The sequence below is a fragment of the Rattus rattus genome, chromosome 5 (genome assembly GCF_011064425.1).
Source record: "Rattus rattus isolate New Zealand chromosome 5, Rrattus_CSIRO_v1, whole genome shotgun sequence".
Classification (NCBI taxonomy): domain Eukaryota; kingdom Metazoa; phylum Chordata; class Mammalia; order Rodentia; family Muridae; genus Rattus; species Rattus rattus.
In genome coordinates, this window is record NC_046158.1 from 104,869,013 (window position 1) to 105,013,191 (window position 144,179).

Here is a 144,179-nt window from a genome sequence, read left to right on the forward strand (position 1 = left end):
ATATATGTGGTGTTGGAGTGTTCCTGTTTTTATAATTTTAGCAAAGTAGCACTCACATACACTGCACTCTCTCTTCTACTTACATGACACGTGTATGTATATCTATATCTATATCTCTCTATATATATATATCACTTAAAATGCACATTTTGAAAATTGTAAAATCAATATAAGAAGAAGAATCATACCTGTGAGCCTAGTGGCAAGTTTCGGCTTTATTAAAAATTGACTTTGTAAATATTTGGGCAAAAAGTATGAAGATGACTTAAGTGTCATGGACTCTGTCACTTTGCAAATTGCCTCTGTCAGCACCAGTGTGTTCCTCAACAAACACTGAAAGAGAACAGATCATATCACGATGATTTTATCTCATCACATGAAGAGCTGTTTTACTATAGCTTAAACCTAAGGTATCTAAATATGAAAATAAAACTATAATTTTCTAATAGACACATTCCATAGGAGACTTGTAGTTTGGTTTCTCTCTATATCAAATGTAGCTTTTATCTATGAATCTGGTCTCAGTGCCTTACTAGGCACTCTCATATTTTGCATTTATCTATCTCAGCTGCTGAGTACTACCTAATTTTGCATCATGTGATATTACTGCATTTATTGGTTCCTATAGACTTAACTCTCCAATGTCACAAACATATAATAAATTATAATAAGAGCTTTATGTATGATTTCCTGTGGTATAGTAGTTTTAGAATTGAGTATCTTTGAAAGGGGTTTTTGATATGGGGAGCATGAATAATTTATTTTACATTTTGCTCCAGATTTTCTTCAGTTTGTATCTTTGTATAATAATACCCCTCTATCAGAGAATCCAGTTAGCTAATAAAGAATCCTATACTCTAAGATTCATCAGAACAATACTTATGGTTTGGCAGGCCCTTGCAGAGGGGAAAATCCCATCTTTAAGACACTGAGCAAGGGAAAGCTACAATTGCCAGAGTTGAGTATTCTAATGCCTAGTTATTAATACAGCTAATATGAAAGCAAAGAAGTCTTTAGATAATTCCACCCCTCAGACTGTGAGCACCTTAGTCACCCCATATACAACTCAGGAGGATAACCCTCATCTAAATTTTGCACTGATAATTAAAACAGTTTTAGGTCAGGCTACTAAGTTTTGTCATGCAGCAGCAGCATAGACTGGCATAGATCACGTAATTAGAAATGCCTGACAACCTTTGCTTGCATTGGTATACTTGCAGAGAAAGAAATCATGAAAGCACTCACAATCAACCTAGCTATAAGGAAAATGCCTGGAAATAAGTTTAACCTTGAAAATGATGCACCTCTATGGTGATAATTGTAAAATGCTATCAAAGAAATGGAAGTAGATACATGCAAAAGGAAAATATCCCACATGATAACAACAGATTAATACCAGGAAACAAAAATATTGATCTATATATTCAATGCAAACTTAACTAAAACACTAGTGATCATATTTTAGAACTACTAAAAATGTATTGAAATTTATAAGGTAGAAAACTGATGCCAATAACTTGAATTAATTTGTAACACAACAGAACTAGAAGGGTCAGGACAATTGATATCAGCACAACTATAGAGCCACAGTAGACAAAGAAGCATGACCCAAACAAAACTCACAGAGCACAGGAAGCCAAAGATAGAATTTTGTTGGTTCGGTCATTTGTAGCCTGGTGATTTTTGATAAATGATCAACAAGTACACATTGAAGAAGAAACAGTGTCCTCCGTGAATGAATGTTCACTTTCAGAAAACTGTAAATCCACTCGTCTTTCCTTCTGTAGAAAATGTCAGCTCACAGATGAATAAATTGTAAACCTAAGACCATAAACTCTGTCTAGTAAGATGGAAGATAGAGGCTACACTATATCAGCATCAGCAATGGTAATTTTTTTGTCTACGACTGCTAGAGGAATCACTGTAGATGATCTCAAGTTAAATAAAAGATGATGATACAGCACAAGATCATCTGTCAGCTGAAAACCTGTCAGTCAATGCAATAGATCGAGACGTAACTCAATGCAACCATAGCCACTTTATTTTGACAAGGAAACCCCAAAACACAGATTGGAGAAGATAGTATCTTTAACAAATATTGCTGGAAAAACTGGACATCTATAAAGATTAAGAATCAAATTTGAACCTTCTCTTTCACCCAGCACAAAAATCAGGTACAAATGGATCAAAGGCCAACTCCGGTATTATACCTGAATCTCTGAAAGGACCAGAGGTAAAAATAAGGAGTACGTTTAAAGATAGAGACAGGTATTTTAAATTATGATTTCAGTGACTTGAGAAATAACGTGAATATCGGTGATGTGGATTCTTACAAGATCAAAATGCTTTTATGAAAAGGTACCATTATTAAAAATTAAAAGCCTACTAAATGGGAAAAAAATTCTTCTCTGCTGTATATGTGACAGCTGGTCAGAATATACAAAGAAAAAAATAAACCTAAAAAAGCAAACAATCCCATTAACAAATGGTCTAGGGAGCTCAAATGAGATTTACCTAAAGTGAAAGCTTTCACCCACCCTCATCACCAGCACTATAGTAATTATTAAGTAATTGATAGATAAACTACAGTCCTTATACCCAGAGATGCTGTGTATAGAGGAAGGGACTATGGGTGATAGAAATAGCTAATAAATTCTTTAAAAGCAATAGGGGCCTTGTCTGTAGTGAAGGTTATTTCCCTTGCTTTAGTGTTCCTTAATGGCTTGTAGTTCTTTCTATAGTTGAGACAAAGGGGGTTAGGATACATGGAGAGAAAAAGAGTAAAGAATGATAAAGAGGAAAAAGCCATATTATATTTTAATTTGAAAATAAAAATTCTGTTAAAATGAATGGGTTGGTTTTATTAGAACAATGAGCAATGAAACAGCAAATACCTTCAGGAAAGAAAAAATAATGTAGAAGATAGAGATATAATTCTAATGTGAATTAGGAAAATTCAGTTGACATTATTTTTGAAGACTTTTGAAAGTTTTATTCACAGTGCTCATTCTCTAAAAATGAATGAAATGTATCTGTGAAAATTACAACCATGCAATTTGTATGCCAGAAAGAATGTTAAAAGAAGAAAAAATATTCAGAGTAGGAATAGATTATTGTAAGGGGCTACCTATGCATACCTATGATATCTGATACAATGATAGTCCTTTTTACCATACACAGAAACAAAGGTTCTTGTTTTAAATATTGTGATTTTATTCATTTCATGTGTGTGAATGGGGGGGATATGTGTTGACACATAAAGTTCTTCCAATTCATGTAATTTTGTTAAATGTCCTAGTTATTTCTTAAGAGTGACTGCTCTCTGACTCAGCCAGAAAACCAGTAGCCCATGACCTTGCAGGTACCTTTTTTTAAAATTTGAACATTTTATTCATTTGCATTTCAAATGTTATCCCTTTTCCCAGTTTCCCCTCCAGAAATCCCCTATCCCATTTCCGTCCCCCTGGAGAGAAAAAGAGAGAGAGAGAGAGTAAACACAAAATCAAACCAATTAAAAATAAATAAAAATTATAGTTGGGTATCATCGTCTCTAGCACTAGAAGTATCTTTAGCAATAACAAATAAAGGGGATATTTCTTTCCATTATAATGAAAATGTCTAATTTAACTAAGAGACACTAAACTTTCACCTGAATTTAAATCATTTTGTCATATTCTTAAATCTATTAAAATTACATGGGTCAACTTAAATACTTTGTTAACAAAAATATTTTACTTTACCCAAATAACATGAAGAAAATCCTTCACATGAGGTCCAATTTCCTTATCTTTCAGTCTCCTGTCAATGGTGGGAGGTTCCTTTCTTTTCGCAAATCTTAACTTGTGTGCACCTATAAATCACAAGGAAAATAATCTTTCCTTATCTGCCAGTCAATATGATAATATACTTAAGTAACCCTAAAAATTTCTCCAGAAAACTACTACAATTGATAAGCAACTTGAGCAAAGTGGCTGGATATAAAATTCACTCAAAGAAATCAATAGTCTTCCTCTACTCAAAAGATAAACAGGCTGAGAAAGAAATTAGGGAAATGACACCCTTCACAATAGCCACAAGTGTCCTCTGCTGTCTCTGACATTTAGAATCAAGTTATTTGCAAGTAGGGATACTGTGACTTCTTTTCCTATTTTTATGAGTCTCATTTCGTCCTCATGTGCTCTTGTTAGAACTTCACACACTGAAGCACTGCATCCAATATAAGTGGTGACACAACAATTCTTGTCTCTGTCCTGGTCTTTGGAGAGAATACTTTAAGCTCTTCTACATTTAATATGATGCTAGCAATATGTCATGGACAGCCTTTATTATTCTGAGATATGGTTATTTCAGGTTATTGCTGTGAAAGGATGTTGATACAATATTGATAGATTCCAAATTTTATCAAAGCCCTGTGTGTGTGTGTGTGTGTGTGTGTGTGTGTGTGTGTGTGTGTGTGTGTGTGTGTGTGTGAATTGAAATGATAATGTCTTTTTTCTTTTTCTGGTGTTCTTTTATGTCATAAATTACATTTATTAATTTATTCATGGAAACCTTTCCTATGTGAATCCATGAAATGAAGTCTATTCAATTATGGCTAATAATCTTTTGTATGTGTTCTTAAATATTTTATTGAAATATATTCCTTTAATATTTATCAGAGAGATTGACTAATAACTGTTTATCTTGGTTTTGTTTGAGTCTTGACTGGTTCTTTAATTTCCTATTTTATGGAATAATTGAATAGTGTTAGAATTAATTTTTGAAAGTCTGTAAAAACTGTGGGATACATCAGGATCTCAGTGTTTATTTCGGGAGGAGAATTTTAATTGGTCTTAATAGAATGTTTAATTATTCTAGTTTGTCTTGATTCTTTGGTAGAACATATAGATCTAAAAGCATATCAAGTTTTTTAGATTTTCATATTTAGTAGAATATAGATTTTCAAATACATCCTCACTTTTCATTAAATTTTATTTATGTTGTAATGTCTACAATTCATCTCTAATTTTAATAATTTATCTTCTGTCTCTTTGTTTTTAGATATCTTGGCGAAGAGTTTATGAATGTTGTTAATTTCTTCTTTATTTCAAAATAATTTTTTCAATAACATATCTTGATTTTGTTTTCCCTTTCTTTCCAGCTCTCATCTGTATCTACTCCCTTTCTGCCTCTCATTAGAAATGAACAAGATTAAAAATGGAAACGTATGCAATAAATATAATATAGTTAGATAAAACAAAGAAATTGGTAGCATTTAACTGAATTGGTAGCATTTCAATCATTTCACTCTACAATAGTGTTTAGCATTGGTGGTAAGGGATTTGGTTTCATTGTTTGCTTGTACGTGCTGAGGTTTTTGTTTGCTAGGTTTTTGCTTTTCTGTTTGTTTTGCTTCATTGTTTGTTTTTTGAGGGAATGAATCCAGTCAGCTAGTTCATATCTTCTGATGGATGAACTGAGACAAGATATTCCGATTTATTCTGGAAAAGTAAGCATGGCTCCAGTTGTTTTATTGAGTTTTTTTAAATTTTGGAAGGATTTTGGTCTTCCTTTATTTAATGAGTTTTCCTATTCTCGTTTTTGCTCCTGATGTCATATGAATGTTCCACTTTCTCCACAACCTCGCCAGCATCTGTTGTCACCTAAATTTTATTGCTATTTCTATTCACAGTCATAATTTTATTTTTATAATTATACCTTTCTTTGTTTTCTTTTGGTAACTTCTTTGCTATGCTTATACCTCTCTCCAGCCTTGTGTTTTGTTCCCCTTTATTCTCTGTGGAGATGATCTGGTGGACATATGTTCTTCGAGCTTGCTTGTATCCTAGAAGGATTTTCATGGCAGATCATTTTGCTGAGTACATAGACAAGGGTGGCAAATAGAGACTCCCATGGTTATACTCTCAGCTTCCAAAACAATCACCCAAACCTCATTATGGTGTTCAGCTTGATGGATTTTAACAGCAGGAAATAAAGTAGTAAAGCTTCTCTTTTTCCCTTTCCAGTTTCTCTAAGAAAAGCTACATCTTCATGAATGAATCAAGTCTTTCTATTCCCCTGATCCATAATAGTAGAAGTCTACTATGGATTTGGTCTAAAGTTATTTATATTATGTTAGTTGGGTCCCCAAAATTGTATGAGAACCTGTATGTCTGTATACGAGAAGTTGAGGGTCTGTTTCCCCAGTTGGTTTTGTTTGGTAAATAAAGTTGTTGTTGGCCAATGGTTGGGCAGGAAGACAGAGATGAGACTTCTACTATTCCGGGGCAAGAAATGGAAAAAGAAAAGGCGAAAGGTTAGCTGCCATGTTGGGAAAGAAGTAGCTGTAACTTCTGAGAAGTAAAAGACAGAAGACAGACAACATCTAAGAGCCAAGGAAAAGCAGCTTCGGGGGGGGGGGGTCCCCTTGACTAGATCTAGAGCAACAGTGATGGAATATAGATTTTAGTAATCACTCAGGAATATCAGAGGGAATGTGTTAGTCATATGGAGGTTTGGGAGTGGCCCAGTCATTTAGCTGTTTATAACATATTTAAATATAAGGCTCTCTCTCTCTCTCTCTCTCTCTCTCTCTCTCTCTCTCTCTCTCTCCCTCTCCCTCTCCCTCTCCCCCCCCCCCCTCTCTCTGTATCTTTCATTTGGGAATCTAGAATGTTAGGCAGCAAGGAATATGTGTAGCTACTTCCACATTGATTAGATAAGCAATAATTGACTATAGCAGCCTATGGCATCCAACATGTGAGGCTTGTATTCACTTTTCAAAATTAATTGGAGTTTCCTGAATAGAATACACATGCCTTCTCTATAAGATTAGGAGGCAGGGAGAATTAGATGCTCAGCAATGCCTAACCAAACTGCAAGCCTCCCTAAGCCTCACAGGTTCAAAACAAGGATAGACGTTTTTACTAGTTTGGCACACATGACTCTGGGTTTGTGACTTAAAGCAAGGACACACCCAGTCCAGCACTTGGGCATGAGTGGCAGGCTAAAGATTAAGCCAAATGGTGTCTTCTATTTTGGACTGCTAAAGAGAGCTTAAGTCACAGATGTTATGATCTCCTACTAGGATAAAAGAGGATGAAGAGAACATGCCCAAATGAGATAGGAAAAAAGGGAAATTACATTGGTTTAAGGATAGAAGGAAGATAAGTGGTAATTGTCTAAATGTTTTTAAGTATACATGGAATAAAGAAACCCAGGCTTTTGATCCCAAATGTAGAAAACAAAAGCACAGAAATAGAGAGAAACCTTATCTCAACGACAAAAAAATAATATTGAGATATTAATCTTCATAGAAGAAAGAATGAACAAAAATTTATTTAATTGTTTTTAAGAATAAAAAGGAGAATTGATGGTAATTGGTTTAAAGGTAATTGGAAAAGTCTATGCCATTGCAGGCAGGTGGGTTCTTTGAATATGGTCACCACAGGAATTCTGGGATTGCTTAGCATGGTATGACAAATTAGTAGGCTGGAAAAATGTTTATACAGTAATTAAAATGGAATTTAATTGAAGTTAAATAATATTAATTTAACTCTTATGGATATATATATATATATATATATACATATATATATATGTCTCCACAGAGATATTAATATCCACAGTAGTGAGAATTTAAGTATTCCTAGATGAATAAATAAATTGGAGCCTTTGATGTCATATCTGTCAGGGTAGAAAGAAAAACATTATCTTATACAGAATAGTAGAAATTTAGGCCTTTATCTCATATAAGAGATCAAGATACTGAAGGAGCACTGTGTCAATGGATAATAGTAGTTTAGATTGCTTTGAATTGCTTTAATTATCAAAATGCAGGTAGTTATAAGGTTGGTGGTTACAGTATTAGAAGTGGATCAAGGACCTCCACATCAAACCAGATACACTCAAACTAACAGAAGAAAAAGGGGGGAAGAGTCTCAGACACATGGGCACTGGGGAAAATTTCCTGAACAAAACACCAATGGCTTATGTTCTAAGATCAAGAATCGACAAATGGGACCTTATAAAACTGCAAAGCTTTTGTAAAGCAAAAGACACTGCCATTAGGACAAAACAGCAACCAACAGATTGAGAAAAGACCTTTACCCATCCTACATCTAATAGAGGGCTAATATACAAAATATACAAAGAACTCAAGAAGTTAGACTCCAGAGAGCCAAATCACCCTATTAAAAATGGGGTACAGAGCTAAACAAAACATTCTGAGGATTATCGAATGGCCAAAAAGCACCTAAAGAAATGTTCAACATCCTTAGTCATCAGGGAAATGCAAATGAAAACAGCCCTGAGATTCCACCTCACACCAGTCAGATTGCTAAGATAAAAAACAGGTGACAGCAGATGCTAGAGAGGATGTGGAGAAAGAGGAACACTCCTCCATTGTTGGTGGGACTGCAAACTGGTACAACCACTCTGGAAATCAGTCTGGAGGTTCCTCAGAAAATTGGACATTACACTACCTGAGGACCCAGCTATAACACTCTTGGGCATATACCCAAAAGATGCTCCAACATACAACAAAGACACATGCTCCACTATGTTCATAGCAGCCTTATTTAGCATAGCCAGAAGCTGAAAGGATCCCAGATACCCTTCAACAGAGCAATAGATAAAGAAAATGTGGTACATCTACACAATGGAGTACTACTCAGCTACCAAAAACAATGACTTCATGAAATTCATAGGCAAGCAGAATAAACTAGAAAATATCATCCTGAGTGAGGTTACTCAATCACAGAAAAACACACTTGGTATGCACTCATTGATAAATGGATATTAGACAAAAAGCTCAAATTACCCAAGATGCAATCTACCGACCACAGGAAGCTCAAGAAGAAGGATGACCAAAATGCAGATGCTCCCACTCTTTCTTAAAAGGGGATAAAATATCAACAGGCGGGGATATGGAAACAAAGTTTAGAGTAGCAACTCAAGGAATGGCCATTCAGAGCCTGACACACATGTGGCCCATATGTGTACAGCCACCAAAACTAGATAAAATTGATGAAGCTAAAAAATGCATGTGGAGCTTGAAGGGGCTCGAGACCCTATATGTACAACAATGCCAAGCCACCAGAGCTTCAAGGGACTAAGCCACTACCTAAAGACTATACATGGACTGACCCTGGACTCTGACCTCATAGGTAGCAATGAATATCCTAGTAAGAGCACCAGTGGAAGGGGAAGCCCTGGGTCCTGCTAATACTGAACCCCCAGTGAACTAGACTGTTGCGGGGAGGGCGGCAATGGGGGGAGGGTCGGGAGGGGAACACCCATAAGGAAGGGGAGGGGGGAGGGGGATATTTGCCCGGAAACCGGGAAAGGGAATAACACTCGAAATGTATATAAGAAATATTCAAGTTAATAAAAAAAAAATGCATGTGGAAAGGGGTTGGATATAAATCTCTCCTGAGAGACACATCCAGAGCATGTCCAACACAGAGGTCAATGTTAGCAGCAAACCACTGAACTGAAAATAGTACCCCCTTGGGGGGAATTAGAGGAAGGATTGAAAGAGTTGAAGGAGCTTGCAACCCCATAAAAACAACAATGCCAACCAATCAGAGCTTCCAGGGATTAAACCACTACCGAAAGACTATACATGGACTAACCCAAGGCTCCAACTGCATACGTAGCAGAGAATAGCCTTGTTGGGTCACCAATGGAAGGTAAAGCCCTTGGTCTTTCCAAGGTTGGACCCCCCTGTGGAGGGGAATATGGGGGGGCAATAAGGGGGATGTATAGGGAGAATACCTGTATGGGGGATGGGGATGGGTGGAAATGGGGGCTTATGGACAGGAAACCAGGAAGGAGAATAACCTTTGAAATGTAAGTAAAGAAATATATAATAAAAAAATTTTTAAAAAAAGAGACAGAGAGGTCAAAAGAGAGCAGGCTTAAAGAGAAAAAAACTGCTAAATTAGATCAGTCTATCTATACTTTTGATACTAAACAATTAAATAACATTACCTAGTAAATATCTTTAAAAATACTTGAATTCAATAAGTCATCAAAACATTATCCAGTATGATAAGGTTGGCTTCACCCCAGAAATTCATGGATGGTTTAGTTTGTATAAAGTGATCCACTGCATAGGCACATTGAAATGCAAAACCTCATTATTACCCCAAAAGAAGCAGAATCCAGAAAAGGAAAGAATGAACTGAAGATAATTAGATATTTATCTTTATGGACCAAGTAAAAATGCTATTCCATGAAGGTGACTTCGTCCTAGATTAAATCTACTATCCATAGTAATAGCTCAATAAAAAAATCTTTCCTCAAGTTTGTATATTATTGTCAGCCAAAAATATAATATAAAATTTTTGATCATTAGACCTGTTGTTGTAAAATTATATGGAATGGCTTTCCTTTATCCCAATAGGTCTGTCCCCTCAGTGTCCCCAAGATATCTGGTAGATATCTTGCCAGAAGCACACATCACGATACTGTGGCAGCCCAGTGTCTCTAGCTGCTGCACACTCTCCTACACTTAAATCGCTACAAGAAAGAACACACAACACAATAACCGCTGATCCAATTGATAAGATATAATTACCCACCTAAACATACAAAGCATGGTACACACCCATCCCTTAAGAACATTCATAACAACCTGTAAAGGTACAGCATGGAATCTTAACATCAGCCTCCATGCTGTCTCTCCATGGCGGCCTTCCTGCCTTCTCTCCTCCTTTCCGTCCCTGTCTCCTCCCTTTCCTACTGACCATCCTTCCTTCTTGTCCAATGACAGGCCTTGTTCTATTCTGTATCTGCCTCACCTGTATGATCAACGCATATAGACCAAAAAAAAAAAAAAATTAGAAAATTCATTTTGAAATGACAAAAAAAAATTGATTTTAACTTTGTACTTTGAAATTTAATTTAAAACTATATGGAAAAAAACAGATATAAAACTTGTTTTATCTGCTTATCCCTTGTGGCCTGCAGCGAGCTCGAGAGCTGGATCTGAGGTCATCAGAACAAGAGAGATGGTCCTCCCTCCCATTGGAATGCAGCCTTCTAGAAAGTGGGCCCTTCACCTCTCCTCAGTATCACAAGAGATCTGGCCCTGGTGGAGAACGCACTGATAGTGGTGAACAAACCTGAGAACGCGAGAGCAGAAGTGTTGACCGTCCATTGCTGGCTGAGGCACTGGGCAAGCTCGCTGGGGCAGTGCTAGAGAGCTGGCCTCTGTGGTGCGGATACTTGAGAGCTGATGGGCTGACTCCTTCAGTTCCCACCTAATCCCAGATGTAGGGCTTTGAGTTGGTCCACTCCAGCATTTACCCCGTCTATAACCTACTGGAGTCCTTGAAGGGCCAGAGCTACAAATCCAAAGCGTCAGGATCTTCATGTCCATGTAAGAGGAGTTGCTGTGAGAATCCAGCACAGAGAGTGGAGGAAAAGACAGAGGCCTTAGAGCAGACCCATGATTCATTGCGATGAACATTTGCAAGGCACCATGTGTGGATAAAAGGGTGGTGCATTTTAGCTTCCTCGATAGGATGTTTAAAGAAAATTATTTATTTTATTTTGTGGGGGGAGGAGTTGCAAAGGTGGAGGGTATGTATGAATGGATGGGGAGGTGAGAGGGATTGTGGGTACATGAAGTGAATTTTACAAAGAACGATAAAAAGGTTTCTTTTTTAAAAAGAATCTTGCTTTAGAGCTGAAGACATGGCTCAGAATGGAAAGGCACTTGCTGATAGGCCTAAGGCTCTGAACTGACTTCACTCCAAGGAGCTGCTACCCTCAATGTTTAAAAAAAGGGAAGGCCTGGTGTGTGTGTGCGTGCGTGTGTGTGTGTGTGTCTCTGTGTGTGTGTGTGTGTATATGTGTGTGTCTCTGTGTGTGTGTACGTGTGTGTACGTGTGTGTCTCTGTGTGTGTGTACGTGTGTGTGTGTTGTACATGTGTGTGTTGTACGTGTGTGTACGTGTGTCTCTGTGTGTGTGTGTGTATGTGTGTGTACGTGTGTATATGTGTGTGTGTGTGTGTGTGTGTGTGTGTGTGTTGATCAGAATTGCTTCATTATTTTCTGGCAGGACCCTAACACTCACAGAGTTTGCCTTGTGTGTATAAAGCCACCAACCCCCCCCCCTTTTTCTTAAGAAACTCTATTTTGTGTGAGACCTTGGCTAAATTCCAACTCCAGGAAGAAAATCAGAGTCCCCCTGAGCAGTCATGCTATGGCAACCCACCTCCTCTTAGCAACAGCCGGTCAGGCTAAGACAACAGGATCAAGGTACAAGTAGATAACCTAAGACATCCTGCGGAGAATAGATAACTTAGCCATCCTGTTAGTCAGGTGGTTTTGTGATTGTGTTTGCTTCCTGCAGATTAGGCCAGAAATACATTTCAAAATATTTTTAAAATACTAACTTGCTGACCCATATGGAAATTCTCCAAGCTTGCATGTAACTATGATAAATACCCTACACCCCTCAGCTTACTTGCTCTGACCCACTTCAATGGGGAGAACGTCCTCGTGAGCTCATAATAAAACCTTTACTTGTTTACATTGGGATTGGCTCCTGGGTGGTCTTTGGGGTACCTCCAACTTGGGCATAACATCTGTGTATGTGTGTGTTGAGGCATGGCAGAGACTCTTAAGAGGGGAAAGGCATGGTGTTGTGGGAGGAGAGGATCAGAATCGCACCATTATTTTCTGGCAGGCACCTAACTTTCACAGTCTGCTTGCCATGTGTATGTATGCTCGGGGAGGGGCATGGCACAGCCATATCTTGTAACTCAACTTAGCCCCAAACTAAGCTTATAATTCAGAGAGAAAGTGAGCTAAATATTCTGACTCAGCCTCATGTGTTCATGTATGATAAATGTTCCACATTGTCAGCTACAGGTTCTGCATTTTGAGACATGTACATGCATAGGGAAGACCCATTTTATGTTCATTTGTTCCATAAAAATGACATTTTTAAGTAGTTTAAAGCACAATTTCTTCTTTAACATTCCTCATTTAAAGGTAGTTAACCAACAAATAATTACATAGTAGGTAAATGTAATTGCCATCAGGGCTGACCAACTAAGTTACATCCCACGAGCCTCTGTGTTGAATGGGAAGAAACAACCAATTCCTGTAAGTTATACTCTCACTTTCACAAATACACTGTGCCATGTGTCTAAACACACACACACACACACACACACACACACACACACACACTTAATACTACTACTACTGCTAATGTTAATATACAAAAAGAATAGACTTTAAAAGTCAACTTTCCTTTAGATTAACAAGTTTGTAAATTATATTTATAAGTCTAATATTTCTTTTTTTCTTTTATTAGATATTTTCTTTATTTGCATTTCAAATCTTATTCCCTTTCCTGGTTCCCCTCCAACAACCCCATCCCATCCCCTCTCCCCCTGTTTCACCCACCCACTCACTCCCTCCCACCTCCCCACCCTGGCATTCCCCTACACTGGGGCATCAAGCCTTCACAGGAACAAGGACCTCTCCTCTCGTTGATGCCCGACAAAGCCATCCTCTGCAACATATGCCTTTAATTCTAACTCAAAGCCTGTATAAATAACTCATCGTGATCTGTCTACTCATAAATAATTATTCTTTAGCAAAATTTCTTAAGCTAACTTATCCATGTCCTTTAACCTTCCTCTTCCATCTTCAGCTTTACATGTACTGGATATGAAGGGATTTAAAAACATTTCCATTGTTAGAATAATTTGCAGGGTACTTGCATATGTGTGTATGTGTCTTAGTTGGGGGTTCCATTGGTGTGAAAAGACACCATGACCATGGCTACTCTTTAAAAAAACAACATTAATTGAAGCTTGCTTCCTGGTTTAGAGGTTCAGTCCATGATCATTACTGTGGGAAACATGGCAGTGTCTAGGCAGTCATGGTGCTGGAGCAGCGGAGAATTCTATCTCTTGTTCCAAAGGCAGCTAGGAGAAGAATGGCTTCCAGGTAGCTAGAATGAGAGTCTTAAAACCCATGCCCACAATGACACACTTCCTCAAACAAGGCCACAACTACTCCAACAAGGTCGTATCTCCAAAAAGTGCTACTCCCTCTGACAAGCATATTCAAACAACCACAGCATGAATGCTGCTGCTTGTGTTAGGAAGGGTTTTTATTACCTGGAGGTAAAGGGATAAACAAACAGAACAAAGATACAAGAGTATCCCCTAAGTGACATACTATGTGTTGGAACTGTAGAGGGATGATGAGAGGCTCTTGAGCTGTACGAGGACAGCTGCTCATGCAGTCAAGGCATCATCATTATTGATTATCATATTCATTTTCAAACCATCTGTTGCCGAATATAGGCACTGTAGCCCCCTTCTCTCTTGTAGCCCCAGTGTGCGTCTTGCACATATTTAATTTTCAGTGTACTTCAAAGGAAGGAGCAGCTTGCACAGATGGATGACGCTGGAACAAAGAAAAGACATTAGACCGTTCTGCTGATGGTTCTTTTGTCTAAGATAAGATTATCCATTCATGGTAAATTACTTCAAATACTTGGTTGCAGGATGGCAACTATGGTTTACAAAACTGAATACTGCCATCTGGTGGGGCAAAGTCATCACTTTAATACCCAGAAGGTATTTTTAGAATTTGATTTCCTCCTTCTATGTTAGTATCTTCAATGGTGTAATAATTTAAAATGAACTGGCTGATATAATCACTAAGCAAAAGAGAAGGTATTTATTTAAGACACCAATGAGCATTTTGGAGTGTGTTTCACAAGATCCAATTATGTAGTTACATTTGCAATTCAATTTGTTTTTCTTGCCTATGAGGACTGTTAAGAAACTGTGCAAAACAAGAACCCAGTTTCATCTTAAGCAATTAGGTAAAGATTTCTGGTATCTGAAATCATCATTTGTACTCTAGTCATAAAAGAAATGAGACCCAGAAGTGGATTCTGTGGTCACATGGATGAAAGAAATCTACTACCTGATTTGTTACGCTTTTGTTAATTCAGTCTAAACTTTTCTAACTTTCAGAATTTATTTTTTGTTTGAAATAATATAAATCTAGACTTTCTGTTTTTCTTTTCCTTTTCTTTCCCTCCTCCTCTTCTTCCTCTGCCTCCTCCTCTTTCTCCTTTCTCTTCTTGAGTGAACACGGCTGTCTGTCTGCCACGCCCCCCCGTGTGTGTGTGTGTGTGTGTGTGTGTGTGTGAATGCAGGAGACTTTGGTATCAGCATGCCTAAAAATTGGAACCCAGTACCAATAGAAACCTGTATTATTTCACTGAAGATCGTTTATCTCCTAACTTTTCTATTTTATAAAGACTAAGGTATGCTTCAAGAGAGAAGTTATCAAAATGTGAAATGTTTCCAGGCAACAGACCTATTCCCTCTATCTTTTGATTTTACTGAGTGTTAGCCTTCTCTGGGGATACTGAGAATACATCTGGCACAAAGACAGTACTTGATAAATGTTGAATGAGACCAAAATGAATGTTTATTCCTTTACAGCTTGTATAAGGAAAAATTTCAATTGAAATGGAATTCCTGAAGTGCTAATCAGCCTCATTACCTTCCAGTTAAAATCCCTCAAAGGCTTCATAATAAGAAATTCTTTACAAGGTTCTTCACAAACTGAACCCTATGCATCTTTCTTGGATCATCTTCATTCACATCTTCATTTATATCTCTTCACACACACACATACACACACACACACACACACACACACACACACACAAGACCATTTATATCTCTTCACACACACACATACACACACACACACACACACACACACACACACACACACACGGTCACACATACAAGACAACCTTTAAGCCAGGGTCAGATTTAAATTCATAGAAGAGACATAGGAGAGAAGACACAGGGAACATAATAAAGAAAATTCAAATCCTCACTCACTCTTGGCTAAATGATTCCAAGAGGAAGTGGTTTTTTTTTCCTTACTGTAATACCAATGTTTATTGGTAACCAGAAGTTAATCGATGGTGAGTTTAACCCATGCAGATATGTTAATATGGAGGTAGAAATCCCAAGGTGTCTCAGTGTAAGATAAAGAACTATAGGCAACCAGTGAATGTTAAGAGAAGAATTAGCCTTCCCTAGGGATTTAATTGGTTATCCAATACTATGTGCTCAACACTAATGTCATATACATACAAGCAACAGTACGTGGACTCAGAATCTTACACCCACTCCGTGTGTGTGTGTGTGTGTGTGTGTGTGTGTGTGTGTGTGTGTGCAACAATAATAAGAAACCACAAATTTGAAAATAAAAGGAAGAATCTCAGGAGAGCTTGAAAGAGACAGGGAGGAGATAAGGGAGAGAGGAAAGGAGAGGGGAAAGCAATATATCTTAATTTAAATGAAAAGGTGTTTATTAAACATTGAAATAATGATATATTTGAGTAACTATATGTTGAAATTATTATTATTTGTGTGTGTGTGTGTGTGTGTGTGTGTGTGTGTGTGTGTGTGTGTGTGTGCAGGCTTTACAGTAGGGAAGGAAAAAATGATCGGGGTGAGTCAAGAACGAAACTTTGATCAGCCTGACTTTGTTACCTGTGCTCGGCCTACATTTCGAGAGTTGGTCCCAGATTATTTTACATTCGCTATATTTAAGTATGCCACAGTTTTGAAGAAAATAGTGTTTTTTTGATAACAGTTAACTCAGTCCCCAATGAACAACATTTTAAGACAGGGTTGCATTTAAGCTCTTTACAAAGGGCATATGACTTCATCTGTAAGATGGGTTTTCGTTTTCTTTAGGAACAATGCTCAAGATAAGAGTCTAGGGAGAAAGACTGAGGTAAACATATCGCCTGGGAGTGTCAGGACTGTCCAGGCAGGCCCTACGATAACATAGCAGTCACTTGTGCTGTTGTAAAACACTAATGACATCACTCATAAAGATGAGTTTTCTCTAAGAAGCCATTCTTAAGGTTTTAGGGGGAAAGAGTCTCTGATAAGTAAAATTTAAATTCTGAGAGATATGGGCAGGGCCTGGCTCAATAGGTAGCAAAAGATTGCCATGCTGTAAACTACATTGTTTCTGTCATTCCAGGGTAACAGCTAAACACCTCATTCCACTGAAGAGGTAAGCTGTGCCTTTAACTTCTGGCTTCTCCAGTGCTTACTTGTGTGCATGATACCTTTTGGCCATCAACATGTGAGTACTGTATGTTCACATATGTACATATACACAAAATCTAGAGAGGGTCATCATCACTCTTTTCCTTGTTCTCTTGAAACAAGGAATGTGAACTTGGTGTTGGTTGTTGGCCAACAATCCCCAGGGTCCTCTTCTCCACCAGGTCTTTCTCCCCACAGCACTGGGGATACTGTGCATAAGCATGTGAGATCTGCGTTCTGGTCCTTTTGTTTTTTCCTTTTGTGCAGCAAGCTTTCTTACCCATTTCCCCAACACCTACTTTTTTTTTTAAATGTGTGTGCATCTCTTTGTGTCTGTGCAGGTATATGGTGAATGTTTCTGGGTACATGTTGGTGGAGGTCACATCTCAATACTGAATGACTTCTTCAATTACCTTTCACCTTATTCTTTGATCCAGGATTTCTCTTTGAACCTGGAGTTCACTGAGTTACCTACACTAGTTAGCAAGCACCTAAGGTTCCTTATGGCCTCTCTGGTACTTGGCTTAAAGGTGTGGTTCCTGCCACGAGATTTGAATAGGTCAGGGTAAGACTTTATCGCTGTGAGGATTACTTTTCAAAAAGAAGTGAAGAGAAACATGGATAAGAAACATTTGTGCAAATAACACTCAAATGGTTAAGTATGATGTCTGAGAAGAGTTGACTCTTGGACTATTATACATGTGTGCTGGCCTTTTAAATATGGGTAATACATCCTGCTGAATGCTTTCAATCATACAGGTAGGCAAAATTAATTAATTTCTTTGTACCACTAAGGTCATTTGAATGTCTAGCCCTTGGGCACCTTTTGGGTTTGGGAGAGACCTCTGGTTCTCTTGTTTTTTACCAGGTAGTCCAAATCTGTGAGGATAAGTCAAAGGCTTTGTTTGACTATTGTTTCTTTTAGAAGTGTGGAGGATATTTTTCTCTGTGTTATTCCTCCTCTTTGCAGACTGTACACGGATCAGATTCCATGCTGCAGCATCCCTGTAACCTCCGTAAATAAGAGAGCAAGTGACTCCCCCAAGTTACCAGATGTTTGGGAAGATGTTAGACAGCACCCTGCAAATTAGTTGACCTTCAGGGATATCTGTAGAGTGCTGTGCACTGTTATTTTAGAATATCTGCATGTGCAATACACAATATTTTGAGCTATTTATATCTCAGTTTTTATTATTTAACATTCAATTTTGTGGTTAAAAAAGTAGAAATACCATTTTTGTTTGTGTAGACTCTATTGTATCATTCATGTAGCTTAGTTTCCTTATTGTTTAATCTCTTGATAATTACTTACACTTGTTCCTCATTTGGGGTCCCATGAATAGCACAGCAGTAAGAAGGGACAGTAGATATCTCTTTGACATACTGATATTTTTATTCTTAAAAGAAGTACTTTGAAGTTGGATGATTGGAAAATATGAAAATTCTATATTTAGGTTTTGAAGGTTATTACCTGCAAATACCTAAGGGTTTTCAATTTCCTTTTCTTTATCTTTTACTCTTTTTATTTTTGCCAAAGTTAGATTCTTTGTGTCTACTAAAGTCGAGTTTTTTTTCTTTTTTACTGGAGGGCTCCAGATAAACTTCTAATGCTAAAAGGACAATGCTTTCAATGCTGGTTTCTGCACTATCAGGTTGAATATTTATATAGCTTGCTTAATCTGAGAAGCAGGAAGAGAACCACCAGTTATCCTTATTCCTCTCTGCTACCTGAGAGCCTAGGCCGATCATATTTTATAAAAGGAAATAACTCAACTTGTAATTTTTCAACATATTTATATTAAAATAATTATGTGTCACCATCTAGTTTAAGATTTCTCAAAAACATGAACCTCTAGTTTGAGAAGTGTCCTAACAAGTTATTGAGCATTGAGAGAGTCACTGTGAGGCTTGTTTTCTTTCCACTTGATTACACTGAGATATTTGAAGGGCTTTAATAAGACGACATTTGGGCTTTTCCGGGGATGTTTTTCTGGGGAGGGAAGAAGGACCCGAAATGCGGGCAGAATTTTCCCACACAGGAGGGCCCAGACTGAATGAAAATGTGGAAAGGAGGAAGCAGCCTAAGCACTGCCCTGAAGCTCTCTCTGCTCCCTGGTCAGATGGGTGAATGAAGCCAACTCCAGCACAGTTGCTGAAGTTTTGTCTATTGCTACGTATTGTAAGGGTAACCTTTATACCTGAATGTCTAGGCCTACGCATGACTTCTATGTTTACAAGCTTTTATTGTGCAAACCTGTTCCTTGATTTAAAACTACTGATTCTATAAAATCAGCTACAGCCAATTACTGGAGTGATTTGAGGTAGGTGGGTTTGGAGTGAGGTGGCTGGTGGAGGAGAGAAGGGGGAGAAAAAGGAAGAAGGAGGAGGAGGCAAGAGGATATTGCTACGAGAGGAAATGGATGATGAGGACACGAGTAGAGAAAGAAAAAGTATCTGGGGTATACTACTGGGGCGGTAACCAGGTTGGCAGAAGAATAGATTAGAAGTTAACCCCCACCCCATCCTCAGTAATTGTCAAAGTCAAATGAGAAAGTCTTGTTTATTTGTAAGCTATTTTAAGTTAAGCATAAAGTGGTTTTACTACATTTGGGGCACCTTAGGTGGGGCATAAAACCAAACTATCTGAGACAGTTATGTGGCAGAGAGGCTCAACACTCCCCCCAAAAATGCTTAACATGGTTCTACTACAAGTGGTATCTTTCCTCCATAGTGCATACTATTCTCTCTATTCCTGACCCAAAGGAATTTTGACTAGATTTTGGACACAGTGATGGGAAAAGTAAGTAGGATGGTCAGGTTGTTACTCATAAGAATTTTATATAAATTTTCTAAGGAAATCTAATTAATATATCTAAAATGACTCAATAGACTTAACAATATTGGTTAATTTAGTAGAATTTTCTATATAAAGACTACTAATAAAACGTGATGACTTACCTATAATTCCATAGACTTTCAAAAATGTGCTTGGTATGCTGATAAGGTTTACTAAGGTGTATGGGTTGTACTGAGATGAACACTGCCTTAGGACAAGAAGGGATATATCTCAACAGGTGTAAGTACTCTGAAGTGACAAATAGGTGGAGGGGACAGAAGGAGTCCCTTGTTATAATATATCACTTCCACACAGTATGACTGACTCCCCATACAGAGTCATACAGGAATCTGAAGGAGGCCCAGGACACACAGTACTCTTTTCAGGTTTCATGCACATGAATGTTTTTGAGAAAATAGAAGATTACTATAAATTGGGTACATTTGTACCTTAGCAGTAGATTGTCTCATAATAGATTGCTCATTTTTTCTATGAATAATAATAGGAATACTGTGGGAAACATATTTCATTGGTATCTCAAGAAACAAAATTAGAATTACATGGGGATTGGGAGATGGCTCGGTAAGTATAGGGCTTGTCATGCAAGCATGGGGAACAAAGTTCAGATCCCAAGCTCATGTAAAAAGAAAATAAAAAAGCCAGGACAAGGGGATGCACCTGAAGTCATAGCAAAGACAGGAGGCCTCTTGCAGATGACTGTAAGTCAGCCTAGTGAAATTAGTGAGCTTCAACGGGTCAGTGAGAGATCCTATTTTAAATATAACTTTGAAAGCAATAGAAGACCTCTGGCCTCCCCGTGCCCATGTACACATCAGCATAACCACAGGCACAAAAGAATATGTACACACATTTAAAGTTATTTTAGCATAAATACTGATTTATCAGTTTTATTTTTATTATTTTTGGCATACACATACTGTTTAGGAGCAATATGGTTAATGCAGGATAGTAAAGTAATATCCAGTTTACATATTCACGGTCAAAAGAGATCAACTAGAAAAGCCATTAATTAATTAATAATGGGAGTTTGTTGCAATACTGAGGATCAAGTCCAGGGTCTCTTACATACAAGTAATATCTAGCCACTCAGGGATATCCACAATCCTTGTGTTTAGAGAAGGAAAACTATGTAGCTCAGGATAACCTTGAACTCATTGTACAGCCCAGATTTTACTCAAATTCAAGTTCTTTCTGTTCTTGCTTATGGAACTCTGGGATGATAAGTACGGTCTGAGATTGTTTGTATGGCATTGCAGTTCCAGTTAATAGACTCATAATTTCTTCCTGAATTAACTCTGTTCTAAAGTAATTCAGTCATAACATGTGTCTTTCCTGAATATCCTATGGGTCCTCTTGAACCATTGACTTGAGCACCTGCTGCTATTTCCCAGATATTTCAGATCTTGTAGATCTTCAGTGCACTTTTTCTATGTGATGGAATTGTGTCCTGCTGCTTTCCACTTCCTTAGTAACTGACCTTTGGTATTTTTTATTTCTAACTGAGAGAATTCCGTGTTTTGCTTTAACATCTGTCTAGCTCTATAATTTAGAATGTCTTTCTAAAAGAAAGCAGAACAGTTATAATACAAAAGTCCTTTTATTTCTTCTGAGGAATAACATTTTTATCTGTGTCCAGATAGCAATTTGTTTGTGTATGAGCATGTACACGTGCATGAGTACATTACTGTCTCTATGTACGTATAGTCCCTAGTCGCTCAAAGAATTTGAGTTAAAATTTGATGGAAAATTATGTTAAAGGTACTGAGCTTATTTTCAGAGTTTTCTTCTGTCTCTCTCCAATTAAAGAAAGCATGAATGAAATACATCAATTGACAAATACGTGTTGAGTGCATATTATATGACAGGATTACTTTGTATCCCAGAGATCTAACAATGAATTCAAGAAGCATAGTAAAGCTCATTGGAAGTAGATGAAAATGAAAACCATACAAGGAATCCATTGGAAGAGAAAACAAGAAATATAACATAAAATAAAAGAGAGTGGAATGCTAAAGAAACTTCCTGAAGGCAAACTAAAGTCCTGTGAGTAAAATTTAAGCTGTTCTGTAAACAAGAAATAGTTCCATATGTTACATATCTAGGACCCAGTCCTTAATCAAGTACACTTCCAGAAATTAGCCATTCCTCTCCTCCAGCAAAGAAAGAATGAGTAAGTGAAACCATTTCATGCATATAAAGAACTATATTAGAGCTTCAGAGCAAGAATATTAAATAAGGCTTTGGAGTGTGTCCTCCGACATACTGCATTATTTAGAAAATGATTTCTTTTTAAGAAACTTTGGTATGACTGATTTGAGGCATCCACATACAATATGTAGATACCTTTTTCTTCCATGCCCATGTCATCATGGACTGTTAATCTACATATATAAAAGGAAGACAGAACATTCTTGGAGTAACCAGAGGCTAGTTTATTTTGAGGGAAACTAAGACTAGGAGAGTATTGCTGACATATGGGCATGTAAGAGGATCCATTCCACTGTCAGATAATGAAGAATAGGTTTAGATTGAAATCAAAATAATCAGATCATTCATGCTGTAATTAAAAAATAGGTTGACAAAACATATTGAAATCTTATTTGCTTCTGACTAATGGAAATATGTTGTGCTAATTACACAGTCAATTCAATACAAACAAGAGTCACATTGTGAAGACAGTTCCTCAGCTGAAGACTTTCCCCCATCAGATTGGCCTATGAGTGTGTCTGTGGAACATCTTCTTGTTTTCTAATTGATGTTGGAGCATCAAGCCCACTGTGGGAAGCACTAGCTGTGGTCCAGGCTGAATAAGTGAGGTAGTTGAACAAGCTGGACAAAGCAAACCAGTAAACAGCATTTCTCCACATTCTCTTTCTTATTTCCCCTGTTTAGGATTTCACCTGGATTCCTGCCCTGTCAGTTCCATTATGGGACATGGTAGTGTAAGGTAAACAAATAAGCCCCCAAGTCCTTTACATCAATGCTTCATCAAAAGAACAGAAAGCAAAGTAGGGCAGATATTAGTCCCACACACTTGAGGAATCAATGTCATTAATCTAATTCTTGGGCATGGATGACTAGGATGAAAGGATTTTGGAGTTTTGGACAGAAAAGGCCATTAAGTGCTCTGAGATCAGGGAGCTCTTATGCAAAGTTGGAAGGGAGGAAGGGTGGGAAAGATACAGATCATGGCGAATTTGCTTGTGAAGTTTCAAAGAAACTTCATGCGAATGATATTTTGGATTAAGAAACCATGGAAACAAAACTATTACTGGAACAATCTATGTTGGTTGGATGAAATAGAATAAGAAGTTGTGACTAATGGGAGACATGTGCCATCGAGATGTGATACTCTGAGAAGAATTTTCTGATGGTCTACACACAGAAACTGTGGTCCAGAGAAGAGCAAGGCTACATTTCAAACTTGGTAATATGTCAATGTCTACCATATGTACTGATTTGGAGGTTTGAAACAAGCAGGATGGAAGGGGTTATGGATGACAATTAAAGTGTGGCCTGGAACTGTGAGAGGCCAGGGAAGGCCACTGGTAAAAATGTTGCCTCAACAATAATGGAGGTTCCAGGACTGAAGAAGTCATGGAGAACACTAGGTTTGATATCACATGGTAGGGTTGGAGTCCCCGAAGAGACTGGTCATTGGTAAAGATACAGCTTCAGTGGCAGGGAAGACACTAACTTATAGGAGATGCACAGACCTTGGAGAGAGCACCAAGGATATCAGAGATCAGAGCCAATCTGATGCTGCGAGACATAAAATTACAGTTAAACTTCGTGTTTAGCTGTAATGGTGTGGCCTACTGCTAATAAGTAGAAGGAAGCTACTCTAAGACTTCAGAGGTGAACATACTCCTCTGAATTTAGGAAAGAGTGTTTTTAAATGAAGATAACAAGATCTGATTCAGGGGAGAACAGTGGTAAGTATCGAGGAAGCTTGGAGAGAAGTTTTGCCCCACTTCTTAAATTCCTTCAGCTTGAAATATTCAGCACACTAAGACACAGTATTTTGGGATATGGTCATTTTCCATCATTCTGCTTTATTTACAATCAGCCTATGTTTAAATGTGTACATGATAAGAAACAATCTTTCATGTGAGATACTCATAGCATAGATCAAGCATCTGAGTGCAATAGCTTTATAATTGTTCACAAGTGTGCGTGTGTGTGTGTGTGTGTGTGTGATATAAATATTTTTATAGCTTATTTGTTCTGTAGAAAAAATTTTTAGGGAAGTAAGACTGTTAAATATAAAATGAATATTCTCCATTACACATGTGAGAGCTGTGTCATATATTATATAATGGGTATCTAATAATTCTTGACCTTCCAGTTTTTATCTCAATGGTTCCAGGATCTTTAAACAAAGCCATGTATGATAGTTTAAATAGTTCTGCTCTCCTCTTGTATAGTCCAACTAAGCTTCTATATAGATTAAGCTAAGCCAACCGTATCTCACCAGAATTAGAACTTCACATACTAGTCTAATAGATGGGGAAAAAAAACAAAAGGGTTGCTATCTTTCCTTATTGTTGTTTTTTTCATATAGCTTTTTTCCTCCTATTTAACTAGATGGATTGACATCCTTTCATCTGTTCCTGTGACAGTGAGAATATTTAAAGGAAAAGAAAAACAAGAACAAAGACACTGCCTAAGGTACAACCAGTCTAGCAATGCTACAGGAGAAAGCATATCACATGTGTATCCTTAAAATCTCTGCCTTGGACATATGGTACCATAGTTTGTCCTCTGGAAATTGGAGTAAGTTTTCATCTAAGAATTCTTTAAGCTTCAAACCAAATTATTGAAAATAGGAGGGTGGAAACATGAATTTGTATTCATTTTTGTGATTTTCCTCATATTCTATCTCCAGATAAATGTAATAAAATAATTATCAATAGCTAAGATGCAGAAAATATCATTATATTCTAAATAAGGTTGTTTTCCTTGTGTCTTAGTTGAGGTTTTACTACTGTGAACAGATACCATGACCAAGGCATGTCCTCTTATAAAGGACAGCACTTAAATAGGACTAGCTTACAAGTTAAGAGGTTCAGTTCATTGTCATTGAGGCGGGGAGCATGGCAGCATCTAGCCAGTCACGGCAAGGGAAGAACTTAGAGTTCTAAATCTTGATCCAAATCCACTAGAAGATTGACTTCCATGCAGATAGAAGGAGGGTCTCAAAGAGCACCCTCAACCCCAGTGATGCACTTTCTCCAACAAGGCCACAACTACTCCAAGAAGTCCACACCTCCTAATAGTGCTACTCCCTGGATCAAACATATTCAAACCATCATATTTTGTAATAGTAAACTTTCAAAAGAACTGAGTGTGATGATTTACTCCTGTAGGCATAGCAGATAAGTAGGATGAGAAAGAGGACCTTATTTTCCTTTTTACCTTTTATTACTTTTTTCTTTTATTGGGTATTTTTAATTTACATTTCAAATGTTATTCCATTTCCTGGTTTCCCCTCCAGAAACATGCTATCTCCCCCTGCTTCTGTGAGGGCTCCCCCACCGACGCACCCACCCACTCCCTCCCAGCTCCCTGCACTGACATTCCCCTAAGATATTCTTTGGTCTTAGGATGAAATGTTCTATAGATATGTTATATCCATTTGGGTCATAAGTTCTGTAAGTTTCACTATATCTCTGTTTAGTTTCCGTTTCCATCTGTCCATTGATGAGAATGTAGTGTTGAAGTTTCCCACTATTATTGTGTGAGGTGCAATGTGTGCTTTGAGCTTTACTAAAGTTTCTTTTAGGAATGTGGGTGCCCTTGCATTTAGAGCATAGAAATTCAGAATTGAGGGTTCATTTTGGTGAATTTTTACTTTGAGGAGCATAAAGTGTCCTTCCTTATCTTTTTTGATAACTTTTGGTTGAAAGTCGATTTTATTCAATATTATAATGGCTACTCCACCTTGTTTCTTGGGACCATTTACTTGGGAAAATTTTTCCTGTCCTTTTACTCTGAGGAAGTGTCTGTCTTTGTCACAGATGTATGTTTCCTGTGTGTAGCAAAATGCTGGGTCCTGTTTAAATATCCATTCTCTTACTCTATGTCTTTTTATTGAGGAATTGAATCCATTGATGATAATAGATATTAAGGAATAATGATTGTTGCTTCCTGTTATTTTTTGTTGTTAGAGGTGGAATTATGTTTGTGTGGCTGTCTTTCTTTGGTTTTGTTGAAAGAAGATTCCTTTTCTGCACATATGTTTCCGCCAAAACCACCACCTGTTGACTTAAAAGAATGCCTTATTCAGGGTCATAGTATTTTATACTTACTTCTGACCAAGGAAACCATTTCAGAGCCAGAGTAGTATGACAGAGGTCCCATGATCATGAAATCCATGGATATTACCATGCTTCACAGCATCCTAAAGCATCTTGCCTTATAGAAAGATGGAATGACCTTTGAAAGCATAGTTAGATCAATTAGCTGGCTGTGGCCTGGAGGACTGGGGCAGAATTTTTAGAAGACATAAGCTTTGAATCAGTTTTTGATATATGGTACAGTTTCTCCCATAATCAGGATCCATGGGTCCAGGAATCAAGGGGTAGAAAAAGAAATAGTTCCACTTACTATCACTCCTAGTGATTCACTAGGAAAGTTTGTGCTTTCTTTCCCTGAAACCCTGTTCTTCTTGTCTAGAAGTTTTGGTCCCTAAAGTACTCCTACCAAGAACCACAACATTCATTCCATTGAACTGGAAGCTCAGACATTCGCCTGGTTATTTTGAGCTTCTAATGCCCTTAAAACATCAAACTAAGAATGGAATAGCAGTATTAGGATGGGTGACAAATTCAGATTACTATGGAGAAATTGGATTGCCTCTCCACAATGGAGGTACCAAGAACTATGTTTGGGGTGAAGGAAATTTTTGAGGGGCCTCATAGTACTAACATGTGGTATGAATAAAGTCAATAGGAACCTACAGCAGATTAATATAAACAGGATGACAAAGGACACAAACCTATCAGGAATGAAGGTATGAGCCACTTCTTCAGGAAAAGAGCCAAGATGGTTGCAGAGGGTGGAGGAAACACAGAAGGGGTAGTAGAGGAGATAGTTTTAAATATCATCTAAGGCTACATGACCAGTTGCAGTAATGTGGATTATAAGTGAAATGAATGCTTCAGTTTTATTTTATTAAGGATGCATTTGTACAAATATTCTAAATTTACAATGTACTTAAGGTTATAGTATGGATAGTTATATGTCAGGCATATTTATGTTCTGGTTATTTGTTTTCATTTGGACACGAGATATGATTTGTGTCAACTTGACCATATCTGGAATAAACTCTAGTCCAGAAATGGAGAACACACCTGTGATTCATATCTTGATGCTGGAAGACGGACACGTTTAATCCATACTTAGAGGAATAAATTAAATCTGGGCTTTTCGTTTGAGGCCTACATAAGGACAATGGAAGTAGCAATGGTTTGTTGTTCTTTGCCTGTTTGTACTTTCTTTACCAGTACATCCACCAAAGCCTACCTCTTCAGAATTCCAGCTTCTATAGAAGACCACCTGAAACATCCAGTCTTGTGGGACTGAGCAATTACTAGATTCTTATATTTTCCATTTATTGCTAGCCATTGTTGGGTTACTTGGTTACTTGGACTGTAGCTTGTAAGTCATTCATATATGACTATATATATAATATTTATATAATTATATAATATTTTTAAGATATGTTATATATACCATATAGTATATTAATATTTACACATACAATATATTCACCTAAAAGTTCTGTGACTCTAGAGAACCCTGACTAATACAGCTGTTTGTTGCTACTTTGTGGGTTCTTCTTTTTCCTACCTTTTAGCTAGGTCAGTCCCATGTACAATTGCTCATTTTTGATTCAGTCTCTGGAAGCCTCAAAGGACCCAGGTTTGTTGATTCTCTGAGATTTCTTGTGGTTTCCTTGACTCCTTTGACTCTTACAATCCTTCCTCACCCTCTTCTACAGGATTCCATAAGCTCTACCAAATGTTTAGCTGTGGTCCTCTGAATCAGTTTCCATCAGTTACTGGGTGAAGTTTCTCTGACAATAGTTGGGCTTGGTACAAATCTATGAGTACAGAAGAATATATTTAGGAATCATTTTCTATTCTAGGTCTCTGAGCTATCCAGCCTCTCGGTCCTGGTCTTCCAGACAGTATAAAGAATGGTCTCCCTCTCATGAATTGTGTCTCAAGCTGGATGAGTCATTGTTTGGCCACTTCCACATTTGTTCTTCTACTTTTAGCCCAGATCATCTAACTCAAGACCCAGCTATACCACGCCTGGCATATACACAAAGGATACTCCACTATACCACAAGGACACTTCCTCAATCATGTTAACTGGTGCTTTATTCATAATAGATAGCCAGAAATGTGCTACTTAAAAGACAGCCAAATTGGTTTTAAGGAAAGGAGTTGCTGGGTTTTTATCTACACTGTCTACTTCTTCTTTATAATTGTCCTGAGTTAATTTATGAACCAAAACCGATGTTCTGCTGTAGCAAAAAGCTAATTTAAGTCTTCCCCCTACATCCCAACTTACACGTTCTTATCATAACATTTCTTTTCTTTCAAGATAGAAAAAAGTAATAATGTAGATTTAATGTGTCCTTAATGAAGCAGTACATATTACATATACTATCAATGAGAATCTGAATATATTTTTAATATTATCTAGCTGTGTATCAATATTTAGATCATATTTAGATTAAAGAATATTTTAACAGTTGTAATTTAAAATTTTTAAATTAACTCCTACTGGAATTTACATTACATGTAGAATAATATTTTAAAATTCTATACTAGAGCTAGCAAATGGCTTAGTGGGAAAGGGTGCTTGTCTAGAGATGAAAATCTTAGCTCTGTGCCAATAGCCCACAAGCTGATATGAGAAAACTGACTCCTGAGAATTGTGCAGGCAAAATTTATGCCAGTAACATACACACTGTCCCCTCAATAAAACTAAGAAAAAAATGGTAATCCATAAAACATGATTAGAAATGTTTCATACAAATACTTTTATTATGAAAATAAAGACCCACATAGATACTTTAATGGCATTTTTCTCTTCCGAAATTATAGCATAGTCACAATCTTACGAAATATCTGAAGGATAGACTGCTGTCCTTAGAACATGGAACCTCACAGATTCTCCAGTCCTATAGATTTAAACCAAAAACAGTGAGTAAATTTTCACATAAAAACTAGCTTATGGATTTTCATATTGCATGTTCAAATTAAAGAGTGTGAGTACAATGGATATTCCCTGCCTTACACTTCCTTCTGTGTGCCATAGGTATGGACAGAGCCACCATTCATGCAAGGACACATTTCCATGCAAGACTGCCAATCCGCCAGAGAAGAAAACAGCACGGAAAACTGGCTTATGAGTTCTTGATATAGAAAATCAATTTATCTAGTACTTGGTTGATACAGTACTTGAACAATATAACATGAAATGTGAATAATACATGAATAGTTAAAACCTCTTCAGAGGAATGCTTTAATTTGAGGAAAGTTCCATACATTGAAGGATACCTATTCTCTTTTCAAGTGCAACTGTTTCTTCACAAGAAATTGTTGTGATTAAATATAAATATAAGAATAAAGTAAAAATGGAAAATTGACTCAGGTTATTGGGTATTGCTAATAAAATTTGTGTGAAAGTAAAATGAGAGATAACTTGAAGACATTAAATTCATGTCTTCTAAAGTAAAAAACAGCACACAACAGGTAATTTGAAGTTTCTGGTGTAATCTATGTCAAATCATCAATGAATATAATTTTGACTCTAAATAGCTAAAGTAATGTATTTTGAATATTTAGTACAAATTTAAGTTAAATTTCATGATATGTTCTATAGTGAAATATCTAATTTATAGGATTCTGAGAAACAATTATCTATACTCTAGATAAAAAATACCAAAATTATATATTAGTGGCTGAAAGATGGATTTATGGGTAAAAATTCTAACCATCAAGATTAATGATTTAAATTGTTCTTTCTACTCCATACACATGCCATGGCATGCCATGTAAATTTGTTTGCATATGCATAGATACATATATACACATACACACAGAGGTAAATAAAAATATAATTTAAAAAATAGATTGAGTTCCATGCTTAATTGCATGGCCTAATGCACAAGCATACGTAGGCACCACTAACTGCCCATATTGCAATAAATATTTACACACATACACACACACACACACACACAGAGATATGCACGCACACACACATGCACATACACACACATATATGACACATGACATGAAGCTGAGAATGGTACATGTTGAAAAGATATAAGACAAGTTGGAGGAGATGAAGGGTAGATAGGAAATATTTTATTTTCTATATGTCTGAAATCCTCAAAAAATATAATAGACTTTACACTCTAAGAAATAGAGATAATCTTCCATGGCCTATGTCCAGTAACTAATAGGGAAACACTGTAGTGTCAAACTCTCCATGTTTTCACATTTCCATCTCAAATTCCTCTTTCAAGTGTGATCTTTCTATTAAGAGTCTCTGTGTGCTCTCTGTTCCCTAAGATCCAATTTCCCAATCTCATCTCCAGCTCAGCATCAAAAGACCTGAGTTAACTCTTCCGGGCCCCTTGGGGCCATCTCCTTATAACCTCACCTCCAAACCTGGCTCATTGCTTTATCCTAGTTCCTAACTCCAGCAGGAACCCTCTGCTAAACCAAATATCAGTCTTGAGAAAGTGAGCTTGGGTATCTGAAGAGCTTCACTTCTCCCTCTGTTTCCCCAGATCCAATCCCCCTGTTTTGTCTCCAGATCTGCAGCAGAATACCTGTGGTAGACTTTTCTGTGAATCCCAAACATGTTGGCCCTTCTAACCTTCCTCCCCCATAAAGTTCTTTGTCCCAGACCCAGACAGAAGCATGCATTCCCTACTAATCCAAGGGCTGCTCTTGCCAGGGCAACTCTGGATCATTTACAAGTGTCCTTCTACTCATCCAGATCCCAGATCCAATCCCTCGGGCTCATCCCCAGCTCCTTATCAGAAAACCTGGTGCAGTCTCCAGTTCCTCTCACCTCATCCCCAACATGTCACACAGATTCCCTCTTCCAACCTTTCTTCCCCAAACTCATCTTAGCATTCCAGTCTTTAAGCCTAGGCAGCAAATGACCAACAGTTCAGGTCACAGAAACAGGTAAGCAAAGTGAAGAGCTTCATTACTCCCTCCTATACTTGAAACCCAACTCCCTAGTCTCATCATCATCTCTGCAACAGAACCCTAGTGGGGGGGTCTTCCTTTTCACTCTGCCCACATAATCTTTGGATCCCACACACCCTTTGTCTTCTTAACCCCCATTTTTCCACTTTTTGCTTATTCCAGTCCCCAACTTCAGCTGGATCTCCCTCCTAACCCACAGAACATTCCTGCCAATAAATTAGATAGGCAGTCTGTAGATCTGCACTCCTTAGCATCCTCTAGAGTGCATCCACCTGTCTCACCCCAAAGCTATATCAGAAGCTGTGGGGTAACCTCTTCTCACTGCCTCCCCCATTCCAAGAAGACGGAAGAAGCACCTGGTTGAACATTTTATACTTCTCCATCCTTTGTGAATCTTGTGAGACACCTAACCTATTCCCATTGCTAAGTGCCAGCTCTCAATATATGCAGAAACCTATTTTAACCTGGAACCTCCAGTAGCTATAACTATCAGGTTCAAAGATAATTTCCTACCAGGCAACATACAGCGATCACATGCTCTGAGACTCCAAAGCAGAAAGACCAAAACCCTCACGTAATTAAGACAAACCTAGAAATCAGCAACTAGACATATATATTCATCCCAATCCACAATGTCTATATATCAGCATGATAACACAAACAATAATAGCCAGAGTAGTCTATCTCCAATAGAGGCCCTCTGTCCTACACAGAGGTCCCTGAATATCCCAACATATCTGAAGCACTAGAAAAAGACGTTAAGACACCCTTATGATCCTTGAACAGGAAGTAAGAAAGTCCTTTAGAGAAACCCAGGAAAATATAAACAATAGAAAGAAATGAATAAACCTGTTCAAGACCAAGAAGTGGAAATAGATAGAATCAGTAAAAGAAAAACCTAAGCTGTGGAAATTAAGGAAATGAAAACGTAAGTGCATCTAAAAGAATTACAGAGGCAACCTTTACTAACATAATAAAAGAGTTGCAAAAGAGTCTCTCTGGTTTATAATAGTAAAAGAAATTGATAAACCAGTCAAAGAAAGTGATAAATCTAAAGCAGTTCCTGACACAAAGCATCCAGAAATTCCAGGATATTACAAAAGAAGAGACACAGATCAAAGGCCCAGAAAATGTTTGCAACAATATCGTAGAAGAAAGTTTTCTAGCCTAAAGAAGGGTCTTGTAAGGGTACTAGAAGCAAATAGGCTCCAAATAGACAGGACCAGAAAGAAAAATCAGTTTGGAGCATGATTTAGAAAAAAACGATGGGACAAATGGGTAGGGAAAAATGTAAGTCTGCCTGGCATTAATCATAAAGAATTAACAAATAATATTCATAGCTGTATGGGAAAGACCAAGTAACATATAAAAACGGACGATCAGAATTACACCTTAGTTCAGAATGGGGACTCTAAAAGCCAGAAGGACTTTAACAGATGTCCTGCAAATTACAAAAGACCACAGAAGCCAGCTGATGCTACTATACCCATCAACATTTTCAATGAAAATAAAGAAAATAAGATGCTGCACGATAACATCAAATTTAAAAGTTGTCTACAAATCCAACACAATAGATGGTGCTAGTAGGAAAACTTCAACCTAAGAAGGTTAACTACATCCATGAAAATACAGAGATAAAAATTGTAAAAATAAATTAAAGTATCATTGTTTGTAGATGATATAATATACATATGTAACCCTCAAAATTCAACTGTGAACTCCTACAATTTATAAACACTTTGAGCAAAGTAGATAGATACTATATTAATTCAGTACCCCTCCTGTATACAAATAAAAATTAACTTAGAATGAAACTGGGAAACAGTTCCTTTCATAATAGCCACAAATCATGTAAAGTATCATGAGAGTAATTCTACTCAAGCAAATAAAAGACTTGTACTATAAAAGCCTACAAATTTCGAAGAGAGAAATTGAAGAAGATATCAGAAAATTAAAAGATCTCCCGTGCTCATGGATAGATAGGTAGGATACAGAAAGTAAAAATAGCCATCCTACTAAAAGCAATCCAAAGATTCAGTGCAATATCCATAAAATTTCAACACAGACTTTGAATGCCAATTTTCAGATTCACAAACAAACTTTCTCCTCCTCCCCTTCTTCCTTTCCTCCCTCCCTCCTTACCTCCTTCCCTTCCTATATAATATCTACCTACTTATCTATCTATCTATCTATCTATCTATCATCTATCTATCTATCTATCTATCTATCTATCTATCTATCTATCTATCTATCTATCTATCTCTAACACACACACACCTGTACACACACACACACCCGCACACGCACACACACCAGCACACACACACACACACATACACACACACACGAACACACACACACGAACACACACACGCACACACACACCTGCATGCACAAACACACACGCACACACACACATGCACACACACGCCACAGGCACATGCACACACACACACACATACACACACACACCTGCTCACACACACACATGCATGCACACACACACACACACACACAAAACTGGATAGCACAAGAACAACTGCTGGAGGCATCACAATGTCAACTTATATTACAGAGCCTTAGGAATAAAAACCAAATGACTTTGGCATAAAAACAGACAAGCTGCTCAATGGAATAAAACCGAAGACACAGACACAAATCCCCACTTGTACGGACACCTGCTTTTTGATAAATAGTCAAGAAACACACACTGGAAAGAAGAGAACATCTTCAACAAACAGTGCTACTTGAACTGAATGTCTGTGTATAGACATATGCAATTAAATCCATATTAGTCACTCTTCATACAACTCAACTCCAAAATGGATAGTACTTTTAATTTAAAACATAAAAACATACACACTGCACCTGATCAATGAGAATGGGAAGTCACAAGTTGTCTTGAACTCATTGGCACTGAATGGAACACAGCATGGGCTCTAGGATCAACAGTTAATACATAGGACCTCATGAAAATGATATCTTATGGAAATCAAAGGACACCCTCAGTGGGATACACAACAGTCTACCAACATCATATCCTATAGCAGAATAATATTCAAAATCTATAAATAATTCTAGAAGCTTCAAAAATGAACTTATAGAATACAGATATAATCAGAAAACTCTCTATAGAGGAAACTCAAATGCCTGGCAAACAAAGAAATGTTCACCATCTTGGCCATTAAAGAAATGCAAATCAAAATGATTTTAATATTCAATTGTAAAACTGTCAGAATGGCTAAGATGAATAACACAAGTGACAGGTCATACTGGTAATGATGTGGAATAAGAGAAACACTCCTCCATTGCTGGTGGGAGAATAAACCTATACAGTTATTATGGGAACCAATATGCCAGTTTCCTAGTAATCTGGGAATCAATCTACCTCAAGATCCAGCTATACCACCTTGAGCATAGACCCCAAGTTTGTTTCACCCTATCACATGTTTATTATAACTTTATTTAGAATAGTCAGAAACTGGAAACCACCTAGATACTTCTCAACTGAAGAATGGATAAAGAAAATTTGTTAATTTCAAACAATAAAGTATTACCCATCTGTTAAAAAAAATCTTGGAGGCAGGGGGGAGGAGGAATGGGATGAGGAACTATGGAAAGGCAGATCTAGAGCGGGGCAAAGACTGGAATGTAAAAATTAAAAGTAAAAAACATTTAAATGGAAAAAGAAGTGACATTATGGGTGCTGTAGAGATGGCTCATTAGTTTAGGACACTCATTACTCTCCTGAAAGTCATGAGTTCAATTCCCAACACCCATATGACAGTTCATAACTGTCTGAAGCTTCCCTCTGATGTACAGATGTGCATGCAGAAAAAGTACCCATATACATAAAACCCATAAATACATATACATCTTTAAAAATGACATCATGAAATTTGAAGGATTTTCTTATATATTATTATATTTTGTTTTGATGTGTTTGCTTGTTATATGCTTGAAATCTTGTCTTTTCTAATGAGAAGCAGGTAGGGAGCTCATCTGGAGGTGAGGGAGTGTGGGAAAAACTAAGAAAAGAAGAGGGAAGGAAACTATTCAGTACATGTTTTATAAGAAACTAATCTATTTCCAAGAAAAGGAAAAAATGATCTACACTATTTAAGACTTCACAAAAGTGAACATTTTGAAATATACTCATTAATCCTAACACATATTTTTTACGCTCATAATAAAAATTGTGGGAGTATATGAGACATTTTAAATGTAACGATTCAATATTATTGTTTTAACATTATAAATATAATATTCTATTGACAAAGGGAAAGCATTCAATTCTTACCCAATGAAGAAAACGTTTATTAATTAAGCTCTTCTTTCTTTTTGTGCCTTTGCAGCTTTTACATGTGTGGCTTTGCTGTCACTGATTTTTCCCTTTACCACATAATCATATATATGAATTGCATAAATGTTAAACAAAATTGTAAATAATTTAAAAGAAACCCCTGAAATTAAAACAAAATAATAGATGAAATGTAACTATATCATATTTAACAAAAGTTTTTGAATGAAAAATGGGATTTACCTAAAGGAAAGATACAGTTTATTTCAGAAGGTGCTAATTAATTCTCCATTTATGAAATACAATTGATATATTCTTATGTCACATTATATATTTTGACATGCTTACAAAATTTTTCATATTTATCATATAGCTCCCAAATGTAATGTTTGATAAATTAATGAGCTATGTAAAATTGCAAGTACATAAATAAATTATATCTTCAAACTTTAACTATTAATAGGAACTGAAATTGCTTAAAGCTTTATGTAGCATAATTGTTTGAAATATTGATCACTTTTACTACACGCAAATATTATTATAATTATTTTATAATTTTATTGATGTTGCAGTTTTTAACATTATAATGTATTACATAAAAATAAACTCCACAAATGAAACAACCTGTTAGAATCAAAATGTTGTAGTAAATCAATTCCATTTATCTAATACAGTCACTTCAAAAGACAAAAAACATTAAGACTTTTTCATATATGGACTGTGTTATCTGTCATAAGAAATATAATCTCAAAGACATAGTATCTGCAACTTACAAGTATTATTAACATGACAATTATAACTAGTGAATGAGTGTAATGAACCTTTGGAGACACAAAGTTTGAGAAAAAATGAGAAATTATTAAAAATATACTTAGTAGCTCTTTCAGGAAGAGTGGCGTGCTAGGAAAACTGTATCTGAACACAGTGGAAAATATCCGGATGGTGCACTAAATTTTTTATGTTTAATAACTAAAGAAATAAGGAATTAACATCCAAAGGACAGGAGAACTTCATGACAGTGATATGGGGTACATTTTCCACAAGAAATCAGGGCGAGACTTGGAAAACCACACATTCACCCAAGAAGAATCTGTGAGAGAACGTAGCATTCTGTTGTAGTCTTACAAAGACTGACATGGAATGACTGCCTAAAACAGAATGCAAAGAAATACCAAGAGATGTGTTTAATATTGAGAGGGAAATACTCAAACAACCAAACAGCAATGGTATGGCATTGGCAGCATCTTGTTTGTTTGTTTTGGTTTTTCAATTGGTGAAAATCCTTTGCATTCTATGTAGCAGTATACAAAGAATACTAATATTACAAATGATTGAAGACTAGATGATTAGCCCTTTGAAATGTGTTTCTGTAAATACAGCATGAAATTTTTCTGTATTCTAGGATTTAATTCACTAGAACATTCTGTATATGCTTTTTCTAGCTAGGTTTTTAAATTATCTAATGTATTTAAATCCAAAACATTAACCCCCTTCCTGGTACACCCTCCATGAGTTCTTCCCTCTCCACCCCCTCCCCTTTGTTTATGAGAGGGTTCTCCTGCACCCACCCACCCACCCATTCCCACTTTACCCCACCAGCATCCCCGCTTCTTTGGGGCATCAAGTCTCTACAAGATTACATGCATCCTTTCCCACCGAGGCCAGACAAGGCAATCTGCTTACATATATATATATATATATATATATATATATATATATATATATATATATATATATATATGTGTGTGTGTGTGTGTGTGTGTGTGTGTGTGTATGTATATTGTTTGTGTATGTATATGTATGTGTATATGTATGTATGTGTATGCGTATGTGTATGTATGTGTACGTATGTGTGTGTGTATATGTATGTATATGTATATGTATGTGTATGTGTTTGTGTATGTGTATGTGTATGTGTATATGTATATATATATGTATATAACTGGGGCCACAGACCAGATAATATATGCTCCTTGGTTAGCAACTTAGCCTCTGGGAGTTCTGAGGGGTCCGGTTTAGTTGAATCTATTGCTCTTCCTATGGGATTGCAATCCCTTTCAACTCCTTCAGTCCTTTCCATGGGGTTCCTAGACTTCAGTCCTATGGTTGGCTTTAAGAATCTGTCTCTGTCTGAGTCAGCTGCTGGTAGAGCCCTTAGAGGACAGACATGCTCTTGTCTGCAATGACAAAGTGGTATCAGTAATAGTGTTGGGTGCCTGCCCATGGGATGGATCCCAATTTTGGCCAGTCACTGGATGACCTTTCTTTCAGTCTCTGCTACAATTTTGTTCCTGACTTCCTTAAGACAGTAACAATTCTGGGTCAAGAATTTTGAAAATGGGTGGGTGGTTCCATTGGGAGTCATGTCTATTTACTGGAGGTGGTCTCTTCCTGTTCTATCTCCTCCTCCCTGTTGGGCATTTCCGCTAAGGCCATCCCCATTGGATTCTGGGAGCCTCTCAGATCCCTGGTGTTTGGGGCTTTCTAAAGGTTTCCCTATCCCCAACCCCACACTGCTGTATATTTCAGTTCATTCTCCTGGTCTTCTGGGCATCCCTCCTGTCTTTTTCCATTGAGAATTCTCTGGTTAGCTCTGTATCCCATTTTTTAATTGGGTTATTTGGTTTTCTGAAGTCTAACTTAATTGAATTCTTCATATACTTTAGATATTAGCACAGTATCTGACATAGGGTTACTGAAGATGTTATCCCAAACTGCAGCTTGCCATTTTGTCTTATTGACAGTGTCCTTTGCCTTACAGAAGCTTTTTAGTTTCATGAGGTCCCATTTGTCAATTTTTGATCTTAGAGCCTGAACCACTGATGTTCTCTTCAGTAAATTTTTCCCTGTACCAATATGTTTAAGGCTATTTCCCATTTTCTTTTCTATTAGAGCCAGTGTATCTGACTTTATGTGGAGGTCTTTGATCCACTTAGACTTGATCTTTGTCCAGGGTGATAAATACGGATCAATTTGCATTCTTCTACATACAGACTGTCAGTTAGACCAGCACCATTTTGAAGTTGCTTTCTTTTTCCACTGGATGATTTTGGCTTCCTTGTCAAAGATCAAGTGTCCATAGGTCTGTGGGTCTTTTTCTGGGTCTTCAATTCTCTTCCACTGATCTACCTGTCTGTCTCTGTGCCAGTCCCATGCAACTGTTATTACTCTTGCTCTGAAGTACAGCTTGAGTTCAGGGATGGCGATTCCACCAAGAAGTTCTTTTGTTGTTGAGAATTGTTTTCAATATCTTGATTTTTTCCTGTTATTCCATATTTAGGTGAGAATTGCTCTTTCTGTGTCTGGGAAATAGTGAGTTGGAATTTTGCTTGAGAATGCATTGAACTTGTGAGTTGCTTTTGGTAAGATGATCACTGATATATGGTCATGGGAGATCTTTCCATCTTCTGAGATCTTCTTCAATTTCTTATTTCAGGGGCTTGAAGTTCTTGTCATATAATTCTTTCACTTGACTGGTTAGAGTCACACCAATATATTTTGTATTATTTGTGACTACTGTGAATGGATATAAAATTAACTCAATCAATAGCCATCTTTTATATAAAGGATAAATGGGCCAAGAAAGAAATTAGGGAAACAACATCTTTCACAGTATGACAAGAATTTTCTCTTCCAATATAATCTATTTGCTGTTCTGTAGGCTTTCTGTGCTTTTATAGCCATTTCTTTCTTTAGAATAGGGAAGTTTTCTTCTATAATTTTATCGAAGATATTTTCTGATTGTTCGAATTGGGAATCTTCTTTCTCTTCTATTCCTATTATTCTTAACTTTGGTCTTTTCATTGTGTCCTGAATTTCCTGGATGTTTTGGGTTAGGAGCTTTTTATGCTTTGTAATTTTTTGACACGTGTCAATATCTTCTATGATATTATCTATGTGTAAGATTCTCTCTTCTATCTCTTGTATTCTGTAGTTTTTCTTCTTTTTCTTAGGTTTTTTTCCACGTGCAGGGTTGCCTGCAGTTATGATTTCTTTATTATTTATTTTTCCATTTTTAGGTCTTGTACCATTTTGTTCAGTTCCTTCCCCTGTTTGATTATGCTTTCCTATATTTCTTTAACAGATTGACTTGTCACCTCTTCTACTTGTTTGGTGGTGCTTTCTTTGAAGGGAGTTATTTATATCTTCCTTGAAGGCCTCTATCATCTTCATGAGATGGGTTTTTAGGTCAGAATCTTACTTTTCAAGTGTATTAAGTATATTCTGGTCTTGCTGTGGTGGGAGAACTGGTTTCTGATGGTGTCAAATTACACTGGCTTCTGTTGTTTATGTTCTTGTGCTTGCCAAGTGGTTATCTCTGTAATCTGACCTGGGTGTCTTTGACTGGAGACTGTTCTTGCTTGAAAGCAGTTAGAGGTCTGTGTCATGGGTTCCAGCGGGCCTCCAGAAAGTGCTCTCTCGGGTTAGCAGATGATTCCTATGAGCCCGGTTAGAGCAGACCTCCTGTGTCTCTGGTTATGGCAGAACTCCTGGGAGACACACAGGCTGTTGGTTTTGGAACAGGGGCAGTAGCACCCGATCTTCCCTAGGTGGAGTTGTAGACCAGATGAAAGATATGGCTCCAGCAGAGCAGAGAGGTCTGGTGTCTGCTGGGCTCTCTGGTGGTCCCAGCTGGGTCAGGTATTGGGGCAGAGGTCTCCCCTGTGTTCCTGGTTACAGCAGACGTCCTGGGAGTCAGACAAGCTGTGAGGTATGAGAGAGGGGCAGGCATATCACCCTCAATGTGCCCCCTCTATCTGTTTTAATTAAGAATTTCAGTGGAATAAAAGGCAACAGAATGGAAAGGCTTTGTATGTTTATAGCTTGGTTAGGAAAGAGCAAAACAACATGTTTAGAAGAACAAAATATATGTGTGGCCCAGTAAGCACTTACTAATGAGATTGCTGTGACTAAACAGGAGTGTTAATTGTGCATCTAAACGATGAGCAAAGTCCCTCAGGATGTCACATATTCATCACCATGGTATACAATACAGTCAAACTTCTAATGCATAAATATCCGATCTGTAGCAATCCATCGCTGACCGCCAAGATCTATGACCTTCTCCTAACGTAAATATAACCATCCCATCCTCACAGTGCAAAGGGACCTGCAACATCCCTGCAAAGTCTGAATGCACATGTTTATCTGAGACTCATGGAGAGCACTTTCAGATATGAGCTCTTCTTTAAGCATCTTGAGCCCAGCACCCACAGTTCAAATCGACCTTGCAACATCCTCCTCTATGTTCCTAGTAATATGGTCCATTAAGTGCCACTTAAAAACATTCCACTGCTTTCTTTTTTTCTTACATTTTTGTTAAATTGGCTCTTTCTTTCTTTCTTTATATATTTCTTTCTTTCATCCTATTTTTTTTTACAATTTTGAAAAAAGTTTATGATTACAAAGAGCAGTAAATTTAACAATCTGCTTTTGACAAGCCAAAACTGGCAACATGTGGTACTTAAGGTTGGGACTTTTGGGGAAACGGAATACTCACACTTTAAAAAAAAATCATTACATTTGTTTACATTTCAAATGATACCTCTGGTCCAGGTTGTTGTTGTAAAATTATAAAAAATAAAACACTTGTCTTTTATCCCACTAGATCCGGCACCGCAGTGGCCCAAGATATCTGCTGGTTATTTTAATCTCAGTCAGCAAAGTCTCTCACCTGCTCTGCTCCATCCCATATAACACTGCCGATGGCCTCTCTCTGAGCCTGGCAGCCATCTCTCTCCCCATCCAGGTCCCAAGGCAGGTTTCCATGCCAGAAACACACATCCCAACTCCATGGCAGCCCAGACTAACTGCTTCATACTCTCTCAAATCTACACATGAAAGAACACACAACACAATAACCTTTGACCCAATTGATAAGATATAACTGCCCACCTAGACATACAAAGCCCAGCACACATCCATCCCTTAAGAGCATTCATAACAGCCTGTAAAGGTACAGCGTGGAATCATAACGTCAGCTTCCATTTCCTCCCTCCACAGCTTCTCTCTCTGTCCCTCCTGTCTTTTCCTCCTTTCCATTCCAGTCTCCTCCTCTTCAAACTTTTCTCCATCCCATCCTTCCTTCTCATCCAATGACAGGCCTCCTCCTATCCTGTACCTGAGCTCACCTGTATTTTACAACTTAAATGGGGAGAAGGTTCTGGTGAAGTCGCCTGAGTCCTGAGTAGTGACTAGGCAGCCATCCTTGGGGCAGCGGAAAACAAAGAAACAAGGAAGTAGAAATTGTCTATTTCTTATTTACATTTCAAATGTTATTCCCTTTACTGGTTTCCCTGTCCATCAGCCCCCTAACCCTTCCCTCTCCCCTTCTATATGGGTGTTCCCTTCCCCATCCACCTCCCTTCATTACCTACCTCCCGCAACAATCCCCTACACTGGGGGTCCAACCTTGGCAGGACCAATGGCTTCCCCTTCCATTGGTGCCCCAACAAGGCCATCTTCTGCTACATATGCAGTTGGAGCCTAGGGTCAGTCCATGTATAGTCTTTGGGTAGTGGTTTAGTCCCTGGAAGCTCTGGTTGGTTGGCATTGTTGTTCATATGGGGTCACAAGCCACTTCAGCCTTCTCTGTCCTTTCTCTAATTCCTCCACTGGGGGTCCTGTTCTCAGTTCAGTGGTTTGCCTCTGACATTCACCTCTGTATTTGCTGTATTCTGGCTGTGTCTCTCAGGAGATATCTATATCCAGCTCCTGTCAGCATGCACTTCTTAGCTTCATCCATCTTATCTAGTTTTGGTGTCTGTATGTGTATGGGCCACATGTGAGGCAGGCTCTGAATGGCTGTTCCTTCAGTTTCTGCTCTAAACTTTGCCTCCCGATCCCTCCTAAGGATATTTTTGTTCCCCTTTTAAAGAAAGAGTGAAGCATCTGCATTTTGGTCATCCTTCTTGAGTTTCATGTGGTCTGTGCATCTTGGGTAATTCGAGCATTTGAATATCCAAATTATCCACTTATCAATGAGTGCATACCATGTGTGTTGTTCTGTGATTGGGTTACCTCACTCAGGATGATATTTTCTAGTTCACTCCATTTGCCTATGAATTTCATGAAGTCATTGTTTTTGATAGCTGAGTAGTACTCCATTGTGTAGATGTACCACATTTTCTGTATCCATTCCTCTGCTGAAGGGCATCTGGGATCCTTTCAGCTTCTGGCTATTATAAATAAGGCTGCTATGTACATAGTGGAGCATGTGTCTTTGTTGTATATTGGAGCATCTTTTGGGTATATTCTCAGGAGAGGTATAGCTGGGTCTTCAGGTTGTGCAATGTCCAATTTTCTGAGGAACCTCCAGACTGATTTCCAGAGAGGTTGTACCAGTCTGCAATCCCACCAACAATGGAGGAGTGTTCCTCTTTCTCCACATCCTCATCAGCATCTGCTGTCACCTGAGGTTTTGATCTTAGCCATTCTGACTGGTGTGAGGTAGAATCTCAGGGTTGTTTTCATTTGCATTTCCCTGATGACTAAGGATGTTCAACATTTTTATAGGTGCTTCTCAGATAATTCAACACACCTCAGCTGTTTGTTTAGCTTTATACCCCATTTTTAATAGGGTTATTTGGCTCTCTGGAGTCTAACTTTGTGAATTATTTGTATATGTTGGATATAAGCCCTCTGTCAGTTGTAGGACTGGTAAAGATCTTCTCCCAATCTGTTGGTTGCTGTTTTGTCCTAATGACAGTGTCCTTTACCTTACTGAAGCTTTGCAGCTTTATGAGATCCTGTTTGTTGACAAATGGAATCTACTGCTTTCTTAACCAAAAGTCCTAAATCCACATTCCTCCAAACAAAAGTCTGGTCAGAGCTGTCAGAGCAATGCTCTAGTCTCTGGTAACCACTTCTCTTTTAGTTAGGACTTTATTGCTCATAAGAGACACCAAGACCCACAGAAACTCATAGAAAAAATTCCATCGGCACTTGTTTACTCTATCTGAGACTTAGTCAATTATTAGATGACAGAAAGCACATTGGCCTTCAGGCAGACATGGTCATGGAAAAGGAACTATATTTTGAGCTGTAGGCAGCAGGGGAACGCATGCTACACTGGGTATACATAGACTGAGTACAGGAAGTCGTAAGCCTGCCTCCACAGTAATACTTTCTCCAGAAGGGCCACACCTACTCCAAAAGTCATTCCTGATGAACCAAGCAGTCAAACACATGAATCTAAGGGGTGATACTTATTCAAACCACTGTACAACTGTCAAGTTTTTATTCAAATATCTCTAACATTTAACACTGTAAACCTAAACAAAAACTCATAAGAAAATCTTAATTTAAAAGTAAATGAGGGGTTGGGGATTTAGCTCAGTGGTAGAGCACTTGCCTAGCAAGTGCAAGGCCCTGAGTTCGGTCCCCAGCTCCGATAAAAAGAAAAAAAAAGTAAATGAATTAACAAATTAAAATTATATTATCACCTGTTCTTAAAATATAACGCAAAACACTAGCATACATTTAACATAATAATGCAAATATTTACATAATTTCTGTAGTTCATGTATATGAAATACTTCCTACACAATTATATATGTCTTTATTGTCAAAGTACTTATTCATAGTTAATTATTACCATGGTGTAAGCAATTGAAATTTCAAAAAACTACTGCATTTGTTTAAATTGATACAATTCATATCACTTACAAATTCCAATAAATACATGGACTAGTTTTGTCTTATTATAGATCCAACACTTTTCTCTGATTCCACATGCATTGATGTCCCAGAATTTACAAGCTACTGATGATGCAGTTCCAAACAATGCTGGTTCAGGGACGGATGCTGTAAAAGGGTCAATGATTATAAGTTATTCATGAAAAAAGTTAGAATAATTTCTTCTCAACACACATTCACACACACACACACACACACATGTACAATATTCTAAACACATTATTTAAAATCTGTAATAGACTTTTATTACTTCTCTCAACAACCCTGGCCATCAATATCCTGATCCTTGCATGTATACCAATATTAGTAGTTTATAATTATTTTAGATTTCTGTCCATGGTATTATTTATAAGATATCCTAAAGTAGATTTTGAATTTTGGGGAAATATTTAGCAGAACTATTTAGAACAAAATAACGAAATTACATGATTTTGTGACTCCCACTATCTTTAGAGATATAACTATGAGAAGTTTAGTGACTGAAATGACTTCATAATATTATGTGATGGCATTCTTTTGACTATATTTCTATAGAATGCTTCTCATATCCCTAGAAAATATATTTCAAGATTATCCAGTGGGTGTGTGAATCTGTATGTGGCACTAACCTGTGTGCATGCTCGCACACACACACACACACACACACACACACACACACAGATTTTTAGTTCAATGTATTGCTATCACTTAAATTAAAACACATTTTCTATTCATGTCTTTTAATTTAGCTTAAAAACTAGTGAGATTTTATAGATCATCTGTTATTCTAAGTTCTGGCTTACACAACCATTATTGCTACTGTCATTCATCTCATTCCCATTTGCTTAAAATCATAGCACCCTGTATTTCCCTCTGGGTTTCATATAACGTAGTTTTATCATTCCCTTTTATATACTTTTACTGACATTGCAAGACCATTGCCCCCCATGTAACTTCTTCATGAAGGCTTCATTTTCTCTAAGGATTCCCCTGGCCCTTTTTTCTGAAGCTCTGTTTTCACTCCCTGCCCAAACCCTTCTGTTCCCTATATTCCCTCTCTCTACTTTTATGTCACCTATACTATATCATCACCCTTAGCCAAGTGCATCCTATCAATCAAAGGGGCATTTCCAGTTTCAACATGTACTTTGTATTAAAAATACAAAATGATCAGACACTAGGATCCACATATGAAAATGAATATACAGAATATGGGTGATGCCACTCAATATAATTCCTCTTGGTTATGTACACTTGCCTGCAAGTTTTTCAATGTCATATTTTCTTTAATGGTAAGTGATATTATACGCTGTATATGTCTGCATTATTATGGTCCACTCATCAGCTGATGACTATCTAAGTTGCTTCTGTTCCTAGCTATAATGCAAAATAAAAATCAATGAGCATGAATATGCGAGATTCTCTGGAATAAGGTATTAATTCCTTTGGTTATATGTCCATGTACAGTATAACAGGATCATGTGGTGAGAATTATTTCAGAGTTTGAACAGAGGTACACTATTATTACAAAAAAAATGCTGTTCTTTGGACAACTATAGTATCAAATGAAAATCTCAGTGTTTGAGGGAGGTTCTAGAAGCCCCTGAAACAATATAGTCTACTGTCATTGATCATAGTGTCATTATCTACAACTAGATAATGAGACCTTATTACTTATCATCACACACTTTGGTTACATAGCGCTGGGGTCGCTACTGCAGACTAACTGAGGAGTAAACCAGAGTACTCTCCATGGTCAGACCCTACTACAGCACAGACCTTTCAGGCAGTACATGATTCACTAATGGAGAGACTGTGTACAAGGACAGCCAATCCCTTTTCTTGATTGAACCAGAGAACTGCTCTGCAGGAGGAAATCCATTAGTACTTCTATAAATATGGTAAAAAAAAACTATGACTAGGGAAATATTTCACAGAACACATTTCATTTAGGGACTTCAGAAACATACAACAAAAATATGCAATTTCTTTGCACAGGTGAATGCATTGCATGATCTTTCAGTGTAACTTGTGTGTAATGATACTCCAGCTTCAAATGCAAGGCTTCAGCTAACACAATATCATTGATGAATACTTTGCTTTACAGGATGGCTTTTATTTTACCTAATTTTTCTCTGTATTCAATTGGGTCCTAATTATCTCAGAACAATCTCACAGTCATTTTTTTGTATAATTCTAAATTATTATTTACCTTTAAGTGTAAATATAGATGCAATTTTACATATTAAAAATGAACAACTTGGTATATTGAATGTAGCTGAAATAACATACCAGTAAATTTCGTAATTGCAACTGTCAGGCCCAGGCCAAGTGAACTGAAATTGGCAGGTACACTTCTGAAAGCAAATAGCAACGATATCTATGAGTGACATGTGCTCAGTTTATGTTTTTAAATGCATATATTATGCTTCACTTATACACAAATATTCAGCTGGTTCAGAAAAATTCAATTTGTCCTAAGAACATGGTGTAAATCTACCCATTTTCTCTTTATATAACCTGACATGTAAAAACCCAAATAACTTTACACCAATTAAATAAGGAGACACTCACCCACATTGATGCAAACAAATCTAATTGAGCAAGACACACAGAAAGAACTTACCTTATGTTTTCCCAAGAGAAAACGTTATGGATCAAGTTTGCCCTTTCCTGAAACAACTTAGCTCTTTTTAGCTCTCACATTTACTTTCCTTCCTCTGTCAGGCATGGTATTGCTTAGAGTCTATTTCAGCATCGTTAAGTCTACTCTGAATTTTTCTAGTTTGCTCTTTCTGGTGGATTCTGCACTCCATAAATTATATCAGTAAGTCTACACGCCACATTCTGGCTTTTGACTGGGTTCTCACTAAATGGCACTGTGAATGAAGAAGACAGCTTAAAGTCATTCTTTACTTTCAGGTTTCTGCCCACGGTTACTTGGGGTGATTGAGTTCCACAGAGGGCTCTCTCTCTCTCTCTCTCTCTCTCTCTCTCTCTCTCTCTCTCTCTCTCTCTCTCTCTTTCTGTTTCTCTCTCTGTCTCTCTGTCTCTCTGTCTATGTCTCTGTCTTTCTGTCTCTCTCTGTCTCTGTCTTTCTCTGTCTCTCCATCTCTCTCTCTCTCTCTCTCTCTCTCATTCATTCCCTGCAGAGCACGGGATAGCACACTATACAATGGCATTCCTCACAGACAGCCTACATTTGGTTGTAGCTTTATTCAACTTGAATCATTCTAACTTCTGTGTTTCCCCCTCTTCTATTTGGTACCCTTATTATAGTCACAACTCCAAATTAAAATGAATAAAAGAATAACTTTATGTCATTTAGATAAGAAGACACTCACCCACATAATACAAACAAATCTAATTGAGCAAGCCACACAGAAAGATATCCTTACAGATAGATACATTCATTTTCTGAATATTTATTTTTTATAACATTCTGAAATTTGTTATATCAGGGACATCCTGGGCATTTTCTTTATCTTCTACATCAGTTCCAGAGCAACTTAGTCTTATCACCTTTTATGCAATGTTGATCAATGTAGTGTCCTCATATTCTGAGTAGAATTACATACAAAAAAATTATGATGTTTGTAAATTCTGAGGTGTTCTTCATATTTCTTCTTGTTTTCTTTTGAACAAAGAATCACTGAATCATCCAGACTTGCTTCAAACGCATGATGTTTCAGCTTCAGTACTCAGTGTTGGGAATAACACATTTGTTTGTTATTCCCTATAAACTTTATTGTGAACATAATAGCTGAAATTCCAGTATAGCTTCAATTTTTACATATGCAATTTCAAACTTTTCTATTTTGTTTATCTCAAAGCTTACAAAAAATGTGTGTGCATGGAGGCATGCCACGCTTTCTTCACTTTAATAACCAATAAAAGTGAGAAGACTCAAAGTCACATTTCTGGAATATAATTCCCTCCCCCCTCTCTCTGCTTAGTACATTTCCTTGGTTATTTCACATCAATTTTAATGAAGTCATATTTTTACTAAAAATGTATTCATATGTGTGTTTATGAATGAGACAAAGAGGGTGTGTGTGGGCGCGTGTGTGTATCAGAGAGAGAGGGGGAGGGGAGGAGAGAAAAGGGAGGGAGAGGGGAAGAGAAAGAGGGAGGGGGGAGGGAGAGGGAGGGAGAGGAGAGGGGAGGGAGAGGGAGGGAGAGGGGAGAGGGAGAGGGAGAGGAGAGGGAGGGAGAGGGCAGGAAGAATACTGCAGAGCACAATGGAAATCTTTCTAGATGTGGTATTTTTTTTCCTCTACCATGTGAGTACGAAGGAATTGACTTGAGGCCCACAGACTTAGCAAGTGTCTGTACTCACTGAGACATTTCATCAACTCAACTGTGGTTTTTATCCCCCTTTTCTTTTCCTTGAATATTTTATTCAAGTTAATAGAATTATTCTTTTAGTTGCACAAATGAGAAGTCCGAGTATGATCCTGGATCATATTATATCTAACTTACAACTCTCACCCTTTTAACATAGACAAATACTTCACAAACATACTCTCTGAAACTGTCTCTAAATATTATTTCACCCTCTCTTTCTGTTTTCTCCACTTTTAATTCCATTTCTATACTATCTTCAAACTACCCTACCAAGATATGTGTCTGACTGCACCCCAAACCCTGGAGAAGCTAAGCAGAAGGGAAACATGTTGAAGGCCATCTTGGGTGATATAGGAAGACCCTATCCACCAAATACAAAACAAAATAAAATACAGGAACTACCACTACCACAAATAAAAAACAAAGTATGTATTTCATCATTTTCTCATCTTTTGTAGAGAAATTTATTATGCATATTGTGTGTTATGACCAAATCCTCCCCTATTTTTCTTCCCCTCCAATTGCTTCTCATCTCATCTCCTACTTTTTTCCATAATTCATATATATATATATGTATATATATATATGCTAGAATATTCTATAATTTCTCTCTGTACATTTACTCCACAACTAACTAAGACCCTAAGACCATGCCAGATTAAGCTATTGTTTATTTTTTTCTTTTTCTTGTTGGTCAGCCTCCCTGGAATAGTTAAGTCACAGGCAGACTTGTTAAGCACTTGACAGAGTAAGTATAGAATAATGCCATTTTCTTATGTTTCCAGAGTAAAATAGGACTTGAGGTGTCCTTAGCATATTCTGAATGAGCACATGAAGGACAATTGTTGCATCATTTCAGAATGATAAATTGAAACTGTAAAAGTTACTGTACATCTTTGTGGATGACATTTATGTTTTCTTATGGCCCAGCTTTAATGTGAAATTACAGTTAAGTACCTATACCAGTGAGTCAAATTTACACTCATATCAATGATAAAATTTAAAATTTTCTTGTCTGTGTATTCGTCGTGTATATTCTACAAGGTAAATATAATCAAAGGCTTCTTTTAAATTTATATTGTTTAATGGTGCATAGATACCTATATTTGATATATGGAGAACAATACATGCAATTCTAAAATTGTGCACATTAAATTAAAGTGAGACTAACTGTAGCATCTGTACATGTTATACAAAAACAATTAAAGGGAAAAACTATACATTGACATAAATTTCAACAATATAAATATTTTCTCTTTATATTTCTACTGCAAAACACAGGAAATTATTTGCTGTAAAAATCTGAACTATTTCTAAATCTATCATTCTTATGCATTAAGTATTGAATAATTTTGAAAATTACATACTTACTGAAGGATAATCAGGATGATGGGTGTACTACACATAGTAGAAAACACAGTTGCAGAAAAGTAAAAGGCAAAAAACAAAGGTAAAGTAAGACAGTTGCTATTACATGTTCCATCAGTAGCATCAATAAAGTGACCATCGGCATCTGAAGTGGTCAATCCTTCTTTAATGCAAGAACAATTGTAGTATGTCTATTAACATTGAAACAAAACAGTATTTCAGGAAGATTCAGGAGACAATAGCCTTATTATGACAAGAATAAAAACTAAATTATTTTCTAACAGAGACTTTCAAGGATTTTGTTTGCTTTTGCTTTTATAACATTTTCTTTGGTGATATTAAAATATAATCTCATTTTCCCCTCCCTTTCCTCTTCTTAAAGCCTTCTATGTGTCTCTATTTTAAATTTGTAACCCCTTCCTCTTTAATTGTTTTATGCATTGTTTTGTACCCAGAAACACACATGAATGCAAGTTTCTCAGTCTATGTAATATTACTTGTATGTACAATTTATGTCTGACCATTTGGTATTGGATAAGCAGTCGGTGTGCTCTTTGTGAAGTAATCTGTTTTTTCTTTGTTTGTTTGTTTATTTGTTTTTTATTCTCAGCATTTCTTTATGAAGGCTTCACCATGTAGCCTTGAACTCATGTAAGTCTGTCTGCTTCTGTATCCACAGTATTGGAACTAAGGCATATGCCTTCACACCCAGGTTAGAATGCCTAATTTTAATAAATATTCTCATGCTAAACCTGCCGTACATTATTTATAAATGTAAGATTATTAGGAAAATCTGACATATTTTACCTGTTGGTAAATTACTGTTTATCTAGATGTGTGTGGGTATCTAATTATAAATAAGGAAGACTTTTACAAGCTTGAGGAATAGTAGTCAACTTATTTTAGTTTTATATTTATTGGACATCCATTTTAATTAAAGTCAATTAAAAGTAATATAATTATTCATTTTATTAATTGATTTTATCTGAAATTTGAAATATGGACAATAACAAGACTATGAAAGATTCTGCAATCATGTTAATACTTTTGTTTTGTGTACAATCATGAACAGAGTTGATTTTTACTAAGCATAATAGAAAGAGTGAGAGGATACAGAACTGGGGAAGCAGAAACCCACAGACACACACACACACACACACACACACACACACACACACACACGTAGCACATACTAATATGAACTATAAACCACATAAAACCTAGTGAACTATACCAGTCATTAAGAGTCTCCCAACCAAAAAAATAAATAAAAATAAATAAATATATACAGATCGATTTAGTGTTCCAGACTTTCAAAAAAGTGTTAAAAACATAATCCTTAAATTATTTCACAAAATAGAAACATAAGCAACATTGGCCAATTAATTTCATGGGGCCAGAGTTACTCTGATACTAAGAAAACAAAACAAAACAAACAAAAATGAGTCAACAAGGAAAGAAAACTAGGTTCAGTACCAATTTTTCTAGTGAAAATAGACATAAACATAGTCAATACAGAACTTGCAAACAAAACCCAAGAACAGATTAAAATGATCATCTTTCATGATCTACTAGGCTTCATCCCAGGGAGACATAAAGTAGCTAATGTCATCAACTATACAAAGAAAATGAAAGAGAAAATGACACAATGTCATTGCATTATATGCCTAAAACACTGACAGAATCTAACACCCTTCATAATAAAAGATCCGGAGAAATGAAGGATGAAAAGAACATAACAAAGGCAATTAAAAATAAGCTTACAGACAACATCAAACTAAATGGAGGGAACCCCAAAGCTGTTTCACTAACGTCAGGAACAAGATAAGGTTGTCCACACTTCCCATATCTGTTCAGTAGAGGACTTGAGGTCTTACCTACAGCAATAATACATGGAAAAAGACCAAGGAATTCCAAATTAGAAAGGAAGAGGTCAAAGTATATTTATTTACAGATGACAGTGCTCTCAGTGACCGGAAACATTCCACGAGAAAACATTTACAGTGGAGAAACACTTTCAGAAAAGTAGCTAGATACAAAATTAACTCACAGAAATCAGTAGTGTTCCCATACCCACATGACACATGAGGCGAGAAAGAAGTCAGGGAAACAATGCCCTACAGTGGCCATGAATACTATAAAATGTTCTGTTGTAACTCTAGCCAAGTCAGTGAAAGGCTCGCATGGTAATAATTTCAAATCTTTGAAGAAAGAAACTGAAGTAAACATCAGAGGATAGACAAATTTTTCCATGCTCATGGGTTGGTAGGTTTCCATTATAAAAATGACAATTCTACCAAAATATAAATTCAATGCAATCCCCAACAGAATTATTTACTGAAATTGAAAGAACAATTCTCAAATTCATATGTAAACACAACAACCCAGGATAGCTAAACAGTCCTGAAAAATAAAAGAAATAAAAAAATAAAAAGTAAACTGCTGGACGTATCGTCCTGCACCAATTTCAAGTTGCACCACACAGGATTAGAAATGACAAGTGTATGGTATTAGCATAGAAAAGACATGTTGGTCAATGGAATCAAATTGAAGACCCAGGCATTCAATCATATAAATATGGACACCTGATTTTTAATAATGAAGCCAGAAATGGACACTATCATCAGTTAATAAATAGGACCACATGTAAATGAAAGTTTTCTGTGAGGCAAAGGAAACCATCAACTGGAAAAAGATGCAGTCTACAGAATAGGAGGAGATTTTGGTGAACTCCATATCCAATAGTGGTCTAGCATTCAAAATATATGAACTCAAGAAATTAGGTACCGAAACTCCAAATAATCCAATTGAATAGGAAGTACAGTTGTAAACAGAATTTTCAACAAAGGAATTGCAAATGGCTGAGATACACTTAATGAAATGGTTGCCATCTTTAGCCATCAGGGAAAAGCAAATCAAAACAACTCTTGGCATATTATCTTAAACCTGTCAGATGGCTAAGATAAATAGCATAAGTGACAGTCATGGTGGTAAGGATGTGGAACAAGAGGAACTCTCCAACATGGATGGTGGGAATAAAAATTTGTACAGTCACAGTAGAAATCATTGCACAAAAAATTGGATATCAACCTAACTTAAGACACAGCTATAACATGTTTGCATATACCCAAAGGATGCTCTATCCTACCACAAGGATAAGTGCTCAAGTGTGTTCACTGTGGTTTTATATATAATAGTCAGAAATTTCAACTAACCTAGATGTAACTTGACAGAATATAGAATATGTGGTGTGTTTACATAATGGGGTATTACTTAGCTGTTAAAAAAGTGAATGACCTATTTGTAAGAGTTGCATAGCAGCTATATCATATACCAGGTATTTACATTATTACTTATATCAGTAGCAAAATTATAGTCATGAAGTACAAAGGAAATAATTTTGTGGCTTAGGGTGAGCATAACATGAGGAAGGGTATTATAGAGTTCTTGCGTTATATATTATATTATAGAGTCTTGCATGGGCAAGACTAAGAACCACTGTTCTGTTTCTTTTTGTACAAGATGATATTCTGTCAGCCTCTGAAAAACAAAACTGGGACACAACCCAGCCACAAAACTCCCAACCTACAATCCTGCCAGCCAGATGTGCTGGGGCAATGATGGTGCAGAACTTGGAGTAGTAGTAATCCACCAATGTTTGGTTTAACTGGAGGCCCACGCCAGTAGAGGAAGCCCATGACCTACACTGCCTGAATGTCCAAGACCTGGACACTGGATAGCCCAGTGACCTAGACCAGAACCAAACACGACTGACCACAACAACAACAACAACAACAACTAAAACAACAACAACCACAACAACATAAAGCGATTGTTAATGATATTCTGCTATACTCATAGATTAGAGCCATCTCTAGTTGTCATCAGAGAGGCCCCCTCCATCAGTAGTGCAGAGAACCGCAGAGACAGAGACAGAGTCTAAATTGGAGAACTCATTAGGTCCCTCCACTGGGATATAGGGAAACCCTGCAGTAGAGGGAGAGATTAAATTGCAGGAGTCTGATGGATGGAAGATAGTAAGAGAACCTGGTCCACTGAGTCAACTATGCAGAGCTCGCATGATTTCAAAGAGACTGAAGTAGAAAGCACGGTCTGCAAGGGTCTGCACCAGGTCCTCTGTGTTTATTTTATGGCCTAACATGCTTCCTGGTTTTGTGGGACTCATAACAATGGAAGGGGTGTACCTCCAACTGTTTTACCTGCTCGAGGTACTCTTTTCCTACTCTTGGTTTTCCATGTACAGATTGAATATGAAGGATTTTGCCTAGTTTTGTTATATCTTGTTTTGTCCCATTTGAGTGTTGTCTCATAGAGGTCTGCTCTTTTCTAAAGAGGAAACAGAATGGGATTGGATCTGGGGGAGTGCTGAAATGAGGGGAACTGGGAGGAGTGTAGGTAAAGGAAACTGAGCAGGATTTATTCTGTGAGAAACGATCCTATTTTTTTTAAAAGGAAAAGAGTTGAAAACCTATAGGAAATATTAAAAGATAAGGCATAGTGTAGAAGCCCCCTCCCATCTGTGGCAAGGAAGAAATTCAAGATGGCTACGATGATTCCTTCTATCAGCTAACTTCATAATACCTACGGCAAAGATTCCATGACTGTTAGTGCATTTCAAGTATGATGGGGAAAAAAGACTACTCTAGGTAAGCCTTACCTGACTAGGCAGCTTCAAACTCTACCAGGCATTTCCTGACACCAGATATTCAAAGCGGGCAACTTAAGATTCTCTTTTGTTGGCCTTGAGGAAAAGGGTTCCCCTCTTAAAGAATGAGTGATCCATAAAAGCTAAGACTGCCTCTGAGGAAAGCTAGCAAAGAAATACAGATGTTATTAAGTTCAGAGAATCCAGATGCATTTACAAGTCATTCCTTCTCAGTTTCTGGACAGAACAGAGCTTGGCACTCTACTCTGACTTCTTTCTATGCAACTGAGTCAAGCTGTGTTTGGGGTTTTGAACTTAGAGTTGAGGGATCATAACAATGTTACTCAATATCAAAAGTTTAATCATAATTTCCTAGGTCGAGATAGGATAGCAAATAATTGATATTGATTCAGACTTAAGATACATGGTAAATCGCAGAGGGGGAAAATGAAAAATTCCTGCTTCTACAGAAAGCACAAAGATAAAATTCTAAGTGTCTGGGGGACAGACAAGATAATACGGCTCTGTGGTGGTGAATTTTTATTGTCAGTTTGTCCTGTGTGTATATGAGATGATTTCTCAGAGGTTACTTTGTGGAATTCAGTGTGCACACTATGCCAAATACAAAGTGGCTGGAAAGAAAGGAAAGTGCTGGACATCAGCTAGCCCAGGCAAGCACATTGTTTCCCCCCTCCTTATTGAATGCAGTAAGGTGAGGAGCCCTGATCCACATCGGTGACCCTCCACAGACTTAACTAATGCAAGCGAACTACAATGGACAAACAATTGAAAGCAGGAGCAAAAACAAAATTTCTTCTTTCAAATATGTTCTCTCAGGTATTTGTCACAATACAGAAAAGTCTACGACTGTGAATTTCGACTTCCCAGGGAGGTGGGGTGAAGAGCACGTAACCTAGCCTCCCGGGCCTAGTGAATATATTTCAAAAATGATGGATAAATTCTTCAGGCAGAAATAAAATAATACCACATCAAAACATAAAAAAATGTAAAAACCTGTTCAAGATACAAGATCATAAAGAAAAGAACAAGTGTTTATGTTACATAAATTTGTAAAGAAAATGAGCATTTTTAGAAATATGTGTTCTCAAGGAGCCCCATTCTCCAGATTACTAATATGAAGGAAAGACATTTTCTTTTAAATTTTAGTAAAGGTAGTGTTTCTCCTTAGTTTTCCCAAAATTATTTTGTTGTTTTAGTCGTTTCTTATTTGAAATCAATGCTAATTCCTTACATTATTCAGTTTGACTCATAACAAATTTGTATAAGCATAGTCTGCTTTTGTCAATTTTGCTTCAAACCTATTATTTGAAATGTTTTATTGTCTTTTTATACAACTTCTCTAGGTACACTCTTCACTGCAAATATTTTATTTCTCCCATTTTTAAGTGTTAAATGCTATCATAAACTCTATGTTTGGATATTTTATGAAATCATTTTTTATACTCAGTATGCATTATGTATTAATTGTGCCTTGTAGACATGTAATAAAATCATAAGGAATTCCTCTAGATAAATTTCCCACAAAGGAGAGTAGCTCTAGATTGACAATGTGCTTAGTGTCTTAGTGAATAGCTGGCCCTGGCACGAGAAGCTCAGGTGAGCCCGTTTCAGTGAGCAAGAGCTAAGCAGAGTTGGTCAGCCACTCATCTGCTGTGAAGTGGCATGGGCACGGGGGTAATGCTTTTCCCCCTGACCCCTTGCCATCTGAAGTAGTCAGTAGAGCTGGTCCTGAGATCCCGAGAAAAGCCCTACCCCTTCATGGATATAGCATTTGGAAAAGCAAGCCCTGTATCTCACTGAGGCAACACAGTGGATCTGGCCCTAATGGCAAAGACAGGGGTGAGCCAGCACAAAGACTATGAGAGGGAGAACTGGCCAGGCCCTCACTATCTGCAGGACTTGAGAGAGTCCCATGCCTAGATTGAACAGCACTGTGAAGTTGACCCTAGAGGTGTAGGTATGGGCTATGAGTGAGTCAGCCATGTGGGCATGAGAGTAGAATAGTTGACCCTGCCTCCTGCTGACTTTGAGATTGGGTGGCTAGCTGGAACAGTGCTGGAGAGCAAACTCTGCTGGTGTGGATAAGGGACAGCTGACAGACTGACCAGTTTAGCTATGACCCAGGCACTAATCCTGGGCTTTTTTAGTGGCCCGCCCCAAAACCACAGCATCTGTGCACACTTGGACTATCTGAAAGCATCAGTCCTCCTGAAACAAAGCTGGAGGATCTACATGACACAGGGCAACAACATGTTAACAGGGAGTATTCCCAATTAGGATCCATTACTGATGATGTAAGAGAAGTCAGAGACCCTGAACCAGACCAATGCCTCCTTATAAAGAACATCTGTGTGTGTAGATGGGCGGACAGAAGGGTGTATTGTAGGATTCCCAATGAAATGTCTTCTGTTTTGTTTTATTTATTTTTTTGTCTATATTTATACTTTCTTTTGGGATGAAGGTTGCAAGAGCAGAGGGCAAAAATGAAGGGAAAGGAGATGAGTGGGACTGGGGTACATAATTGGAAACTCATAAAGAATCAGTAGAAAGTTAAAAAAATAACTATTCCAACCTCCCACTTGGCCTCTCCTCCATATCCATCCTAATCTGGACGAATACTCTGACACATTAACTTTGGAGGGACATCTTCAAATCATGTCCAAACTATCACTTATAATTTAATTAGTAGGTTAGACATGGTAAATGATTAAGAACAATAATAGTGCTGTTTAATTACATTTAGATTTCTCCCATATTTTAATGACTTAAATATTATTTGAACATATGACATTTTTTAAGAATGGTTTTTATATATGTCATAATTCTGGTTCATTTTCATGCTTGTTAAAAATCTTGTTATAGTACTAAACACTTCTAAGCATGTTGACCTAATGTCTAAGAATCAGTAAATTTATTTATCGCTCTCCTTACTTTGCGAAAAATGAGGAGACAGAGGAAAAGAAACACAAGACTTTTTAGTACCTAAGTCCATATTTTGTTTTAGTGTAAAGGTAAAAACTAAAGAAAACATAATTAGCAAATGTGAAACATGTACCTAGGGGCGGGGGAGGTAATTCAGTCAGTGAGTTGCCAAGAATGGGGTACTGGTTTTGATCACTGGCACCCACATTAAAAGTCTGGCATGGTGGTATGCTCCAATTAATTCCACTGCTGCAAATAAGGAGATTTGTCATTCCCTGGGGCTTTAGGGGCCACGTACTCTAGCCCACTTGGAAGAGCTCCAAGTCTATGAAAGAAAGACTCCATCAAAACTCACGGTGGACTGATCCTGATGAATGACATTGTCAGACATTGTCCTGTCAGCAGTACGCCATTTACTTAATTTCTATCTGAATACTTCTTCCATTTTGAAGAATCCAATACTACCATGCATGTACAGATGTGCCTCATGTTTGCATGTGTGTGTGTGTATGCAGGTGCACACACACACACACACACACACACACACACACACACGCACACACATCAAAGCATGCATACACACAAAATTTTACAAAGAGAACCGTACAAATTTAGACAAGTGGTAGAATAAGCAATTGCCCTCTACAACAGAAACCGGATTAAAAAAAGAAAAAGAAAAAGAAAAAGAAATCAGTTGTGAGTGGCAGCAGCAGTCCTGGAAGTAGTAGGAAGGTTCAAGTCACTACCATGAGATATGCAATAAAAATTTTAGCATATTTGATTCGGTTAAGTCACATTTCTCCCATTCATATGAGTTCTCTATAGCTCCTAGTTTTCTAGAATATATATATTCTATATTCACACATACATATATGGTGAGATCTAGTGCACAACCAAAACCTGGGGACTGGGGATGTAGCTCAGTGGTAGAGCACTGGTTTCAACACCCCAATTAAAAAAAATCATATTCATATCTGAATTGCTGTGTAGCAGAAATAGAGAAATATCAGGAAAATACAGAGTAGGCATTTTGAATCTCAGCAGAAGGCACATTTGAAAGAAAAAATGACTCGCGGGGTAGCACTGGCGACCCTTGTGTGTGTGAAAGCTTGTGTTCCAAGCACAGTGAGTGCTGCTGAAAGGGAATTCGGCAAACCAAAACTAAGTTTTATTTTCATGTTGTTAAAATTAATTAGGGAACATATAAAAGCAAACTTTTGGAGAGGAAAGAGTAAAGTCTGGTCGGCACCTAACACATTAAGCACCTTACAGGGAGAAGCAGCATGAGAAAATGTACCTTTTCATTCTGTTGTACTTTCGTAGCAGAGCATCCTGCAAAGCAGGGAGAGAAATACTCTTTTTCATCTCTTCCACACACAGAACTATAGAGAGAAGTTGTGCAACCGCAGTGATAATTGCATGCAGCTGTAAGGTTTCCAAGTTTGCCTAAGCTGTGAAGTTGAGATTAGGCACAGTTACAATACCATCATTTAAATTGTTAATGTGGACGGCAGGTAGCCACAAGATCCATCAGTTTGCTTATGGAAATATTTTTTTCACAAAGTTACTAAGGTGTAAAAACACAATAAAATGCACATTTAAGAGTGTACCACTCTCTAGTCCTGGAGACGTGGTTTAGCTCTTAAAATCACTTCTTGCTCTTTCAGAGGAGCAAAATGCCATTGCAAGCATCCACATGGCAGTCCACAACCATCTGTAGCTCCAATCCGGGGGAGTCTGATGCCCTCTTATGGTCTCTCTCCAGGCACCAGCCATGTATATAGTATGTAAACCTACATGTGGGTGAATATTTAAACACAGAAGCTAAATAGAATAGAAAAACTTTTAAACATACCTCATGGATTATTTTGATGCTGTAATGAAATTTTCTTCAGAGATTTTTTAATGAATGAAATCATAACTACTTCAAATGGGCTGACCTCTTCAAAGAGTTACTTTACCACCTTAGTACTTATTTACTTTTTTAGTACTTACTTACCACATATTATTACTTATTAGTACTCTCTTCCTGTTCATCTGTTGGGATTTCATAAAAAGTAATTGCACGACACTTAAAGTTTCCTGGCTTCTTTTGCATTACTGATCTTTATTTGTTCTTATAGGGACATACGTTTTCATGAGTCTTATGTAGTAAAAGTAGGATATTTAAACTGTATTAAAGTTGTTAATGTAACTACTTTAGAATTATCTTATATGTGTGTCCTTGGCTCAATTGTATATATGTGTACCGCATGAGTGCAGCACCCATGCAAGCAAAAGAAAGGCACTGGGTCTATTTGGAATAGACATAATAGAGTTATGATTCACCAAGTGGGTACTGGGCCAGACCTGAACCTCCAGAGGTAGAGCAAGTACTCTTAAAAATCTTTTCAAAAAAACCATCAGTTTTTCAACATAGTTTGTTATTAAGCACACAAAGGCTCTTGTGATCACAGATCACCAGGGAAAGCAGATACATTAAATGCACAGATTTTTTTCTCTCAAAGGACTAGATGTAATCTGGTCCTTCCATTCAGAAATCTGCAAATGGGATCTATTGCTACCATGGTGCTCTGTACTGTCCATACTAAGCTCTCTCAGAGAAGAGAATCTAAATGGTCCTTACATTTCCTGTACAGCCATTAGCTCGCCAGAGATCCCACAACCAGGACCAGACGTCACCAGTTGCCTATACAATCTCTCCATTGTATGTAGGATCATGACCACACTAGATCCTTCCTTTGGTCTTCAAACTAGTATTGCGGCCTATCTCTGTAAAGCGATTTTCTTGGAATAAATGACAGGGACCTTGAGTTGAATTTTTATGCTTCTTTGTGCACTGGAAATCACATTACACCAGGAAACTTTTCCCCAAATAATTCTGTGTTTGAATATACTGACGTTAAACTTCCCAGCATCAGACTCCCTGAAATTTGACCCAGGTTGATGAAGTCAATCTGAACCAAGTATTCATTCTCACCTCTTAGCAGTTTGTTTTTCTCCCTCCTGTGATAGCTATAAGAGCCCCCCTCAATTGGTCTAAAACATGGAGCACAGGGCCTCTGAGAATGTAAGAAAAAAAATTTTAAATGGTATTAGGCTATCAGGATACATGGGCCTCTCACAGAAAACCGTTCTTTACCTTTGAAGAGTGGTACTAACATGGTATTAACTTCTCGGTCTTTGTGACAAATCATTCTGTATAATCATTAAAATGTTTGTTAGCATCCAGACAAATAAAATATTCATAGCTAGAGCAAATATGAAGATAGCCCATGAGATGGGAGATAAAAATCCCTGTCAATTGTTTTTGAAAACTACAGAAAGGTAGGGAGAGAGAGAGAGAGAGAGAGAGAGAGAGAGAGAGAGAGAGAGAGAGAGAGAGAGAGAGAATGTTTTTGCCAGTCACATCTATGAAATGCAGGCAGAATGGACTCCACCCCTCCTAAGGTTCCAGGTTAGCCACATAGGTTCAGGGCTAACCATCCTCATGACCTGAGCAGAACTCAGAGCTCTCCTGCTGCCTGCCTCCTGTCAGCCCTTCCTGTCAGAACCCATGAGTGCAGAAGAGCAGCACCTGAATTCCAAGCGATGGCAGGTGGAGCTTCAGCACCTGCAACATGAACTATATTCTTTGTTTTTGTTGTTTGTTGTTTTTCTCTCAAAGCAGGAATAATTCAATATCCAAGTTCCCTACCTAAGAAATTTTTTGCTCATACCACAAAAGTATCAGTCTTTTCGTGACAGAAAAAAATATCAAAAGAGCCCAACTTCAAATACAGGAACAATTACAAGCAGGAGGTAAAGGACTTAAGTTAATGCTGATTAATTTTCCTGAGGTATTGGTCATTCGATTTATTGAGGAGATTCTGTTCTCCTTGCTGTTCAAATCAGTGTTTAAGTTAGGATTTAGCTTTTGTGGTACGTAAACTAAAAGAACAAAATTTAACATTTTGGGGCTAAATCAATTGGATATTACCTTATCTGTGCATCACTACTAAGGATTTGAACCCGCTCTTTAAGGTTGCTTTCTGGAGACACTTGATTAAAATTTGAATGAACTGTAACACCTAAAACACGGCAGCAAGACTGAGGCTCTACATTAACTGACCTCACGTATAAACACAGGAAGGACAGAGATGCATTAGGAACAGAAACTGACCTACCTTGAGAGAAAAAGAATATTGAAGAAGGGTTGTGAATGTCGATAGGGTATAGTGAACGGTAGAACCTGTCCTGATGTGCTCGAAGATGGAGTTCAGTAAGCAGAACTTGGAAAGGATGAGTAGTTTGGGTACAACAATTAAAAACAGAACAAAATGTCATCAGACTCCCCAGAGTTTGATCCAAGTTGACAAGGTCAACCTGAACTGAGAGTTTACGCTCACCTCTTTGTGGTTCATTTGTCTAATTCCATGACACCGGCAGGGGTGCCCTCAGCTCATGGTTGGATTTCTGCTAGCAGTGCGTAGCAGCTTCAACTGTTATCTACAATTCTTTGTGACAGTTTGATTTCCCTGATTTAGACATCCTAATATGTAATACTTTCCTAGTGACTAAGGACAGTTAATTCATTGCCATCTGCATATTTTCCATATGCATAAAATTATTATTTGATGACATTCCATTTCAAATCGTTGGTCTATTTTCTTATATTGTTTATTTTCTCATTACTAATAAAACGACTTAAATGTTATATATGATCAGAGACAAGTCTTTTGTATATATGTTTTCTAATAACTTTTTACAATCTGTGGCTTAATTTTTTTAAGAGTCCTTGAAATCCAGACATAGGAGCACACACTTTGTTTCTAGGACTTGAGAGGCAGCAGTAGGTAGATCTCTTTAAGTTTGAAAATACTCTGGTATACATAGTGAATTCAAGGATAGCCAGGTTTACATAGCAAATCCCTGTCAGAACCTGCTCCCAAGAAAGCAGAGGAAAAGGTCTTTGAATAGGCAGATTTCAATTATTACTAAGTCCAATTTATAAGTTTCTTCCTAGATTATTAGTGTTATATCTTGGGAAAGAAATTTTTCCCACTGTCAAGGTCAAAATGTTTTTACTCATATTTTTAGAAGACATTGTGCAATATTGTATTCATTCATGAAAAAGAACACACATAATGCTTAGAATTCAATAGTCTAACTTCTTGTATTGTGTACAGAAAACCTTTGTTACCTCTAATTTTCCCTGTGTTCTTCTAGAAAAAAGGGAACATTACTATAAATTTTTGCATCAAGTGAATTGATCATGTTTTTTATATTTATAAAACATCATTTATTAATAAAAGTCAACAAATTTATTAAAAAAACTTAAAGAATTTTATCTTCTGTAGTAAATTTTATCTTGCATTAAGGAAAAAAAATATCATTTTTAGTTTTCCTAGTGCTGCACAACATATTGTACATCAATAGATCTCCTCCTACACACTTGAGAATTAGGTAACACTAGAAGTGCTGTCTTAGATTCTATTTCCAGTTGTATGTAATTTGTCCAGGGATATATTTTTAAAGAATATACTTCCTTCTCAGGTTAGACACTCTGCTTTACATGCATTACATTCCTAATATTCATAATATATCCCTGAGCGATCTATTCTGATACCTCCAAAGGTTTGTAGTTAATACTAGACCATTGAATTTTTTTTTTTTTTTGGCTTCACAATAAATTTTTGTCTCTTGAGCTGAATCCTCCAAATTGGTGTTATTGGTTTGTTTTTGAATGGAGTGTATTCTCTACTCCTGACTTTTTGAGCTTTGCCCTACTAGTACATATAGGCTTTTTGAGGTATGTAGAAATTGTTATTAGAAAAAAAATGATAAAATTGTATTATAGCTAAAATGTATTTTTAAAAGATGTTTTATAAATTATAAAAAGTTTTCAAATGAATTTGTAGAGAAGTGGCATGTATGTGGATGTTTGAAATGCTTTTGCTTAGGCATTAATTTAAATGAGTAAGATTTTTCTTTAATCATAAATGTTTTTGTTTACCTTGAATATTTGGGTAATTTATTTGGGCATCTTATCTTTTCATTTGTAAACTAATTAATAGAAATGGGATTTTTTTTCATTTATTTCCCACTGAGAAAAGAAGCAGTTAAGTTTTAGTATTTTTGTGTACAGGGATTGTTCAGTTGACATGTCATTAATTTATATAGTTCCAGGCTCTCCAATTTTTAGTGTTGAAATATTTCTTTATTGCCCATTATACTCATCCTACCAGATTAACAAAAGTTCTTGCCTAGGAAAAGCTTTTAATATTTAATGTTTTTATAAAATTATCATTTTCCATTACAGATATATCTTTTATTGCTATCTCTACAAATTCATCAGCTTCTTCTAAGTCACATAGATGAATTTGTAAGAGTAGTGAAGTTAACATCATGTTTTACAGCCTCATGGTCAGCTCCAGTAGCATTAATTGAATAGTGGTTTGTCATATGCTGTCCCACTGCAGTTGAGAGTGCTATTATTCTCTTCTACCATTTCAGTTGCGTTTATGTCATACAACATTTAATATTATCTCATGCTGAGCTTTTTGATCTTTGGATATTTAATCTAAAATGTCCATGTTCATGATCAAATATACTTTAAATACACCTTTTGATGTCTCCAAGGTAGAGATTTAAGTACACAATGTTAAATCACATTATACATATTCGAGTAACATTTTGTACTTTCTACATACCCTAACACAAAGTTTTGACCACAAAAGTCTAACGAATGCATAATAAATACATCTCTATGAGATATGTACTCTTAATATGAAAAGTTAAACCATCTTTTATACTTTGTTTGCATGGCTAATACTTCCAAAAGTCACAAAAATGTATAGTTATTGAATTATTGGTCTGGAAAATATCCTTTCATTTATGATCAAAAGTATAGCATACAAATTTATATTTACCCATCATAGTCTTCATTGATTCCAGCAAATTTTGTTGTTTCACACTCTACAAAAAAGATTAATAGGAAAAGTGCAACTGATACAACAGATGTCACTAATGAAAATTTCAACTTGTTCTTATTAGTCATTTCCAATCTGTCAACAATTAAACCTCCAAGAAAATGGCCAATTACACCTCCTGGAATTACAAATAGTCCTGAGAAAGGAAAATAAAGTACTGTTAAACACAATCTGTTGAAAGCACAGAAAAATTGCATATAGATGTCATTCCCTATAGATTTCTAAACAAAACAACCTAAAATACCTCTGGAAAACATGGTATTTCCAGAGGGTCACATGCTCCACTATTTTCCATAATAGCCAGAGAAGCTGGAAGCAACCCAGAAGTCCTTCAACTGGAGCATGGATACAGAAAATGTGATTCATTTACACAATGGAATACTATATCTTCAAAACAAGGACATCATGAGTTTTGCAGTCAAATGGATGGAACTAGAAAATATCATCCTGAGAGAGGTAACTTAGATCCAAAAGGACATGCATGGTATATGTACTCACTAATATGAGAATATTAGCCAAAAAATACAGAATACTCATGATACAATCCACAGATGGTAAGTTTAACAAGAAGGCAGGTCCAAGTGAGATGTGTCAATCCCACTTATAAAGGGGAACAAAATACTCACTGGAGACTGATGGAAGGAGGTATCTGGGTAGGGTGGGGGAGGGAAAAGGTGGAGTAGAATCAGTTATAGGGGGAAACAGGAGAGAAGCTCAGAGGGCCAGGAGAATGCATGGAAATGTCCAGTATCTAGGGCTTCTCAGGACTCAGTGGGGGCAATCTTAGCTGAAATGCACAACAGTGGGGAGAGGGAACTTGAAGAGATCACCTCCAATAGACAGGGCCCTCAGTGGAAGGATGCGGTTACCAACTCACGGTCAAAGTTTCTGATCAGGAATTGTTCTTGCCTACTGGAAATGCAGGGACAAAAATGGAATAGCGATGGAAGATAAGGCCATCCTGTGACTGGCCTAGATTGGGATACATCCTATGGTCAGACACCAAACCCTGACACTATTACTGATGCTATGTCGTGCTTGCAGACAGGAGCCTGGTATGGCTATCCTCTGAGAGGTTCTACCGCCATCTGACTGAAAGGATGCAGATACAGCCAACCATTGGAGTGAGGTCAGGGACCCCTATTGAGGAATTAGGGGAAGGAATGAAGGAGCTGAGTGGTATGGCAACCTCATAGGAAGACCAACACTCAAAACTAACAAGGACCCTTGGGAGCTCCCAGAGACTAAGCCACCAACCAAAGGTCATACAGGGACTGGTCTGAGAATCCCTAGCACATATGTAGCAGAGGACTGACTAGACTGCCCTCAGTTGAACAGGGTAAGTCTAATCCTATAGAGACTTGTGGCCCTAGGGGAAGGAAGATGCCCAGGAACCCCTGGGCAGCACACTTTCAGAGGCAAAGGGGGGGGGAATGGGATGAATTAACTATGGAAGGGGGGGACCAGGAGGGGGACAACATCTAGAATATAAATAAATAAAATAATTAGTTAAAAAAGAAAATGAGGTTTTGGAATAAATGTGGACTTTATAATATATATAACCCTGTGGATGGTAGGTCTACTGGATTCTGGTACTAATGTTGTTATTGTTTTACTTCTATGCACCGAGTAAGCAATATAAGCCAGGAACCTAGTCCATGCCACATAGAAATTAGGAGTTTTCTTATTGAGAGATATTAATACTGAGCCCTTTGAGTATATGGCTTATTTCCAGAAACTTAACTGAGATGGCAGGCTTTCTCAAAAATTTCTGTGAACTAGAATTGGGTGAACCAATCTCTCAGATCAACATGAACATTTTTAACAACAATGTGAGATTCTAGAATACTAACAATACTTTATGGTTTTTTCTACTTAAGCATAGGAAACATATTTCAGGAAGAATATGAACAAGAAAAAAGCAGAAGAGGAGAAGTAGAAAAAAAAACACACACACGCAGCAACCAACATAGGAACCACTTTCAAAAAAAAACAGTTACTACTAACAATGTCTTGAGAGGTTCTCAAGTTCTAACACTTCTATTGGTCTACTAGGAGTCACCATTGGGCTTGCAAGTCATGACTGAGAATGCCTATGCACCTGCCTGAAATGCTAGAGATTTTGTCTTCACTCTCTTTCTTTTTTTCTTTTCTTAATTTACATTTCAAATATACTCCCTTTTCCCAGTTTTCACTCTGGAAACCCCTTATCCCATCCCCCCTCCTGCTTCTATGAGGGTGTTCCCCCACCTACCCACTCCCTCTTGCCTCCCTGCCCTGGCATTCCCCTGCACTGAAACAGGCATGGAGTCTTCATAGGAACAAGGCCCTCTCTTCCTGTTGATATCAAGTAAGGTCATCCTCTGCTACATATGTGGCTGGAGCCCATGGGTCCTTCCATGTGTACTCTTTGGATGTTGATTTAGTCCCTGGGAGCTCTGAGAGTTCTGGTTGGTTGATATTGTTGTTGTTCCTATGATGTTGCAAACCCCTTCAGCTCCTTCAGTCTTTTCTCTAACTCCTCCATTGGGGGTCCCTGTGCTCAGTCCAATCATTGGTTGAAAGCATCTGCATCTGTATTTGTCAGGCTCTGGCAGAGCCTCTCAGGAGTCAGCTAGATCAGGCTCCTGTCAGCATGCACTTCTTAGCGTCCTTAATAGTGTCTGGGTTTGGTGCCTGTATATGGGATGGTTCCCTATGTGAGGCAGTCTCTGGATGGCCTTTCCTTCAGTCTCTGCTCCATATTTCAGAAACAGATTTGTATAGCAGCATTCTTTTCACCAAGATGTTTTGTTTTTGCTCATTCTACTATGAAGAATACAGAGATATCTATTGATCCTTTCACACTTGTTTATTATAAGAATAGTTTTTATTTAAAAATATATTACTGAGAACCTGCTAAGCACAAAATGCCAAATGGAAATCATTCCATTGAAGAACCCTAGCCAGCAGTTTACGGGTTACACTGAGGAGCACGGTCCTGGTCCTTTCTGCTATTGCACAAATCCTTCAGGAACTGGGGAATGACATTTCTTTTGGTAGGAGGGGAAGGGGTCCATTCTTTCAAGAATTGCAGAAATGCTGACTTACCCTAATCTTGATGTGTTAATCACTTTGGAAAAACTGTGATCACAAGCAAAAACTGTATAAATACATTGTGTTAGAGAGTACTTTGGAAAATAAATCCAACCTTCCATAAGAAATTAATTAGTCTAAGTCACACTTGCAGAAGAATTCAATATATAAAGACGACCATATGAAAGTAAAGCGTTGTCCATGTGAACTTCTGTGGGAACCTCGATTAAAAAGTGAGAAGTAGCAACATGTAACCTATGAAGAGTGTGTCTTCGTCGTGGTTTTTAGTGCTATGCAGACACAGCATGTCCATGCCAAGCTCTTTTAAAAGAAAACATTTGTCTTCAGATGGCAAATAGTTTCAGAGTCCATTATCATTGAGGAAGGAATGATGGCAGCGCATTGGAAGACAAGGAGCCGAGAGTTCTACATCTGGATCGGCAGGCAGCAGAATCGAAAGTGACTGTGGGATTACCTTGAGCTTCTGAGATCTCAAACCCTTCCCCTTGATGACACAAGTCCTCCAGCGAGACTACACCTACCCAACAAGGCCACACCTGCTAAAAGTGGGCCAAGCATTCAAACACATGATTCCTATTCAAACCACCACAGAGTGAGTTGATGGATTTAATTTAAGACGAGGACAACTCAATAAAGGGAGATTGTAAAAAGTAATATAAAGTCTAGGAATGAAAAGTTTCTTCATAAATTAAACCAAAACCAACTAAACTGGTATGGAGGAGAACACCTAAAAGTTAGAGGAAGACTGAAAACTAGCCTCATTTACAGATCAAGTTCAAGGATACAGCTTTTTAGGAAGATTAACAATGGGGCTTCAAATCCCCTTCCTGGGAAACACCAGAGATGATTGTCATTTTTCTTGGTCACTCTCCAGTCTTGATAGTAAATCCCTGTTGTTGAGGAGATCCCAGACTTGAACTATAAAACGTGGAGAAATCAAGCTGGTGTTGATTGACTGACTGTCTTTCATAATACAGGAGGTGCTACACTGGTTCCTGGAGGATGATGTAATTATCAGCTATACCAAGGTGGTTAACCCTGACAACTGTGACAATGACTGGCAAGGTGTGACCACTTCTGTAAAAGTGGCACAAATTTTAGGGGAGGAACCGGTCCCTCTCTCAGTGGACTTGTATTATTTCTTTTAGGTGTATTTCTAGGAAGGATTTTTTTTTTAAAATCTTTAACCTTTTTGTATAGGCCAGTCATTCTCACCCACCGGATCGGTACTCAGTTCCTCATCCAATTCCTCCTGCCCAGTCTCCAAGAGGATGTCCCCACTCTCCTACCCTACCAGGCCTCCCTTTTCCCTGGGGCTTCAAGTGTCTCCACAGGTAGGTGCATCTTCTTTCACTGAGGCCAGACAAGGCATTCCTCTACTGTATATTTATCAGTGCCTCCTATTAGCTAGAGTATAAGGCCTGGTTGGTTGCTCAGTGTCTGAGAGATACCGGGGCTCTAGGTTAGTTGAGACTGCTGGTTTTCCTATGGGGTCATCTTCCTCCTCAACCTCTTTCAGCTTTTCTCTAATTTAACCACAGGGGTCCCTGGCTTCTGTTCATTGGTCACTTGTAAGTATCTGTATCTGACTCCTTCACCTGCTTTTTTGGGCCTCTCAGAGGCTTGCCATGCTAGGCTCCTGTCTGTGTCAGGCCTTGGAGCCTCCCCTTCAGGTGGATCCCAATTTGGGTCAGTTATTGGATCTCCTTTCTGTCAGTATCTTCTCCAGTCTTGTCCCCACAGTTCTTTTAGACAGGAACAATTCTGGGTCAGTGTTTTTGACTGTAGGATGGCAACACCATCATTTTACGTGATGCCCTGTCTTTCTACTAGAGGTAAACTCTACAAGTTCCCTCTACCCACTGTAGGGCATTTTATCTAAGGTCCTTCCCTTTGAGTCCTGAGGGACTTTCACTTCCCAGGACTCTGGTACTTTCTAGAGGGTCTGCCCACCTTCTACCTCCTGAAGTTGCCTGTTTCCATTCTTTCTGTTGTCCCTCAGGGCTTCACTACTGTTTCCCACCATTCCCAATACCTGATCATGTTCCCCTTCTTGTATCCATTTACAAAAAAAAAAAAAATAAAAAAAAATAAAAAAAACTCAAACTTGGCACTATTACTAAGATTAAGTCATGTGACTGAAGAGATCATAGTTCCTAGGGAAAATCCTACTAGTTTTATTCAGCTGGATGGATATACTATTAAATCAAGTTCTAATGATTTATTATTATACCACAGATTAATGCATCTCATAACAGTCACTGAAGAATTTTCTGTCTACAGTAGATTGTGACTAACTCAGAGGCTCACAATAGCCAAAACCCAGAGAAAGAAACTGAAGAATGTTCAGCTCTGAATGGAGCATATGAACAGTAGACCCTCTTCCTAAGGTTCAGGAATCAGAAAGACTGTAAGAAGCCAGAAAGTTGGTAACCACAAAGAAACCGTGTTTAAACATGGAAATAGGAGTTGGTCAATAAATTCATGCCCTAGCCATAGATCTATTGGAAACTAATAGATGCTTGGAGAGGGAGAGGCCTTTTCTGTTAAAAGTCTACCTTAAGGTATCACTGTGTTTCTTTTAAGTGTTTATCTTGAGGTACCACCAATCAGATAACTTCCCTGAGCTACAGACCTTTGTAATTGGTGGTTTTATGTACCCAATCCTCTGAATAACGGAGGAAGTTTCCCCTAGGAGACTTCCACAGAAAACCACAGTCCATTGACAAAATGAAATGTTAATTTACTATTGGATGCTTGACAAAACCAAAGCTTTGGCATAGAAGCCTGAAAACTCTGTAGACTGATAGTCTCATTTGGAGATGGACAGGAGTCTATGCCACAGCTGAGGATAACAAAATAAGCTTAAAACTCATCCTCACAAGCCAGAGTAGAGCATGCAATTATTAATATATCTTTTATTTTGAGCCTATTGCATCGGCGCACATGAAGAGACCAGTATATAAACATATCAGGAAACCAGATGATGAAAAAGAAAAAAAATCAACATAATCATCTGCTAATGCCCAGGGCTTCTGTATTTGTTAATATTTGGGTTTTGTTTTGTATTGTATAGTTTGTTTTCTGCCCATACTTTACTCTTTCTTACCTTTCTGTCCTTGTATTTATTTAAGATTAATGGAAATACTCTTTAACACTTTCACTGGTTATACCAAATGCTGTAACATGCCTGCTTGACTTTTATAGCCTAAAAATAGCTATTATGTTAATTATTTTCAATTATTTCTAGAACCTTTTAAAATTTTCATTCACAATGTCTTTTAGAGACACATTCTCCATATACTTTCAAGATTGAAATGTATCCAATAGCAATTGCTCTTTACTGTCAAGACATAAAACAACTTTTACACATGTGCCTGAAAAAATATCGTTGGACTTCGGCATTATGGCATTGTTTAGAAGGATTAAGATAAAAATTTAATTTTATATCTCTAAGTATTATAATGGATAAACATTGAATCTCTCTGGCAGTAAAGAAGAAAGGATATCACAGGGTAATTACAATGCATTAAGTTCAAATCAATGTGAGTCTGAAAAATAGAGTTTCCAGGTGAAAGAAATAGAAGAATCAGTAGAAAATATAAATGTTTTAGTAAAACATGGAGGACAGACACACAAGCAAAAATGTATAGAAGCGTGTGAAAGAATGCTATATTTGGCTTGAGTTGTTTCCTAAAGGAGAGGGAAAGAAGAAATACCTACCTGTGAGCATAGAAGCAATCTGGGGAGTTATTGAAAACTGAGTTTGTAAGTGGTAAGGCAAAAACTCTAAAGATGTATGGAAAGTAAAACTCTCTGAAACTTTGCACATCGCCTGGGTCATCAGCAGCGGGTTCCTCAACATGTACTGAAATACAGAACAGAGTGTGTCACAAGGATTTTATCCCGCCACATGCAGGAATGGCTTTCTAGAGTCTAAACCGAATGTTTCATATTATGAAAATCAAACTACATAATTCCCCAAGACACATTTAGTAGGAAACTTGTTTGGCTTCTCTCTACAGCAAATATACCTTTTTACTACATCTCTGGTAGCTCGTTGGAAGTATTTCTCAGTGCCTTATTAGACACATTCATGTTTTGCATTTAGTTATCTCAGTGAGTACAATTTTTTTTATCATGTGATTTCACTGTATTTATTGGTTTGAGTAAGATTAAACATTTAACTAATATTTAACTCCCTAATGTTACAAACGTTGTCACATTAAAAACCTATGTGCATGTACTCTTCAACTCCTATGGCAAAATAGCTTTAGAATTATACGTGCTCAGAAGGGATTTTGGGATAAGAAGTTTATGGCTAATTTATTTCAAATTTCGGCCTAAAGTTTTCTTCAGGTTGTATCTTTATATACAATATCTCAACATCATTAGATTCCATTCTCCTTAAGGAAAACCTTATACTGTAAGGTTCACCAGAACAATATTTAATGTATGGTAGGCCCTTGTAGTAGTCATTAAGTCACTGAGATTGGGAAGACCTTACAATTGCCATCAAGCTGCAGCTGAATATTCTAAAGCCTAGCCGTAAGTACAGCTTATAAGAAAACAATAAAACCTCTAGATAAGTCTGTCCTTCAGACTGTGAACACTTTAGTCATCCCATATGCAGCTCAGAATGTTAAGCCTTGAATAAATCTTACATTGATAAGGTAAAGAGTTTTGTGTCCTGCTACTAAGTTTTGTCACGCATCAGTAGCAGAGACTGCCTTATATAACATAATTGGAAATATTTGAAGACATTCGTCAGCTGCTAATTTTTTTTCATAAAGGCATACACAAGATCATATTTGTTTTGTGTTTCTATGGATTGAAATATAAATGTGCAGATTGGAGCCGGAGAGATGCCTCAGTTGGTAAAATGATTGCTTTTCTCAAGGACCTGAACTCAACCCCCATAACTCATATTTAAAAGATGCCAAAAACAGTGGTACACATTCATAATATCAGTGCTGAGAGATGGGGACATCGGGATAGTCCTGAGGCCTATTAGTAAGCTAGTTTAGCCTACATAGCAAGTCCTGGGCTTGCATGTTTCCAAAAGGAGATAAAGGTGGATAGCTCCTGAGGAAGCACACCTGAAGTCACCTGGATAGCTCATGTAACTGTACATATTTCCATGTAAACCTGAACATACATGAACATTTACATACATGCCAAGAAATACAAACCTGTGTATTTCTTCATATAATTTAGGTGTTCACCGTGTGTGTATTTGTGTGTGCTATTCTATTACACTTCCTTGTGGTTTGAGTTGATTTGTTAAGAATTCACTATTCACTGTTTTATATTCTTACATTTAGGGAACCATTATTAATCTCATGTACTGCCTACAGATTCATTCATGTGCACAAAATCTCCTTAGGACACACTGAAGAACTATTTAAATTAGAGAAATAACAAAGAATATTGATCAGCATAACAATAAATGCACATACCTCACAGTATTAGTGTAATATTCATAAATGCCATGATACTCAATTAACCTATTAATCAAAAAAACCAATAAAATTAAGTGTGGTATATTTGTACATACATGCACATGTGTATATGCTTTGGCATGTTCATGTATATGTATATATGCATCCATCTACATGTATATATCTGTTAGAGAGTGTTATTTGCTATAACAATGAATGAAATATCATTTGTAAATGATCATATGTAAGTGAAATGAAATGTATTAATCATAAGTTGAAGAGAAAGACAAATTCAAAATGCTCTCTGCAGTATCTAGGGGGCTAAGAAAATAGTTTCTCTATGTACAAAACACTGATTATAATAGTGTTGTAGAAGTAAAACTGGGAAAGGATGAAAGGTGGTAAAATCATGCCAGGAATAAGCTTTTGTGTACAGTGGGATCAATGTGATCCTCAATCATAAGTTATATAATTTAAAGGAGTCTCTTAAAGACAACAAATGCATAAAAGTTGTAAGGGTAGGACAAAGGCACACGAGTTTTTCATGATTCGGTGTGTACTATTCACAGTGAGTGAGATATCGTAATGAACCCTAAAAATATAGATAGTTAATTTACTTCTTTCAAAGAATTTTAAAAAAGACAAATGTTAACACTCAGTCTTCTTAGACTTTAGAAAATATTGATAAGGATTTAAGCTTAATATTTATCGATATAAATAATTTATAGTTATTTAGTTTCTGCATTGTTAAATAATAGTTACGTGTAATATCTGTATAGAATTAATATTAAATAGGCCAGCTGTGGAGCTGCAAACCTGAAACTCTAGGACTCCAGTGGCCAAAGAAGGATTAATGCTCAAGTACACCCTGAAAAATAAAATGAAACTTTCAAACATGGAATTAAATGATCAAGGAAATGTAACCAGTTAATATCATGATTGATTTCATAAAGATAAGCATTAGAAAATAGGAATAGATGAACATCTCACATATAAAATCCACTTAGCTCTAAAAGGATTCAACTACTCAGAAAAACTATACCATGAAGGTAGTCCATGCCGGACCATAGCTCCTGTTCACATCAAGACTGACAAGGTCAATTCAGTCCACACAAGAAATGTAAGCTCAGTTCTTCACAGTAACAAACAAAAACAACTCACAATTTTCATGGATGTATGAAAGACCAAGGAGAGCCAAAACTAACCAAGACAGTAAGAATGCTGTTAGAGGTATCACTGTGCATGATTTCAGGTGATACTACAGAACCTTAATATAAAAGAACATGCTATTGGCACAAAATAGACCTGGTAATCAATGTAGCAGGAGACTGCTAAAACTGTATGCAACTAAAGTCACTGTGATTTTGACGAAGGAGCTCCAAAACACAGATTGGAGAAGTTAGTATCTTCAGCAAATGCTGCTGGAACAACTGGACATCTGTAGGCGTAAGAACAAAGCTTGATCTTTGTCTGTTACCCTTCACAAAAAGGTTACAAATGGATCAATGACCTACCCCACTATTATACCTGAATCTCTGAAACTACTAAAGGATAAAATAAAAAGTACATTTAAAGATAAGGAAAGGAATTTCTAATTATTATTTCAGTGACATGAGAAATAATGTCAACAGTGGAGATGTGGAATCTCACGAGATCGAATTGCTTCTTTTTTTTTTTTTTTTTTTTTTACAAAGAAGCCCTTAACAGAATGAACTGATACCATTCTAAATCTTCCCAAATATATATGTGACCTATGGTGTTAATATTCAAAGAACAAAATAAACCTACAGAAGGTAAACAACCCACTTAACAAATGCTCTAGGACACTGGACTGAGAATTCCCTAAAACAAATCAGACCTAATTTCCCAGCCTCCTCTCCAACACTCCAGCAAAGGAGTGTTTCTTCACCGTCTATCCTGGTTCCTAGATGCCAAGTCCTTCAACAGAAGAATGCATAAAAGATATATGTGGAGCATTTACACAATGAAGTATTCTTCAGCTGTTAAAAATAAAGACAACAGAGAATCTTCAGGGAAATGGATGGAACTAGAAAAACCATCATTCTGTGTGAGGTAACCAAGACTTGGAAAGATAAATATTGTATATATTTACTTATATGCAGAAATTCACTGTTAAGTCAATGATAAACCAACTACAGCCCTTATACCCTGTGATGTTATGTATTGAAGAAGGGACTAGGGGGCAACAACAGAAATACCTTATTAATACTTTGGAAGGATTAGGGTTCTCTTCCCTACTGAAGGTCATTTATCTTTCTCTTGGTGTTCCTATTTGCCTGTAGTTCTTTCTCTACAGTTAAGAAAAGGGGGTTTGGTATACATGGAGATGGTAAGAGGAAAAAAGGGAAAGAGAGGAGACATATTTTAATAGTAAAATAAAATATTTTCTAAAAAGGAATGGGATGGTTTGAGTAGAAAAACTGAACAAAGAATAAGTATCTCCAAGAAAGAGGAAATTACTAAATATTGGGAAGATATACAGTTCTAATGTGAGTTAGGAAAATCCAATTGATGTCATTTTGTAGACTCTTGAATGTGTTATTCACAGTGTAAAATACTCTAAGAATGAATGAAATGTGTGTATGAAATTATAATCATACAATTTATATGCCAGAAAGAATGTTATAAACTGAAGAAAATATATTCAGACTGGGACTAGAGCGTTGGAAGGGGCTCCCTATGTATCTCTATGTCTGTTACTACTCTAATAGACCTGTTTATCATACAGAGAAACAAAGGATTTTTGGTTTAAATACTGGATTCTATTTGTGTGTGTGTATGGGGGAGGATATGTGTTAACACATAGAGCTCTTCTAACTCATGTAATTTTGTTAAATGTCATAAATATTTCTTCAAAGACAGTGAAAACAAAATTGTACCAGATAAATTAAAACCAAATCAAATTCTACTTGTGCCTTATCAGTCTCTAGCACTAGATGGTATTTAGCAAAGAAGGGGGCTAATTCCATTATAAGGAGAATGTATAATTTAGTGATTTATCTAAGAGATAAATCACCAAACCTTTCATACAAATTTAAATTAAACACTTTGGCATATGCTTAACTGTATAAGAAAATTACACAGCTCAATTTAACTGGCTTATTAACAAAAAATTTTTACTTTACCCAAATGGCAAAAACAAAACCCTTGAAACGAGGTTGAATTTTCTGATCTTTCAGTCTCTTGTCAAAGGAAGGAGGTTCCTTTCTTTTCGCAAGTTTTAACTTGTGTGCACCTATAGGTTGCAAGGAAAAAAATACTTTTTTATCTCCGAGTGAATATGAAAGTATACATCAAGCTCTTGTACACATTATAATAATTGCATTTTGTCATGGAATGGCAATTGAGTTATGTTAAACACACTAAAACCAATGTGTGTTTTAGAATGCAAATTCTTAAAAAACAATTGTGCTTTGCAAAACATAATTCTTTGATAATGAAAATTTCTCACATTTGACCTGTTATAATTCTGTAGTTGGTCACAATGTATGTCTTTTAACTCCTTAAAGTATGGTATCCATTGCTAAATTAATTTTTAATTTAATGTAGAATAGCCATACTCAATAAATAACATTATTGACACTCCTCTAAAAGCCTCCCCCATGAAACATCATTTGTGTACCATAAAATATTTTGTAGTATGATCATTTAATTAGATGCTGAGAAAGCATTTGACAAAATTCAACACCCCTTCATTATAAAAATCCTGGAAAGAATAGGAATTCAAGGCACATACCTAAACATAGTAAGAGCCATAAACAGAAAACCAGTAGCGAACATCATACTAAGTGGAGAGAAACTTGAAGCAATCCCACTAAAATCAGGGACTAAACAAGGCTGCCCACTCTTCCCTTACTTATTCAATATAGTTCTTGAAGTTCTAGCCAGAGCAATCAGACAACAAAAGGTCAAAGGGATACAAATTGGAAAGGAAGAAGTCAAAATATCACTATTTGCAGATGATATGATACTATAATTAAGTGATCCCAAAAGTTCCACCAAAGAACTACTAAGACTGATAAACAACTTCAGCAAAGTGACTGGGTATAAAAGTAACTCAAACAAATCAGTAGCCTTCCTCTACTCAAAGGATAAACAGGCTGAGAAAGAAATTAGGAAATGACACCCTTCATAATAGTCCCAAATAATATAAAATACTTCAATGTGACTTTAACCAAGCAAGTGAAAGATTTGTATAGTAAGAACTTCAAGTCTCTGAAGAAAGACATTGATGATCTCAGAAGATGGAAAGATCTCCCATTCTCATGGATTGGCAGGATTAATATAGTAAAAATGGCCATTTTACCAAAAGCAATCTACAAATTCAATGCAATCCCCATCAAAATTCCAATCTAATTCTTCATAGAGTTAGAAAGAACAATTTGCAAATTCATTTGGAATAACAAAAAACCCAGGAGAGCGAAAACTATCCTCAACAATAAAGGAACTTCTGGGGGAAACACCATCCCTGACCTCAAGCAGTATTACAGAGCAATAGTGTAAAAACTGTATGGTATTGGTACAGAGACAGGCAGATAGACCAGTGGAATAGAATTGAAGACCCAGACATGAACCCACATACCTATGGTCACTTGATTTTTGAAAAAAGAGCCAAAACCATCCAATGGAAAAAACATAGCACATTCAACAAATGGTACTAGTTCATTTGAAATGTAAGTAAATAAATATATCTAATAAAACTTTTAAAAAAGAGTTAAAGAAAAGAATGCAAATTGATGCATTCTTATCACCCTCTACAAAGCTCAAATCCAAGTGGATCAAAGACCTCCACATGAAACCAGATACACTCAAACTAATAGAAGAAAAAGTGGGGAAGAGTCTCGAACATATGGGCAGTGGGGAAAATTTCCTGAGCAGAACACCAATGGCTTATGCTCTAAGATCAAGAATCGACAAATGGGATCTCATAAAACTACAAAGCTTCTGTAAGCCAAAGGACACTGTCAGTAGGACAAAATGGCAACCAACAGATTGGGAAAAGATCTTTACCAATCCTACCTCTGATAGAGGGCTAATATCCAAAATATACAAAGAACTCATGAAGTTAAACTCCAGAGAGCCAAATAACCCTATTAAAAATGGAGTACAGAGCTAAACAAAGAATTCACAGCCGAGGAATATCAAATTATCTGACAAGCACCTATAGAAATGTTGAACAACCTTAATCATCAGGGAAATGCAAATAAAAACAACCCTGAGATTCTACCTCACCCCAGTCAGAATGGCTAAAATCAAAATCTCAGGCAACAGCAGATGCTGGTGAGGATGTGGAGAAAGAGGAACACTCCTCCATTGTTGGTGGGATTGCAAACTAGTACAACTTCTCTGGAAATCAGTATGGAGATTCCTCAGAAAATTGAACCTTGTACTACCTGAGGACCCAGCTATATCTCTCCTGGGCATATACTCAAAAGATGCTCCAACATACAGCAAAGGCATATGCTCCACTATGTTCATAGCAGCCTTACTAATAATAGCCTGAAGCTGGAAAGAATCCAGATGCCCTTCAACAGAGGAATGAGTACAGAAAATGTGGTATGTCTACACAATGGTGTACTACTCAGCTATCAAAAACAAAGACTTCATGAAATTCATAGGCAAATGTTGGAACTAGAAAATATCATCCTGAGTGAGATAATCTAATCACAGAAAAACACACATGGTATGCACTCATTGATAAGTGAATATTAGCCCAAATGCTCAAAATCCCCAAGATGCAATGCAAAAAACCACATGAAACTCAAGAAAGATGACCAAAATGTGGATGCTTCACTCCTTCTCTAAAAGGGGAACAAAAATATCTATAGGAGGGCATAGGGAAGCAAAGTATATAGCAGGGACTGAGGGAATGGCCATTCAGAGCCTGCCCCACATGTGGCCCATACATATACAGCCACCAAAACTAGATAAGATGGATGAAGCTAAGAAGTGCATGGGGACAGGAACCGGATATAGATCTTTCCTGATCGACACAGCCAAAACAAGTCAAATATAGAGGTGAATGCTAGCAGCAAATCCCTGAACTGAGAACGGGAACCCCATTAGAGGAATTAGAGAAAGGACTGAAAGAGCTAAAGGGACTTGCAACCCATAAGAACAACAATGCCAACCAACCAGAGCTTTCAGGGTCTAAACCACTACCAAAAGACTGGACTGACCATGGGTCCAACTGCATACGTAGCAGAGAATAGCCTTGTTATGGCACCAGTGGAAGTGGAAGCTCTTGGCCTTTTTATGGTTGGATCCCCAGTTTAGGGGATTGTTGGAGGACAGTAAGGAGGGGTGGATGGGTAGGGCAACTGCCTTATAGAAGGGGAAGGAAAGGGGATAGGGGGCTGATGGACCAGAAACTGGGAAAGGGAATAACATTTGAAACATAAATAAGAAATACCCAATTTAATAAAAATGGCAAAAAGTATTTTGTGGTAATAAATGTCACTACCAAGTTAGAACTTTGTGCAGTAATACATAGTACTAATGTAATAGTAATGATAATAGTAATAAATGCAATTATAATATTTTCATTCTTGAATACATATCACTACACATTTTTACTTGACATGATCTTACACACTGTCCTCTCCTACCCCCTTTACCTTTTCTTCTCATGCAGCCCCTTTTGTCCCTCCATTTTCTACATGTACATGCCATCACAGCCTTTTTCCTGCAAGTGTTATGATTTTTCCTCACATCGGATTGAAGCACCCTGGGTAACACATTTTCCTTATTCAGTAATTTGTTGGATTTCTAGGCAGGTTTTAAACCATGGCTCTTGTGAATAGAACAGTAAGAGTAATGAAGGTTTCACTTTTCTAGGATGATAACTCATTAGAACTTTTTTTTTTTAAAAAATGAAATCATATTTTTTGTTACCTTTAACTCCTTTTATAGTCCAAAGATTATCCCTCGCCTGGTATGACCTCTGACAGTTCCTCATCCTATTCCTACTCCCCAATCCTTAAGAGGCTGTCCCTCCACATCCACACCCCCCACAGCATTCCAAGCCTCCAAATTCCTTGGGGCCTCAAGTATCTCAAGGGTTTCATGCATCTTCACAGCAGAGGATTTCCTGGTCTGGCCTCAATGAGAGAAGATGCACGAAACACTCCTCCATTTCTGGTGTGACTACAAACTGCTACACCTACTCTGGAAATTAATCTGGAGGTTCCTCCGGATTGGAAGTAGATCTATCTGAAGACCCAGATTTACCACTCCTGGCCATAGAACCAAAAGATGCCTCACCATGCCCAAGTATATATGCTCCAGTATGCTAATATTTGTCTTATTTGAGATAGTCAGAAGGTGGAAATGGAGGAATAGATACAGTAAATGTGGTTCATTTACACAGCAGAATAGTATTCAGGTACTAAGAATGGGCACATCATGAGTTCTGCAGGCAAATGGATGAAACCAGAGAATATCAAAAGGACATGCATGGTACATACTCACTGGCAAGTGGATATAAGCCCCAAAGCACAGAATACCCAGTATACTAACTACACACAGAACTCAAAACACTTAACAGGTTATAGAGCCTAAGTAGGGATGCTTCAAACCCACTAGGGAGGGAGAAGAAACAAGAGGACAAAGGAGAGGGCCTTAGGGAAGGAAAAAAGGGGGAACATGATCAAGTATTGCGGTACAGGGAACAGAAGTGACTGCAATAGGGCTATCAGAATGAATGGAAGTATAAAACATTGGAAGATTGGAGGTGAGGTGCATTCAAGAATATCCCAGAGACCTGAGAAGTGGGTGAATCTCAAGATTCAAAAAAAGGGAACTTAGATGAAATGACCAACAACAGGGAGAGAAAAGATGTAGAATTCACCTCCAGTAGAAAGAGGAGAGATGGGATTGCTACAAAAACTGCAACTCAAGATTATTAAGTTCTAAAATAACTGCAGAGACAAAAATGGAGAAGAGATTTAGGGAAAGGAGGTCTAGAGACAGGCCCACATTGGGACCCATCTCAAGGGGAGGCTCCAAGGCCTGACATTAGTACTGATGCTATGGTGTACTTACAGACAGGAGCCTAACATGGCTGCCCATGAAGAGGCCCAACACGCAGCCAAGTGAGACAGTTGCACTTATACCCAATTATTAAAACTTCTTTAATGACAGTTATTCTGGATGGTGAGATATCGAGTCTCAAAAGAGTTTCAATTAGAATTAGAATTAGAATTTCTATGATGGCTAAAGTTGTTAAACTCTTACTTTAATCTTTGTAGTTTAACATATAGAGTAGATGATTTCCTAACTATTTTCATGCATATATGTCATCATATTCTGTTCTTATTCATTCACTTTTCCTATTGCTCTCCCACATGTCATGGCCACCCAATCCCACTGATTCCTCTCTGTGTAAGTCTGAAGTTCTGCTCATGTATTGTCTGTATTTCATTGCTCTATATCCAATATTCCTTAAGTTTTCCTCAGTCCTTTACTTCATCATGTCTCTAGTTGTCACACCCACAATATCCTTGCACACCTGCACACACATACACACATATACACAAAATGCATCCATTCATACATACATATTTTTAAATGTATTTTACATTTATGTAAAAAAGCTTGCTATTGGACTTTCGAAGTTTGAGTTAACATAAGATTTCCTTCCACTCTCACGATTTCATTTTTCTTTATGGCTGAATAAAATTCCACTGTCCATGTGAACTATGTTTTTTTTTATCCCATTTAACTATTTATAAAAATCTAGATAAGTTCCATCTTCTAACTATTGTAAATAATGAGGCAATAAGGAAAAATGTATAGTTACTCAGGCATACATGTGCAAAAGTCATATAGTTAGGTCATAATGGCAGTTTTATTTTCAGGTTTTTAAAAAATATTTTAATTATGTATAAATTTGTGTGTGAGAAAATATGTACACATAAGCACTTGCCTGTGTGGCCCACAAATACAGGTAGTTTGACCAGTCTCACCTCCTCTCAAAGGGGGACCTGACTTCTCAACTACTAATTCTACTTCTCTACTACTAATTCTCAGCCCTGTAATTTCTGGAATACTTTTTTTGAGGAACCTACACACTAACTGTAGAAGTTTATGTTTCCACCAGCATCGAGTGAAGGTTTTTCTTTCCCCACATTTTCTTGAACATTTTATTCTCATGTGGAGGCAAAATTACAGTGCAGATTTAATTTGCATTTGCTTCATGGTGATACCAAGCGTTCTTCAAATATTTATTTTCTGTTTGTATTTCATTCAAAACTGATTATGTGGCCAGGTGGTGGTTGCAAACAGTTTACATCAAGGGTTTGGGACGCAGATGGAGATGATCTTTGAGTTGATAGCCAGCTTCATCTACAGAGTGAGTTACAACATAACCAAGTCTACCCAGCATAGTGCTGTCTAAAAATATGAATTTCTCACATAGGCTTTGTTAGTGATGAGCTTGCCTTAACATGACTGTCTCTGCTCTATGTCAAATGTTTGGGCATATTATATTTCCATCCTCCATTTCCATTTGTATTTCTTGAAGAACTGAACCCAAATATTCATCGTTTTCCCTGACCCCTTTTTGCTCTTTCCCTTCATCACTCTTTTCGCTCTTGCCTTCATCACTAGCAAGTCCATTCCTTCACTGGCATTAGAGCTACTTCAGTGTAATTGCACTATGCATAGAAGAGCAGCTAAGGCATCTAGACTCATGGACTGAGCAACTACTGACCATTATACAAATTATATAATACACACACACACACACACACACACACACACACACACACCGTGGGAGAGAGAGAGAGAGAGAGAGAGAGAGAGAGAGAGAGAGAGGATTCATTCTATAAGTCCTGTTACTCTAAACAATCTGACTAACAATCAAGGATAAATAGATTTAAGTATACATTCATATTCAAAAATACCTACGCACTTTAAAGAAAAAGCGATTATTAAAAAGAAATAATGAGTACCACAAATACATACAAATAAAACTATAGATCATAAATATAATATTTGGATGTGCTAGTGCTTGATTTGGTAGAAACAACAACCACACTATGATAATATTTCTTTATTACAGAGCAATTTCAGTAGCAAAGCATATTCATAAAAAGTGTAGTTTATCTGTGCTTAGAGAATGTGAGCTGACGGTAAAAGTTACTGTAACTAATTATATTCTTTTGTACTCACCGGGTAAACTCGTTGGAAAGCATAACAATACGAAAAATACAGAAAACGAGATTGCAGCAACGAACAAAAAAGTTTTCCACCACCCAAACTGCAACAGTAGATGTATCTTAGCAGAGTCACTTGAAATAAAGAAAGGTGAAAAAAATGAATTAGGAACACTTATAAAGCAAATCATTATTTGTTGGGAAAAGGGAACTTTCCTGTTACTTTGCATTCACTTGTAATTTGTCACTATGACTTTGATGTAAACAGCTCGTTGTTAGTATCCAATGTTACTACTTTGTTTTTCCTCCCATCAGAGCCTCACTTCCCCACTTCCCATTTCAGTGCTATGACTCAGGTAGCAGATGGTCCTCTTTGCTCCTATTTAGTTTTCTTTTATTATTATTATTATTATTATTATTATTATTATTATTATTATTATTTTATTATTTTAATTTGTGCTTCTGGAAAACCAAATCTTCTTCATCTGGCTCCTTTAAATCTTGCGCCTGGCTTCTTCTATCAAGAAAACTGGGTTCCCAGGATCCAGGGATGCAGGGACCCTTGCCCAGCCAGTGGCATGGGTTCCTTCCAGTCTGAACCTGCACCATGAGCAGACCTGGGATGTTGGCTCTGCTTCCACTCTTACAACACCCAAAGAGAGCCCAACTCCCAGGTGCACTGAAACACCCAGGATCACAGGATCACAGAGGAACTTTGATTCCCAGAAGATCATATACACCCAGAAGTACTGGAACTCTGACACACTCAAGATCACAGTTGAAGCCAAAATATCTTTCCCAATACCCAGTGTAACTGGGACTTCCACAGGAACCAGGAAACACAAATCCCTGCACAATCAGAGGCACAGGTTCCAGCTTGCACCTGTGCCTGGAACAAAGCCAGGGTTCTGGCTCCCTACCCACTCCTGCAATCCTCAGAGAAATCTTGACTCCCAGGAACTCTAGCACAACAGGATCCAGGAGCTTGGTCACACCAAGATTTCAGAATCACAAAGGCATCTTGACTCCCAGGAGCTCTGACTCACCCAGAATCTCAGGAACACAGGATCCAAGAATCACAGGATCACAGAGACAACTGGATTCTGAGGAGTTGTGAAACAACCAGGATCACAGAAGGGACAGGTTCCAATCAGAGATAACAAGGGCAGGTAACACTAGAGATAACCAGATGGTGAGAGGCAAGCACAAGAACATGAACAACAGAAACAAAGGCTACTTGGCATCCTAAGAAACAACTTCTCCCTCTACAGTAAGTCCTAAATACCTCATCACACAAGAAAAGGAAGATTCGGATTTAAAATCACATCTCTTGATGAAGATAGAGGTCTTAAGGAAGGACATAAATAATTCCCTTAAAGAAATACAGGAACGGGGTTGGGGATTTAGCTCAGTGGTAGAGCACTTGCCTAGAAAGCGCAAGGCCCTGGGTTTGGTCCTCAGCTCCTAAAAAAAGAAAGAAAAGAAAAAAAAAGAAATACAGGAACATCAATGGGAGGAGAGGTCCTTGGTTCTGTGAAAGCTCAATGCCCCACTCTAGGGTAATGCCAGGGCAGGGAGGCAGGAAAGTGTGGGTAGCTGGGTAGGGAAGCACCCTCATAGAAGTAGCACGAGGGGGAATTGTATAGGGAGTTTCTGGATGGAAAGCTGGGAAAGGGGATAACATTTGAAATGTAAATAGAACAAATATCCAATGGAAAAAAGAAAGAAAAAAGAAATAGAGGAGAACACAGGTAAACAAGAAGCAGCCCTGAAAAAGGAAACACACAAATCCCTTAAGAATCAGGAAAACACAACTAAACAGGTGAAGGAATTGAACAAAACTATCCAGGATCTAAAAATGGAAATAGAAACAATAAATATATCAGAAAAGGAAGCAACCCTGAATATAGAAAACCTAGGAAAGAGATCAGGGGACATAGATGCAAGAATCACCAACAGAATACAAGAGATAGAAGAGAGAATTTCTGGGGCAGAGGATACACAGTGAACATTGAAACAGCCATCAAAGAAAACACAAAATGCGAAAAGGTCTTTTCACAAAACATTCATGAAATCCAGGACACAATAAGAAGACCATACCTAAGGATAATAGATGTAGTAGAGAACAAAGATTCCCAACTTAAAGGCCAGTAAATATCTTCAACAAAATTCTAGAAGTAAACTTCCCTAACCTAAAGAAAGAGATGCCCATAAGCATACAAGAAGCCTACAGAACTCCAAATAGACTGGACCAGAAAAGAAATTCGTTCTGTCACATAATAATCAAAAGACCAAATGCACAAAACAAAGAAAGAATATTAAAAGCAGTAAGGGAAAAATGGGCATGTAACATGTAAAGGCAGATGTATTAGAATTATACCTGATCTCACCAGAGACTCTAAAAGCCAGAAAATCCTGGGCAGATGTAATAAAGACCCTAAGAGAACACACATGGAAGCCCAGGCTACTATACCCTACAAAATGCTTAATTAACATAGATGGAGAAACCAAGATGTTCCATGACAAAAAACAAATTTACATAATATCATTCCACAAATCCAGCCACCAAAATCATAGATGAAAAACTCCTAACACAAGAAGGGAAACTATTCCACTGAAAAACTATCTTCTTTCAACAAACCCAAAAGAAGATAGTCAAACAAACATAATTTCACCTCCAACAACAAAAATACCAGGAAGCAATAATCACTTTTTCTTAATATCTCCTAACACCAATGGACTCAATTTTCCCATAAAAAGATATAGACTAACAGACTGGATACATAAACAGGACCAGCATTTTGCTCCATGCAGGAAACGCACCTCAGTGACAAAGATAGATATTACCTCAGAGTAAAAGGCTGAAAAGGATTTCCAAGCAAATGATTCCAAGAAACAAGCTGGGGTAGCCATTCTAATATTGAATAAAATAGTCTTTCAACCAAAAGTTATCAAAAGATATACAGAAGTACACTTCATAAATGTCAAAGGAAAATTCTACCATGTAGAACCCTCAGTTCTAAACATCTATGCTCCAAATGCAAGGGCACTCACATTCATAAAAGAACCTTTATTTAAGCCCAAAGTATACATTGTACCTCACACAATAATAATGGGAGACTTCAAAACCCCACTCTCTACAATGGATAGATATGGGAAACAGAAACTAAACAGAGACACAGTGAAACTAACAGAACTTGTGAAGCAAATGGATTTAATAGATATCTACAGAATATTTCATGCTAAAACAAAAGAATGTACCATCTCCTCAGCATATCATAATACCTTCTCCAAAACTGACATTTTAATCAGTCACACAGTAGGCCTCAACAGATATAGGAAGATTGAAATAATCACATGCATCCATCCTATCAGAGCACCCTGGACTAAGGGTAGGCTTCAATAGGAAGAGTAACAACAGTAATCCCACATATACATGGAAGCTAAACAACATTCTACTCAATAATAACTTGGTAAAGGAAGAAATAAAGAAAAAACTTAAAGACATTTTTAGAATTCAATGAAAATGAAGGCACAGCATACCCAAACATATGGGATATATTAAAAGGAGTGCTAAGAGGAAAACTCATAGCTCTGAGTGCCTCCAAAAAGAAACTGGAGAAAGCATACCCTAAAAGCTTGACAGCACACCTAAAAGCTCTAGAATAAAAAGAGGTAAATACACTCAAGAGCAGATGACAGGAAATAATCAAACTGAGGGCTGAAATCGGCCAATTAGAAACAAAACAACTATATAAAGAATCAACAAACCCAGGATCTGCTTCTTTGAGAAAATCAAGAAGATAGATCAAACCTTAAGCAGACTAACCAGAGGGCACAAGACAGTATCCAAATTAACAAAATCAGAAATGAAAAGGGAGACATAATAACCAAAACTGACGAAATTCAGAAAAAATCATCAGATCCTTCTACAAAAGCCTATATTCGACAAAACTGGAAAATCTGGATGAAATGACCAATTTTCTATACAGATCCCAGGTATGAAAGTTAAATCAGGATTAATTAAACCATCTAAAGTATCACCCAACACCTAAAAAAAAAAATAAAAGCACTTATTAAAATTCTCCCAATCAAAAAATGCCCAGGACCAGATGGGTGTAGTATAGAATTCTATCAGACCTTCAGTGAAAGCCTAATACCAATACTCTTCAAACTATTGCACAAAATAGAAACAAAAGGAACACTAGCCAATTTGTTCTTTGAAGCCACAATTATACTTATACCTAAACCACACAAAGACATTACAAAAAGAGAGAATTCCAAACCAATTTCCATTATGAATATAGATGCAAAAATACTCAGTAAAATTCTTGCAAACTAAATCCAAGAACACATCAAAACAATCATTCACCATGAGCAAGTAGGCTTCATCCCAGGGAGACAGGGATTGTTTAATATACAGAAATCCTTCAATGTAATCCACTATATAAACAAACTCAAAGAAAAGATCCACATGATCATCTCATTAGATGCTGAGAAAGCATTTGACAAAATTCAATATCTCTTCACTATAAAATTCTTAGATACATCAGGAATTCAAGGCCCATACCTAAGAATAGTAAAACCAAAGTACAACAAACCAGTAGCCAACATCAAACTTAATGGAGAGAAACTTGAAGCAATTCCACTAAAATCAGGGACTAGACAAGGCTGCCCACTCCCTCCCTACTTATTCAATATAGTCATCAAAGTCCTTGCTAGAACAACTAGTAAGTTGTTCAACAACAAAAGTAAGTCAGAAGGATACAAATTGCAAAGCAACAAGTCAAAATATTACTATTTGCAGATGATATGGTAGTAAAATTAAGTGACCCCAAAAATCCGACCAGAGACCTCCTACACCTGATAAACAACTTCAGCACAGTTGCTGCTTACACAATTAACTCAAACAAATGTGTATGTAACCTTCCTCTTACTCTGGGGATAAACAGACTGAGAATGAAATTATGGAAACTTCACCCTTCACAATAGATACAAATAATACAAAATACATTAGTGTGACTCAAACCAAGCAAGTGAGAGATTTATATGACAAGAACTTCGAGTCTTTGAAGATAGAAATCAAAGGAGATCTCAGAAGATGACAGATCACTCATGCTCATGAGTTGGCAGATTTAATATAGCAAAAATCACCATCTTATTGAAATCTACAGAATCAATGCAATTTCCATAGAAATTCCAACTCAATTCCTCATAGAGAGAGCAATTTGCAATTTCATTTGGAACAACAAAAAACCCAGTATAGCGAAACCTATCCTCAACAATAAAAGTACTTCTGGGGGAATCACCATCCCTAACCTCAAGCTGTATTACAGAGCCATAGTGATAAAAACTGTTAGGTGTTGGTATAGAGAGAGGAAGGTAGATCAATGGAATAGAATTGCAGACCCATAGCAGTGAAAGCACATGCCTATGATCACTTGATCTTTGACAAAAGGAGCTAAAACCATCCAGTGTAAAAAAAAATACAAACAGTATTTTCAACAAATGGTTCTGTTTCAACTGCTGGTCACCATGTAGAAGAATGCAAATCATTCCATTCTGTTTGCCTTGTACAAAGCTCAAGTCCAATTATATCAAGGGCTTCCACATTAAACCAAATATACTGAATCTAATAGAAGAGAAAGTGGGGAAGAGACTGGAAAACATGGGCACAGGCAAAATTTTCCTGAATAGAACACTAATGGCTTATCCTCTAATATCAACAATAGACAAGTGGGACCTCATAAAATTGTGACTCTTCTGTAAAGCAAAGGACACTGTCAATAGGACAAATGGTAACCAACAGATTGGGAAAAGATCTTTACCAATTCTACACCTGTGAGGGCTCATTTTCAATATCAACAAAGAACTCAATTAATTAGATAATCAAATAACCCTGTTAACAATGAGCTACAGAGTTGAACAAAGAATTCTCAACTGAGGAATATTGAATGGCCTGAAAGCACCTAGGAAATTTTCAACATCTTTATTCATCTGGGAAACACAAATCAAAACAACCCTGAGAGTCCATCTCACACTTTTCACAATGGCTAAGATAAAAAACTCAGGTAACAGCAGATGCTGGTGAGGATGTGGAGAAAGAGGAACACTCCTCCATTTTTGGTGGGATTGCAAGCTGGTACAACTACTCTGGAAATCAGTCTGGTGGTTCCTCAGAAAATTGGACATAGCTCCCAGCTATACCATTCTTGGGCATATACCTAAAAGATGTTCCAACATATAACCAGGACACTAGCTCCACTATGTTCATAGCAGGCTCATTTATAATAGCCAAGCTGGAAAAAAGCCCATATGTCCTTCAACAGAGGAATAGATATAGAAAATTTGGTACATATACACAGGAATACTACAGAGCTATTAAAAATAATGACTACCTGAAATTCTTAGGCAAATGTATGCAGCAAGAAAATATCATCCTAAGTGAGGTAATCCAATCACCAAAGAACTCACATGGTTAGCACTCACTGATAGTAGCCCAAAAGCTTGACTTCCTGACATACAATTCACAGATAACATGAAGCTCAAGAAAAAGGAAGACTGAAGTGTAGATGTTTCAGTTCTTCGTTGAAGGGGGAACTCAATACTCACAGGAGGAAATACAGAGACAAAGTGTGGAGCAGAGACTGAAGAAAAGGCTATTCAGAAACTGCTCCACCTGGGGATCCATCCCATATATTCAGTCACTAAACTCAGACAGTATTGCGGATGCCAAATAGTACATGCTGATAGGAACCTGATATATCGGTCACCTGAGAGGCTCTGCCAGAACTTTACTGATACAGATGAGTAGACTTGCAGCTAAACATGGGACTGAGAACGGGACTGAAATAGGGGAGTTAGAGCAAGGACTGAAGGAGCTGAAGGGGTTTGCAACTCCCATAGGAATAACAACAATATCAACCAACCAGACCCCTCAGACCTCCCCGGAACTAAACCACCAACCAATGAACACACATGGAGGGCCCCATGGCTCCAGCTGCATATGTAGCAGAGGATGACCTTGTTAGGCATCAAAGGGTAGGAGAGGCCCTTGGTCCTATGAAGGCTAGTTGCCCCAGTGTAGGTGAATGCCAGGGAAAGGAGGTGGGTGGTTGGAGGAGCACCTTCACAGAAGCAGGGGGAGGGGCGATGAGATAGGGGGTTTCAGGAGGGAACTAGGTAAGGAGATAACATTTGAATTGTAAATAAATACCCAATAAAAGAAAAATAACATCGAAATCTTAAAACAAAAATTAAGTTAAATAAAATAAAAATAAATGTTGTCATATGTTTATGTTTTCTGCTGAGAAGTATGTTAGAAAGTAAATTTAGATACTTATATGTCATTTATTTTCCATCGTTGCCTTGAGAATAGTTTTGTTACCTTTTATCTCTGAGAGCTAGATTATTATGATTTACATACACTTCGTTGAATATAATCTGTTGACATTTGACTGCATCATGTGTGAATATTTATATCCTTTTCATTTTAATGATTATTCCCCCCTTGGAAAGTCTCTTTGTATCTTTGATATATTAAATAGTCTCTCTTGAATTCCAATGATCTAATTATCTGTTCTTTCCACTCTTTCCCAAACACCTTCTTATTCCACTTTACTATGTTTTATTCTTCCTTGCCTGCATATTTTCCAATTGCCTAGTACAAGCTCACTAACTTCCTTCTATTGTATCCGTTATGATAGTGATGCTTAAATTTTACTTCAGGTAGTTTACATATCAAGATAAGATTTTGGTTTGTATGTCCTTGTTAACTTTTTCTCTGAAGGCATAAAGTCATACATGTCCATACTTTCTTATAAAAACTGTGTGTGTGTGTGTGTGTGTGTGTGTTTGTGTGTGTGTGTGTGTGTGTGTGTGTGTGTGTGTGGGTGTGGGTGTAAACCATTCCCTGTGGAAATGAGAGGTGCAGGCAGTTGTGACCAAAGTCATGTCTTATCGTAGAGTGGTGTGAATTTTAACTGCTAATATTTATCTTTAGCCCATTATTTTCAGAATTTTTCTCTAGAGAAACTTCTACAATAAAGGTATAAGCCCATATTGCCATGAGTAGTGATTAAAGTTTTGCTTTTCCTACATCCTCCTGAGCATTTATTCCATTGACTCTGGCTGTTCTAATTAAGACAGAAGGGGGTTTAAGGGCAGGTTCAATTTGCATTTTCCTAATGGGAAATGATGTCAAACATTTCTTAAATACTCTTTGTACACTTGTACTTTTTAAAGGAGCACATTATTTAAATTTTTAACATGTGTTCTAATAGTGAACACATAGACCTCTCTCTGGCCACATTTGTTCTCTGTCTTCTTGTTCCTGCCCTCACTAACAAATCCATCACTTCATTGGATTTAGAACCTACTTCTTGAAGAATCCACATATGAAGACCATCTGAGACATTCAGCCTCATGAACTGAACAACAACTGATCTTCCATTCATAAACAGCCTATATTGGATGAGTTATATATAAAAATATACATATATACACATATACATAAATATAATGAATAAAATATAATATATAATATAACATAATTTATATTATATAACAATTATATGTAACATATATAACATAATATGTAATACATAATACATAATATATGTAAAAATATATTGTACAATACAGAATATAATATAAAATAATCGAATTATTAATATGCCATTTATAATAGTTGATTAACATATATGATCAATTAATCAATTTATTTTTAATTAACAAATTTTATATGCTTGTACTTTCTGTCATGTGGGACCTGAATTTTAAGAAACCTCTTTTTAGTTGATGGTAGGCACCTCTTTACAATAAGACATCTTGCTGGGTCTATTTTTATCATTTTATCACTATTTTTGTCATTTGCTTTTCAGAAATTCTAATCCAAGCTGGTTGTTTCTCTGAGTTTGTAATCTCTTTTACTGTTTAAAAGCTAGATGTTACCCTAGTTTCAGGTTTGTCAAGACTCTACTCTTAATGTAATGTAGGTTTTCAGTCAGTCAACGGATACATAGATGCAAACATTTTCAAAAAAATGTTTGCAAGCTGAGTACAAGAGCATACCCACAAGATTATCATCCATGATCAAGTAGGCTTAATCCCAGTGACACAGATATCATTCCACATACTTAATTCAATTATGACGAACTGAGTGACAAAAACTCAGGACTCTTACATTAGATCCGGAAGAAAACTTTGACAAATGCAACATCACTTTATGATAAAAGCCCTGGAGATTCTAGAGATTTAAGTGACATACCTCAACATGACAGTAGTGATTTACATCAAGTTCACATCCAACATCAACCTAAATAGAAAGTGAAAGCATTTCTACTAAAATTAGGTACAGGAAAAAAGGATTCTTTCCACACTTACTTATTTTGGTACTGGAAGTCTAACCTATACCACTAAGACAACTGAAGGAGATCAAGGTGATACGAATACACCTTGGAAAAAAAGGAAGACTTCAAACTGTTTTTATTTGCAGATTATATGGTTTTATGAAAAAAAAAAAAGAAAAGATCCTAAGGATACCATGAAGAGACTTCTACTACTAATAAACGCTCTCAGCAGAATAGCAGTACACAAAATCATCACCAAATACTCAGCAGCCTTCCTATACACAAATAACCGGCAAAGAAAGAAATTGGTGAAAGACATTTCACAATAGCCCTCAGTGAAAAACTTGTATAATAAAAACTTTATACCTTAAGGAGAACAAAAGATGAGATCCTGCCTCCTCATGGATCACAGAGATTGAATGAAATTTCCCATTCTAAGAAAAGCAAATTGCAAAGTTTAGAACAGAGACTGAAGAAACACCCATTCACAGCCTGCCCCACAATACGGCCCATACATATACAGTCACCAAACTAGATAAGATGGATGAAGCAAAGAAGTGCAGGCTGACAGGAACCGGATGTAGATCTCTCCTGAGAGACACACCCAGAATACAGCAAATACATAGGCGAATGCCAGCAGCAAAGCACTGAACTGAGAACGGGACCCCTGTTGAAGGAATCAGAGAAAGGACTGAAAGAGCTTGAAGGGGCTTGAGACCCCTTATGAACAACAATGCCAATCAACCAGAGCTTCCAGGGACTAAGCCACTACCCAAAGACTATACATGGACTGACCCTGGACTCCAACTGCATACGTAGCAATGAATATCCTAGTAAGAGCACCAGTGGAAGGGGAAGCCCTAGGTCCTGCCAAGACTGAACCCCAGTGAACAGGATTTTTGGGGGGAAGGTGGTAATGGGGGGGAGGATGGGGAGGGGAAACACATATAGAAGGGGAGGGGGAGGGGTTAGGGGATGTTGGCCAGGAAACCGAAGGGAATAACAATCGAAATGTAAATAAGAAATACTCAAGTTAATAAAGATAAAAAAATAAAGAAAGAAAAAACAACAAAAAAAAAAAAAGAAAAGCAAACTGCTGATTCAACAAAAATCATCAAAATTGCAACACCATTCTTTGCAAATAAAATTCAGTTTCATACGAAGATACACACAAGCATGCATGTGTACACACACACACACACACACACACACACACACACACAGAACAAGGGCTGAGGGAATCACCATCTCCAATTTCTAATTTGACTGGAAACCGTCATCATGAAAACAGCGTATTATGGGCTTTAAAGCAGACATATTGGTCAGTAGAATAAAATGGACACCAGAGTTTTTGCTACAAAGCCAAAAATATACACTGGAGACAAGACAGTGTCTTCAAAAGTGTGGCAGTAAAACTGGATAGCTACCTGCCCAGGAATACAAATGGGTCCATATATATCTCTTTGCATAAAATTCAACTCCAAGTTGAGCCCTGATATCTAGTTGGGGCATTGTCTCTCCAAACATTTGATGACTCCGCTGGGACTCATTACATATGTGCACTTATCTTACTAAGTTTCCACTGGAGTGTGTTTCCATATGGGATATGATATTATGTCTTTATCACCATCCATTCACAAACCAAAACAAAACGAAACAACAACCACAAAAGGAAAAGGCAAATCAAATCAAACAAGCAAGAAGACCAACAAGAAAAAGAAATAAAGCATAAAACAAACCAAAGTGGAAAATGTCCAAAAAACACCATCAACTTCATGTTGTATTGGGTAGTAACTGGTCATGGGGCCTACTCTGGTGTGTTGTTACATGGAGTGACATTCTGCTGTACAAAACATATTATCCTCCCCAAGTATATAACATCATGTGGGTAGGGAGGTAACTGGGAGGAGCTTGGTATAAGGGAGAATATGAACAGAATATATTGAATGAGGAAAAAAAATTTAATTAAATAATAACCAAGATGAAACCTTCTATATATCATGCACATAATTACTATTATTATAGTGTATTGAATGAGTATTGCATATTTTTAATAAAGTATAAAAATGTTAATAAACTTTGAATTAACTTCAAACAGTAAAATTCAAATGCACAGTATGAATGTACTTGTGATTAGATACATGCACACCTCTGCCACATTTACCATATTTTCTGTGTCCTATTTATGCACCATTGTAACGATTTAACAAGCATGCTACACAACATGAACCAAAGACAAAAGTAAGTAGTATGACTTACACTGCACTTAATTTTTCTTTGGGTGGTGGACTTAAATTCTGCATTCCTCCAAAAATACCCAGAAAGTATCCCATCAGATGTGCAGAGTGTCCAAGACCTTGAAAATGAACAGAACACCAAATAGCTTCAAAATCAAACTTGATCATACAAAAATACAAGTGAACTATCGGTGATATCTGGAAAATTTCATGCTGTTCTATGGTCCTTGACCAAGGAAAGATACATAGGAAAGGAGAGGAAGAAACAGGAGTCGGTGTAAAAGAAGATAAGAGAGGTAATTGTAAATACTTCCGGAATTTGTCCTAAGATCTTTCAAATTTGTAGGAGAGGAAGCTGGTGAGAAATTCATGCAAGAGTTGATGATAGTCTTAGAGTTGAAGCTAAGTCATGAGTCACAATTACTGCTTGTTTGGGAACAGGTCTGCCCTGTTAGAGGACTCTACACTGCTGGAGCTGAGATCTGATTTATCCCAAAGGTCAATGCCTTTGCTCATTGTGTAATGATTGTGAATGTTAATTGTACCTAAGACAATGTCAGAGAACCATGTAGACTACTGTCTAACAGTACAACTGGGTGGCATATCCACTTATCTAATGAAGTATTGGACACTTTTATAATTTAATTAACATTATGAACTTAACTATATCTGATTTTAATTTATAAATTTAATGTAGCATAAATATATTTACCCAAAATGAGAATGAATAAACTATGTTCCTTTAGTATATCAATACAGACATTTTCAAATTAAGTATAAAATAAGTTTATACTTTTAAAAATGATATCTCTGTGAAAATACTTCTTCATTCTGACCTACTAGGACCAGAATCTATTTCTGGTTACTTGGGAGTGAATAGATTATTTGGGAGTGAATAAATGCTTACTTAATGGAGAACCCAATTTACATAAGATATTGCAAATGGAAGAAATGATACCATGTGTAGCTATCTCATCCCCCTCCCCATACTCCTCTCTCCCCTCTCCTTGACCCCTTATATCCCTCTCCACTTTCTCAGGGAAAGAGAAACTGAGACAGACAGAAAATTTCAAAACTTAAAACATACATATACTTTTTATTCCTGTAAAACTTTTCAGTGATATTTAAATGCTTTCCTGTTCCAAATCTCATAATTACACGTATTAATGTGGTTGAAGTCATGCCACCAAGTCATTACTACTTAGCTCAGTGTCATCACAAGGCCAATAGTACTTACCCTCAGTTAAACCACACAGAAATCTGACAGAAATCTGATAATTGTTAAAAATGGGCCATACATAATTAAAAAAAAAAACTTGCCCAGATAGAAGCCGGCTGATCTTGTGGGAACATGGTCAAAAATGAAGGTCTTGCCAAGGATATAAATTGGCACCCCTGCAATTCCATTCAGACACTGCCCAATGATGAAGAAAGAGATACATTCTGTTCTGTCCGGATTACTGTTTGTAACACAATGTATATTTCTCCTTTTATTTTCTTCTACACACAACTCTTTTGAAAGATAAGAGATACATTTTACTGAGTGGAATTCAAAATTAAATGTACAATTAATTTTGTATTGCTATCAGCACCATGCTTTTCTTGTTAGAATGAGTACTGTCATACAATCAATTCCTCATTATGTTCTAAGCAGAAATAATACATTTTTTTAAAAAAGGTGGGAATATTGGAAGAGATATACATATTATGAAATGGTGTAGTTACTTATATGTGCGGGATTACAAGTATACAGATATTCTTTTTTTTTTCTTTTCTTTTTTTCGGAGCTGGGGACCGAACCCAGGGCCTACCGCTGAGCTAAATCCCCAACCCCCGTATACAGATATTCTTATATACACACATGCATTAATACACATTGCATTCATTTTCCAATACTTTGCATCTGGTTCTTCTGACATTTGTCTTCAGGATAAAAATATTTACAATGCCTTAGTCCACCATCTGAGTTTTATTTCCTGGTACTTTCTTTAGCAATCTTTAAATTACATATACCCTACTACTTTGACTAAATGATTTTCTATTTTAGACCTTTGGGCTTCTAGAATATACTATTAAGGTGTATGTAAAATAACTCTTTAAAGTCTCACGTGTTCAGTACTTAATTCCCTGTTGATATTATTTGGAGAATTCCTAGAAATGTATGTGTGAGAGAGAGAGGCACCTCCTGGTCTCTGAAAGGTATATATTGTTCTTGATCCTTCTTTTCTTCATTTTGTTTTGTTCCTTCCAGGAGATAAACAGCTTTACGTCTGGTTATGGGCTCAAAGTCAATGAAGACTAGTAACCCTGAAGGTACCACTTTGAAAACATGAGTTAAAAACACCTCTTTCCTACTTTTGTGTTGTTCATGTTCGACACTTTTTATAGCAACAAGACAATTATGTGTACATGGCATAATAAAGACAAGATAGCAAATTATAAAGATTGTTTTAGTTACTGTGTGGTCATGCTCCTGTTTAATCTTAAAATCCTTTAGATCACAGGCTATTTCTTAGTTTTCTTAGTCACATGATTATGGGGTTTGTGTATTTATACTTGCCCATATATTGGCAGAACTAAGCAGGTCATGCTAAACCATAACTATTATGGCCAGCATAGATAAAATTTAAGACATGTCATAAAATGTTATTGAAGAAACTAACAAAGTGAAAGTATAACATATTATACCAATGAGATGGTATTGGTGTAGTTTCTGTGGAGCAATGCATAACTCAGTGGAAAGTGGGAAGATACCCTACAATTGTGATTTAACCCAGCATATTATTCCATTTTTTGTTTTTTAAATAATGCATACCATGCTCAATGGTATTTTTCTTTTTTTTTCCCAATGGCTTTTTATGACATTTTCATACATGTATATGATGTATTGATTCCATATCTTTACTCTTTCTGTTTACTTCAGACTCCTACTGATTGGCTTCCACTTTGTAACGAGATCCCTTTTGTGCATTCATTTGTCTTACTTTTTAATGACTCAATGAATTGTATTAGAATTGTTTACTGGACAAAAGGAGTGGTGTCATTTGTAAAAATGTGGGCCATGCTCACCTTGCCAAGGACAGTAATGTTTCTCTCTCTCTCTCTCTCTCTCCCTCTCTCTCTCTGGAACATCTAGCTATACATACATCTACAGGAATGCATGGTGACTTGTTGTGAGTCAATTTTCCCTCCATGATAGGTTATTTACAAGTTGGTGCCTTGGGTAACTGGTATGCAGATACTCACAGCTTCTAAGAGTTGAAGACTGCAATGACCACTTCATGCCTAAGGTCAATGTTTCACACTACTACTCGCAGTCTCCAACCATTAAACTCTCTCACTCTTCTGCCTCTTCTTCTGTTATGTTTTCTGGACCTTTCAGAACCCATTTATGGCTGAGCATATAATAGTCACTCTTATTTCTTATTCTTCTAATCTTTCCGGTTAATATCTTTTAGTGTGTGATCCGAATAATCCTTTAAAAATCCTGTTGGGATGTTTTTGTTAACTATCTCAGTGGCCCTGTATGTGCTTCTTCTGTAATTATCATTGACACTTCTTTGTATATTTTCTCTCTTTTGCAACATTCAAACACTCAGTAAATTACAACTGCAGTCAAATGATCATGTTTCCATGATCTCTATCTATACTTTTAGAGCTGATGAAATCCAGTGGCATTAAAAATCCAGTTTAACTCCATGGTAAATAGACTCAAGAAGGCCCTTCAGGATAATGACAGTTATAAAACATAAACCACCACCTGAGCCCATTTACCACTGCCTTATTCTGGAAAGTTTAACTTACTAGTCTACCTACTCCTACAATAATATTTCTTAGCTTTCTACTGACTACATTTTTTGAGACTTAACAATGAAAAGTAATTCTCCCTTGAGTATATTGAAGATTATAAATAATGTACGATATCAGCATCATAAACTCTAAAAGCAAAACTATGAAGTAGGGTGTGTTCAATATTGCAAATACCAAGTAAGCTCCAATTTCACAAGAAGTAAAGTTTAATTATATTAAATAGCATGAATTAGGTTACTGTCTTGGCAGAAATAATTGTTAGGACATTTTAGGTAAAAGTCAGGCTGAAGTTGGCCAAGTCAATGTGCAGAAAATAAAAAAAAAAAAGCCAACACATGAAGTGCTCTTTCACACACTCCTGTTTGAAAGCACAATTTCAACAGGTGATAAAAAGAGTGAGGAGGACTTGGATCTGGAGAGGTCCTCGGGAATCCAGAGATCTGGGTGTTCTTCCAGAGAATCTGGATTCTATTCCCATAAGATAAATGGCAGCTCAAATCCATCTGTACCTCCAGTTCAAGGGAATCTGACAAACTTTCTGGCCTTGGCGGATGTCGGCAGGCATACAATGTCTATGAATGCATACACACAAAACTCTCAAATAGATAGAACAAAACACTTAAACTTTTATGGCATATAAACACCCTCCTCTTCCCCCCATTACAATTTAACCGGTATAAGTAAAAAGCAGCAATTAATTTGAGAGTGACTGGGAGGAAATCCACAGGATTGGAGAGAGGGATCAACATGGAAGTGTTTACGAGGACAAGGCAAGGGAGTCAGTTTTTCTGTAAGCTGAGGTGAGTGTAGTCAAAAAGATTTCTGCACATACTTCCATGGAGAGCAAAGTGAATAAAGCATAGAAGATGTGAACAACATTCATTAGGAAGAAAACATATTTACTTCTGTGACTGCTCGGCACTGATAATGACCTTTTAAAGGTTCAGTTTTAGTTTTTTTTTTAATTTGTGCTTCTCTCTCTCTCTCCCTCTCTCTCTCTCTCTCTCTCTCTCTGTGTGTGTGTGTGTGTGTGTGTGTGTGTGTGTGTGTGTGTAAGCCAATGCCATTAAAGCACTAAAGAGGGTATCAGATCCCCTAGAGGTATACTTATGTGTGGTTTCTGGCTACCTAATATACATGCTTGAAACCAAACTCAGGTCCTCCTCAAGGGTAGTGCATGTTTTTAATTACTGACTAGAATGCTTAATATTTATGATATAAGTTCCTGAGGATTTTACCATTTTTGATCAGAATACTGTTAAGAGAATAAAGTAAGGAAATTCTTTTCATTCTTTTCATTAGTCAATTGCTCCTTGAAGCAAATATCAGTTCTATAAACATGACATATTAAAACATGTAATAAACACTTCTTATATTTCTGTATATTACAAATATATTACTATTTTGATATTAAAATATTTATGCTTCACATTAGCTACTTTGCAAAACAATATTGTATGTCACAAATAATCATTTGCGTAGCTATATGCACGTGGATACATCTTACTTATTCATCCTGTCTTGTTAAAACCCACCTTAACATGTATACAAAGGCCTGCCCATGATAAGGAAGGCTCTGGGACAATAGTACTAGAAATACACTCCAGGGACATTTCAAATAGTTCTTACTCAGTTGGAAAAATGAAAAGTTGTGGAATCAACATTGAACAATGTCACAAAGCTGCTATCTTTGTAGATTCAAAAGTTAATCAAAGAGAAGTGTACAGCTTTTGAAAGGGGTGATTTTCTAGTTACCACTTCATCATGAGCAGACTTTTCCCTGCATTTGAATTTATATAGGTCTGTGCTATGAATAAAACAGAATGATTGAATTAACTGGTAGAAAATAAAATGATTTTTCAGGCTCCTCTGGAGATTTTTAACATCCATAAAATTGTATAAAGGAAAGAATTTTATAAATTATCCCACAACCTTGCTTCTTTGAGTCAGCTCTTTCTGAGACATAAATCAGAGAGCTACAGATAGTTAGTAAGCATGGTAATATAGAAACAAATACAGAAGAATACACACAGCTATACCTCAGCATCTATTCTCAATTCCTTGAACCAATGATTTAAATCAATATTGATTTAGTACATAATAATACATTTGAAAAAAATACCTCACCTACTCTTTGTCCCCCTGACTTCATAATTTCATATTTAGAGAAAGGAAAACCAAGTAAAATTGATCCAAATGCCATTAAAATGCAGGCAGCTGCAATCCATTTTGTCCTGTTCCCTTTACCTCCAAAGTGTGCTACAAATATTGCTACCAAGGAAGATACAATATAACCACTGAAATCCATGAAATACAACTCCCTCTTTGACAGAGTAAGTAGACTGTGATATAAGTTTAAAATCATATCAGCCAAAGCAAATAAAGCACCTAGAAGACAAAAAACAAAAGTCAATAAGGTTCATATTAATGGACAAAACAGATCACCATTATAATCAAGGAAAACTAAATACCGATTCAAATTTATTTTATATTACAAATAATTAAAACCTACAAACAAAATAAATACAATAATTTAAAGGAAATATTTTGCCCAAACATGAAAAGCTATTTTACTACCTTTATTAGTAGTCTTAGAAATCAATTACACTTGAATCACCTCCTTACTCTTTTACATGGGTCATGTACCGATTTTAATGAAATAATAAAATAATATAATGGGTGTTTACCTATTCTCTTTAAACTGAAACTAAAAGGACATTTGAACCCAGCTTCAATTTCCAAGGCCAGCCTTTCTGTAGCTAGAGTTCTGTTCCTGAAGTTGAACCTTTCTGTATACTTTCAATCTTAAAAGAAAAAATGTAATGTGTACATTCAATGTAAATTGTCCTTAAGAACATGAAATAAATGGTAGCATTATCTGTGTACAATCACCACGCTTCATGTGAAAAAGAAAACAATCATACCAAAGGGGAAAATGATGCAATACAAGGATAGCTGCAGAAAGATTTCATTTCTTGGAGGGGAAACAGAAAATACTTAAAAGTTAAAACTCCTGGTGAGCCTGCAAGGTGGCAGGATCACCTGCCATTCCTGAGACAACCATCACCGCTGTTGCCCGGTTACCTCAATCACTCCTTGGATTGCAGGGATCCAGGAACCCATAGTCCTCCTAAAGCTCCTAAAGCTCTGAGAACCGACTGATCCCTGCTGGTCGACTGCCCCAGCAGACACAGGAGCACGGAGCTGCTGAACCTTCATGAGTGTTGCTGATAGCAAGTCTAGTCCCTATTTTACCTCCAAGAACTCCAACCACTCAGTGCTGCTTCTGTCGCCAAAATCACCACCCAAATCAGAAATCACAGAATATTCTGCCTACTCTTTTGATGCCTACTGCCCCAGCGTCTCACTGGCAATAGCTAAGTGTGAATGCCAATTGGAGGCCAGTGGGCAAATGTAGTTTCCAAGTTAATACAAAAAAATTTTTAGTAAGAATATATAACTAAAATAATAGAAGAGAAAGAGAAAGGAGAAAGAGGAAGGATATGATGACATGTGGATAAAAGCACTCATGTGTCTCTTCCTGTGATAGGAACCACTTGAAGTCTCATACCTTCCCCGTCCCCTCATTTCATAGATAAGGAAACAAACTCCAGGCAGAAACCTGGTTTGTTGATAGTGTTTCAAACTTGTGAGAAGAAAGCATGATGGCGATGCTGTTTTCAACTTTATCCTAATCTCCAAAAGATGCAACCCGAACTTCAGTTGATCAAAAAATAGAATGCACTAAATCGACAGCACCTTCTCTTCAGTTCTCTCTGGAGGCCTGAAGCTGTCACCCACAACATGGACTCCACCCTGCCAAGCAGGGAGCCAAAGACTGACAGAGATGTCTGAGCATTGCATTAAGTGATTTTCACTCATGTTTGGAAAAGGATTCATAGGTCATCCACCGTCTTCTTCCCACAGTGTGTCAGCCTCATGTTTTCCCTAGAGAGTCTTCTCACCTGAACCATCCTGCTTTTCAAACTTACCATGAATTAAGACCGATGCAATGAAAAAAATCATAAAGCAATCAATGTTGTTGAAACGCTGTAAACAAGGGAAAACTAGAGGGCCCAAACCGAATGGCCCCTCCTTGGAAGCACTGTATTTTGGATCTAATAACAGTTCGGCACTTGTAGGAGACTTTTTCTTTTGGGGGCGACCTTTAAACTTCTTCGTGACAGTTGGAATTGTTCTCAGAAATGTGTCTATTTTTTTTAATCCTTCAGTTTCCTGGTTGTGCTTGTCACCCTTCTTGGCATCTGGCTTTTTATTCTGGACCTGGCCCATGGCTTATCGGAAGCAGCTCCGTAGATACTGAGCATGTATTCTGAGGCACCTGTGTACTCCCTGGTCTCAGGTGACTTACTCTGCCCGTAAGGAGCTGCCACTCTAACCTGTGAGGGGAACGTTATTTCGAGTGCAGGAAGCCAACGTCCCTACAGACGGGTTTAGTGACGCGGTAAAAGTTCCAAAGCTGGATTCCATCTTCTGTCTCACAGAGAGGGAAAGAAGAGGAAGGAAAAGAGGGAGAAGGGGAAGAGGAGAGAGGAGGTGATTATGGCCAAACCATGTTGAACAAAAAGTTTCAATAAATAATAAAAATATTTGAAAAAGAAACAGGGAAAAATAAACGTGTAAGCAAAGAACCGGGATCCAACCATCATTAACTCCAGGCTTCCTTCAGTGTGGTGTCTCTACAGCTGGGAAATACAAATAAGAAAGCAAGTAAATAAATAAATAAATAAATAAATAAATAAATAAATAAATATCAGGAAACATGAAAGAACGTATCCCTATCCACTGTGACGGTAGAGCTTGAAGAACAAGCAAGAATCAAAATAAAAGATGTCAAGCAATGGCCTTGAATGAAAAGCTTTACTCTGAGAACGAGTTCTCCTGAAATTTCATCTTAAGCCAAGAGCAGAAGGCAGGAGTATGTTCTACTATAAATGGAGGAAGGCAGGTTATGTTCTACTATAAATGAAGCCAGGGCTGTAGAGAAGCATTAACATTCTGGGGAAAATATGTCATCTGAGAGAAGGACCATGTTATATGGTATAAAAGTTGTTTTATATATAAAAAAATGCAATTTCAGATCAGCTTTCTTCTTAGAATGAACCTCAGCCCGGATGAACCTATCTTCTCTCTTAAGATGTAGACAGGTTGTCACCAGAAAAACTACAATTGTCTGAATGCAGGAAACTAATATGCATTTCACTGACAGAAAACATTAGTTTTTCTTACATTAAGAGACTCTGTACATTTTTTTCTTATCATACTCACTACATGAGCAATAGTGCATGCCTAGTTTAGCATGTCAGCATACCTGGGCATACATACCCTCCAGTCCTGCATCATTATACTAATAAACATAAATTAAATGGGATTCTTAAGGACAAAACATGTGGCAAGGTAAGAATTGTTCTCCTTTGCCTCTGATACTAGATTGCTCATTACCTAAGGGCAGAAGGAGAAAGACAGCTATGCAAATGCAAAATCACTGAATATTTAGTTTGTAGTAATAATACAGAAATTCAAGTGAACACTTCTACTGCCTATCAACAACAGCCAATCAGATATTATAAAAACAATATTTTGGGGATCTACGGGAAGCAATTGAAGTTTTAATGACTTGTTTGCTTAAAATTACCCAAAGGTTTTGTTTGTTTGTTCATTTTTTTCTATTGTGAAAGGTGTTGTTTCATTGATTTTTTTCCCACCGTCTGTTTGTTATTTGTACACACAAAGCCTACTACTGATTTTTGTGTGCTGATTTTGTATCCTGATGTGATGCTAATAGTATTTATCAGCTGAAGAAGTTTCCTTGTCGAGTTTTGAGTTCTTCGATATATAGAATCTGATCTGCAAGTAAAGATAATTTGACTCCTTTCTTTCCTGTTTGTGTCCCCTTGATGTCCTTCAGTTGTGTTATTATATCAACTAGGGGATCAAGTACTTTGTTAAGCAGATTCTGAGAGCATAGGCATCATTGTTATTATTCTATATTAAATGGAATTGCTTTGAGTTTCTTCTTTTTAATGCTGATGTTAACTGGAGTAATACTGTAAATTTCCTTTGTGAGTTGTGATACATCCCTTGTGTCCCTAGTCTCAGCAACAAGGTTTATCATGAGGGAATGTTGGATTTTGTTAAAGGCCTTTTCTGTATCTAGTGAGATTATCATGAGGATTTTGCCTTTTAGTCTGTTGATGAGGTGGGTTAAATGTGTTGAATTATATACATTTTCACATCTCTGTACCTCTGAGATAAAATCTAATTGTTCTGTTGGACAATCTCCTATTTTTATGTGTTCTTAGATTCAGTTTGCCAAGTATCTCACAGAGGACATCGGTTTTCTATTTGGGAATCTATAGCTTTTTGTAGATACATACTATCCTGTGAAGGGTAACTCCAGTTAAAATATTGCATGAATAAACATACAAAGGGAGATAGAAAATAGAGAGGTAGATGATACACAAATAGACAATTAGCTAGACAGATAAACATTGATACAGAGATACATAGGTGAGAAAAGGATGGAAAGAAGGAGACAGTTGTTAGAATGTTTGAGAAAGCCATTTGGAAACCTACTATTATGCATAATACCTATAAATTTAGTTATCCTATCCATTCCTCCTCTCTCACACCCTATGTAAACTTTTCCTACTTAAATCTCCCTCCCCATCCCCCACCTTCCCCTCCTCCATATCACCTGTGTTACACTATTATTACCCCGCTGTCACCGTCTTAGGGTACTACTGCTCTTATAAGAACAACTCTTATAAGGACAACATTGTTTTGCAGCTGACTTACACGTTAAGAGGTTCGGTCCATTATTATCAAGGCCAGAGTTTGTCCACACCCAGGCACATGGCACAGAAGGAGGTCAGAGTTCAACATCTTGTTCAGAGACAAACTGAAGAAGATTGGGTTCCAGGCAGCTAGGAGGAGGGTCTTAAAGCCCATGCTTACTGTGACATATTACCTCCATCAAGGCCAAACCTAATCCAACAAGGCCACATCTTCAAATAGTGTCACTCTCTGGGCCACGAATATTCAAACCACCAGATGCTCCTTTAAAGTCTTTTTTTAATCTCTCTCCAACAATGATCCCTTAGTTTCCTGGATTCTACAGGTACTCTAAATTAAACACACAAGCCAAGATTTGATGTTAAAATCTATTAATGTAAGGCCTTGGTGGCACAAGCCTTTAATCCCAGCACTGGGAACTCAGAACTCTAGAGTGATAGGCCATCAGATTTCCATGCGTTGGAGGCTAGTCTTAATAAAAACAAACAAAAACAAACACATATGTATGTATGTATGTATGTATGTATGTATGTATGCATGCATGCAGTAAGAACATGTGATTATTACCTTTCTGGATTTTGTTGCTTCATTCAGTTTCCTAGATCCATATATTTATCTGACAATTTCATTTTTATTTATATTTGAATGAAATTCTTTTTTTTTAATTTTTACATTGGCTATTTTATTTATTTACATTTCAAATGTTATCCCTTTCCCAGTTTCCCCTCCGAAACCCCCTATCCCATTCTCCTCCCCTGCTTCTGTGAATTTTCCCCCCCACCCACCCATTCAGGCCTTCCCACCCTGGCATTCTCCTACATCGGGGCATCGAGCTTTCACAGGACCAAGGGCCTCTCTTCCCACTGATGTCTGAGAAGGCCATCCTCTGCTACATTTGCATCTTTTAATAAAACCCTAAGTTATTTTCATCATCTATCCATCAGTTGATAGACATGCTGTTTCCATGCCTTAGCTCTTTATAAATGGTACATTTATGGACATGGATTACCATGTGTTTCTGTTGTAGAAAACTGAGAGTCCTTAGGGTATAAGCCCAGGGAACATATAGTAGATTTACTTTTTTTTTTTTCTTCTGATTCACTGCAACACTGATTTCCACAGTGGTTATACCAATTTGAAGTACCACCAAATTTTATGAGAGTACTCTGTTTTCCATATCCTTACTAATATTAGTTGTCTTCTTTGTGGAGTATGTTAAGCTTAAATAATACCATTAAGAACTTATTTTAACTTTCATTTCCATGATGGCTTAGGACAATGAACACTTCTAAAAATATTTCTTACTGTCAGCAAGCACCTCTTGGTGACAGAAACCCTCATACAGGCAACGGGGAGGGGGAAGAGGGCAGATGGAATGGGGAAAAGAGTTCTGGAGGGGTAACCCGGAAGGAGGAATCTCATTTGAGATGTAAACAAATGGAATGATTGATTAAAAAAATATATTTCCTACTTGCTGCATGTGTTTCTTTTGCTAATTCTGTCACATTTCACAGCCCATATTGAATTTTTCCTTAGTGTTTATTTTGTTAAGTTACTATTATTATATTTATTCACTTTATGTTGCAATTATGCTCCTCTTTTTCTAGTCACAACCTTAAAAATCCTTTCCCCATTACCCCCTCCAGTATTTTAAGTTCCTTGCATGTTTTAAACACCAATTTTTTTTTTCCGGAGCTGGGGACCGGACCGAACCCAGAGCCTTGTGCTTGCTAGGCAAGCGCTCTACCACTGAGCTAAATCCCCACCCCCAATTATTTTTCTAATGGCTGGCTTGCAAATATCTGTTTTCCTATTCACTTCAGTCACTTATCCAATTCCTTTGCAGTACAAAAGCTTTTAAATTTCATTACGTACCATTTGCTGAATTCTTTTTTCTATTTCCTTTGAAGAAAATCCTTATTTCAGCCTAAGTCATGAAACAAGTTTCAGAGTTTGAGGTTTAATATTAAGATTACCAATCCATTTGAGATTAGCATATGTAATGGATAAGGCAAAGGCTCAACTTACATAGGATTACTTATGGTTATCCAGTTTTCCCAAACACCACTGTTGAAGTTGCAGTCTTTTGCCAAATTTATGTTTTCATTATCTTTCTCAAATCATGCTGTTAGTCTGAGGACTTATATATGGATTCTCAAATCTATTCCACTAATAAACTCCCAATAAATGTGTCTATTTTTCAACAATGCTATTTTATTACTATAGTTCTTTAACTTGGAACCAGGAACAGCGTTGCCTCTAGCAGTTTATCTTTTGTCTTTCGTTTATCTGCACAAATTTTAAGACTTATTGACATTTCTGTGCAGAATTTTATCAGAAGATTGATGATGTTTGGGTTTGTATGAAGAATTGAGTTGGAATTAGGATGGGGATTGCATCGAATCTGAAGATTGCATTGGGAAGAAAAGCAATTTTACTATATTAAACCTGTCAATCCATTAGCATGGGAGATCTTTCCATTTTCTGAGATCTTCTATTTTTGTCTTCAGAGAATTGAAGTGCTTGTCATACAGATCTTTCACATGAACAGTTAGAGTCATTCTAAGATATTTTTTATTATTTGTGACTATTTTGAAGGGTGTCATTTCCCTTATTTCTTTCTTAGCCTTTTTATCCTTTGAGAAGAGGAAATCCACTGAATTGTTGGAGTTAATTTTGTATCTAGCAACATTGCTGAAGTTGTTTATCAGGTTAAAAGTTCTCTGGTGGAATCTTTAGGTTCACTTAATATAATATCATATCATCTACAAATAGTGATATTTTTAATTTTTCCTTTACATGTGTATTCTTTCGACCTCCTTTTGTTGTCTAATTGCTATGGCTAGGACTTCTAATACTATACTGAATAAGTAGGGAGAGAGGAAACAGCCTTGTATAATCCCTGATTTTAGTGGGACTGCTTCAAGTTTCTTTCCATTTAGTTTGATGTTGGCTGCTGCTTTTCTATATATTGCTTTTACTATGTTTAGGTATGAGCATTGAATTCCTGATATTTCCAAGACTTTTACCATGAAGGGGTGTTGAATTTTGTCAAATGCTTTCTCAGCATCTAATGAGATGATCATGTGTTTTTTTTGCCTTTGAGATTGTTTATATAATGGATTGCATTGGTAAATTTCTGTATGTTAAACCAACTTTGCATCCCTGAGATGAAGCCAATTTGATCATGGTGAACAATTGTTTGAATGTGTTCTTGGATTGGGTTTGCTAGAATTATATTGAATATTTTTGCATTGATATTTAGGAGGAAAATTTCTCTGAGATTCTCTTTTTTTTGTAGGGTCTTTGTGTGGATTAGGTGTAAGCAGATTTGTGGCCTCAATGAATAACTTGAATAGTGTTCCTTTTGTACATATTTTTAATAGTATTGGTGTTAGGCTTTCTTTGAAGGTCTGATTGAATTCTGTACTAAACCCATCTGGTCTTAGTTTTTTTGGGGGGAGGGGTGGTTGGGAGACTTTAAAGACTGCTTCTATTTCTCTAGGAGTTATGAGACTCTTTAGATGGTTTATGTGATCCTGATTTAACTTTGGTACCTGGTATGTGTCTAGAAAATTGTCCATTTCATCCAGATTTTCCAGTTTTGTTGAGTATAGACTTTTGTAGCAGGATCTGATAATTTTTTGAATTTCCTCCATTTCTGTTGTTATGTCTCCCTTTTCAGTTCTGATTTTGTTAATTTGGATACTGTCTCTATACTGTTTGGTTAGTCTGGCTAAGGGTTTATCTATCATATTGATTTTCTCAAAGCACCATCTCCTTGTTTTGCTGATTCTTTGTATAATTCTTTTTGTTTCTACTTGGTTGATTTCATCTCTGAGTATGATTATTTCCTGCAGTCTACTCCTCTTGGGTGTATTTGGTTCTTTTGTTCTAGAGCTTTCATGTGTGCTTTCAAGCTCTTAGTGTATGTGCTCTTTAGTTTCTTTTTCAAGGAACACAGAGCCCTAAGTTTTCCTCTTAGCACTGTTTTCATTTTGTCCCACAAGTTTGGGGATATTGTGCCTTCATTTTTACTAAATTCTAAAGCATCTTTAATTTCGTTCTTTATATCTTCCTTGACTAAGTTATCAGTGACTAGAACATTGTTCAGATCCTTATATGTGTGGGCTTTCTGTCATTTTTGTTATTATTGAAGACCAGCCTTAGTCCATGGTGATTTGATAATATGCATGGGATTATTTCAATCTTCTGTTATCTGTTGAGACCTGTTTTGTTACCAATTATATAGTCAAATTTGGAGAAAGTTCCATGAGGTGCTGAGAAGAAGGTATATTCTTTGTTTTATAATAAACTTCTATAACTATCTGTTAAATCCATTTGGTTCATAACTTCTGTTAGTTTCTCTGTGTCTCTGTTTAGTTTCTGTTTCCATGATCTGTTCATTGCTGAGAGTGGAATGTTGAAGTCTCCCAATATTATTGTGTGTGATACAACTTATGCTTTGAGCTTTAGTAAAGTTTCTTTTATGAATGTTGGTGCCCTTGCATTTGGAGCAAAGATTTTCAGAATTGAGTGTTCATCTTGGTAGATTTTTTTCTTTGATGTATATAAAGTGTCCTTCCTTAACGTTTTTAATAACTGTTGCTTCAAAGTCAATTTTATTTGATAAGTGCCAGCCCAGGCTACTATATCCAGCAAAACTCTCAATTAACATAGATGAAGAAACCAAGATATTCCATGACAAAACTAAATTTACCCAATATTTTTCCACAAATCCCATCCTACAAAGGATAATAGATGGAAAACTCCAACACAAGGAGGGAAAATACACCCTAGAAAAAGCAGGAAAGTAATCTCCTTGCAACAAACCCAAAAGTGGAAAGCCACACAAACATAATTCTACCTCTAACAACAAAAATAACAGGAAACAACAATTACTATTCCTTAATATCTCTTAACATCAATGGACTCAATTCCCCAATAAAAACATAGACTAACAGACTGGATACCTAAACAGAATTTAGCATAGCATTTTGCTGCATAGAGAAACACACCTCAGTGACAAAGACAGACACTACCTCAGCATAAAAGGCTGGAAAAAAATTCCAAGCAAATGGTCCCAAGAAACAAGCTGGAGTAGCCATTCTAATATCAAATAAAATCTACTTTCAATCAAAAAAGATAAGGAAAGACACTTCATATTATCAAAGGAAAATCTACCAATATGAACTCTCAATCCTGAATATCTATGCTCCAAATGCAAGGGCACCTACATTCATAAAAGAAACCTTACTAAAGCTCAAAGCACACTTTGCACCTCACACAATATGGTGGGAGATTTCAACACCCCCCACTCTCTCAGCAATGGACAGGGAAGGGAAACTAAACAGAGACACAGAGAAACTAAAAGAAGTTATGAACCAAATGGATTTAATAGATATTTACAGAACATTTCATCCCCAAACTAAAGGATTATACCTTCTTCTCATCACCTCATGGTATCTTCTTCAAAACTGACCATATAATTGGTCACAAAACAGGCCTCCACAGATAGAATAATGAAATAATCCCATGCGTCCTATCAGATCACCCTGGATAAAGGCTGGTCTTCAACAACAACAAAAATGACAGAAAGCTGCCATATACATTGTAGTTGAACAACACTCTACTCAATGATAGATCCTATCATTGAAAATGAAGAAACATTCACTAACAGAGTTGAAATTAAAGTAATGATTCCTAAGGAGCTAAAACCAGGGCTCATGGATGACTGGGACTTGATCACCAGACAAAAGCAGTTTTTTAATCTTCCTGCCAAGAAGAATGTGGATTGCATTTTGGAGGATTATGCAAATTATAAGAAGTCTCATGGAGGAAATACAGATAATAAGTATGCTGTAAACGAGGTTGTGGCATGGGTAAATGAGTTCTTCAATGTAATGTTGAGCACTCAGCTACTCTACAAATTTGAGAAACCACAGAATGCTGGAATTCTGGCCAGTCACCCGGATGCACCCATGTCCCATGTGTATGGAGCACCACATTTACTGAAATTATTTGTGCAAATTGGAGTGATGTTGGCCTATACACCTCTAGATGAGAAAAGCCTCGCTTTATTACTGAACTATCTACAATATTTCCTCAAGTAACTGCCGAAGAATTCTGCAAGTTTGTTTGATGCATGCTGTCCTATTCAATTTGTCTCCATGGTACTAGGTCTTGGGAGGCAATATTTTTTTTCTTTTTTTCGGAGCTGGGGACTGAACCCAGGGCCTTGTGCCTGCTAGGCAAGCGCGCTATCGCTGAGCTAAATCCCCAACCCCAGGAGGCAATATTTTTGACATTAATAATGCATGAATGAATGATATGTAGCCAGTTTGGACAAATATCAGACATGATGTTGAAATTTAACATGACCTCAAACACTTGGTCTAGTTCAGGAGAACTATCACTTTCTCCTGGCTTAAAAAATCTCTTAAGCAGACTCAAGACCAAAGATAAAATTAAGAAATACTTTTTTAAAGAGTTAAAGAGTTGGTTCCATGGGACAAACAGGTTCTGCACAAAGAAGGGAGAGAAGGAACTCAAGTTTGGACTCCTAGCACCCATATAAAAAAGACAGCCAGGCAGGAGTTGCACAAGTTATTTCAGCATCTAAGTTGCTAAAATAGGAAATCCCTGGGTTCAAGCTTGCTTGCTACACAGACTATATTATCAATGAGTTCTGGGTTCAGCAAGAGAAGCTGCCTTAGTAAATAAAATGGAAAATGATGCGGTAGCTAATTAAAGTCAAACTCTGGCCTCTCCATACATGAATACACAAGTGACCATGGATGTGGGTGCACATAGACACCCACATACATAAGAAAATGCATATAAAGATGCACATTCAATAGAAATGTATAGAAAGTATCTCACATTAGTCTCTAGCCTCCAGACATGCATTCACATGTGGGTATACTAGAATGCGCATGAGCACGTGCACGCACGCACGCGCACGCACACACACACACACACACACATCATACATATGCACACACAGTAAAATATTATTCAAGAAAATCCATTAAAGTCCAGTGAGAAGGACAGAAATAAGATTGTTCTGTCCCTCACTCTTCTCATAATCAAGAGATGCTTTTGGGAAGATTCAGTAAAAAGCAAAGAGATTCCAAGTCCCGGCTAACATACCATAGGCTTTCTGCCATTCAACAGTTCACATTCCTCCTTAGCTTCTTATTACTGCTAATTCAGTGTCTTCTCCAAGGACCTTCTTCTATCCATGTCTACTGATGGACTTAAGAGTCTGTTCAGATGTTAAACCTCGGGAGTTATGGAGCTCAGGAGCATGTCTTTTGAGGCAGTTTCATGCCAAAAACCTAAGTCCTTAATGGAAAGGAACTAGTTATAAGGGAACAGAAAAAAAGGGGTTCCATTCATATTCAAGTCCAGAGTAGCTTACTATTTGCATAGGCTTGGGGACATGACATTAGGATTATGAAAGAGTGGTAATTATGGAATAAAGCATTTTTAAGTAATAGAGTATTCTAAATTTTGTTACGAAAATTGTGTAACTGAATATACCATAGCTACTAAATTAAGGCATTTTCATTTAAGTAGAGCTTTCCAAATTGAAAACAAAATCGAAACATGAATAGAATAAACCTACATGAAAAACTTCTGACTTACATTTGCCATGAGCCGGGAAACAAGACTACTCTACTTGGAAGCTGATAGAAACCGATAGGCAGCCCAAAAATTCTGTGGCTGTGTTGCATTTATCATTCTTTGCAATCCAGCTACTTTATATCCTTCTAAAGTGCTAAAGATTATAATTTTATTTTGCCACAAAAATCAAGACTCTATCAAAAATGATCTTTTTTCTTGGTTGCATTAGAGTATAAAAGTTCCTGATTTAAAACATTGCATAAATTCAATATAAGATTATTCTGTGTATATTTCTATATTGCCATCAATAAAAAAAATGGATTCAATTAGATAACATCCCTTTAAAAACTCCACATCTAACTGCTCATGAAATATAGGTAAAAGTTTATATCTTGCATATTCAAAGAAAATCATTTATAAATATAGAGTCTTAACCTTCAAGGACAGATTTACTTTCACCTGACTTACAAGAAATATGTATTTTATACATATATGCATGTGTATGATCATGCATATACTATAGCTTGGATTTTTCTCCTAACAAGAATATTTTTATTCTTTAATATTTAATGGTAGACATTAATAATATGTATACAAAAGATAAATGGTTTCTATTTATGCTCTTCTTGATTTTGCCCAAAAGCAAAGAAGTAAGAAAAGTGTCCCATTCTCAAATAAAAATATGGGGGAAGAGATGGTTTGTAAAGATCACCATTTCTCAGTTTTTGTTTGAGCTATTCATTATGAAAACAAACATTATTCCCGATAGATTCATCTAATTGAGCCTCTTACATGAGTAGGATTTATTGGAAAAATCTTATGAATCACTTCCTTAAAGTACAACAAGAAAGACAAAAGGCAAATTTCTGTGTATTAGATTGGTTTAATATTAAAACATTTGATATGTCATAATCAAAGTTTCTTAAGAATTCAGTAATGAACTTGCACAAAAATAGTCTTTTTAGATGTATAGTTAATTGCTTCTCAGAAACATACTTAGCTTGTTATCTGATGTTGTGTTAAAATGTCTTGCCTAAAATTGACAAGAAAGAACTCTATTTGGCTTACAGATTCCAGTCCATCATGTGGGAATCAGGGGAAGAAGACGGAGGCAGGAACTGAAGTAGAGGACCTGGACAATTTATTTGCTGTTCCCCTTTCTTTAGCACATAGAATGACCTGCCCAGTGCACACCCCATCTCCCCAAAATTGAGCCATCCTATATCAATAATTAAGAAAAGTTTCTACACTCTTTGTTATAGGCAACTTGATGGAGAATTATTTCAATTGATGCTCCTTTTCCCAGATGACTTAGATCAGTATTAACTAACGAGGATATGTACAATTGTACAACTTTTACAAGCCAGCTATAATTTATTTTATTCTTTCCTCCAAATTTATGTGTGCCCTGTTCAAGTCAAGGGGGAACAAAATATTCATAGGAGGGGATAGGGAGGCAAAGTTTGGAGAAGAGCCCAAAGGAATGGCATTCAGAGCCTGCCCCACATGTGGCCCATATATATATACAGTCACCAAAACTGGATAAGATGGATGAAGCTAAGAAAGTGCATGCTGACAGGAATCAGATATAGATGTCTCTTGAGAGACACAGTCAGAGCATGTCAAATACAGAGGTGAATGCTAGCAGCAAACCACTGAACTGAGAACAGGACCCCTGTTGGAGGAATTAGAGAAAGGATTGAAAGAGCTGAAGAGGCTTGTAACCCCATAAGAACAACAATGTCAAACAACCAGAGCTTCCAGGGACTAAACCACTACCCAAAGCTATATGTGGACTGACCCTTGGCTCTAGCTGCATGTGTAGCAGAGGATGGCCTTGTTGTGCACCAAAGGAAGGAGAATTCCTGGGTCTTGCTAAGGTTGGAGCCCCAGTTTAAGAGAATGTCCGGTGATGGGGGGGGGCAGGAAGGGCAAGGGGGGAGGGGAATACTCTTACAGAAGAAAGGGATGGGGAGAGGATAGGGGGCTTATGGACAGAAAACCAGGAAAGGGAATAATATTTGAAATGTAAATGAAAAAATATCCAATAAAAATAAGTAAAGAAAGAAAGAAAGAAAGGAAGGAAGGAGGGAGGAAGGAAGGAAGGAAGAAAGTAAAAATTCAACAGTTAAAAAATAAAGCAATATAGCTATATTAAAAAAGAATTTGGGATGGTTCCAAGTTACCTAAAGCCAGTTTAAAACAAGTGGCTCCATCTAGTATATAAATAGGAGGGAAAAATCTAACTAGAAAAATTTAACTGTACAGTTATTTAAGCATTTTTACTTCATTTTGAATCTTTCTAAATTACAGGTTATGATTTAGGGGGAGAAAAATACCAAAGAGACACTTAAAGGAAATGAAGTAAACATTTTTCTAAATGACAAAAGTAAGGGAAAAGTACTTTGTAATGTGGGGTAAATCCTAGGTGCTGACTTCAGAAAACACTAGTGTTCTCCCAGTTCCCCTGGAAATTTTTTTTCTTTTTTTTTTCTTTTTTTTCAGAGCTGGGGACTGAACCCAGGGCCTTGTGCTTGCCAGGCAAGGGCTCTACCACTGAGCTAAATCCCCAACCCTCCCCTGGTAAATTTCTACAGCGTTCCATGAAAGTATGGATCTCCCTGATTCTGGATTCATAAGGGGTTCTTCTCTTCTCTTCTTTTCTTTTCTTTCCTCTTCACTTTTCTTTTCTTTCTTTTCTCTTCTTTTCTTTTCTCTTAGTAGTAGTAGTATGCGTTATGGTTTGGTTATTAACTGTGTGCTATATATCTAAGGCTTGAGGGCCAGTTGATAGCATTATTAGGAACTGGTAGAAACTCTTTGTTATGTGGCATGGGTCACTGGAGACATGACCTTCTAGGGTATATCTTGTCTTCGACATTTCTTCTATCTCTCTTCTTGCTTACTATGAGTTAAGACATCTGATGCTGACATTGTTTTGTCTGAGGGATGTTCTGTCTTGCCCCAGGTCTACAAATAATGGATCCAGATAACTGTGCATTACAACCTTTTAAATGAGGATCCAAAATAAATCTGTCCCTTTTCTAGTGTATTTGCTACAGAAAGTTAAGTGTACCACTATAAAAATATATGTGGAAGCAGATGATTTATAGTTCTTTGACCTTAGAATTTGTGTCCACCTGTTCATTTATTCCTTGAACTTTATTTTAGCACCCAACATGTGTCAGATATAAATTCAGGCCAGTACATGTTATAGAAGTTCACTTTTGTTTTGTGTCTGATAGCACAAGTGTATACAAGTAAAAGGATTAAAAGTTCAAAGTTAATTAAGAAATAAAATTAAACTTTAAAAGTACAAGAAGTAAAATTCTTTCTATTGGCTGGTATAACTATAAGCAAATCATTTCTCAAAGTTAATGTGCTATGTGGCTGTGTGTGTATGTATGTGTTGTCTATGTGTGGCTGTGTGTGTATGTATGTATGTATGTATGTATGTACATATATATATATATGCATGTATGTGTCTATCTATGTGGGTATTGTGTGTGTATGTGTGTGTACGTATGTGTGTGTGCCATGTGTGTGTATGTGCATGTGTGTGTATGTATGTGTGTGTGTGCTGCGTGTATGTCTGTGTGGGTGTCTATTGCGTGTGTGTGTGTGTGTGTGTGTGTGTGTGTGTGCCTGGTCACAGCTTCATGTATGTATGTCAATGGAGGTACACTTAAATTTGTGTTTGTATGCTTATGAGATTCAGAGTGTCCTCGATCATCATTCTACATTGTACTAACCAAGTCAGCATCTCTTGCTGTGGCATGGACTTTAATTCACTGTGCCATTTCCTAAGCCCCTCAAAGTTAATTATTGATACAGTCTTATTAATCTTACATGAAATATATGTCTTATCCAAAGTGAGCAAAGACAGGAAGGCCACCATTAATTAAGAAAAGAGATAACGTTTTTCCTAGTACAATTGCAAGAAGACTTTTTAAATTACAGTAGGATTCATTACTTTCAGGTAACTCAGGACAAGTAGATTCAATGTATTTCCACAACATGCAAAGCACTGGGTCCACTAGTGCTGACTGTAGAAATTAAATGGAATTGGGGAGTACATAGTCTATAAATGCATAGAAATTCTAAAATTAGATGAAAGGACTTTGAGGAAAACCTCTTCTACATAATGGACCCAGAATATATTCTTAAATGGATGCATATGGAGAATAATACACAAAACACCAAAAAATTTGGACCCTGTGCAGTATCTGAATTGGTTCTTCCGAAAACATGGCATTATTTTCTCCCATGTACACTTGGAGAAGTACTTTTTTAAATATTCCACTTTTGAACAATAATTTTTTTTTATATTCCATAGTAGAGTCTTAAAATGTGCAGTGCTCTGTAAATGAGACTAACTGCCTTTCTAAGATGAACAGGACATGATTATCTTCCATATAAATGCTGGACTCTGGAGAAGTAAATCATCATTATGGGTTTCAGGAAGCCATTGTTGGATCTGGATGGGCGCTTACCACTGACCACTTACTTTATACTGCTGTTGTTGTTGTGGTGGTGGTTGTGGTGGTGGTAGGGATGGTGGTGGTGGTGGTGGTGGTGGCGGTGGTGGTAGTGGTGGTAGGGGTGGTGGTGGTGGTGGTAGGGGTGGTAGGGGTGGTGGTTGTTAGACATATTTCATCTTGGGAATTGTTTTCATTCTCTGTTCTGAATGGTCACCCCAAATGGTAGGGAAGGCTCACGATTCTGTTTCCTAAAGACCAGTAATGGCCATGATCATGATGTTATTCCTACTGTGGCTACAACTATTGCAGGACTGAATTGTTTCTTATCTAGATGACTGATAGGAGCCTGATATGGATGTCTCTTGCGAGACTCTTCCAGAGCCTTACTGATACAGATTAAGATACTTGCAGCCTATCATCGGACTGAGGAGAGGGACACCATGGAGGAGTTAGAAAAAGGACTGAAGGGATTGAAAGGGATTGCAACCCCACAGGAAGAACAACAATAAACCAACCAGACACCACAGAGCTTCCAGGGACTAAACCACCAACAAAAGAGAACACAAGAGGGTCCATTGGCATACACCACATATGTAGCAGAGGATGGCTTTGTCTGACATCAATAGAAAGAGAAGCCCTTGGTCCTGTGAAGGCTTGGTTTTTTTTTTCAAATGTAGAGGATATTGAGGTGGGAGTGTGTGAGTGGGATTGGGTGAGTGGGAATGACAGCATGTTCATAGAATCAGGAGGAAGGTGGGGGGCTGACAGAAGAGGGGAAAGTGGATAACATTTGATATGTAAATGCATAAAATATCCAATAAAAATAAATAAGTAAGAAAGACTAGCAAATAGTTGTGAAAAACTCTATGACAGCCCCTGCTTGACTTTTCCCATTGTCCATGGCTTGTGCTAGTGTTTTCTTAATGACTGTCACTTGCTTTCAGTTTGCAGATTGCAGCCAATAGCTTTGGCAGCAGTCTTAGCTGTTTTTGGTTCCCACAGGAGACCTTTGACTCATTGCTCAATCAAATACAACTGAATTTCAGTACCTGAAGCTTCATTGGGTGACAGGACACTCTTTCACGTTATTTTTTTGATTTTATTTATCTCACCTACATAAATATTTGTGTATTAGGAAGCAGATGATGCATTAGGTTTTCACACCACCTCTCAAATAGACCTTAATTTTTGCTGTCTTTCCCCATATTCTCTCCCTCAGGCATCTGTTCCCATTCTGTCTCCTCAATTGAGCCTCTAATTCCCAACCAAATACATAGGTCTCACGTGGTGAAAATTTTGAAATTTTATTTTTTTAAAAAGACACAAAAATATCATAAAATGTCTTTTGTTTTAATTCCAGCCATGAAAATATGGGCGTCCTAGGCAGCAGCTGGCTTATGACTTGCCTCATGCTATAGCAGAGGCATGGTTATGACAGCTGCATATGGATTCTAAAATTGTGTGACATTTGGACATCTTGGAGCTTTTCAGAGGGTGTATAAATCCTAAGTTCCCATGCGGAGGGTTGGTAGTTGTTGGTAGGGTTGTTTGCTCTTTCTTATCATGTTCAGAGAAGAAACAAGAAGGAAATAAACTTGATTCAGGAGTTTACGTCTCTTTCTCTCCCCTTTATCCTCCTTTCTCAATCTACTGATTGGGGTTATAACTATGAGCTAAAGTGTTGGAAAAAAGAATCCACAAAATAGAAACAGATGTATTAGTCAGGGTTCTCTAATGTCACAGAACTTATGGATGATTATAATACATATGAGTATATTATATATACTGCACTACACTATATATTAAACATATGTATTGCATATTAGTTATATTAATTACATGTGATATGTGAATATAATATGTGAATATATGGTATAATATAAACATGAATATAATATATGTTTAAAATTAATGGTGTGCCTCTAGATCTAGATTAAAGGTGTCTGTCAAGATCTGGGTCACATGTGTATCCTCTGTTTCTGCATTGGAGTTTATTCCAGATATGGTCAAGTTAACACACATCATATCTCCTGCTCAAATAAAAACAATAGCCAGGTCATAAGTATGCCTAAGGTGATATAACTATTCTTCCTACAATCTCAAAGGTGATAGATATCACTAGTCTTCCTACAATGGCAAACACAGTATAATCTTAGAATATGTCAATGTCCCTTGGGAAACATCATTATAGTATTTCAAACTTAATAAAATGCAAAAACAAATCTGTCCAAATAAAACAGAAGCATTCATTCATTTATAATACTCATTTCTGCCAAGAGGTGATATAACAATAAATAGTATTCATAACTACCTTCCTCTACTACCTGTTTTTTATTTCCTCCACCCTCTGCAAACCCATTAGCAAGTCTGGGTTTTTTTACTGGAGGAGTGACCCATACCTTTATTTCTGATGGGTCTATTTCATTTGTCATCCTTCTTGGACTAGTCTGTTGTAGGTTCCCATTGGCTTTAGACATGGTAGTATTAAGTGATGCCCTGACAAATCTCCTGCAATGCAGACATAATCCTTCTACCTCTATTGTGGAGACATAATCCAATTTCCTCATGGTTATCTGGATATATCACCTCTCTTAACACTGTTACTCCCTTCTTAGCCTGTTGGTTTAAAGGCATTGGAAACCTAAAATGCCTAGAGGATTGTCAGAGCTTCCAGGTCAATGGAATGTTTGTTGTGACTCCGGACAGGAGCACTCCTACTCTGGAACATACAATTCTAGGCCAGCAGAACTTATGGTTGCAGGAACAGGAAGCAAATCTTTCCTAGTGGGTCACTAGGAATGACACTAAGTGGAACTATGTCCCTTTGTTCCCCTTGATTCCTGGAGTTGTGGATCTTGGCTATGGGAGGAACTGTGTCGTATATCAGACCGTGGTTCCCAGAATCTACACCCTTCTGCAGAATTTGGACCCAGTCCTCCATTCCACAGACACATAATTTGGTGCTTTAACTCTGTATTCAAAAGGGCATTTCATTTTTCAATAAGGCAAGCTGCTTTAGGGTGGTATGAAGCATGGTAATCCCCATGGGTTTCATGATCATGGCCCTCTTCTCGCTTCTCTGGTTGTTAAATGGGTTCCTCGGTCAGAAGCACTAAGTGTAGAATACCTCCGCAGTGGATAAGGCATTCTTTTAAGTTCACACATGGCAGAAGCACCTGCAGAGCAGCCTAGATCTGTTAAAGAATCTTCTCCTGTTCCCACACAAAGCTAGCAGTTTTCCAAGTCAAATGGTATATGGACCTGATTACACAGCCAAGAGAGTTAATATGCTGCCTCCAGAATTCAAATAGACCCACTGAAATTGTGCATCGTTCTTGGTGATGAGAGGGTCAGGTGCAATAACTTATCATGGACCTTAGAAGAAACATCTCTGCATTCCCTACACTATGGGACTCCTAAGTAGGCAGATTGTCCTTGAATTTTGGTTAGATCTATTTCCCTTCTTCTGTTCCACTGATATCTAGCATGGTTGCTACCTCCTGCTTAGTGGATCCAATCAGTGTAACATCAATAGCGTAGTGAACCCATGTGATATTTTGTGAAAGAGACAGAAGATAAGGACCTGTCTAACTAAGTTATGACACAGGTGGGGAAGGTAATAATGTGGCAAAACTGGAAAGATATACTCCTGTCCTTGCCAACTGCAAGCAAATGGCTTCTGGTGGCCCTTATGGACAGCTACTGATAAAAATGTATTTGCTGGAAAAATAGCTGCATACAGTGTAACTGCAGATGTGTTACTTGGTTCAAGTAAGGGCACTATATCCGGTAGAGCAGAGTTACTATCAGATTTAATCTCTGATACTCAACAGTTATTTTCCATGTTCCATCTGTCTTCTCCGTGGGCCACATTGGAGAGTTAAGGGAGATGTGTTGGGCACCAACACTCCTGCTTCCTTCAAGTCCTTGGTGGTGGCACTAATTACTGAAAGCCCCCTAGGGATATGATACTGGTTTTCATTCACTATTTTCCTTGGCAGATTTTTCTCTAAAGTCTTCCACTTAGCCTTTCCAACCATAATAGCCCTCACTCCACAGACCAGAACCAATGTGGGAACTCTGCCAATTTCTAAATATATCTATCCCTAGCATACATTTCAGGATTGGGGAAATAACCACAGGAAGAGTAAGAGGAACTACTGGACATACTATGAGTTAGATATCAGCCACAACCCCATTAATCACCTGGCCTTCATAAGACCCTTCTTAACAGGAAGTCCACAATGTTTTTTCGGATCCTCCAGAAGCCTAGTCAATACAGAACCAGTATCCAATAGACTCCAGAAAGTCTGACTATTTCCTTCCACCAGTGTACTGTTACTCCTGTAAAAAGCTGTAAGTCCCTCTGAGGAAGAACCAGAGAAAGGCTAAGAACACACCTTTTAGTTGTCTTTTCAAAGTCCTTCCTCAGAGGAACCCAGCCACCCTTTCATTCAATGGGTTTGGGGTCTGAAAACTCTCTGAAGACTGGAAATTGAATCATGGGCCAAAATTACCTTTTGCCATGATCTAATGTTAAATGTAGCCTTTCTTTCATTTATTTGAAAATTTTTCTGCTTACACAGATCAAAAATATGTAGTAGGCTTCTTATCTATTTCATGCCTAGAATTAGCATCAGTCATTAGTCATTAACAAAGGTCCCTGTGATTCATGCAATGATAAAGTATACCTCACTTATCGTGGAGACAGACACGCAGCTCCCAGTGAGGATCAAGTAAGATTGGTGACAGGTGCAAGTAGGGGCTGGATGCTGCTCTTGAGAAGAAAATGTTTTTCTCACTTGGCCTTAAACTATGTTCTGCTGTGTCCTGTTTCTGTGGAAGTGGCTCTCGTGTTCTCTGGGCTATGACAAGTATATTTTGATATTAGGAAGAGGGGTGACTTGTTATGTAAATATTTTAAAAAGAAGCCTTGCTTAGTCTTATTTCTTTGTTTAGTCTTGCCTCAGTTATTTCTGGTATCATGGGAATAACTATCTTCTGATGTCTTGCCAAAAGGGAAGTTGAGGTAATGTATATTCATGTCTATGTAAAGGTTAATAAAGCTTGCAATTGCATGCAGTTGCTTCTGCCTTTGCTCTGCACCCCCTGTGTCCTACTTATTTGCGACTGTACCCAGGGCCCCCAATGCACTGGACATTGACAACTTATGTTGACCATTATTGGTTAGGTCATTATGAATAATTTTTGTCTCCCTTGCTTCCTATGATTTAATATAGCCACCTGAGACCTGCTACTTCGAGTCCTAATTAAACCTATTGCATTTATTTCATCCAGCTGGCAGAAGGAAAAGGGAAACAACAAAATACTTCAAATGTCCTGGTGCCTCTATCACCATTTTGTTTCTTATAGGATTCCTGAAGGGCATGCTATCTGGGCTTTCTGATTGTGGAGGACTACATTTAACACAGTGTGCCCATTCAAGCAGTTGCAATTTTCCTGTGCCTTAAAATCCCTTCAAAACTAAGCCAAGGGACACCAAGCACCTACGACTTCTTTACAGTCAGCCATACAAGTTTCAGTCAATCATTCAAATAAACTTCTGACACTTTAAAAAAAACTCTGTGAGCTTCTATCTTAAACCTAGAACCTCCACTCAAAAGACTCATATCAATGAACTCAGCCTGGTCTGTTTTATGCTCCTTCCACTATGATCTTACATACTTAAAATCCACGCCCATACATATTCCTCACACTTCTGCTTGAATTAGAAAAATCATTAAGCTCCTTAGTAGTGTAGCGTACTTCCTCATGAATTACATTTTCTACTTCTTCTCTAGTGGCCTGTGTTCCCTTGATCTCTGCTATAGGTTTATGGGCAACAATCAGTGGGCCTTCGGGAACATTAGTATTGTCTTTTCTGACATTTTTCTTAGAGAAAATACCTGCTGGTTTCCCAGACAGCAAAGGATCATTTTCTTCTGGTTAAAAGTATTGCTTGATAAAATGCATAGGCGACACAGTAGAGAGAGAAGCTCACCTCCAGAGAAGCAGAGTGGTTCATCCTTCTTGAGAGAAACTGACACCCAGCAAGCTCATTCCAATTACAACATTCAATGTTTTATTGAAACATTATACAAGGTGAAGTGGAGCTTGGAAATTATCAAAGTTATCGTGGCCTTGCTGCCCCTGAAAGTGGACAACACAAACAAATCTCAGTTCCATTTGAGCATGTCTAACCACCATCAAAAGTAAGAACTCCACATTTGCCTGAAGTGTCTTAGAACTAATCCAGCTATTATGTATAAAGAAGCCATGTGCATGGGTAAGCAAGTGTATCTGTGGTATAACGAATCATCCTTTTGATATATAGTTAAGAGTATTATAGTTGGGTCTTGTGGTAGAATAATTCTCATCTTCCTGAGGAAAAGTCACAGTGATTTCCGTTGTGGCTAGATAAAGTTAATCTCTGACCATCAGTGGATGATGGTTCTCCTTGCTTGTGTATCCTCATAAGCACAAGCTATTATTGGCTTTATTGATCTTAGCCATTTAGGTTTGTTTAATATATCAAAGTAGTTCTAATTTGAATTTTCCTGATGACTCAGGATATTGGATTAATATTTCAGATAGTATCCCTTTATCATGACATAGTCTGTCAGGATGTCTTCCATTCTGAAGGCTGACCATTTGATTAAAAATATGGTGGGCTTTGCATTACAGTTTTATGAGGTCTCTCTAATTCCTGAATTCATGATTTTAGTTTCTGTGCTAAGGAGTTTTGTTCAGAAAGTCTTTTCCTATGCTAAGGCATTCAAGGGTATCCCCCATTTCTTCTTTTATCAGGTTCAGTGTACCTGGTTTTCATTGAGATCTATATATTTGGAGTTGAGTTTTGTGCATGGTAATAAATGTAGACACATCATAGATTCTTTTGTATTCAGGGATCCAGTTTGACCAGCATCATTTGTTGAAGATATTGTCTTTTTTTGCTATCTTTTTACCCAGTGCATGTTTCTACCTTCTTTTTCATTTTTAAACAAAAGTCAGATATCCATAGGTGTACAGCTATATGTCTAGGTTTTCAATCCTATTGATCAATGTGGGTTTTGTTTTTTTTTTGTTGTTGTGTGTGTGTGTGTGTGTGTGTGTGTGTGTGTGTGTAAGAGAGAGAGAGAGAGAGAGAGAGAGAGAGAGAGAGAGAGAGAGAGAGAGCAATTGCTTCTAAATAAAATGTTTTCACCACACATCCCTCCTCACTGAACTATGTCAAAGAGGAAGCTAAAGATATTTAAGAGCCATATAGGATGGGAAACATCAAGAAATAAAGGCCTTTCAGATCTAAGAGGCCTGGCACACATATGAACTCACATTGTTACAGGTCGATGTACAAGGTCTGCATGAACTTTATCAGATGGAGTCCTAGATCTGAGAGAAGTTGACAGATACTCTTATCCCTAATTCAGAAGCTGTGGCATATTGATAGCAATTTTTGAATGGAAAATTATTTTTCCCATGGCATGTTTACTGGGGAACCCTGCTTAGGGTAGGACACACCTTTAGCAATAGATTGTAAATAACAAGACCAAAATACCCACCTCAACTCAGTATCATGCTTGAATTTTCTTTGTGCCATAATGAAAACTCAAGGAAATTTTTAGCTTCACATGTCCCTTTCATATATATCATGGCCTTCGGTTTTGGGGTTTTTTTGCAACTCTTATGTAAGATTGTGTGCACCCTTCTGTCTACAAATGTTTTAGTGCTTTTTCCATTGGCTCGTTTTCTTGTTTGTATGTTTTATCTCAGTACACTTTTTAAAAATTATCTTTCTTCATCTTATTCTTACTGCTTAGATCCTTGTTATGTAAGGCAAGGTAGATGAGGTATGGATCTGGGTAAGGTATGGGGAGATGGAGAGGAACTGGGAGGGAGAGGAAGTGGAAACTTTACTCAATTTATTGTGTGAAAAAATCTATATTTAATAAAGCAAATCAAAAGATTAGAGAGAGATGCGTGAAATAATCCTAATGAAAAAAATATTATTTTCTTGGCTATTTATAAATTAAATGCTATCAATTTCTAGCAATTGCTAGAAATTTGAAAGTTATACTTTCAAAAGGTAACTTGTTTGCAATCTGGAAATCAGTTTGAAGGTTTCTCAGAAAATTGGACATCAGAAAATGGGACCTGAGGACCCAGCTATACCTCTCCTGGGCATATACCCAAAAGATGCTCCAACATACAACAAAGACACATCCTCCACTATATTCATAGCAGCCTTATTTATAATAGCCAGAAATTGGAAAGAACCCAGATGCCCTTCAACAAAGGAATGGATACAGAAAATGTGGTACATCTACACTAAGCTATCAAAAATAATGACTTCATGAAATTCATAGGTAAATGTATAGAACTAGAAAATATCATTCTGAGTGAGGTTACCCAATCACAGCAAAACACACTTGGTATGCACTCACTGATAAGTGGATATTAGCCCAAAAGCTCAAGTTACCCAAGATACAATCCACAGACCATATGAAATTCAAGATGAAGGACAACCAAAGTGCGGATGCTTCATTCCTTCTTAAATGGGAGAACAAAAATATTCATAGGAGGGGATGTGGAGGCAAAGTTTGGAGCAGAGACTAAAGGAAAGGCCATTCTGAGTCTGCCCGACATGGGTACACAGTCCATATATATACAGCCACCAAAAATAGATAAAATTGATGAAGCTAAGAAGTACATGCTGAAAGGAGCATGATACAGCTGTCTCCAGAGAGGCACAGCCAGAACATGTCAAAACATGTCATTCCTCTTGGAGGAATTAGAGAAAATATTGAAAGAGCTGAAGGGGCTTGCAACCCTGTAAGAACAACAATGCCAATCAACCAGAGCTCCCAAAGACTATACATGGACTGACCCATGGCTCCAACTGGACCAAGATTGGACACTCCCCCCCAGTGTAGGGTAATGTTGGTGGGGTGTGGACAGGAGGTGGATGGAGAAGGGAACACCCTTATAGAAGGGGAGGGAGGATGGGATAGAGAAACTGGAAAGGAAATAACATTTGAAATGTAAATAAAACAATATCCAATAAAAGGAAAGAAAATGTAACTTGTTGAAGAAGCTACATTTTTTTTTACCAAAAATATCTGTATCATAATTTCCAGCAAAACTTGACAAGATAAACAGTAAATGCATCAAAAGTCAAAAGTCGAATTAATTTTCCTTCAAACATGCACAGTTGCAAGAAAATAAAGACTTGAAAATTTTGTCATTAGTCTGTGTGTGCTCCTTTCCATAATGATTTCAATATCTTGCAAATCTTTCTAAATTAAGTAAAAAGTATTTGTAAATGCCCTAACTTTTGCCTAGATATATAAGCAATCAGTTTAATTATGATGATAAAAATTTTTAAATATAATTCATGTCAATGGATTGGACATTTAGATGTCATCATAATAATGGCTATTGGTTTCCAATTATATTTCCCAAGGCATGGTAATTTTTCTTTGTGAAGCTAAAAATAATTGTACCTGACATGCTTTGAATCATCATTCACTAGAACAGGAATACATGAGGGTATGGGTTTGTGACTCATGGAAGATGCCCTTTAATCTGAAAGGAAGAACAATATATTTCTGATAACAAGCATTATTAAGCATTGGAAAACATGAGTACTAGGTAACCCTGGCCAGTTTTAACTGACAAACTAATACAAAGATACAAGTACAGGGTACCAATACAAAGGCTCATCTTGAAGAGTGGTCATTGACAACATAACATTGCTATGCATTTCACAGGTTGCCTGTCGTTGTAAATGTAATTTTACATGAGCCAGTAAACAAAGAATCTCAGTATTTTTATAATATTCTCTTTATACTGTGCTCTATGACAAAACCCATACTGTATCCAAGTGTTCTGTAAATGATTTTCAATCATATCTACCGACCAAGTAAACATTGTTTCTGAGCAAAAATTAATTAATGACTGTAAATTAATATTCCAGAAAACTCATCCCAGTTTATTAACTGCCGTGATGAGAGAGAAACTCTTTCTACAGTTCCACCTCAATGTCAATTTCTTGTTAACTAGGAGAGATGTCCTTTTAATGTGCATGAGACAATATCTGTAAATGGTGGAAAGTAAAGTATTGCTTTATGGTGATTGACCTCCATGTAGGATATTTAGTAGAAGCAATGGTGTTATTAAAGTTATCGGTAGAGTTATAACATTCCACATATTTTACTAAAAGAGCAACATTATATTTTGTTTAATAAACACAGTCTATGTTAGGAATAAAAATTTATCAAAATAAGGAAAGGAAAAGAAAAATGTTAAATGGCCTTGTTAGAGAGATTCAAAGACCTATAATCAATTAACACACAATGTCAGTACTGCAAGAGGGGCATTAAAAACTTTAATGATATGAAAAATTATAATAATAGTCTTCCAGCATATATATATATACATATATACATATATAAATATACACATAAAATATGTATGGAATATATGGCTAAGTCACAGTTGCAGATGCATCTAAGGTAGATTTTCATTGTGAAAAGATGCATTACACAATTCTTTTAACACTAAAATGTTTGTGTTTTATAAAATTCTTAAAAATGTGTATGCTTACAATTTATAACCTTAGTTTCATTTATAATTGCTTTCAGTGTGTACTTAGAATCATAACAGAGAATTATAAGTAGCAATAGCCACAAAGGCACCATATGTAAGAAACAAATATATGTCAGGGCCTAGAGAATACATTGTAGATATGTATTTGTTGGTGAAGAATATTGCCTTTATGATGGGTAAAAGAATCCTAACTGCTCTCTTTCCTAGTGGCTAATGACCAACAATATTGGCTGTACATATTTAAGATCGCTCATTTCTTTCTTCTTCTGCCCTCCCACATCCTCTCTATAAACAAAATGTCTTATGCTTTGTGAGGGAAAATGTACAGAAGAAAGAGACTGAAAGTTCTCCTGCCCATGGAATTTGCTTTTGGGATTATTTTATATCCTTAATCTCTGATCTAAAGTAAGTAACTTTCTTTTCACATATAAATACTACATAGCCTTGGACCTTGGCTTATGAAGGAAATGACAATTTAAAATTGTAATTCAAAATAAATACTTCTTACGTCTATCACAGTATAAAAGGAAAATAACTTGTTATGTTTAATAGTAGATTAATGACAGAGTCTAGGTCTCATTATAATTTTGTCACCCTCAAGTTCCTCAATTCAAGTGGAATGACTAATAAAATATTAATGTTAATTTCAGTACAGGACATTAATTTCTACTTATAAAAATCAATGAAAATAATTTTTGCAAAAATTGAGATAAAATATTCCAGGTACAATAACTAAAACCAGTTTTTATTTATTTTTTGTACATCTTAAGTACGTGGAAAATGAGTGAAATTCTATCAACTCAAGGTACTAATAAAATGTTTTATAAAATATTAATTTCCCCCTTTACAATCTCTATATTTATCAAATAGCAAAAGAGCTGGTTCTCTGTATTTTAGAAACAAATGGCCATGAATGGTCATTTTTTGAAACTATCAAAGCAGGTTTTTATTGGCAACTGTACAGAGTCCACGCTTCCTGTGAGCATTCTGAAGAGCTTTGTAGAGATGACTTTCACAATGTGAAAATCCTAATGTGAGGTCTCAACTTCATAACAATACTTTCCTAAAAATTCTATGGATTTTCCTTTCTACTACTATTATTAAGAGTTAATCAAATTAATGCAATTTAGAATCTTTCTTCTTTATTAAACAACAAACAAAAGATGGTTGAGATGAAAACGAAAAGTTAAAAAAATAAACACTATCCAGGGTAATTCAAGCATTTGGGCTAATATTCACTTATCAATGAGTGCATACCATGTGTGTTTTTCTGTGATTGGGTTACCTCACTCAGGATGATATTTTCCAGTTCCATACATTTCCCTATGTATGTCAAAAAGTCATTGTTTTTGATAGCTGAGTAATATTCCATTGTGTAGATGTACCACATTTTCTGTATCCATTCCTCTGTTGAAGGGCATCTAGGTTCTTTCCACCTTCTGGCTATTATAAATAGGGCTGCTATGAACATAGTGGAGCATGTGTCTTTGTTGTATGTTCAGTCATCTTTTGGGTATATGTCCAAGAGAAGTATAGCTCGGTCCTCAGGTAGTTCAATGCCCAATTTTCTGAGGAACCTCCAGACTGATTTCCAGAATGGTTGTACCAGTCTGCAATCCCAACAACAATGGAAGAATGCTCCTCTTTCTCCACATCCTTGCCAGCATTTGCTGTCACCTGAATTTTTGATCTTAACCATTCTCACTGTTGTGAGGTGAAATCTCAGGGTTGTTTTGATTTGCATTTCCCTTATGACTAAAGATGTTGAACATTTCTTTAGGTGTTTGTAAGCCATTTGGCAATCCTCAGCTGTGAATTCTTTGTTTAGCTCTGAACCCCGTTTTTAATAGGGTTATTTGTCTCCCTGCGGTCTAACTTCCTGAGTTCCTTGCATATTTTGGATATTAGCATTCTATCAGTTTCCCAATCTGTTGGTTGCAATTTTGTCCTAAAAATAGTGTCCTTTGCCTTACAGAAGCTTTGTAGTTTTATGAGATCCCATCTGTTGATTCTTGATCTTAGAGCATAAGCCACTGGTGTTCTGTTCAGGAAATTTTCTCCAGTGTCCATGTGTTCCAGATTCTTCCCCACTTTTTCTTATATTAGTTTGAGTGTATCTGGTTTGATGTGGAGGTCCTTGATCCACTTGGACTTAAGCTTTGTACAAGGTGATAAGCATGGATCAATCTGCATTCTTCTACATGCTGACCTCCAGTTGAACCAGCACCATTTGCTGAAAATGCTATCTTTTTTCCATTGGATGGTTTTTGGCTCCTTTGTCAAAACTCAAGTGGCCATAGGTGTGTGGGTTCATTTCTGTGTTTTCAATTCTATTCCACTGGTCTATCTGTCTGTCTCTGTACCAATACCATGCAGTTTTTATCACTATTGCTCTGTAATACTGCTTAAGTTCAGGGATACTGATTTCCCCCAGAAGTCCTTTTATTGTTGAGGAAAGTTTTAGCTATCCTGGGTTTTTTGTTATTCCAGATGAATTTGCAAATTGTTCTGTCTCACTCTTTGATGAATTGGATTGGTATTTTGATGGGGATTGCATTGAATCTGTAGATCGCTTTTGGTAAAATGCCCATTTTAGCTATATTAATCCTTCCAATCCATGAGCATGGGAGATCTTTCCACCTTCTGAGATGTTCTTCAATTTCTTTCTTCAGAGGCTTGAAGTTCTTATTGTATAGATCTTTTATTTGCTTGGTTAAAGTCACACCAAGGTGTTTTATATTATTTGGGACTATTATGAAAGGTGTCTTTTCCCTAATTTCTTTCTCAGCTTGTTTCTCTTTTGTGTAGAGGAAGGCTACTGATTTATTTGAGTTAATTTTATACCCAGCCTCTTTGCTGAAGTTGTTTCTCAGCTTTAGTAGTTCTCTGGTAGAACTTTCGGGATCACTTAAATATACTACCATATCATCTGCAAATAGTGATATTTTGACTTCTTCTTTTCCAATCTGTATCCCTTTGAAATCCTTTTGTTGTCTGATTGCTCTGGCTAGAACTTCAAGTACTATATTGAATAAGAAGGGAGAGAGTGGGCAGCCTTGTCTAGTCCCTGATTTTAGTAGGATTGCTTCAATTTTCTCTCCATTTAGTTTAATGTTAGCTACTGGTTTGGTGTATATGGCTTTTACTATGATTAGGTATGGGCCTTGAATTTCTATTCTTTCCAGGATTTTTATCATGCATGGGTGTTGAATTTTGTCAAATGCTTTTTCAGCATCTAATGAAATGATGATGTGGTTTTTATCTTTCGGTTTGTTTATATAGTGGATCACGTTGATGGTTTTCCATATATTAAACCATCCCTGCATGCCTGGGATGAAGCCTACTTGATCATGGTGGATAATTGTTTAGATGTGCTCTTGGATTGGCTTTGCCAGAAGTTTATTGAGTATTTTTGCATCGATATTCATAAGGGAAATTGGTCTCAAGTTCTTTTTTTGTTGGGTCTATGTGTGTTTTAGGTATAAGATAAATTGTGGCTTCATAGAAGGAATTCGGTAGTGCTCCATCTGTTTCAATTTTGTAGAATAGTTTGGATATTTTGGTATGAGTTCTTCCATGAAGGTCTGAAAGAATTCTGGACTAGACCCCTCTGTACCTAGGCTCTTTTTCGTTGGGAGACCTTTAATAAATTTTTCTATTTCTTTAGGAGTTATGGGGTTGTTTAAATGGTTTATCTGTTCCTGATTTAAATTTGGTATCTTGTATCTGTCTAGGAAATTGGCCATTTCTTGCAGATTTTCAAGTTTTGTTGAATATAGACTTTTGTAGTAGGATCTGATGATTTTTTTAATTTCCTCTGATTCTGTAGTTATTTCTCCCTTTTCATTTCTGATTTTGTTAATTTGGACACTTTGTGTCCTCTCGTTATTCTGGCTAAGAGTTTATCTATCTTGCTGATTTTCTCAAAGAACCAACTTTTGGTTCTGTTGATTCTTTGTATGGTCCTTTTTGTTTCTATTTGGTTGATTTCAGCTCTGAGTTTGATTATTTCCTGCCATCTACTCCTCCTTGGTGTATTTGTTCCAGAGATTTTAGGTATGTTGTCAAGCTGCTGATATATGCTCTCTCCTGTTTCTTTCTGCAGGCACTCAGAGCTATGAGTTTTCCTCTTGGCACAGCTTTCATTGTGCCCCATAAGTTTGAGTATGTTGTACCTTTATTTTCATTAAATTCTAAGAAGTCTTCAATTTCTTTCTTTATTTCTTCCTTGACCAGGTTATCATTGAGTAGAGCATCATTCAACTTCCATGTGTATGTGGGCATTCTTCCCTTATTGTTGTTGAAGACCAGCTTTAGCCCATGGTGGTCTGATAGGATGCATGTGATTATTTCTATCTTTCTATATCTGTTGAAGCCTGTTTTATGACCAATTACATGGTCAATTTTGGAGAAAGTTCTATGAGGTGGTGAGAAGAAGTTATATCCTTTTGTTTTAGGATAGAATGTTCTAAAAATATCTGTTAAGTCCATTTCGTTCACCACTTCTCTTAGTCTGTCTATATCTCTGTTTAATTTCTGTTTCCATGATCTGCCATTCGATGAGAGTGGGGTGTTGAAATCTCCTGCTATTATTGTGTGAACTGCAGTGTGTGCTTTGAGCTTTAGTAAAGTTTCTTTTATGTATGACGGTGCCCTTGTATTTGGAGCATAGATATTTAGGATTGAGAGTTCATCTTGGTGGATTTTTCATTTGATGAATATGAAGTGACCTTCCTTATCTTTTTTGATGACTTTTAGTTGGAAATCGATTTTATTCAATATTAGGATGGCTATTCCAGCTTGCTTCTTCAGACCATTTGTTTGGAACGTTGTTTTCCACCCTTTCACTCTGAGGTAGTGTCTGTCTTTGTCTCTGAAGTGTCTTTACTGGAAGCAGCAGGATGCAGGGTCCTCATTGCATATCCAGTTTCTTAATCTATGTCTTTTTATTGGGGAATTGAGTCCATTGATGTGGAGAGATATTAAGGAAGCATGATTGTTGCTTCCTGCTGTATTTGTATTTGGATGTGAGATTATGTTTGTGTGCTTTTCATCTCTTTGTTTTGTTGCCAAGACGATCAGCTTCTTGCTTTTTCTAGGGTGTAGCTTGCCTCTTTATGTTGGGCTTTACCATTTATTATCCTTTGTAGCGCTGGATTTGTAGAAAGATATTGTGTAAATTTGGTTTTGTCATGGAATATCTTGTGTTCTCCATCTATGTTAATTGAGAGTTTTGCTGGATACAGTAACCTGCGCTGTCATTTGTGTTCTCGTAGGGTCTGTATGACATCTGTCCAGGATCTTCTGGCTTTCATAGTCTCTGGCGAGAAGTCTGGTGTGATTCTGATAGGTCTGCCTTTATATGTTACTTAACCTTTTTCCCTTACCTTTTTCTTTCTTTGTTTTGTGCATTTGGTATTTTGACTTTTATGTGATGGGAGGAGTTTCTTTTCTGGTCCAATGTACTTGGAGTTCTGTAGGCTTCTTGTATGTTTATGTGCATCTCTTTCTTTAGGTTAGGGAAGTTTTCCTCTATAATTTTGTTGAAGATATTTATTGGTCCTTTGAGCTGGGAGTCTTCACTCTCTTCTATACCTATTATCCTTAGTTTTGATCTTCTCATTGAGTTCTGGATTTCCTGTATGTTTTGGACCAGTAGCTTTTTCCGTTTTATATCATCTTTGACAGTTGTGTCGTTGCTTTCTATGAAATCTTCTGCTCCCAATATTCTCTCTTGTATCTCTCATATTCTGTTGGTGATGCTTGTATCTATGGCTCCTTGTCTCTTTCTTTGGTTTCCTACATCAAGGGTTGCCTCCCTTTGTGCTTTCTTTATTGCTTCTATTTCCATTTTTAATTCCTTCAACTGTTTGATTGTGTTTTCCTGTAATTCTTTCAGGGATTTTTTTGATTCCTCTCTATAGGCTTCTACTTGCTTTGTTATGTTGTCCTGAGTTTCTCTAAGGGAGTTCTTTATGTCTTTCCTCCATCCTCAGGATCAAATGTGATTTAAAACCAAAATCTTGCTTTTCTGCTGTGTTTGGATATTCAGTGTTTGCTTTGGTGGTAGAATTGGGCTCCAATGATTCCACGTATCTTGGTTTCTGTTGCTTCAGTTCTTGCACTTGCCTCTCACCATTGGGTTGTCTCTTGTTGTAGGGAGCTGCAACGTGCCGCGCCTCAAAGATGGCGCTGGTTTCTGCCTTCCACCCTCCCAAAGGTGAGTACTCCTTGTAGTAAACAAGTCCTTATTTGGCTATGCCTGCCTGGCTTGCTAGCTTCCGCATAGTGACAGCCTATCTGAATGACCCACGTGTCTTGCTAGGATTGGCCAGCGCTAGCCATTTAAATGTGGTGCAGGGGCTCCCCAGGTCAGAAGATTGTATCAAGGTTCCTGAGTAAAACTGCTTAAAGAAGATCTCCTCTGGTCGTGTCTTCCTTGCTGGTCGAGGTTGGGTGCGGCATCTGGTGTTACATTTTTCTGTTATTTCTGACAGTGGCTAGACCATCCTATAGGCCTGTGTGTCAGGAGTGCTGTAGACCTGTTTTCCTGTTTTCTTTCAGCCAGTTATAGGAACAGAGTGTTCTGTTTTCGGGCTTGTAGTCTTTCTTATCTACTGGTCTTCAGCCATTCCTGTGGGCATGTGTCCTGATTCTACCAGGCAGGTCACTTGGAGTAGAAAAGTTGGTCTTACCTGTGGTCCCGGGGCTGAAGTTGCTCCTGGGGGGCTGCTTTTGACCTCTCTGTGAGGGTGGCAACCAAAAGGGCCTGCCCTGCCTTTTCCTGGGGGCCCCTGTGCACTGGGGTCCCAGATGGCATTACGTGTTTTCCTCTAGAGTCAGAAAGGTGGACAGAGTGTAGTGTCTATTGGCGTCCCAGGCGTGTCTGCCCCTCTGAAGATTTAGCTCTCCCTCCCATGGGATTTGGGTGCAGGGAGCTATTGACCAGGTCCCTTCAGGTCTGGCAGTGTCTGGCCTGCAGGGGACCTGCCACTTTAGTGCCCCTAACTTCTTGTTCCCAGAGGCCCTATACAGTTTCCTCTTGGGCAGGGATGTGGGCAGGGTTGGGCAGTATTGGTGGTCTCTCCCGCTCTGCAGTCTCAGGAGTGCCCACTTGTCTGGGCAGTGAACTCTCTCTCCCACTGGGTTTGGGAGTAGGGAGCTGTGGGCGGGGGTCAGCAAGGTTCAGGCTCCAGCTAAAACCGGAAGTGTCCAATCCCAGAGGAATTTTACCTCTGTGTGTCCTGAGTCCACAGGCAGGTTGCTTGGAGCAGAAAAGTTGGTCTTACCTCGGGTCCCGTGGCTGAAGTTGCTCCTGGGAGGCTGCTTTTGAGCTCTCTGTGAGGGAGACAACCTGAAGGGCCTACCCCGTCTTTTCCCGCCCCCGCCCCCACCCCATGCACTGGGATCCCAGACAGTTAGGCGTTTCCTCTGGAGTCAGAAATGTGGGCAGGATGTAGTCTTCCCAGGTGTGTCTGCCCCTCTGAAGGTTTAGCTCTCCCTCCCACAGGATTTGGGTGCAGGGAGCTGGCAACCGGGTTCCTTCAGGTCCAGGCAGTGTCTGGAGTGCAGGGGGCCTCTCCAACTTCTTTACCAGTGCACTAAGGCTATGACTTTTCCTGTTGGCACTGCTTTAATTGTGTCATGTAAGTTTGGGTCTGATGTGTCAACATTTTCATTAAATTACAGGAAGTCTTTAATTTCTTTATTTCTTCCCTTACCAAGCTATTGAGTTGAAAGTTGTTCAGTTTCAATGTGGAAGGAGACTTGTTTTTGTTTTTGCTATTGTTGAATACAAGTCTTAGGGTAATCTCATAGGATACATGGAGTCAGAGTCACATGGTGATCTCACAGGATACAAGGAATTGTTTCAATCTTCTTGTTACAATTGAGAGTTGTTTTGTGACCAATTATATGGTCAGTTTTAGAGAAGGTACCATGAGGTGCTGAGAAGGTGTATTCTTTTGTTTTAGGGTGAAATATTTTGTAGAATTCTGCTAAATCTATTTGGTTCACAACCTTTATTAGTGTTTCTGTGTCTCTTTTTAGTTTGTTTCAATAGCCTGTCCATTGGTGAGAGGGGTGTGTTGAAGTCTCCCACTCTTATTGTGTCGGGATCAATGTGAGTCTTAAGCTTTATTAGAGATACTTTATGAATGTGGTTGCCCTTGCACTTGTGGACATAGATGTTTAGAATTGAAACTTTCTCTTGGTGGATTTCCCTTTGATGAATATGAAGTGTCCTTTTTCATCATGATTGATAACTTTTATATGAAAGTCTATTTAGTCAGATATTAGGATGGCAACTCCAGCTTGTTTTTTGGGAACATTTCCTGGGAAGACCTTTTTTCCCTTTTTTGTAGAGGGCCGCAATAACATTCGCCACCACAAGATGGCGCTGGCTTCCACTGTGCCCCATGTGGAAGGCCGAGATAGTTTCGCCATTACAAAATGGCGCTGGCCTCCGCCCCGCCAGCCGGCTTCCTTTCAGGAAGTTAACTGTGTGCGCATGTGCAAGAGTGCCTTCGTGCCAGGTCTTTGCCCACTCCGGGGCGTGCCTAATGAGATCATGGGTAAGCAACCAATCAGGTGTGGATGCGCCACGCTAGGGTGTATATAAGCCGCGCCATGCTGGCGCGCGTGGCCTCTCCTTAAGATTCAATTAACGTTTAGCTGCAGTAAGGATTCGTGTGTCCCGTGTATTCTTGCTGGCGAGAGGTCACGAGGGACATTTGGTGCCGAGAACCCGGGACGCCACACCATCGCCAGGCGCTGAGAGAGAGAGAGGTCCTTTGTAGGCGGAGAGAATCCAAAGCTGCAGGACGCGGGTGAGATCCTGAGAGACATGCTTAGCCTTGACCTGTTCCACTTCACTCCCCTGCTAGATGCGGCAGAAGTTTTTATTATCGTTTTGGCAGCCCTCGTGCTTTCTCTATTGGCCTTTGAGTTTCTAGCCGCTGCCAGACAGCGTCAGAGGTCACATGGGAGCCGCCCAGCTGTAATAGCAAAGCAGAGAGCGCTGGGGGAGGTGCAAGGCGGCATGTCAGAAACAGGGTTGGGTAAAAAATTAAAGAGCTCAAGGAAAAAAGATAATAAGCAGACAGTCCCCTCTAAAGACTTCAGATCTGCGGAGGCAAGAGATTGGGGAAAAAACGCCCCGGGAGAGAAAAAGGGAGGAGATAAAAGGAACACAGTATTTTGGGAGAAAAATTTTGTCTTTGTGCTTGTAAAAGGTGTGATTAGGCTCTGGAAGCTTCACAGAGTCATACTGATCAGACTTGATAGAGGTAGACCGCCTGAAAATTTATTCAGGAGAATCAAACAAGAGGACATCTCAATGCCCATGCACAGCTTGATGGAGTTAATGTAATTGGGTTGTGAGTAAAAATATTCAGGACTGTGTTTCACTTCCATACCATTTGTGAATGTCAGTCGTGCTGCTCAGATATCCCGTAATATATCTCAGTATCTTACAGGAATTTGGTTTCAACACATTGATGGACTAGTCCAGGAATTGAGACAATCCATTGTCCATATTGACTCCACTCGAGTGGATAGTCACCGTGAAAGTGGTGGGAAAGGGAAAATCCTACCTCTCTGCTGACACCATCTGGTTTTTTCCCTCTTTGTCTATTGTCTGCCTTGGTGCACCAAGCTGTCCCTGTATGTCAGTTTATGTCTGTGGTTTTTGTTTCTTGTTACTTAAATGTTTTATGTTTCATGTTCAAAAGAAAAAAATGGTAAAAACTTTATCTGCCGGTCGTTTACATCTTGATTTGGTTTTAACTCATTTCAAAAAAGGAACAAATGAATAAAAACCAGCTCCAATCAGTCCTTGGAGCCCTACACCTGTAGCCCGGAGTCTAGGTCAGCTGGAGAAGCTGCCCAGAGGCTAAGCGTCTGCATGAGCTGATCTTAAAGGCGCCAGCAGCTCCTCAGCTTCTTTGGTACAAGAGCTGATAGCTGTTTCTCTTAGAAAAATCCCTGACTTATTATTTAACTCAACAGGTGACAAGGTGCTTCTCTTAAAATCACAGCTAAAAGAGTAAAAATGGTGTTTGGTCTAAATATTAAAGATATGTGTAGCCACTTCAGTTTTGTTTCTCATTGGTTTTAAATGTATAAATATGCTCTACATGCCTTGGTCTTGGATTTTTGGCTTTCAAGTTATTGGATATGGTTAAAAAGGTATAATATTGGTAACAGAAAGTTGACATAAAGCTGGTAATTTGGATGGAGTCATTCTAGACAACATGTGGCATGAGCCAACCTAGGGAAACAGGTCTAAATTGAGGTAATATTTTTATCGAATTCTTATTCTAGAAACCAGGCTTCTAAAAGAATTTAGGACAATGTCTCTTTGTTGAGGTACTGGAGACCACACCATCATGCGTTCATATGTAGGAATTGGCAGTCAAACTTTGTAGCATGAAGGATAGACTGGAGACTAGATTTTGGAGACTAGATCGTTTGTTGGAGGTTGAGTTTTGCTTTCCAAAGTTGTGGTTTGCCCTGAAGCTATCTGTATTTTGATGCTAATTCCACTGCCCCAAGAACAGCTGCCTAGTCAGTACTCAGAACCCAGGTGACTTTCCAAAATTGTGGCTGTGCTCTGGTGTTACAAGGAGAGCTGAAAGATTGTGATTAAGGATTGCCAGTGTTACATTGACTAACTCAAACTTATTTGTAATTAAGAAAAATCAAACAGGTAGAAATTGTTACAGGATTTACAAAGGATTGATGAGGTTTTGAAACTTGTGAGAACATTACAGCCAGTTTGTTTACTCCAACTGCCATTTCAAGATAGATTTAGAGGATTGATTTTGAGTTTTCATTTCGTGAGCTTGCTTATAATTTTAGAGAGCCCATAAAGTGATATCATTAGGAATGGCTAACAGCCTTATATTATGTAATTTTGTTGCTTCTTAAATATAAGAAGTTAGAACTTTAAATCTTTCAGTGTATATAGAAATTTTTACTACAAACTTCTGCTCTCAAAATGAGCTTTAATATTTGGGGAGTAGCTGTTACACTACTCCAGAAAAGAATATTTGAAACTAATTTTAAGTTACTAAGGATATGTTAATTGGCTAAGTACCTCACCTTGCCAGAGGACTTAGGTCTTTGTTATTCACATTGGAGATAAAGCTTCAGTTGTGTTAATACAGAATTGTAGGCTAGAGTCATAGAAATATTTTAAAAAGAAACCTGGTAAAAACATACCTTATTCCAAACAGCAATCAAATTGGTTATTACAAAATACTGATATTTGGCCTATTACATATACAAATTTTTCAGGCAAAATTGATAATTTTACTCTTTACATGCTTTTATACTTCCTGTATATTTGTACATGCTACCCATAGGAAATGTGCTTACTGTATTTATAGGTGGTTCATCTAATGAAAAGGCTACATATATGATTGGATCACTTGTTTATTCTCTTGAGTTTCTGTTGCTTCAAAACAGATTATTAAGTTCCATGGTTTAGCCACTGTTTTTAAATCAAGTTTTCAATTCACATACTGATAGCCAATGTGTGGCTTGTGGTTTACAATTTATTTCAATTACTTAATGCTTTACTAGAGACAGGTTTTCTATATAAAATCAATGAGTGATTTCAGTGTAAATTGTCTGACAACTCACTGTCCTTTCAGTGCTCTGGCTCAGACAACTAAACAAAACCATAGACCCAGCTCTTTAAAATGGAGTTTTTTAATGGAGTTGATATGAAAAGAGGAAGACTCCATTTGCTTACTTTCAATTCCCAACCTCACCCTGCCAGCTCAGGGATTTCTAGTACGACTGAATCTAGACAATATTTACAGGATTTGACATTTCTAATTAATGCTTATGTTTAGGTAAATAAAGTTTGTGAGGTGCTAGAGAAACGGCTTAGTGATTAAGAGCACTAAGTACTGTTCCTTAATAGACCATTTAAGAACTCAAACTGGATTGCCTAGACTCCTTAACAAGGGAGGACAATGATACCAGACAGATTATAGGCCTTACATAGGAACAATTAGTCAAAAAATCTCATTCTTTATATATCCAAAACAATAATGCTGGAGACAATATTTTGGTATACAAGTCAATTTATAAATACAAGTGCTCAGTGTCCTCAATTTAATCCTCGAGGACTTACCTTAATAAATAATATCTTTACTATATCTTAATAAATAAAAAGAGGGAGTTATCCCTGTATGCTAAATAATGCTCCTTTTATTTCAATTTTAAAATTTGGATGTCAAAGTTTATGGCACCCTACAACAAGGCATACTTCTGCCTAGGTGAAATAGAGAGATTCACATATTGGCATGATCCTGTCCAGATATTTTATATGGGGAAGAGGGAATGTTTGTGTTTTTTCTACAGGATGCTACAAGAGTGTGCCAGCTGCCTGAGTGGCTGGTGAGACTTGCTGATCCTGGTTGCATAAAGATTCAGCTCTCCTGGTTCGGGTCCCTGGAGTCATTCCTCTGCCCTGAGAGGAAGATGAAAGATTCCCCCTCATCATTTGTCATCACAGAGGTTTTGGCGTTGCTGCAGTCAGTGTTACCGCTGCGTGTGTCCCATCCCACTGTGGCCTGCTCTCTGACCCTCTGTGCACTGCTGCTTTCTGGAGAAGACTGGACTCCAGCCGTTGCTGCCCCCCTCATTCCCCTGGTGACTCTTGCTGCCTTAACTGGTGTTGTCATTTTGCAGACTGTAGCTTCACAGGAATGCCACCTGTGTAAAGCTGCTGTGGACTGGGACCTCTGTCCTGGTTGTACAGATCTCAGACATGGTTCCCTTACCTGCTGGTTGTTCCAGAGAAGAATGGCTGATCCTGAACTGTCCTGGGAAAGACCTTGTTACTTTCGCTGCTATTGTAGCAGCCATTTACTGCTATAGCCATTGTGTCTACAGTGTCTGGAGTTACCCTCCCCCGATCTATTGTTGGACAAGCAGAGTGGATGAAGTTTCTGGAGTAGTTGCTAACAATTGGGAATTCTAAATTTTATTATAGGAGCGGCTTGACTACGGCCCTTGGTGGTAACAGCTGAAGAGAACCAGATGAGGTGCCCACTACTTATCGGGAGTGGCTCTGTTTGGTGCAGCCCTATGCTGTGGATTAGTATTCATGCTATGGTTAGTTTGCAAACTCAGATCTCAACAGAAACGTGACAAGGTCATTGTCACTCAGGCACTTGTGGCCATTGAACAAGGGGCCTCCCCTGGAATTTGGTTATCTATGCTCAGGAATTAGTCGGTATCTGAGTTCACCAAGATGAACTCTCAATCCTAAATATCTATGCTCCAAATACAAGGGCACCTAAATACATAAAAGAAACCTTACTAAAGCTCAAACCACACATTACACCTCACACAATAATAGTAGGAGATTTCAACACACCACTCTCATCAATGGACAGGTCATGGAAACAGAAATTAAACAGAGACATGGACAGATTAAGAGAACTCATGAACCAAATGGACTTAACAGATATTTATAGAAATTCTATCCTAAAGTAAAAGGATATACATTCTTCTTACCTCCTCATTGTACTTTCTCCAAAATTGACCATATAATTGGTCATAAAACACGCCTCAACTGATAAAGAAAGATAGAAATAATCCCATGCATCCTATCAGACCACCACGGGCTAAAGCTGGTCTTCAATAACAATAAGGGAAGAATGCCCACATATGCATGGAAGTTGAACAATGCTCTACTCAATGATAACCTGGTCAAGGAAGAAATAAAGAAATTGAAGACTACTTAGAATTTAATGAAAATGAAGGTACACCATACCCAAACTTATGGGAGACAATGAAAGCTGTGCTAAGAGGAAAACTCATAGCTCTGAGTGCCTGCAGAAAGAAACAGGAGAGAGCATATGTCAGCAGCTTGACAGCACACCTAAAAGCTCTAGAACAAAAAAAGCAAATACACCCAGGAGGAGTAGAAGACAGGGAATAATCAAACTCAGTACTGAAATCAACCAAGTAGAAACAAAAAGGACCATACAAAGAATGAATGGAACCCAAAGTTAGTTCTTTGAGAAAATCAACAAGATAGATAAACCCTTAGCCAGACTAACAGGAGTGCACAGAGAGTGTGTCCAAATTAACAAAATCAGAAATGAAAAGAGAGACATAACTACAGATTCAGAGGAAATTCAAAAAATCATCAGATCTTACTATAAAAGCCTATATTCAACAAAACTTGAAAATCTTCAAGAAATGGACAATTTCCTAGACAGATACCAGATACCAAAGTTAAATCAGGAACAGATAAACCATTTAAATAACGCCATAACTCCTCACAAAATAGAAGCAGTCATTAAAGGTCTCCCAACCAAAAAGAGCCCAGGTACAGATGGGTTTAGTACAGAATTCTCTCAGACCGTCATAGAAGACCTCATACCAATACTATCCAAACTATTCCACAAAATTGAAACAGATGGAGCGGTACCTAATTCCTTCTATGAAGCCACAATTACTCTTATACCTAAACCACACAAAGACCCAACAAAGAAAGAGAACTTCAGACCAATTTCCCTTATGAATATCGATGCAAAAATACTCAATAAAATTCTGTCAAACTGAATCCAAGAGCACATCAAAACAATCATCTACCATGATCAAGTAGGATTCATCCCAGGCATGCAGGGATGGTTTAATATATGGAAAACTATCAACATGATCCATTATATAAACAAAGTGAAAGAACAAAACCACATGATCATTTCATTAGATGCTGAGAAAGCATTTGACAAAATTCAACACCCCTTCATGATAAAAGTCCTGGAAAGAATAGGAATTCAAGGCCCATACCTAATCATAGTAAAAGCCATATACAGCAAACAAGTAGCTTACATTAAACTAAATGGAAAGAAAATTGAATCAATTCCACTAAAATCAGGGATTAGACAAGGCTGCCCACTCTCTCCATACTTATTCAATATAGTTCTTGAAGTTCTAGCCAGAGCAATAAGACAACAAAAGGAGGTCAAGGGGATACAGATCGGAAAAGAAGAAGTCAAAATATCACTATTTGCAGATGATATGATAGTATATTTAAGTGATCCCAAAAATTCCACCAGAGAACTACTAAAGCTGATAAACAACTTCAGCAAAGTGACTGAGTATAAAATTAACTCAAATGAATCAGTTGCCTTCCTCTACACAAAAGAGAAAAAACCGAGAACAAAATTAGGGAAACGAGACCCTTCATAATAGTCCCAAGTAATATAAAATACTTGGTGTGACTTTAACCAAGCAAGTGACAGATCTGTACAAAAAGAACTTCAAGCCTCTGAAGAAAGAAATTGAAGAAGACCTCAGAAGATGGAAAGATCTCCCATGCTCATGGATTGGCAGGATTAATATAGTAAAAATGGCCATTTTACCAAAAGAGATCTACAGATTCAGTTCAATCCCCATCAAAATACCAATCCAATTCATCAAAGAGTGAGACAGAACAATTTGCAAATTCATCTGGAATAACAAAAAACCCAGGATAGCTAAAACTTTCCTCAACAATAAAAGGACTTCTGGGGGAATCAGTATCCCTGAACTTAAGCAGTATTACAGAGCAATAGTGATAAAAACTGCATGGTATTGGTACAGAGACAGACAGATAGACCAGTGGAATAGAATTGAAGACCCAGAAATGAACCCACACACCTATGGTCACTTGATTTTTGACAAAGGAGCCAAACCATCCAATGGAAAAAAGATTTCATTTTCAGCAAATGGTGCTGGTTCAACTGGAGGTCAACACGTAGAAGAATACAAATCAATCCATGCTTATCACCCTGTACAAAGCTTAAGTCCAAGTGGATCAAGGAACTCCACATCAAACCAGATACACTCAAACTCATAGAAGAAAAAGTGGGGAAGAATCTCAAACACATGGGCGCTGGAGAAAATTTTCTGAACAAAACACCAATGACTTATGCTCTAAGATCAAGAATCGACAAATAGGATCTCATAAAACTGCAATGCTTCTGTAAGGCAAAGAACACTATTTTTAGGACAAAACAGCAACCAACAG

At 37.4% G+C, this 144,179-nt stretch overlaps 2 protein-coding genes across 2 annotated transcripts; one reads left to right on the forward strand and one right to left on the reverse strand.

Moving 5' to 3' along the window:
* Positions 1-29,122: 29,122 nt before the first annotated feature.
* Positions 29,123-102,947, reverse strand: LOC116900614 (solute carrier organic anion transporter family member 6A1-like). Its single transcript, XM_032902333.1, has 14 exons — positions 102,599-102,947; positions 100,734-100,994; positions 96,117-96,308; positions 94,819-94,915; positions 83,226-83,344; positions 76,178-76,287; positions 71,314-71,458; positions 64,435-64,630; positions 58,821-58,974; positions 49,918-50,105; positions 46,492-46,556; positions 44,191-44,328; positions 35,524-35,686; positions 29,123-29,173 (listed from the first exon to the last, which is right to left on the reverse strand). The coding sequence occupies exons 1-13, from the start codon at positions 102,897-102,899 to the stop codon at positions 35,547-35,549; spliced, it is 2,106 nt and encodes a 701-aa protein (XP_032758224.1). The 5' UTR covers positions 102,900-102,947; the 3' UTR covers positions 29,123-29,173; positions 35,524-35,546.
* An 8,171-nt stretch (positions 102,948-111,118) lies between these two features.
* LOC116900615 (mortality factor 4-like protein 1) lies at positions 111,119-111,535 on the forward strand. The gene has a single exon (XM_032902334.1). The coding sequence runs from the start codon at positions 111,119-111,121 to the stop codon at positions 111,533-111,535; it is 417 nt and encodes a 138-aa protein (XP_032758225.1).
* Positions 111,536-144,179: the final 32,644 nt, after the last annotated feature.

What these genes read in the sequence shown, in the direction of transcription:
- LOC116900614 (XM_032902333.1), bottom strand. Translation starts at nt 102,899, where the DNA reads ATGGGCCAGGTCCAGAATAAAAAGCCAGATGCCAAGAAGGGTGACAAG. An exon ending in GTCAGGGGGACAAAGAGTAG is followed by an intron (nt 96,309 to 100,733) that starts GTGAGGTATTTT and finishes ATCTTTCAAAAG; the next exon opens with AGTTGTGTGTAGAAGAAAAT. An exon ending in AAAGAAAAATTAAGTGCAGT is followed by an intron (nt 83,345 to 94,818) that starts GTAAGTCATACT and finishes CTTTATTTCAAG; the next exon opens with TGACTCTGCTAAGATACATC.
- LOC116900615 (XM_032902334.1), top strand. Translation starts at nt 111,119, where the DNA reads ATGATTCCTAAGGAGCTAAAACCAGGGCTCATGGATGACTGGGACTTG.